Source organism: Diuraphis noxia, unplaced genomic scaffold (assembly GCF_037042655.1).
Source record: "Diuraphis noxia isolate RWA-SAM2 unplaced genomic scaffold, SU_Dnox_SAM2 contig0003, whole genome shotgun sequence".
NCBI lineage: Eukaryota > Metazoa > Arthropoda > Insecta > Hemiptera > Aphididae > Diuraphis > Diuraphis noxia.
This window is the reverse complement of record NW_028301713.1, coordinates 424,687-568,865: the sequence shown is the minus strand read 5'-3', so window position 1 is coordinate 568,865 and position 144,179 is coordinate 424,687. Positions and strand designations below refer to the sequence as shown.

General features: G+C 34.2%; 18 protein-coding genes and 5 pseudogenes across 18 annotated transcripts; 11 read left to right on the top strand and 12 right to left on the bottom strand.

Annotated features, from left to right (window-relative positions):
- The first annotated feature begins 24,678 nt into the window (after positions 1–24,678).
- LOC149056531 (uncharacterized) lies at positions 24,679–25,665 on the top strand. Its single transcript, XM_089223548.1, has 4 exons — positions 24,679–24,776; positions 24,847–25,010; positions 25,133–25,216; positions 25,298–25,665. The coding sequence occupies exons 1-4, from the start codon at positions 24,679–24,681 to the stop codon at positions 25,357–25,359; spliced, it is 408 nt and encodes a 135-aa protein (XP_089079674.1). The 3' UTR covers positions 25,360–25,665.
- Positions 25,666–28,972: 3,307 nt separating this feature from the next.
- Positions 28,973–30,192, bottom strand: LOC149056530 (uncharacterized). The gene has a single exon (XM_089222254.1). It carries the CDS (start codon positions 30,188–30,190, stop codon positions 28,973–28,975), a length of 1,218 nt encoding a protein of 405 aa, XP_089078380.1. The 5' UTR covers positions 30,191–30,192.
- A 150-nt stretch (positions 30,193–30,342) lies between these two features.
- Positions 30,343–31,095, bottom strand: LOC149056529 (uncharacterized). Its single transcript, XM_089224630.1, has one exon. It carries the CDS (start codon positions 31,093–31,095, stop codon positions 30,343–30,345), a length of 753 nt encoding a protein of 250 aa, XP_089080756.1.
- Positions 31,096–32,896: 1,801 nt separating this feature from the next.
- Positions 32,897–33,547, top strand: LOC149056528 (uncharacterized). Its single transcript, XM_089224165.1, has 3 exons — positions 32,897–33,037; positions 33,194–33,369; positions 33,455–33,547. Exons 1-3 carry the CDS (start codon positions 32,905–32,907, stop codon positions 33,545–33,547), a joined length of 402 nt encoding a protein of 133 aa, XP_089080291.1. The 5' UTR covers positions 32,897–32,904.
- A 137-nt stretch (positions 33,548–33,684) lies between these two features.
- On the top strand, positions 33,685–34,764 carry LOC149056527 (uncharacterized). Its single transcript, XM_089222796.1, has 2 exons — positions 33,685–34,381; positions 34,442–34,764. The coding sequence occupies exons 1-2, from the start codon at positions 33,685–33,687 to the stop codon at positions 34,693–34,695; spliced, it is 951 nt and encodes a 316-aa protein (XP_089078922.1). The 3' UTR covers positions 34,696–34,764.
- A 3,066-nt stretch (positions 34,765–37,830) lies between these two features.
- Positions 37,831–42,591, bottom strand: LOC149056526 (uncharacterized; annotated as a pseudogene).
- LOC149056525 (uncharacterized) lies at positions 42,353–44,301 on the top strand. The gene is made up of 4 exons (XM_089222797.1): positions 42,353–43,389; positions 43,572–43,706; positions 43,778–43,974; positions 44,081–44,301. Exons 1-4 carry the CDS (start codon positions 43,351–43,353, stop codon positions 44,235–44,237), a joined length of 528 nt encoding a protein of 175 aa, XP_089078923.1. The 5' UTR covers positions 42,353–43,350; the 3' UTR covers positions 44,238–44,301.
- Positions 44,059–45,906, bottom strand: LOC149056524 (baculoviral IAP repeat-containing protein 7-B-like). The gene is made up of 2 exons (XM_089222798.1): positions 45,402–45,906; positions 44,059–44,611 (listed from the first exon to the last, which is right to left on the bottom strand). The coding sequence occupies exons 1-2, from the start codon at positions 45,704–45,706 to the stop codon at positions 44,314–44,316; spliced, it is 603 nt and encodes a 200-aa protein (XP_089078924.1). The 5' UTR covers positions 45,707–45,906; the 3' UTR covers positions 44,059–44,313.
- Positions 45,907–46,721: 815 nt separating this feature from the next.
- Positions 46,722–47,252, top strand: LOC149056523 (KRAB domain-containing protein 2-like). The gene is made up of 2 exons (XM_089222250.1): positions 46,722–47,082; positions 47,158–47,252. The coding sequence occupies exons 1-2, from the start codon at positions 46,722–46,724 to the stop codon at positions 47,250–47,252; spliced, it is 456 nt and encodes a 151-aa protein (XP_089078376.1).
- Positions 47,253–47,315: 63 nt separating this feature from the next.
- LOC149056522 (uncharacterized) lies at positions 47,316–47,783 on the top strand (annotated as a pseudogene).
- Positions 47,784–48,280: 497 nt separating this feature from the next.
- On the bottom strand, positions 48,281–51,939 carry LOC149056521 (uncharacterized). Its single transcript, XM_089222243.1, has 7 exons — positions 51,744–51,939; positions 51,504–51,677; positions 51,250–51,417; positions 51,105–51,167; positions 50,397–50,504; positions 50,091–50,353; positions 48,281–48,295 (listed from the first exon to the last, which is right to left on the bottom strand). Exons 1-7 carry the CDS (start codon positions 51,937–51,939, stop codon positions 48,281–48,283), a joined length of 987 nt encoding a protein of 328 aa, XP_089078369.1.
- A 4,189-nt stretch (positions 51,940–56,128) lies between these two features.
- LOC149056520 (uncharacterized) lies at positions 56,129–57,339 on the top strand. The gene is made up of 3 exons (XM_089222242.1): positions 56,129–56,475; positions 56,698–56,822; positions 56,989–57,339. Exons 1-3 carry the CDS (start codon positions 56,208–56,210, stop codon positions 57,337–57,339), a joined length of 744 nt encoding a protein of 247 aa, XP_089078368.1. The 5' UTR covers positions 56,129–56,207.
- A 3,114-nt stretch (positions 57,340–60,453) lies between these two features.
- Positions 60,454–61,664, bottom strand: LOC149056519 (uncharacterized). Its single transcript, XM_089222240.1, has 3 exons — positions 61,318–61,664; positions 60,971–61,095; positions 60,454–60,804 (listed from the first exon to the last, which is right to left on the bottom strand). The coding sequence occupies exons 1-3, from the start codon at positions 61,583–61,585 to the stop codon at positions 60,454–60,456; spliced, it is 744 nt and encodes a 247-aa protein (XP_089078366.1). The 5' UTR covers positions 61,586–61,664.
- A 4,190-nt stretch (positions 61,665–65,854) lies between these two features.
- On the top strand, positions 65,855–69,513 carry LOC149056518 (uncharacterized). Its single transcript, XM_089222237.1, has 7 exons — positions 65,855–66,050; positions 66,117–66,290; positions 66,377–66,544; positions 66,627–66,689; positions 67,290–67,397; positions 67,441–67,703; positions 69,499–69,513. The coding sequence occupies exons 1-7, from the start codon at positions 65,855–65,857 to the stop codon at positions 69,511–69,513; spliced, it is 987 nt and encodes a 328-aa protein (XP_089078363.1).
- A 497-nt stretch (positions 69,514–70,010) lies between these two features.
- Positions 70,011–70,478, bottom strand: LOC149056517 (uncharacterized; annotated as a pseudogene).
- Positions 70,479–70,541: 63 nt separating this feature from the next.
- On the bottom strand, positions 70,542–71,072 carry LOC149056516 (KRAB domain-containing protein 2-like). The gene is made up of 2 exons (XM_089222236.1): positions 70,712–71,072; positions 70,542–70,636 (listed from the first exon to the last, which is right to left on the bottom strand). The coding sequence occupies exons 1-2, from the start codon at positions 71,070–71,072 to the stop codon at positions 70,542–70,544; spliced, it is 456 nt and encodes a 151-aa protein (XP_089078362.1).
- A 12,222-nt stretch (positions 71,073–83,294) lies between these two features.
- Positions 83,295–88,796, bottom strand: LOC149056515 (52 kDa repressor of the inhibitor of the protein kinase-like). Its single transcript, XM_089222229.1, has 5 exons — positions 88,660–88,796; positions 84,101–84,166; positions 83,867–84,030; positions 83,661–83,744; positions 83,295–83,579 (listed from the first exon to the last, which is right to left on the bottom strand). The coding sequence occupies exons 1-5, from the start codon at positions 88,794–88,796 to the stop codon at positions 83,518–83,520; spliced, it is 513 nt and encodes a 170-aa protein (XP_089078355.1). The 3' UTR covers positions 83,295–83,517.
- Positions 88,797–96,938: 8,142 nt separating this feature from the next.
- Positions 96,939–97,746, top strand: LOC149056514 (uncharacterized). Its single transcript, XM_089223926.1, has 4 exons — positions 96,939–97,275; positions 97,345–97,443; positions 97,502–97,591; positions 97,646–97,746. Exons 1-4 carry the CDS (start codon positions 96,979–96,981, stop codon positions 97,715–97,717), a joined length of 558 nt encoding a protein of 185 aa, XP_089080052.1. The 5' UTR covers positions 96,939–96,978; the 3' UTR covers positions 97,718–97,746.
- A 240-nt stretch (positions 97,747–97,986) lies between these two features.
- Positions 97,987–98,744, top strand: LOC149056513 (uncharacterized; annotated as a pseudogene).
- A 16-nt stretch (positions 98,745–98,760) lies between these two features.
- On the bottom strand, positions 98,761–99,996 carry LOC149056512 (uncharacterized). Its single transcript, XM_089222226.1, has 4 exons — positions 99,498–99,996; positions 99,322–99,443; positions 98,819–99,250; positions 98,761–98,769 (listed from the first exon to the last, which is right to left on the bottom strand). The coding sequence occupies exons 1-4, from the start codon at positions 99,994–99,996 to the stop codon at positions 98,761–98,763; spliced, it is 1,062 nt and encodes a 353-aa protein (XP_089078352.1).
- Positions 99,997–112,846: 12,850 nt separating this feature from the next.
- LOC149056511 (uncharacterized) lies at positions 112,847–119,350 on the bottom strand (annotated as a pseudogene).
- A 16,411-nt stretch (positions 119,351–135,761) lies between these two features.
- Positions 135,762–137,236, top strand: LOC149056510 (uncharacterized). Its single transcript, XM_089222191.1, has 5 exons — positions 135,762–135,871; positions 135,953–136,041; positions 136,375–136,505; positions 136,577–136,781; positions 136,827–137,236. Exons 1-5 carry the CDS (start codon positions 135,762–135,764, stop codon positions 137,234–137,236), a joined length of 945 nt encoding a protein of 314 aa, XP_089078317.1.
- A 4,970-nt stretch (positions 137,237–142,206) lies between these two features.
- LOC149056509 (uncharacterized) lies at positions 142,207–143,681 on the bottom strand. Its single transcript, XM_089222188.1, has 5 exons — positions 143,572–143,681; positions 143,402–143,490; positions 142,938–143,068; positions 142,662–142,866; positions 142,207–142,616 (listed from the first exon to the last, which is right to left on the bottom strand). The coding sequence occupies exons 1-5, from the start codon at positions 143,679–143,681 to the stop codon at positions 142,207–142,209; spliced, it is 945 nt and encodes a 314-aa protein (XP_089078314.1).
- Positions 143,682–144,179: the final 498 nt, after the last annotated feature.

Here is a 144,179-nt window from a genome sequence, read left to right as displayed (position 1 = left end):
ATCCTGTGTATTGTTATTAATTATTTTTAAACCAGCATTCAAGTTAATACTTAGATTTACTTTTTCAGATTCAAGTTTTAAATTATCTGATTGCTCAATATTTTTAATTGGTGAAAGTGTTTGTTCTATGTTTATTAAAAGATCTTTTAACTGTTGGGCCACGTCCCCAGTTTCAACAGTATCGGTATTTTTGTTTTCTAATCCTAACCGCGGTGAATCTGGTTCACTATAATTTTTTTCGTAAAACTGTTTCTGACTTTTATCTAACTCTAATGATTGCTTATTTTCAGTAAAGGTAAGATCTACACTACTATCGTTAAAATAATCGTTATCTTCAGTATCAAGAAGTCCACCTCTAAAAGTTTTTATAGCCGATTTTGCGAGTTCTCTTAATTGAACAAGTGTTGATGATTCTTCATAATGTATGTTACAAAATTTTAAAAAACCCACTACTTCCGATTTATCTAACAAAAGTGTCCACGATACTGTTTTCTGAGATATTATGAATTCAAATTTTCTTTCTATTGGTGTTAGCGTATTAAATTCATCTTTACTTAAACATCTGACTTCGTATAATGTGCACAGAGTACATTTTTTAACTAACTTAGCCGATAAAGGTAACCTTCCAAATTTCGAATTTGCAAAAAAATCTCCCAAATTCTTATCATCAATCTGTCGTAATATGATTATTAAATGCGCTGCATTTATTTCTAAATGAAATTGTTCGTTTAAAAATAATATATTTGATTTTGTTACCTTAGCAATCTGATTATTAATATTTCGTTTAATACAAAATTTGACATCCATTAAGAATTACTGGGCCAATAACTTCACATAACATTCACATGACACCCAAAAATAATATCACAACACAAGGGGTGTACCTTAGAATCGAAATTTTTTCCGTAGAGAAAAATAAATTTTATTCCCCCCAAGAAAAAAATCGGGACTCCGAGGACGGGCGCCTCCACTAACTGTAACGTCCTGTTTATATTAACGAGGTCTCCGGGACTTGACTTCGGTGTGTGCTATTATCGTTAGAAATCAAGGTTACCTTATGTGAATCAAGGAACTCAACGTATTTATATATGTGTAACTGTTATTAAATATTTATGTATTATTATTATTACAACATCGAGTCTTATAAATTATAATATATCAAACATCAATTAATAATATGTATGTTAGGCATACCTATAAATTATAACTGAGAGTTACCGATCGGGCCATGGTGTGTCTTGAGTGTCGATATCCGATGTGGGTTGAGGTGGTCGTCCGCGGGCCTTCTTCGGGTTGTTGTCCAACTATCGACTTCTGACTCTAGCCTGTCTCTCTATCCACCATCGACTCTACTCGTCCGGAGTCCCGGTCGGTCATTAACACGACGTGTGCTAAACGTCGCGTCAGCATAATATATATTGCATACATATGTACACCTTGGTATTATTAATACTCAGCATATTAGCCATGCTCAGCGTACGGATTAATGTACGATGTCGATGACGACAATCGTTACAGTTAAAATTCTCTTATTTGCCGATGACATTAAACTATACCTAAAAATAAACTCTACATCTGACTGTCATACCGTGCAATCCGACCTTGATACATTTTCAGATTGGGTAAGACGTATTAATCTTATACTTAACATCTATAAATGCCACGTAATGTCCTTCTCACGAAGTAATTCACCTCTCCACCTCACCTACCTCCTTAATGGTTCTCCTCTTAATCGTATATTTCTTGTTAAAGACCTAGGTATCTATCTCACGCCCACGCTCTCTTATGACCACCATATCAATACTATTATCGGTAGACAACTCAAAATATTAGGATTTGTTAAACGTAATACCGCCAATTTCACATCTAGCTCTTGCCTCCGTATACTGTATTTTGCCTTAGTTCGCTCTGTTATAGAGTATGGAGTTGTGATATGGCACCCATACCTAGCGCGCGATGAACTGAGACTAGAGCGAATACAAAATAGATTTTTATCCTATGCTGCCTTCAAATTAAAAATTAAACGTCCCATACATGATTACTCACTCATTTCCTCTAATCTACGAATCCCATCTTTAGCCTCTCGCCGCACAGGGGCTGAACATCATTTCATCTCTTCACTTCTTGAGGAATCTCTAGATTTTCCTGAATTGCTCTCTTCAATCTCTTTCCGTGTTCCGTCTCACTCTACTAGAAATCATTCCCTTTATAAATTACCACACCACCGCACTTCCTATGGATTCAACCACCCACTCCACAGAATGTTACGCAGCCTCAACTCAACCTAGTCTTCTAAATTTTTTACCAGATATTTATTTCATATATTATACTATAGTTTTTTTTCTCTTTTTTTACTATATTATTCAACTGTTTTTGTTATAATTAATTTTACCAACAATAAATTGTATTTAAATTAATGTCTGTCACGGCGTAGATCAATAAATAAATAAATAAATAAATAAATATCTGCATTCAATTTTCCGATTTAAAAAAAAGAAAAGTTAGTTATAATCTATCATTAATATATTTTAACCTTAAACTACGTGTTTATAATGTATAATTCTATGCATAGCCTGATAGTAGCCATATAAGTATGAATATGTTATAACTAAGAACTCTATTTCAAATTAAGTTCTAATAATTTTTTACCGGAATTACAATGTTTCGAAATTTATGTTCTACCGAAAAACTTAAAAATTCATTGCAAATGTTTCTAATAAATCACTTGATTTTCCACATTAATCGTAAAATTTGATGAATATTTTATAAATATTAAATATATTATACACTTATTAATTATTATTGGGTATTATCTGTCTATAATAGAGAGAAGTAAGTTTATTTAATTTTACACGATTTATAATATGCATCTTATATATGTTTAAAGTTTAATCTTATGTTTATATTATATTCAACATGATTTAATTTAGTAGTGAGATTTTTTTTTTTTAATATCTAAATTTGATTTTCCGAGTTTCTAAAAAAAAGCTGTTAGTTATAATCTGTTATAATTAAATATTAACCTTAAGCTACGTATAGTTATAAGGTATAACATTGAATTCAATGCATTTCCTGATAGCTAGTAGACATATAAGTATGAATAATGAATATGTTATAACTATGAAATCTATTTTAAATCAAGTTTAAATGATTTTTCTACCCTAATTTGTATGTTTCGAAATTTATATTCTACTGAAAAACATTAAAATTCATTGCAAACAAATCAAATTAATCATTTGAATTTCCACATTAAACATAATATATGATGAATGTTTTATACTTAAAAATTATATTATACACTTATTAATTAGTATCGGATATTCTCTGTCGATTATAGAAGATAGTAAGTTGATTTAATTTTAAATAATTATTTAATTTTATACGATTTATAATATGCATCTTATATATTATGCTTACAGTTTAATCTTATGTTTATATTATATTCAACATGATTTATATAAGTAGTGTTCTTTTTTTTTAAATATCGGCATTCAATTTTTGAAAAAAATAGCTGTTATAGTTATCAAAATCACTTGATTTTCCACTTACATCGTAACATTTGATGAATATTTTATAATTATAAAATATATTATACACATTAAAATTGGGTATTCTCTGTTTATTATAGTCATAGGTAAGTTGATTTATTTTTAAATAATTATTTAATTTTACATGATTTATAATATGCATCCTTAATATGTTTAAAGTTTAATCTTATGTTTATATAATATTCAACATAATTTAGATAAGAAGTGTGATTTTTTATTAAATAACTGCATTCAATTTTCTGAGCTTCTAAAAAAAAAAAAAAGCCGTTAGTTATAATCTATTATACAGGGTGATTCTTTTATCAAACAACACTCATTATTTGAAAAAGTATCGACTTTTTTCAAATTTTTTTTTTTTCAAAATTGTAGATTTATGCTGTTCTAGAATTGTATATCTTTTTTATATTTTTCACCCTTATATTTATTAGGTAAACCACTGTCAACTTTTGATTTTCAAATGGTAACCTATACTTAAAATTTCATAATTGAATAAAACTATTTTTTTCATTAATTAATACGTTCTAATTTTCATTTTTCGTTAATCCGTTGATGAGATATTGCTCCTCAAAGTTAGGTGGTTTTGGGAGATAGTTATAGTGTGTAAATGTGTTATACCACTTATACCTCGTCAGTAGATACCGCAGCTATCAGGATTTTTATGTCCCAGGGCAAAAGATATCACACTTTTCAAATCAATTCAAGTAGTAGGTACAGTAAGCTTAAGTTGTGCCCCTAAATGTATTTTATAATACCTATTTGACTGGGTGTAATGTAGTTCGCCCCACTGGTCATAATAATACTTATCTAATATAAAGACCAGAAGTTAAAAGTAATAAATTCGATATCATTCGAACCCAAGATATACCTAATAGTGATAAATGATATTAATTGTACCTACTAACTCGCTACATTAACTTATTGTCATGATGTCATATTTTAAGTAATCGGACCATTAGTGTCACTCGTGGTGCCGTGGTGGCATACCTTCTCACGTCGTATACCCCCGACGACCCCCCTCCATATCTATGGAGTACGCCGTAACCATAGACATAACATGCCGTGACGGACTACGGATAAGAAGACAGAACAACACGGGTAATACGATATGGTTTATTAGGCTGATTTGCGATTAGGTAAAATCGTGAGTAAAACTAATTTTGATCAGCTGTTATTTGTTTTGTACGCTGTGGACGATTAAAGTCTGGTACCATGGTTACATGATATGGAAGTAAACCTTATACCTGGTTAACGTAAATCACATACCAACAATACGTTGAGTAAATAAACGGTTATAATTTAGGTTAAAATGTTATAAGACAAGTCATAACAACAATATTTGAATCGTGAGTCGGTAATAAGTAATAACTAATAAAGTATTTTATTTGTTAATACTTAACAATTTTAAATGTTTAAATTTTAATGGTGAATTTATAATATTATTAGTTCTTGTATATACTTAAATTATAATATTTACCACATATTGTATTTTATTTAGTAATTTAATTAAACATTTAAGTACCTAAATTGGTTAATCTCACGTGAATTGGATACTTTGCAAATGCATTTGTACAATGTACCTATTGGTAAGTTTTACTAGTTGATAAATGCAAGCAAAAATTAAAATTAATAAAACAATCTATCTCATTAGCTTAAAGAACACTTAAACTTCACATACCTATTCAATCACAAGCGATGAGAAAAGTTGTACAGATGCAGTATGTAGAATAGCGCATGCCAAACAGGCCTACTATAAAAAAATAAATCTTTTACCTCAAATAGATTAAGTTTGGACAACAGAAAATCACTTATAAAAGGCTTTGTGTGGAATGTAGATCTACATATATGGAGCAGATATTGGGACACTACTGAAGACTGAGAAAGTCAAAATAAAAGCTTTTAAAGTATTATTGTTGGAAAACGCTGAAATTCAATAGACAGAAAAGATAAAAAAATTTTGAGGTATTTAGGAGAATCAAAAATCAATACGGAGTATGCTAAGATTGAGAAGAAAAGCATGGATCGGACACGTTATAAGGAGGAAACCTGTAAAAGGAAGGGCTAGAACTCCATTTCTGAAGCAAGTGATTGAAGGTACTAGAATAGGAACATACTGAAAGTTGAAGAGGAATGTAAGTGGAGAGGGACATCAAAAATCATTTAACCGATTTTCGGAATGAAAAAAAAAATGTATTGAAAACTAAAAATTGTGCTAATGTTAAAGCTTTATAATTTGTATGCTAGTTTATAATTTAAATTAGGTGACAACATCAATCATTACAACTTAAAAGATAATATACATAGATATAGATATTTATTTTGTGTTTAATATGTAGATTATGTCCTAAATCAAATTAAGAATTTTTAAGTGGCTATGTGATTAATAATTATTTTATTTTTATTTTTTACGGACAAGCCCTTTAACAAAAAAGATATAATAATCAAAACATCCAAAAACATTAGTCTACTGTGCTACATTGTATAATGTCATAATGATAAATACTAAATTATTTCTGTCAATGATTGGTGTTGTCACCAAATAATAATTAGTACTAAATTCAAGTTAGAATATTATTAATACCATTTTTAAATTTTACTTTTTAAGTCTGGGGTGATTGAAAAGTTTGTTTTAATTTTTTGAATACATGTTTTATCTTTACTCATATTTTGCATATTAACTGCAAAACGAACATTTAGATTAAACTGTATCATCATTTTGAAATAGGTTTTTCATAGTCCTAGGCTTATTAAAGTAAAATTGTTTAACGGTTCATAATAATATCAGTATAATATGTGAGGAATTTTGTCGTGAACAGGGTTCAGGGCTAAACAGAACCTAAAATCATCAAATCAAACGCTTAAAAAAACATTTAAATAATCAAAATTAAGCAATCTAAAAAATGGTTATTCTCTCCCTAGTTTTTGTTAGTGGTTATCACTTGCATCTTATTAAAGTAGAAAATATACATTAAAAAATTTAAAACGTGGGGTGCTATAATATTTTATATTTTAAAAACATTAAATTGAGGGTATTTCACTATAATAATGATAGTTAAATCTAAAAAAATAAGAGGTGCTAAAGACCCTTTTGCACACTCTAGTTGTGCCAATGGTCTCAAACCCTGTTCGCGACATTGAAAATATGATTTTTTTTACATAAAATATAATTATAAAAATTGATCAGTGCCATATATGTATATTTGGACGTATGTCATTGTTTATTTAAATAGCTACATATTGATTAAATTCATGTGATTGGTCAAAAAGACCTAGTCCTACAACGTATATTACAACTATTGAGCGTGGACGTCCCCACGACTTGTTGCTATAACGCCTATAACTAATTTATTTAATTTAATTTAATTTAATAAGAAATTATAATATTATTATAATATTACATATATGTAGTCATTTGTATCTTATATCACTAATGTATTTTTTTTTTTAATTGTTATTTATTTTCTAAATGTTAAAAAAAATAATGTTATTAACAGTAAGTTAAGATGACATTCGTCAGTAAAACTTTATGAATAAAAAAAAAAAAAAAAAAAAAAACAACTATTGAAGCGATGTATGGTGAATTATTTATATTATACTAATATTTGATTTGAAATTGTAAATGTATTAAATTGAAATTGTAAACATAAAAAAAAATGTTGTTTATACTTAATATTAAATTAATTCAGAGTATTGTATTTCCAGATTTGTAATAAACATATGTACCATAGTGTTATGTACTTGTCTAACTTCTTTATTCAATGTGCATGTGCTCAAATGATACTTTATATGAGAAGAGGTACAATATTTGATTTGTTAAAAAACAAAATTATCATTAAAAAACTTAAATCCTAATAGGCATTTACATGTTCAAAGTATCCATATGGTAAACAGCATTAAATAGATATATTAAATCTATAATAATAATTAACACATTATTTTGTATTAGTTAAATCTACCAAAGCTATACACAGTTATATGTATATTATATGTATAAAAAAATAAATTAAGTTACCTATTAAGTTAATTTATTGTTAATATTATGCCATTAAGGTCCATTATTAGATATGGTTATTATATAATATATTGTACATTTATTATTAATTGTTATTGCACTCATTTATCATTGAAAATACCATTAGTTATTACTTTTGATAATACCATAGAATACCTAAATAACTAAAATTAATTTTGCCAATAGTGTGTGTAGGATGGTAGGATGGTAGGATTAATAAGTTTGAAGTCGTATTCAGTGCTTACTGTTTAGATTTTTGTTTTTATTATTAATTTAAAAATCTTAAAATTAATGAACTAAGCAAGTTCGTTGGGGTGTGAATGTTTGGTGTGGGATTATTGATGAGTATTTAATTGGTCCATATTTTTTTGAGGAAAATCTTAATGGCAATAAGTATCTTGGTTTTTTGAAAGATGATATACCCATACTATTGGAAAATATTTCACTTCAACAGCGCTTGAATTTGATTTGGCAGCAAGATGGTGCACCAGCACATAATACCTTGGCTGTACGTGCATACCTCAATAAGATGTATGGAGACGATAACTGGTTTGGAACTCACAGCCCCATTATTCAATGGCCACCTCGTTCCCCCGATTTGAGTGTTCTTGACTTCTTTTTTTGGGGCCATCTAAAAAATGAAGTGTATAAAGAAAAATGCAATAGTGTGGAGGAACTTAAACAAAGAATAAGAGATTGTTGCAACAAAATTGAAAACTCAATATTGAAAAAATCTACTTCCTCTGAAGTATTAAAACATTTTTGTTTAACTGAAGATGGCAAGCAATTTGAACATAAGCTAAAATATAAATAACATGTATTTTTTATTCAAATTGTATACAAATACATACATGTATATTTATGTATGTATGTTACATTTTTTCCATTCTTAACCAAAGTTTGTTAAAATTTATATTTAATATGAATTCTTATACTTACGAACGAATGAATTTTTGGTAGGCACATGTACATCAAGTTAATAAATTGGTCTTGGAATTTTATTGAAAATAACAAAATAAGTAAGTTGATAAATTAAACATATTTAAATATTTAACTAGATCAGCTAGTTCGTTAAAACTACAAAGGCACAGAATATTATTTATTATGATAATATTATTGTGAAAATGTGAAATTTATTAAGTTTACTACTGTAGACTGTAGTACACAAGTAATTAGTACTTGGTAGTATCGGTCGCTGACGCCATAGCACCATGCTATAAATTATACTGACCAGTAACGAGTAACAGACAACGGAAAATAAATTACTGTACACTACAGCAGTGATTTAAAACAGTTAACAGTTGTTACAACTGTAGTACAGGCTGTCTACTAGAGTAACAAAAACGGGATTTTATTTGTGACAAATAAACAGTAAGTTACTATTTATTTTGTAAATACACATATTGGTAACACTGTATTTTCTTTATGATAGACAGTTGTTGTATTAGTTGTAATGATAAACCATGGACAACAGTAACTTTTATGGACTAAACACTAAAATAATTCTGTATTTCCGTATGTTATTCTATGGTGTGTTGGAGCATAGAATAGAGGTGAGATCGTGATCGAAGCTACAAACAGAAGCAGACCAATAATAATAGTAATATTATGATCGTGTGTTATTGTATGTAGGTATTATCGGCGATCAGGTACAAAGATTATCGCCGCTATATCTTGGGTTGAACGATATCGAATTTATTACTTATAACTTCTGGTCTTTATAATTGATAATAATTATTACGACCACTGACCATTGACGTAATCACCTTCGTGGGGTGAACTTCGTGTCTCCCTGCAAAATGGGCATAATAAAATACATTTAGGGGCTCTAAGTACTTTATGAACTGATTTGAAAAGTGTGATATCTTTTGCACTGGGACATAAAAATCCTGATAGCTGCGGTATCTGCTGACGAGGTATAACACATTTACATATTACGATAACTATCTCCCAAAACCACCTAACTTTGAGGAGCAATATCTCATCAACGGATTAACGAAAAATGAAAATTAGAACGTATTAATTAATGAAAAAAATAGTTTTATTCAATTATGAAATTTTAAGTATAGGTTACCATTTGAAAATCAAAAGTTGACAGTGGTTTACCTAATAAATATAAGGGTGAAAAATATAAAAAAGATATACAATTCTAGAACAGCATAAATCTACAATTTTGAAAAAAAAAAAATTTGAAAAAAGTCAATACTTTTTCAAATAATGAGTGTTGTTTGATAAAAGAATCACCCTGTAGTTAAATATTAACCTTAAACTACGTGTTTGTAGTGTTTGTAATGTTTAATGCTATGCATGGCCTGAAAGAAGACATATAAGAATGAATATGTTATAACTAAAAACTCTATATCAAATAAAGTTCAAATGATTTTTCACCTATATTAGGTACTATGTTTTGAAATTAATATTCTACCGAATAACTTGACAATTCATTCCAAACATTTCAAATAAATAACATGATTTTCCACTTTAATTATAACAATTGATGAATATTTTATAAATATAAAATATATTATACACTTATTAATTATTATCGGTCTGTCGATTATAGACAAAGGTAAGTTGATGAAATTTTAAATGATTATTAAATTGTACACGATTTATAATATGCATCCTTAATATGTTTAAAGTTTAATCTTATATTTATATAATATTCAACATAATTTAGTTAAGAAATGTGATTTTTTATTAAATAACTGCATTCATTTTTCCGAGCTTCAAAAAAAAAAAAAAGCCGTTAGTTATAATCTATTATAATTAAATATTAACCTTAAACTACGTGTTTGTAATGTTTAATTCTATGCATGGGCTGATAGAAGACATATAAGAATGAATATGTTATAACTAAGAACTCTATTTCAAATTACCTAAGTTCAAATCATTTTTTACCCTAATAACTATGTTTCGAAATTTATATTCTATCAAAAAACTTGGAAATTCATTGCAAAAATTTCAAATAAATCACTTGATTTTCCACTTTAATCATAAAATTCGATGAATATGTTATAATTATAAAATTTATTATACAGTTATTAATTATTATGGGGTATTCTCTGTCTATAATAGAGAAAAGTAAGAAGATTTAATTTTAAATAATTTTTAATTTTACATGGTTTATAATATGCTTCCTTGGATTTTTAGCCACATATCCTTGCCACACATACACAAACATGGGTTTCAACCCTACCCACTTAAATAACTTACAAACTCAATACACAAAAATAACCCCTACCGTACCTCCTCATGGCCTCCACCCAATGGCCTATGTATAGCTAATGATCTAAGTCGGTGGGCCTTAGATCAATAAAAAAATTAAATATTAACCTTCAACTACGTTTTTATAACGTTTAATTCTATGCATGGCCTGATAGTAGACATATTGACTGGTGTAAGGCAAAAGGGGCCAAGTGACATTTTTACAACTTTTCATGAGTGCAAAAACAAAATTTTCATGTGTTCTCAACATTGGTGTTGGGACCTTGGTGTTTAATTGAGCTCCATGAATTAGGTTATTGTATATTTTCATTTGATTTTATGCTACCTTGATGGCTTGATACTAGTTATAGGTACTGAAATGTCTCGTTCATTTTTAAACACAATGAATTTTGTTAAAACTTACCATTTTAGCTCTGATTTTTTTGTTATTTTCATGTGTGATGAAGGGCACTTGTGCTTTGCCTTATTTAAATAGCAATAATAATATTATTAGTTAGAATAAATACCTATTTTTTTTTTCAAATCTGTGAAGTATTTTATTCTCATAATCATAGGCGTATTTAGGCACGGCCCTATAGGCCAAGGCCTAGAGAGTGTTGTGAACCCCTGAATAATATAATATAATATTATATTATATTATGTTCACATATTAACAGTATAAGAATAGTGTGTTGGTCGACGGCTCGTCGACAGGAATCCGCTGACTAGACGATTCGGCGTCCGGCGTAGCCGCAGGCCGACACACAGGGAGGAGGTTAGTCAGTCGCATTAGAACAGAACATTATACATAACGTATGTTTGAGAAGAGCATTTAATAACATTTTGTACAATTAGTAAGTTAAAACCGTAATAAAACCTAATCAATTAATAACAATCTAATCGTGCGTTAATTTATTTGTGTTGGAACCTTGGTTTCATAACATTTTTGGTGGCAGCGGTGGGATACGTGACAGTATACACTACCACGTTCGATTAGAGTGATATATTATTAATAATAATATAGTGTGGTTAAGGCGTTAGCCAACATTTTTACTAAGTGCAAATAATATTTCAAAGAGCATTCAGAGCATTCAGAACATTCAGAACATCAGATAAAAAAAAAAAACAAAAATCATAGAAGAAACAGAACATTCCAGACAATTTGGTACGTATAAAGTGAGTAATAATAAATCATAATACACGCGCCGCCGTGTCGATAGTGCCGCCAAACCGGACGACACTCACTTACGCACGCTCACACAGTCGCCGTGTGTACGAAACCGAACGTCTGTGCCGCCGCCGCGTAATAATAATAATCGGTCGGGTATACGTTAGTATACGTGAGAGACCGAGCCGCCGCGTCGTGTCGATATTACCAACGTTGTCGTAAGCACCTCCGACGCGAGCTCATCGCCACCGTCGACGCGTAAAAAAAAAAATAAAAAAATATTGTCGCACGTGACGTCATTACGTCGCCGCCGTAGTAGCCGACCGTGACGTCACTTCGCTACAACAGTGGTAGCCGCCGCCGTCGTGGTTGCCGCCGTCGTAGTAGCTGCCGCCGTAACAGCTGACGCCCGTGTTGTAAACACGCGAACAAAACAGCTAGACGGTACACTATTACGGAAATATTAATTAAATACGCGACGCAACCGAAGACAGAAAATCCAGAACATCACTGAAGAGAAACCCATTATTATTAGTGGTCCCCGCGCACAGCTGTTTCGGGGCTAGCGAACCTCGATACATCAAGCACAGACGAAAAGGACGATTCCAGAGCATTCCAAATTCAATCAGAGCCGTTACGAGCATTCCAGTCAATCCGAGTCGGACCACTGCCCCAATCCGAGCGGAACATCGCAGACACCATGAACCGATTCGCGGTATTGTGAGTAAAAAAAAAAAAAAAATAATAATAATATATATTTGTGTTATTCATATTTTTTTTTTTATTTAAATTATTATTTTACTCTAAGCCTCGTAAGAAAATTTTATTTTAATTCTCTATACAGGGTGATTTTTTTATCATGAACCACTCATTATTTCAAAAAGTATCAATGTTTTTGAAAATATTTTTTTACAAAGTTTCATGTTGTTAAAAAAACAACGTTTTTATAAAAAAAATTATATTTTTTAATATTTTTTATCCTTATAATTTTTTTACTTTTTTACTTTTTTGAATGGCAACCTAGAGTTTTAATTTCATATTCCAAAGCAGAATATTTTTCTAAGTATTTTGATACGTAAAAGTCGAATTTTGGACGAGTAGTTTATGAGTTATAAGTATTTAAAGTTTAGATTGGCGGAGTGGAGTGGTACGGGGTTACCCCGCAAAATGTTTGTCCACTACTCCGCTTGTCAAAACTTTAAATACTTATAACTTATGAACTACTCGTCCAAAATTCGATTTTTACGTATCAAAATACTTAGAAAAATATTCTGCTTTGGAATATGAAATTAAAACTGTAGGTTGCCATTCAAAAAAGTAAAAAACTTAAAAAATTATAAGGATAAAAAATATTAAAAAATATAATTTTTTCATAAAATCGTTGTTTTTTTAACAATATGAAACTTTGTAAAAAAATATTTTAAAAAACATTGATACTTTTTGAAATAATGAGTGGTTCATGATTAAAAAATCACCCTGTATAGTTATAGTAGTTAAAGTAGCTTTGATAAAGGGTAAGAATATTTATTCGCACATTTAGAGGGAATTGTTAGGTGGTTAATGAGCGGGACATCCGAGAGTGAACTAGCGTCCACAGTTATAGAGGGTGAGGATCTCGGGGGGAACCAGTCAAACCTCCCTGCCCCAATCCCACGGACAAGTTTACCTGTAAGATTTTCAGACCCAAACAATCCCGATTCCGAACGTACTGTAGACGAGGTCGAACCTGACGATTTATTCGTGAGGACCGGCACGTCCGTTATAGAAATTAAAAACCTCATACAAAACGTTTCTACCGCGTTAGAGGAAACAGACCAATTCGTCGGAAGAGCGCAGAACATTCTTGATCAGACCTTTTACGAAAACGATATGGACGCAGAGGCTCAATCACAATTGCTCAACGTGATGCAATTAGGACCACAGATACCGGAGGGGACTGTCAGACCAAATACGTCAAACGAAGACCACTTCCAAGGGGTCAGTCAGAACATTTCCGTAGAAGACAGTTTGGGATCCGAAGCCATTAGCTTGGAAGCAGCATTAAGGTTACTTCCAGGTTCGTTCAATGGAGAAAACCAGGAGGAGATGGAAATCTTCCTGGAAAAGTGCGAATTTGCACTTGCATGTACTAATAGAAAGGTACAAACTCGTCTCCTTCAGGGGATTACAGTGCGACTCACCGGGAAGGCCCGGCAAGCAATTAAATTCAGAACCTTCGACTCATGGACTGCACTGCGAGATACTCTAAAAGCCGCGTTGGAGCCGCAACGGACCACTACGCATTTGTTTTTAGAATTATATTCCACGAAACAAAAAATAGGGGAAGACGTACTGACCTATTCTTCCCGAATCGAAAAATTACAAAACCTTATTATTGAGCAAGAGACTAGTGGAAAGACTCTAGAGGTATCCAAAGCTTTGGAAGCAAGCTTTAAGCAGCAAGCAGTACAGGTGTTCATTGAAGGGTTAGGGCCCTTGAAAGATTTTATTAAGGCTAGGAATCCAACGACCTTGGAAAAGGCCATACAGGCATCCAGAGAAGAGGAAAGGGTTAGACGATCTGCTGAAGAAACAAAAAAACTATATACCTTACCAAAAAAGGCGGAAGGGACAAAAGCCAAAGTATGTTTCCACTGTGGGAAGTCGGGACACTGGGCAAAAGACTGCAGATCATTAGACAAAGAACCTAAGGTAAATCCAACGGGTTCGACAAAACCAAGTTCAGTACGAACAATCACGTGTCAATACTGCCGTAAACCAGGACACACAAAAGAAGAGTGTAGAAAACTCAAATATGTTCAAGGAAAAAGAAATAATCCTAGTACGTCGGAAAGTCGTAACCAAAACTCGGGAAACGAAACACCGTCGACTTCCAACGGCGGGCGGTCGGCGGGCAGCCTAAAAACTGCAGTAATAAAATTTCCATCATCTTCTTAAATGCCGTGAAACAACAGAAAATCGAACAAGACAATCAGAATCCTGAACCCCAGGAACAGAACCTCCATTACGACCATTTACTTTGTAAATGCTCTCAGACAATTACACCGACCATTAAGCTATTAGTCGACTCAGGTGCTGATGTGAATTTCATAAAGGTATCTTCACTGAAAGATGAAATAATGATTAGGGAACAGACGGAAAAAAATCTTTCAGGAATCACCGGTCACACCCTACATTCACTTGGCACAACCCATCTAACTCTTTGTTTGGGAAGAGATGAAAGAACAACGGAGTTTCATGTGGCACCGTCATCTTTCCCAGTACCATACGATGGTATTTTAGGGAAACCATTTATAATTGGATTGGAAACGATTCTGAATTACAAGACTAAACAGTTAATCTTGACCGATAACCAAAATCCGTCAAATTTAGTTAACCCTACAGAACTTCCAAAAACATCTAACTCAGTGGGTAACTCAGAGACACAGAATTCAACAGAAAATTTACAGTCAAAAGAATTCAAAATTACACTAAAACCTCGTAGTGAAACGATAATTAGCATCCCTACTCCTAATCTTCAGGAGGAAGAAATCTACTTGATACCCGCACAGACATTGGATGAATCAATCCTATGCAGCAACACGGTAAACCAAGTCCGTCAAAAACAGATCCTTATAGCCGCGGTAAATCCTACTGAACAATCCGTCCAACTCACGGAGGAGCAAATCAAAGGATTAAAATTTGAAAATTTTACAGAAGTAAAAGTACAGACCATACAGAAGGTAACGGAAACGGTTGGAACCAAGGGAAGATTAGTTACCCTTAGAGATTCACTCGATACTGAACATTTGAATATAGAGGAGCGAGAGTCACTCATCTCAATATGCGAACAGTACTCTGATATCTTTCATTTAGAGGGAGATCCACTAACTTGCACAGATGCTGTTTTCCACGAGGTAAACACTCCAGGTACTACCCAACCAATTAATGAAAGGCCGTACCGTCTACCTCATCGACACAAAGATGAGATAAACAAACAAATGAAGCAACTCGAAGAGGATAATATTATAGCACCTAGCCGAAGTCCATTGAATGCACCTTTACTGGTGGTTCCGAAAAAGGCAGACAAAGATGGTGTCGTAAAATACAGAGTATGTGCAGACTTCCGGAAACTTAACCAAATATCAGTCGGAGATGCTTATCCACTGCCAAATATAATAGACATTTTAGACCAGCTTGGTAAGTCTAAGTACTATACCACGTTGGACCTGGCCCAAGGATACCATCAAGTTAGAATGCACCCGGAACATACTGAAAAGACAGCGTTCTCTACAGACAAGGGACACTTCGAATTCCTTCGCGTTCCCTTTGGGTTGAAAGGTGCGCCTGCAACTTTTCAGCGTTTAATGAATACAGTCCTGGCCGGACTAACAGGATTAAAAGCATTCGTCTATTTGGACGACATTATCATCTACGCACTCAGTATAGCAGACCATTCCGAAAAATTAAAAGCAGTATTCGAACGTTTGAGAACATTCAATCTAAAGCTGCAACCATCAAAATGCACCTTTATGCGCAAAGAAGTTAACTACCTAGGTCATGTTATAACTGACCAAGGGGTGAAACCAAATCCACAGAAAATTAAATGTGTAATAGAATTTCCAATCCCGACCAACGAAAAGGAAGTTAAATCTTTCCTCGGTTTATCGGGATACTACAGACGATTTGTACCAGGATATGGACGAATAGCCAAGCCACTAACTACTTTGTTGAAGAAAGACGTCATTTTTAAGTGGACAGATCTCTGCCAAGAAGCGTTTGATACGTTGAAGAAAATTCTAACAACAGAACCTTTATTGCAATATCCGGATTTCACTAGGACCTTCAATTTAACATGCGACGCTAGCAATTACGCCATTGGCTGCGTTCTCTCGCAAGGCCCAATTGGCGCAGACCCTCCAATAGCGTATGCATCACGGACTCTGAACCGTGCTGAATTAAACTACAACACGACCGAAAAGGAGCTATGTGCGATAGTATGGGGGGTGAAACAATTCCGTCCTTACTTGTTCGGTCAGAAATTTAATATAGTAACAGACCATCAAGCTTTGAATTGGTTATTCAATATCAAAGATCCCGGATCCAGATTGACTCGTTGGAGGCTGAAGCTTGCCGAATATGAGTACGAGATCCATTTCAAACCCGGAGCCAGTAATACCAATGCGGATGCATTGAGCCGAATTAATAGAGTTGTGACCAGAACATCCAAATCTCCAAACTCTACGGAATCGCCAGACTATACAGAACCTTCAACTTCTACAGAACATTCAAGCTCCACAGAACATTTAAGCAACTATCAGAAATTTTTAAAAGAAAAAGTTGCATTCACTCCAAATGTAGTGGAATCGAAAGGAGACATCTTCGAGACTGATCAAAGCATGGCTTTAGCACACTGTGTCTCTAGCGACCTTAAGATGACTAAAGGAATCGCCTTGGAATTTCGACGGAGATTCGGTGGATTAAATCAACTTCGCCGACTTCCAAGAACAGTCTCAGATGTATTGTCTCTTCGGTTAAAAGAACGCGAAATATTTTACCTCGTGACAAAGCAACATTTTTGGCAAAAACCCGAACCTGAACATTTATTCCAAAGCTTACAGAAACTTCGAACTCTTTGTGAAGAACGAGAAATTAAGACACTCACTTGTCCACGTCTAGGCACTGGCCTAGATGGACTCCAGTGGGAAACCGTCCGTTCTATGTTGCAATACATCTTTCGAAACTCTCAGGTAACTATAAAAGTGTTAGTTCCTGAGACGCTCTCGGAAGAGGATCAACTACAAATCATCCGCGAATTCCACGAGAATCCGATGGGAGGGCATCAGGGAACCACCCGTACCCACCAACGGATCTCTCAACATCATAATTGGAAGGAAATGAGGAAAAAGATAAAAAAATACATTCGGGAATGCGCCACCTGTCAGGCAAACAAGTCATCCAATCGAACTGCCCGTGAGCCAATGATGATAACCACCACGGCATCCAGACCCTTCGAAAGGATATACATGGACATTGTAGGACCACTTACGAAATCCTACAATGGAAATGTGTTCATTCTTACATTACAAGATGACCTTTCAAAGTTCGCGTGGGCAGCTCCGATGCCAAATCATGAAGCTAACACAGTTGCAAAATTTTTTGTGACTCAATTCGTGGGTCTACATGGTCTTCCTCAGAGCCTCGTAACAGACTGTGGCACCGAATTTCTAAGTAAGGTATTTAAGGAAGTGTGTCAATTGCTGAAAATTAAACAAACATCCACCAGTCCGTACCATCCACAAAGTAATGGATCGTTGGAACGAAGTCACCGGACACTAGCAGAATATCTACGCAGTTTCGTCAATAAAGACCCACAGAACTGGGACACACATGTCCCATTCGCAATGTTCTGCCATAACTCCACGACACACACTTCCACGAAGTACCAACCATACCAATTAGTATATGGGCATCCAATAACAGTACCAAATTCATTTATGAAAAATACAGAACCTCAATACAATTATGACGACTATTATTTTGAATTAAAGAGGAACATGCAAGAAGTTCAGGCTCAAGCAAAAACTCATCTCTATGATTCCAAACAGAAATCGAAAGATCGTTACGATCAGAAAATCTCACCTCTAACAATAAATATAGGTGACAAGGTACTCATCCAAGAGAAAGCTAGTAAAGGATCATTGCAATTATCACAGTTGGATATGCCCAACTACAAAGGAAAATTGAATCGGATCATCAAAACAGACAATCAACTCCAGAGTACGCGATAACTCCAATCACAGAACATCAAGGCCTTTACTACGAGTCCCATGGCCAAGTTGGTCTATCACATATTACTTGGGATTTAGTAGTTTACATAAACCTAAACGAACAATTAGCAGAATACAATATATTAAAGTCCCACTATCAGAAAACAGCACAGTACTGTACAAATCAATCAGAAGACGAAGAATTCTCGAGGATATGTAAACTTTTTTTGCAACAGTTTACACGAGCAACACTACCATATCTATATGAGATAGAATCTAACTATCGAAGTCTGATGATAGCCATTGACTATGATCAACAGACAGCAAAGAAGAGTAGACGTGGATTGGGAAGTGCTTTTAACCGAATAACAAACGTAATTTACGGAATGTGTTCAAGAATTAACACTGACTTTATTGTAGACAATATAATAGAGTTAGGAAAAAACAAATTAAAGAATCTAAACCTTATACACGATAGAACGAGAATCTCGGAAGTGGAAGGAGCAGAGACTAATCAGACACTGAAAAGTTTAAAAATACATCAACAACAAATTGAGAAAAACCTGAATCACCTACAACAGCAAATCGAGAACAACACACAGAACATTGACACAATATCATTCAAAACAAAATTACTGGAACAAGCATTTTTGTTTGAGATAATATTAAATAGATTCGCCTATGACACGCAAAATCTCATGGCAATAGTAAACGCAGCTCTCAATGGGAAGGTATATACGAACGCACTCACATCACAGACACTTATGAGTGAGTTGCGAGAAATAAAGATGAATCTACCAACGGGAAGTACTCTCCCAATGGAAATAAACACAGAATCTTTGACAGAGTTTCTCAGAATCTCGGAAATGACAATTTTTACACAAAAGAATTATTTAGTTTTTGTAATAGAAATCCCTCTACTATCTAATGAAAAATATACCGTATACCACCCAATACCATTACCAATTCCACATAAAGATAAGACAATAGTATTAATAGATACTGAAGTGGAATATCTAGCACTCAGCAGTGATAACGAAAAAATTTTCACACTAAGTACAGAGCAATGGGAAAAATGCAAAAGTTTAGGGTTAGGCAAACTTTGTAAACAGGAATCATTAATCCATCACCGTTTAGGATCGGATTTATGTGAAGTATCCTTACTAATGGACCCCCAACATTTCCCAAATACTTGCAATTTAAAATTCATGAGTCTGAATACAAACATTTGGCACAAGTTGACGAAAACCAGTGCATGATTATACTATACTCAACATAGTACACCAGGCACTATTACATGTTCGGATTCACTTGAAAAATTCCAAATAGAAATCACAAATTTGGGTAGAATAACAATTTCTAAATCTTGTAAAATAAACATCGATAACTCCATGTTTATAGCAGAGAGTAAATCCAATAGAAATGTGAAATCAGATATTATATCAAACAATGTTAGAAACATAACTCAATCAGAAATCACAGAAAATCTTAAAGGAATAGTTTCTCAGAACCTTACAAGCACGAAGTGCATTAAAAATTTAAATATTCTTGCCAGCAAAGCAGTAGAATTAAGTAAACTTATACATGTACTACCAAATTCAATGTTCATCCAAAAAATAGAATTTTATGTTATATTTAGTTATGTAATCTTTTTTGTTTTTGGAATAACAATAATAATATGTATTAGTAAACTAAGGAAACATTCCATAAGAATGTACAACCCTGAAATACCAGAGGAACACTCGAATGGTATTCAGGAAAACACTAGAGTATAATATTTATATTTTTTTTTCTCTTCTCTTTCTCTCATTTTATTTCTCATTGTCATAAATTACATATTATCATAAATATTGTACTTTAATTATGCTGAACTAATCTCCAACATCCCAATTTACAGACTCTTTTAAATTAGATGAAACACGGTGATCATATGACCCCCGTGTCTCATTTAGTGTGGGGGGTGTTGTGAACCCCTGAATAATATTATATAATATTATATTATATTATGTTCACATATTAACAGTATAAGAATAGTGTGTTGGTCGACGGCTCGTCGACAGGAATCCGCTGACTAGACGATTCGGCGTCCGGCGTAGCCGCAGGCCGACACACAGGGAGGAGGTTAGTCAGTCGCATTAGAACAGAGCATTATACATAACGTATGTTTGAGAAGAGCATTTAATAACATTTTGTACAATTAGTAAGTTAAAACCGTAATAAAACCTAATTAATTAATAACAATCTAATCGTGCGTTAATTTATTTGTGTTGGAACCTTGGTTTCATAACAAGAGGCAACATTGGAGGACGGCAAATTTCAACGACTTTTTTTCACAAAATTATAAAAAGTATTTTTCATTTTATGAAATCAAACTCAACTAATTTTTGTTCGCTCAATATTAATCATCTTTCTATATTATGTAGTACCTACAACTATATTATACACATACGCAACTCGGTACGAGCACATAGATAACAAAACATGCGCAAGAATCCTAACCATGCAAAAGAATTACAAAATAATTTTTAAAAATCATTATACCTACTTTGGTAATAATTAATAATGATTTGATAATAAATCTAAACACTTAAACATATATTTATAAGCATTTTTATATAAGTACTATTCAATAAATTATTTAAAAAACTTCTACAAATACATAACAGTATCTATTAGAGTAAATACATTTACAACACTAGCTGTTACCTATAATGTAGATATAATATTGTTATTATAATTTGATATTGGAAATAATATTGTTTTAATATGTGCATAAAATAAGTTTCTAGATGTGTTTTATATAAAAGTTTGGTTGGAAGCATTAAATGTTTGTATTCAATGCCCATAATATAGTTACAGTATACAATTGATATGTGACACAAACATTGAAACATAATAACCTATGTGAAATATGCAGGCATAAACTTCAATATTACTAATGAATTATACCTATATAATATTATTATGTTTACCTTCTGATGTTGTTTCATTCTTTAGTGTAGAACCATAAAAAACCACGAAAAATGAATACATTTAGTGTAGTAAATAAAATAATATATTATACTGTGACTGATTTTTTATAAAAAAATCTCATAATATTAATATCAATATTATAAAAGGTGATAAGCGATAATAGAGGGGCCCAAGCACCACGTGTTTGTCGCTTGATAATAACACAGATTATATAAATTTTATATAATCTGTGATAATAACAATTTTCATCAGTGTCGCTTATACCCTAAAAAAGGCGCTTGGCCTCTACACTTTTATCAATAAATGTCGCTTATACCAAAAAATAAAAATCAATTATCTCATTTCTAAATTGTCATAGGAACGCTAGCGCTCGAGCGCTCGATTGCTATGTCCCGTAGTATACTGTAGTCTATACTATAGACAGACAAATTAGAAAATTAGATAGGTATCATCACAGTATTACTAAAACTTACTGATATCCTGTATTATAATTGTTGTTTTAAATTTTCATAGAATATTATTATAAATGTTTAATGTGAATAACACACTTTTAAATTTCGTACTACACACAATCTTAGGGTCTTTTGCTCAAAATACGCATCTCATTCACCTCCGGCCGATGTCGTAGTTCTTCACTTCTCATTGGTTGATTTTACTCTATGTTATTTATGTGTGTATGAGATTGACAGCTAATAAGGAGTGGAGAACTACGATATAGCCGATATAGGTGATGTAAAGAGCGGAGAATGCGTATCAAAAAACTGTGATGATACCTACCTATCTAATTTGTCATGATATACACTATGTCGCTTAGCCCGCTTTGCCTTATACCATTCGATAATCTATTATAATTAAATATTAATCTTAAACTACGTGTTTATAATTTTTAATTCTATGCATGGCCTGATAGTAGACATATAAGTATGAATATGTTATAACTAAGAACGCTATTTCAAATTTTATTAAGTTCAAATGATTTTTCTACCCTAATGTTATGGTAGAACCTAACCTAACCTACCCTTATGTTTCGAAATTTATATTCTACCGAAAAACTTGAAAATTCATTGCAAACATTTCAAATAAATCACTCGATTTTCCACTTTAATCATAACATTTGATGAATATTATAATTATAAAATATATTGTACACTTATTAATTATTATCGAATATTATTCCCTGTCGATTATAGAAATAGGTAAGTTTATTTTATTTTAAATAATTATTTAATTTTACACGATTTATAATATGCATCTTAAATATGTTTAAAGTTTAATTTTATGTTTATATTACCTATATCTATTTGCGCCCAAACAAGGCATGGAACTAATCTAGTTTAGGGCCTACGCAAATTTTTTACTTTTTTTTTTGAAACCTACGAAAATTGACGTTTTAAAAACGATGGTGCAAAAATAATTTGGCGGAAATCAATAGTTTTCACCACAATAAATAACAGTTGCTTCTATAAGTATGTCGCTGTCGGCACTGAATGGGGAAAAATTATATGGTATAAATCTAGTTTAGCGCCCACACGAATTTATAATTTTTTTTTTTTTCGAAACCTAGGTAAATCAACGTTTTAAAAACGATGGTGCAAAAATAATTTGGCGGAAATCAATAGATTTTGAGATACAACATTTTCAAATTTGAGTTTTTCGGCAATTTGCTTAAATAAGTAATTGGAACACGATTTTGATCATTTCCGTGCGGCGCAGTGGTCTGAACAGACTGTGTGACGCGTAGTGTTCAAATTCCATTTTTTTAACATTGTCACCTACCTACCTGGGGTGGTGTTGCATAGCAAATCGAGGGATATTTTCGTTTTAATTGTCCGAGCGAGGGAGTGACCCGGCTCGGTGATTTAATGCAATAAAAATTCATTTTTTTAACCTTGTGATCTACTTGGGGGTGGTGTAGGTGTTGCATAGCAAATCGAGGGATATTTTCGTTTTTAATTGTCCGAGTGAATATAGGTGACTCGGTGCTATAAAAATGCAATAATACATTCGATGTTCGTTATCGGACGTGCAAATGTTCGTATGCGGATAGATTGTATATGATTTGTAACGAATATACTTACGACGCGACGCCTAATGTTACGAGTTACAACCAATATAATATGACTTATCACCTATAAACTATGATGCCATAGACTCTATGGTATACAAATATCTTATATGATAAATTCTATAAATACTTTAAATACTATGATAAATATGTTTTGCGTGGGTAAATTTTTCTTGGAGTAAAATCCTTACGAGATATTTATCCATGATTTCCCTACGTTCATATCGGCGACATATAGAACAGTATAGAAGCGACACTCTGCTTGGTGGTCGATCTCTGGTTGTTTAGTGTTGAAATTGTAAATGATTACCTGGTGGTTTAGAAGTGTTGTTAAGAACGATTTTTTTTTTTACGATAACGGTTTGTTGTTTGTTTAAGTTTTAATCCTATAAGTCATAACGTTATAACCTAACCTTAACTGCTTTAAATAATATAATTTATTATCATTTCTGTGATATCATAATGGTTTCAATTATCAACTATCAATTATTGAAATATATGATATGAGCCATCAGCTGATTCTCAAAAATAACAAAATGGCAATGCCCAGGAGTTCAAGGACATGTCCCCACTTTTTTCAAATAACATTAGGAATGGTGAGAGTTTCATACCTCTGCTATATATTATCAATGCGCAGTCCATCTGTTAATAGGTCTATGGTCATATCATTTATTTTTCTGTGCTCATTATTAATTCCGCAACCTTGATCGTATATTGTGATAATCCCCGCCGCCGTACACTTATATCAGGCTCTGGACACTTTTAAATGTTATCAATAATAATCGGCCATCTTTTTGGAGGAAGATAATATCAATATTATTTTGTGATAATATTGTTTTGACATTTACTAGTTGTTTACATTGTGTTTTAACGGTTAACCTTTCGAGTTTTCAGTTTAAGTTTAAAATTTTTAAAACCTATTAATTTATTCTGTGGTTCTATAAACTGTATTGGCTATAATGGTGCTGGTATTTATTGTAAAAAATTGCAGAAATGCCAAATCAATAACTAAGGAAAAAAATTGCAACCTTTTTAGAATACCCAAAAATTTGGATCGGTAAGTAATTTATCAAAACAATATTATGATTATATTAGTTCATTTTTAACGAACATAAAATAATTTACAGGTCTAAAGAATTGTTAATTAAATGTGGTAGAGCAGAACTTTGTTCAAAATCTGTTGACAACCTCGACAACAATTATAGAGTGTGTATGAACCATTTTAAAGAAAATATGTTTTCAAATACAGAGAAAACTCGATTGTTGATTAGTGCTGTGCCTACTGAATTTGGTAATTATGAATATAAAATGTTGATTTATAAACCTACTCATAATCTATGATCTAGATATATATTAGTTATACTTTATTAAAATGTTATAATATTTGCTTATATTTTATTTTCTTAATTTCAGTCATGGATTCAACTATTATAACCACATCTAACTGTGTTTCTACAATGGTTGATGAACAAATAAATTTGAGTTTACCTTCTACGTGTAAGTTCATATTTATATTTTTTTCTATTTACTAAATTTACATATAAGTTCTAATTCAACATTAAAAACCTGTTTATGCAGCAATGTCATCATCTACTACAACTTCTGATGAACTTAGTAAACCAAATTCACCTGCAGCATAAACACAAACAACAAAAAAGCTCACTTTAAACACTCCAATAAAATTAAAACTAAAATGTAAAGTAAATGAACTCAGTAATATATGTGTTATCTTGGAAAAACAGGTTGAAACTTTAACAAACCAAATTAATGAAAAATTATCATCAGTAAATCATTTTTATGACGTTTGTGATGTACATTTACCACCTAATTTATCTTTAGTTGTAAAAAGTTTGTTAAAATGGCCACTGGAAAATCTCAAGGTTTTCGTTACTCAAAGGAACTCAAACAATTAGCTCTCACAATTTTTTTTTTTTGGACCTCGTGCCTATCAGTTTTTAAAAAATATTTTAAAAATTATTTTATTTTAAAATATAATAAATATATAATAATATATAATTAATATATTTAAATATAAATATATATATATATTTATATTATTTTAAAATTATTTTGCTCGAGAACATTGCGTAGGGTTACTAAAAAATAGATATAGTACCTTGGTTAAATGATGTAATTTTTGAATCGTTGAATTTTAAATTAAATAAAATGAAAGATGATGCAAAAGACTGTGTTCTGTGCATTGATGAAATGGCGATTAAACCTCATCTTTTTTATAATTTGTCAAAAGATTACATTGTAGGATTTAATAGTTCTTTTGACCAGAAAACATTATGAACCTGCAAACTATGTATTATGTTTTATGCTAAGAATCTTAAACTATGGTTGGAAACAACCGGTTGCTTATTTTTTTATTAATAATAGTTGCACTAGTATTCATTTGAAAAACACAATATTTGCTGTAATTTCTAAAATACAGAGTATTTCTTTAAATATAAAGGTTTTAACAACTGATCAAGGATCAAATTTTGTTGGATTTGCAAACAAAATGAATGTTTCTCCTCAACGTCCCTATTTTTTTGTAAAAAAAAAAAAAATATTTTATGTTTATGATGTCCCTCACTTGTTAAAATCTACTAGAAATAACTTTTTAAGTACCATTTAACGTTTTTTAATGGCATCACAGATAAAAATCATTTTAATAATTTTTATAAATCTGATCAAAGACTTAATCGCCTTGCACCAAAATTAACAGATGCACACATAAATCCAAGTCCTTTTCAAAAAAATGAAAGTGGGGTATGCTAGTCAAACTTTTAGTGCAACTGTAGCAGCCGGTATGCGCACTTGTATTAAAGGCGGTGTATTGTCACCTGCTGCTGAAACTACTGTCATGTTTATAGATTATATGGACAAATTATTTGACCTATTAAATTCAAAGCCTAAAGTAAGAAGTAAAGAATTCAATCAACCTTTTAAAAATACTTTAACTCAAAGACAACACTTATTATACATGTTAGATGTTTTTAAATGTATGCGTGTCTTGGAAACCAAAATTGTAAATGGTGAATTAGTGAATATTGATGTTACTCATCGAATTAAATTTTTAAATGGATGGTTAATTACTATAAATTCTGTCTTAAAATTATGGGATGACATTGATAAACCCCCTCAATATCCACTATGTACATATAGATTAAATCAGGATTCCCTTGAAAATCTGTTTGGTAATTTTCGCAATCAAAATGGGAACAATGTAAATCCTACCCCTATTCAATTTTTATGGACATTTAAAAAAATGTTTTCACTTAACTTTTTCAAGCATTCTGACGGGGCTAATTGATTGGATGATTTAGATCAAATTTTGACAAATATTAGTGAAGTTGCTTCTACATTGGGTTATGTTAAATTATTATTTTCAGACAAAAATCCTTTCAATGGTAATGTTTTAAAAGTTGGTACTGTCGATTACCGCAATTTGTGTATACCGGCTAAAAATGCACTTGCATATGTTTCTGGCTATTTGATAAAAAAGTGACTTGAAAAACATTCATGCCATGTTTGTTTAAATTATGCCAGGGATCAAAATGAGTTAGATCAGTCACTTTTATTTACCCATTTTAAAGCATATCAGAATGAACAAAATTCAAGTTATGGAAATTTAAAAGTACCACCAGATCAATATGTAAACTATATTAATGAACTGGATAATATTTTTATTAGTGAATTCCCCATAATTCCAGTAAAGAATAATGTTGGTAAAGAATTGAGAAATGAAGTAGATAATGTTCCTTTTGACCACCCATGCTCTGATTTTGATATTGATTTCCTAAAAAAAACTATATATTAGACTGAGAATATTTCATGCTTTAAAAACATTAAATAAAAATGTTCTTTCTGCTCCAAGAAAACATCGTAAGCTTGATATTCTTTCACATTTGTAAATTATAATTTGAATATTTTAGAAAAATAATTTAATATGTAAAATAATTTTTTTTCATGTGTCTTGATAATTGAACTGATGTGATTATTGTGAAGAAAAAAAGAAAATTCAAAATTCAAAATATAGTTAAGAAGACATTATATCCGTAATTTTTAGCTGTGAAAACAAGTCTATAAAAACAAACGAAATATTGTTTAAAAAATGGTAATTATAGAGTACAATAGTTTGGAAACAATCTCACCAGGGTTTTGTATTATTCTAAATATACAAAACCCTGATGAGAGTGTCTCCGAACTGTAACTATTGTACTCTATAATACCCATTTTTTAATAGTGTTTGGTTTTTGTAAACATGTTTACATTGTTAGATTTAATTTTTCATCGCTGTAATGAGCTTAATATTTATTTAACATAATATTTTAACATAACTAAGAATTGTAATAATTTAATATTATGAAAATAAATAATTAATAACTATATATGACTATTTGAATATTTTAGTATAACTATTGAATAAGTTATTTAGTTATTTAGTAAACATAGCTCTGAGTAATGTGGAAAAGAACCAAGATTTATTAAATAAATAATTTCAAAATGTTTATTGTATGATGTAATTTATTTTACCTTTTCATTTATTATGACTACACGCTGCCACACAGGACCCCCACAAGGGTGCTGTTGGACCTGGAGTTCAGGGCCTCGGCTGGTTTTTAAAATTTTGACAGGAATTAGGAATTTATTATAACTAGACAGAATATTTATACGACGGTATCTGTCTATCTGATTGTACCCACTACCTATCTCTCTCACTCTCTCTCTCTCTCTCTCTCTCTCTCTCACGTAGCTTTTGCTTAATCGCGTAAATAATTGGCGATACCAGTCGATCGTATCTAATTTAGTAGTGATGAAAAATACGTTTATATCGACCAGTGTCGACGTATTTCATTTGGTTAACTGTTGTGAATCGTGATTGAATTTGTGCTACGTTCGAGTTACTACTAATTTTTCGCGTGTATAATGGAGAACATACGAGAAGTTTTTTACGAAAAATTCAACGCTATTTTAAGTAAAAAAAGAGAAGATAGTAGTATATATTTGTATGTTCACAGCCAGCTTTTCCACGGTAATTTTTTTTTTTCAAGGGGAAAATTCTCCCTTGGAGCACTCTGATTTACCGCGTAACACAATACGGTGATTACACAAGATTGTCCACCTATTTGCGCCTTACACAAAAATATTTACCGTATCAACTATTTTTCCCCGTTTTTTAAAATTTTTTCAATCAAATATTTTTATAAAAATTATATTTCAAGTAAAGAACACAAATTATTTAATAAACTTTTTTTATTTTGTTCAATAAAATTGCACAAGTTTTCTTACTTCTCTAGTAAAAGGTACATATTCTACAATACGATCATGAATTAACAAACAATAAGCAGTTACACCTGTAAGAGATTCCGATGCTTCAATTTCCAATTGAACATCCACTGCTGAGGCTGTTGCCGAATCATTCTGTTTTGAAGTATCAATAACTATAATGGGTGCGTTCGATAGAAAAGTAGATGGACTCAATATAGGGTTCCGTATACTTTTTTCGTAATACGATTCTTGAAACGATGTATACATATCATATAATAATGTAAAATTATTTTTTGAAAAATCTAAATTCAAATTATCATACGGATATGCAATCGAGTTTAGAAATACTTTAACGTTCGTTAGATTACAATGGTCGAATATACTACAATCTTTTGTTAGTGTATTTTTACGACCTTTTTGTAATCCAATTATAATAAATCGTGGTTTTTCTAATTTTGAAGCGGTTTTCAAGTTCCATACTACTTTTTTAGTAGTCCCGAGTTCAGGATATTCAAAAGTTTCAAAAGATCTAAAAGGAATAAACAAACTTTTTTCTTTTTCTACAAGTTTCAATAACTTTAACCTTTCTTCATCATCAACAGTAATATGCGGAACCTTCCAGACTATTTTATTTAATACAACTTTACCTGAAGCAGCAACTATATCACTTTTAAGACTTAACGCATTTAAATCAGTATGACTTCGAGTTAATATTAATTCCAATCTTGGATTTACTAATATTTTTTTATAATCTTCAAACAGTCCTAACCAATATTTCAATGGAATGCAAGCACTGAATTCACCTTTATCGTTTGTTAATTGTGTTCCATTTTTCAAATTCCAGCCAGAATTTTCGTAACAATTATAGTTATCTGGTGTACCAGATAAGTATCCTTTCAGCGAGCTTGTGATTCCAAGAACACGTGTGCTATCTACTTCTATTCCATTTATTTCTAATCGTATTTGTTCGAAGAGGTATGAATAACCATTATTACACAGTTTCACTTTATCAGGTTCAGATATTGTTCCTTCTAAAAAAATAAAGCTCTCGTGTAGATACGGATAAACATCTGTTTGCTGTACTGATATTCGTATTTCATCATTATTATTAAACGATGTTGTGTACGGTGTATATGAATGATATTCAATTTTCGTTATTTTAGAATCCGTCTCGTACCGTGAACTTATATCTAAAATATCACTTTCAGGCATTTTGTTTTAATTGATAACCTAGAGCTTGCAAAATTTTTTTATTTTTCAACGTCAATTTTTTTACTTTATTTGATGTTACCGGTACCACTTTAGTCTTATGACTAGTTGAACTGATCTGAAGTAGCGGATTTATATTGAATTTTAATCCCATATCAAGATCCGTAACGTTTAATATGTAACACGATTGTCAATGCCTCACCAAAATTGTTAATCAATTTATGATCTTGATCAACTAACTGAACGGTTATCGTATCAATATTTGTTTTATTCAATTTGTAATATATTAAATTTGACGGTGACTGTACTACTTTCGATCCTAGCGTTTCACTAGGGAAAAACTCATAAATCGAATGACTTTGAAGATGGTTGTTGAATGATCCTTGAGCTATATTACACATTACTTTTATAGAATTAATTGTGTTTAAATTCATAGGTTTTTCCGATCTATGAGTAGATAAGAGTCTTTCATACTCTGGCTTATATTCTCGTTTTTCAAAACCCAATACAGGTGCCATGCTATGTGCAATCTCAAAGTGTAGTATTCCATTACATTTTATATTTGATCTGAAATCGTTAGGATCAACCGAAATGTCACATGTTAACTGAGTTTTGAATTTTTCATTATAAATATTTATTTGTTCCTTAACGCGATGCTTAATATCTTTAATTTCATAACATCCCTCTTCCAGTTTAATATAACACCACATACGATCATTATTATTATTATGATCACCTACTTCTATAGCAAATTTATTATTATGTTTATTGATATTCGGGAATGAATTAAATGTCTGCAAACATAACAAAGCAATTTCTGAATCTTCGTAAAGGTTTATAGACGGAAAATAATTTGCAGATAATGTGGTTTTGTCCCCGGTTAAACTTAAAGTGACTGACTCGTACATTCTAATATCTGAGATATAAATTTAATAATGAAACTAGTGACGCTTAATATGCAGAGCAACTGTCAATGTCTCATTAAAGTTATCGATCGGATTATTGTTTTGATCAACTAACTGTACAGTTATTGAATTAATGACTGTTTTGTTTAATCTGTAATATATCAAATTTGGTGGCGACTGAACTACTTTCGATCCAGTTCTTCCACTAGGGAAAAACTCATATATTGAATGACTTTGAAGTTGATTGTTGAATGACCCATGTGCTATATTACACATAACTTTTATAGAGTTAATTGTGTTTAAATTAGCAGCTTTTCCCGAACGAAGATCTTCATGTAATGGTCCATAGGTTCTCTTTTCAAATCCAAAAACAAATGCTATACTGTTTGGAACATTTAACTTTAGTCTTCCATTGCATTTAATGTATGTTCTAAAATCGACGTGATCAATAGATACGTTGAATGTTAGCTGTGTTCCCCATTCATTATTGAAGTGATATAACTCTTTCTTAATTTTGTTGTTAATATCTTCAATTTCATAACATCCTTCTTCCAAAATACATATAAACGTTTTTTGTTTATGCGCATGATTTAATGACGGAATTACATCTATCTCCAGTCGGTTATTAGTTAAATTTATGTTTGGAAATAAATTTCGTGTTTTCAAATATAACAAAGCTATTTCCGAATCCTCGTAAACGTTAAGAGGTGGGAAATAATTCGTGGATAATAAAGTTGTGTTTCCAGTCAAACTTAATGTAACAGATTCATGCATAATAAAAATTCAAGACATAAATGTCCACAGTTGAATGAATTGAAATCTTGATAGTTAGAATAATTATATATTATTTTATACTCTTTAAAATAGTGTTGTAATTCAATTGGTGGAGGTAAATCACCAAAGCTATCAAAATATACTACTTTATCTTTATTTTTATGAAACGCTACCCAATGACTTCCATTACCTGAAGATATATCTAAGTTTAAAATACCACATTCATTTACATACGGTTTTTTAGGTAAGTTATCACGTGAAAACACTCCACGGAAATGATTGATTTTCAACTTTGTTATACATTTTATAATATCTTCTGACGAAAGCGGTCTGTTAGGTAGCGTATTTAACAGTTTTTTTTCCATACCTTGTTTTTGTTTAAATTTAAACCACTACCTTTTTTTCTTTTTGAATTTTGAATTTTGAATTGCATTATACACACTAGCACCTCCAGACATTAAGCTACCAAGTGCTGACAATCCCGCAAATATAGGTATTAAGGGAATTACACCTCCTGTTTGTCTCGGTGGTAAAATCAGTCTTTTGCTACCATTTTTTTTTCTTAGACATTCTTTTTTTCTTTACTGCTATCATAAGATTTTTTATTTTTGTAGCACGTTTCTTTTTATAACCCATTCCTATTTTTCTTTTAGCTTTCATCGCGTTTGTTACTGCATACGCAACAATTTTCTCCTTTTTAGGAGTATCTATAGCTTTAAATCTTTCCCAAGCACGATTTTCTAACACTTCATCAGCTTTATGTCTATCGTTTAAATTTTTACTAGATGCATACGCAATATCGTGATCACGACAAGCAGTATCCAATGGATTTATTCCTATGTCACCACGATTTAATCTTTTTTTTAATTTTGTACCTGCCCCACAAAACTGATAACCTGGAACATGAGATTCAAACGGAAGACTATTTATAAGAGAGTTTACAATACCTTTACCAGTCTTTTTCGATTTACACTTTCGAGTTGAACGCATCATCAATAACTGAATATAAAATAAAAATCTTTGAGTATTTATAAGAAAATGGATTTAATTGAACAGAAAGATAAATTAGAAATAATAAACGTAGATGTACAAATATCGAAAAAACCATCAAGACATGGTTCGTTATTACCTGATACTATACGTGCTATATTAGTTGGTCCTAGTGGATCGGGTAAAACAAATATAATGTACAATCTAATCACACATGAAAACGGGTTAAGATTTGAAAATATTTATTTATACTCTAAAACCTCTAATCAAGAAAAATATGTTTTGTTAAAAAAAATAATGGATGATATACAAGGTGCTAATTTGTTCATATTTACAAACGCAGATAAAGTTATAAAACCTAACTTAACTAAGAAAAATTCTATTATAATTTTTGATGATGTAATATGTGACTCACAGTCTGTTATTAGAGAATACTTTAGCATCTGTAGACATTCAGGTGCTAGCTCCGTATTTTATTTAGCACAAACATATTCTAAAATACCAAAACAGTTGGTAAGAGATAACTCAAACTTTTTAATAATTCTGAAACAAGATGACATGAATTTACGTCATATATTCAATGATCATTCGTCGACAGATATGGATTTCTCAGAATTTCGGAAAATTTCTCATTTATGTTGGAATCAAAGTGATTATGGGTTTATGGTTATTGATAAAACTCGAGAAATGAATGAAGGAAGATATAGATGTGGTTTTCATACGTTTATTAAAATAAAATAATTATATATATATAATGTAACATTGTTATTATCTACATAGTCTTGCCAGTGGTCATACGATACAGTAATATTGAGTTTATTATTTACTATGAACAAAGAAAAAGTTTTGCTGAAAAATTTAATAATATCAAAAAAAAATATTAAACGAAAAATAATGGAAATGAAACGTGGTATTATAGATTCAGATAACTATTTCCGTGAAGCATTTAAACCAATAACTGAACCACTCAGTACAAAAATAGAAAAAAATACATCGTGTAACTTACAACTAGCTGATTATAAAAATGCAGAAACCTCATACACTAGTGGAGAAAATGAAGATGATGAATTAAATTCGACATTTGTAAATTTTTTTGAACGTCCTAAATCACAACGTTATGATAAATCTTATGGTTTACATTATGATAGAACTAGTTATTCTTACAAAATAGGAGATTACTCTGTAACTTTTAGCCATGGTAACTTACAGCTGCTTAATAAATACTATCCATGGACATTAGGACTACAGTCTTTATTATGTGAGAAAGAACCAAAAAATACAACTATACAAGATATGGAATCTTATTACGATATTTTGAAAACTTCTCGAGTTCATTTAAAAGCGGATGGGAAACCAAAAACCTCAAAGTTTCATAAATGGGCGACCGTTGTAAAACCTCTCTACGAAAGAATGAAAAATGAAGAAAAACAGTTAAACGAAGAAATAGTTAAAATTAATAACTCTAGAGCTCCTCGGATAAGCTTTAAACAATTAAACGAACATTTATCTAGTTCGAGTGCTAAACGTAGTAACGTTCATAATAATACAACCATAACAAATGAACCATTTGATTTTAACCCTACAGCAAACAGTTCTATGTCTGTAGATCCTCCAGTTGAAAAGATGTTTAATTTTACTGCATCACCACATGCTAAGAAAGGTTCTGGTTTATATAAAGATGTAATACCTCAAACACAGTTAGTTTATTATGATGATCCAAATGAATTAGTAACTAGATTAAATCTTTTAACATCATCACAAAGAGTTGGTAATACTGGCGTTAGTAATGAAATCATATCTATTTTAGAAGAATTACGTGAGAGGAATATTATAGTATAATGACAACCTTAGAGAATATAGCTAATGAGCTACATCGACCAGCGAGAAAAATATTTCCTAGACGTAGCGTAGTTACACGGTTTAAAGATGATCTCTGGCAAGCTGATTTAATAGACATGCAGTCACATTCTAGACAAAATAAAGGTTTTAAATTCATTTTAATCATAATTGATACATTTACCAAGTATGTATGGGTAGAAGCATTGAAAAATAAAACAGCGGAGGAATGTACAAAAGCTATGTTTAATATATTGAAAAAAGCTAATCCAAAATTGTTACAGACAGATAATGGTACAGAATTTTATAATAATCAATTTCAAGATTTAATGAAAAAATATAAAATTAAACATTATAGTTCATTCAGTGTCATTAAGTGTTCAATTTGTGAACGTGTAATACAAACTCTTAAAAATAAAATATATAAACATTTTACTGCAACAGGTACATGGAATTGGTATAATACAATATCAAAAATTATACAAAACTATAATAATACAAAACATAGAACAATTAAATGTACACCAAGTGAAGCTCGAATGGATGCAAACAAAATTAAACTTAACACACATACAAATATCAAAACATTATACAAACCAAAATTTAAAATTAATGACAAAGTAAGAATATCTAAATATAAACATATATTTGATAAGGGATACACACCAAATTGGACGACAGAAATATTTACAATTTCAAAAATTTTACATACAAATCCAGTAACGTATCAATTAAAAGATGAATCGAACAATATAATCTTAGGTGGTTTTTATGAACAAGAAATTAAATTAACTGATTTTCCAAACACCTTTCTTGTTGAACGTGTTATAAAAAAAGTTGGGAATAAAATGTTTGTCAAGTGGTTAGGTTTTGATACAAGTTATAATTCATGGATAACGTTGTCAGATATATTAAAATAAAATTTTATATTATATTATTTTTATCATATTATTATATTTTACCTTTTTACTGTTTTTCTTTGATAACAATAAAAATTTGTTTATTTACATGAAACATTTAACAATTAAAACATTATATAATACTGATAGATAGCGCTTTTTGTTTATTTCGATTGCGGATATATAAAGTTTTTTAATTTATAGTGGCCATAAGCCAATGTATTAATCCCATCATCCATTATATAACGTTTATCATCGTTAGCACTAAGAACAAGCTTAGTCATAGTTTTCGAATGGACAATATGTTTATTGGATTGAATAAAATTCATTTTTCTATGAGTTTGTTTATCCTCAACAGTTATATGGTTTATAAATGCATTTAATATATCCATGTAATTTTCAAATTTCATGTGATTTTTAATTATATACTTTTTTACACCTTTTGCTTTTTTTTCCTCAACACTATGTACAGTTTTATACGCATATAATTTCGGTCTTAATGAGACAAATTCTTTTAGAATTATTCCTTTCATTTCATCCTTAAAATATCCTGGTTGATTTTTATGTGTCTCACTGAAACAATAATGATCTTTAGGATAATTAGATGTATCAAAATATGGTAGTAAACTATTTTTTAAATCATCGAAAAAATTTGTTGTTTGGATAGCGTATACCAACGAATCAGTATCTGAATACAAAGAACTAATTTTAGCACCATATTTTTTTTTCATTACATTATAATGAAAGTCATACATAAATGTTTTTGAAACATCTAAAATTGCGAATCCTACATAAATTGCCTTGTCAAATTTAATGATTTCCTTACGCTGATGAATAGCCATAAGATTCTCAGTGTATATAGTTCTGTCTTTAAAATTAGTTTTAACCATTAATTTCCTAGCTTTTTTTGCTGATGAAACAAGTTTTATAGAAGTTCTTGCGCGAACATTTTCCATACATTTACCGAAAACGCTATTGATTAACAACTTCCAAAAATTTTTTTCAAACTCGTTTTTAGCTTCAACTCTCATAGTTGTACACAATTCAATGTATGATGCCATCCATTTGCTTTGTGAAAAGCTAATAGCTCGATGAATTTTCGTCACTTTAATACCGTTTAAAATCGCCTGTTTTAAGTTTTTATAATGTACTATATAGTTTTTTTTTGATGATAATGTAGTAAGCAATTTCTTAGCTTTAGAATTAGGAGGACACTCATTAATGGGTAAAAATGGGAAATCATTATGACTTTTATGTAAATACTTAGGGTACTCGATATCAACTTCTAATATATACCCAACTTCTGAATCATCGGCAATTTTAGTGACATCGATATTGAGATCATTAACCCACTCAAAATCTTTGAAAGGCAATTCTGTTAACATAGATTTACCATACAAATTTACACAGTCAAGATATGTAATCCATGTGATTGGTTCATTCGAATTATAGTCCAGTCCTTCAATATTTGGTATATTTGCTTTAACATATCTTTTAGTTGATTGACAAATGCCCCCCCGGATTGAGTTTTCAAAAAAGAGGAGCATGTTGTAATCCTTTAACCTTTCCAATTTTACCTTAGTGTACTTAAGCATACAATCAAAAGCAAATCCAGGAGCAGTCATGTAATGAGCAGGATCTAATCTGAGAGTAGATAAACATAAGTCTCTAAAATTTTCAAACATGTCAGCCAGTATGGTAACGTCAGTCTTTAAATAAAGATCGCTATACTCACCTAAAGTCTTTATATCGAATGTTCGCCATATATTTTTAGCATGCATATAATCTTTATCGCTTATTTTTTCGTCTGTCAAAGAGTTATAAAATTCAGACTTTGATGGTAAGAAAGTATCATCTAATTTACTCCAACTATCGACATATTCATAAGGGAAGATTCCTTTTTGAGTGACTAGATCTAATGCTTTCATGGAAAAATTTTTAAGAGTTTCTCTAAACCTCAACTTATCTTCAGATAAATTTAATGCAAGTTTACTTAATGATTCGCTCATGAAACGGAATGTATCGACAAATTTAATACTAAATCTATGTGCGATTTCTTTACTAAAGGATATATATTTTTCTGACGAATTAGGAATAACGTGAATATCTTTATCATTACAACCAAGTTCCCGAATTATGAAATGACTATCGTACGATAAATTATGGAAGAAAATTGGTACGAATGAGGGGTTAATTATTTCAAAATTACATTGAAGACAAAGACATTGTCTATATTTACCAGTAAAATGACAGTGATCTCGAACTTTAATTAAATTATTATTTTTAAAATGTCTCGAACATTTTCCACAAAACTTAGTATTTTTAAAATTACTTTCTTCTTCTTTAGTTAATTTATTCATCGGTTTATTTGTTTGATAAATTTTATTAATATTATTTCCAATAACAATCATATTTTCCATAAATTTTTTTGCAGCATTTTCACCTCTATAAATTACCACCTTTCTCGGAATTTTGAACTGTTTTACTAGTTCTTTTGATATAACATCATAGTTAACTTTGACATAAAACCCATAGCTCATAATTTCATGTAAATGTGTAGCATAAGTTTTAGATTTTTCGTAACTATTAAATTCACTAGACTTATTTTTAGGAGTTAAAATACATTCAAAATCTGCATAAATAACAATTGGTATTCTCTGTGTATTTTTATAGTTTTTAAAATAAATAAAATCATCATCCCCCTTTTCAAACATTATTGGTCTCCCTAATTGGTTCTTTCTACAATTATGCTGGTGTTCACTCAACCCTTTCTTACCCCAAAGTTTGCTTTTACATGGCTTTTCACTAAAAGTAGTAAAACATCTTTTACAGATAATTAATCTGGAACAGTTTTTAGTTTTCTGACTTCTAATAAATCTTGAAAAATTTTTTATATAACAATAGTGTGATGTGTTATTATTATTAAACAAAAGTAGATCAAAATGTTTTTTTCTTTCAGTATTACAAATATATAGAGGGAAAATATGTTTTTTATCATTTAAACTATAAATATTAATTGATACATTATTTATACGTTCAAATTTTTTTATCTGACTGATTGGTGTAGGAAAATCTATACATTTAAAATCTAAGCCACTTTTTTTTTCTAACATTTCAAAATATTTCTTATTAAAATAAGTTTTATTTGAACGATTGTCAAACTTTGATAGTATTGAATATTTAAAACATTTAACATCATTATTTTTTACATTTATGACTGCTCTTTTATCTTTGATATATTCAGGAAGATCTAGATACGTTCCTCCTCTGAGAGGATTTACTATATTAATTCTCAATTGTAATGCATCTATTGTTTTAAGTGACCAGCCAGAAGCTTTTGCTAAAAAATCATCTTCTTCACTTAATAATTTATTGAACATCCCATTCAGTAATTTATTAAAATCAGAGGAATTACATGCAAGTGTATTAGAGGTTTTAAATGCTATATCCTGTACTTCTTGTGTGATAATTCGTTCATATACACTATCTACATATAAATTAAATTTTATAGATGTTTGTAGACATGATTCCTTTAACTTTGGAATTATTTTGTCTAAAGTATAGTTAAAAAAAAGTGTGTAGTCTAAAAATTTTAAATTATTCTTAACTATAAAAGTTTTTGAACATTTTTTAAATCTTTCAATTTCAAATATTCCTTCATCAGCATATGTCATTCGCTGACGTTTTGTCACCATTTTTCTTTTCATAATTAAGCTGAAAATAAATTAAATGAAAAAAAAAATATAATAAACAATAATAATATTGTAATCACTTTATTATTTTTTATAGTATAAATCATACAATATTCAGCAAACCTAAGCAACTAGTTTAAAAAAAAAGAAATTAAAAACTTAATTATTATTTAATAAATCATATAGGTATGATAAATGCAATATACAACTTTGTTGGCATCGATAACCTATATGATTAGATTCATCGTAATCACCTTTAATTTCTTTTTTTTTTTTAATAAATTTTCCCTAGTCGACTTCAGGTTTGTTTTTTTGATTTTAATATTAATATCGTTAATCATTTTTTTAAATTTTTTTTCTTCTCTTTCACCATATTTCTCATTTTCCACCTGTTGTTTCAACACTTCATTAATTTCTGTTTTGATGTATGATGTCATGTTTCTGCAAATTATATAGATATTTGCAAACTATCTGCTAGTAATAAAATATTAAAATAGTAACACACATCATCATTAAATAATAATTGTTTTTATTTTTACAAGCAAAAAAACATAGCTATAAACATTAAATTAAAATCATAATTTCTTAGAAAAGTAAATGTCATGAAATGTTTGACAACGTATCATCATATCCATACTATATCTTTCTCCATAACAGATTTCCATTTTTCTAACATAATCAATATATTTATTATCATATTTATTAAATATTTCTCTTTTTTCTTTTAAAGAAAACAATTTATCTCTTAATTTATTGATTTCAAATTCATTTGATGATGAACATATCCTGATTAAATAAATGTTATGTTTTATTTCTTTAATTTTTTTTATTAATTTCTTTCGTTTCTAATAGTTTTTATTTTTACAAGCAAAAAAACATAGCTATAAACATTAAATTAAAATCATAATTTCTTAGAAAAGTAAATGTCATGAAATGTTTGACAACGTATCATCATATCCATACTATATCTTTCTCCATAACAGATTTCCATTTTTCTAACATAATCAATATATTTATTACCATATTTATTAAATATTTCTCTTTTTTTTTCTTTTAAAGAAAACAATTTATCTCTTAATTTATTGATTTCAAATTCATTTGATGATGAACATATCCTGATTAAATAAATGTTATGTTTTATTTCTTTAATTTTTTTATTAATTTCTTTCGTTTCTAATATATTATTTTTATTATCTTCAATATTCCCTAATCTTAATGATTCCATGGTTTGTAAATTATATTGATATTTATTCATAAGTTCATCTTTGTTTTTTGAATCCATTGTCTGTAATATTATTTCAAATTCATTAATGTTAATACACAGTATGTTAAATCATAGAAACATAGACGGAAAAATCTAATTATAAAATATGTTAAACAACTGTATTGTATATAATATAATTTTTATCTGAATTAAATTAACTTTATAAAAATAAAAAATTAAGTTTAAAAATGTAGGTACACATATTATATATAACTGCGTATTTGTTGTGTACTAAATTTATTTTTCTCCTGTCTAATGTTAAATGAATACATACAATTTGTCATAGATAGATATATTTTTTTATATCTAATAGCAGCCAGTCTTATTGAATACTTATTAGAATTAGAATATTATACTACCTATTTAAATTATTAAAAGTTAACTCAAATTGAGATATTTTTATGTAAATATTGAATATTATACTATGAAGTTTAAAAAATATAGGTACACACATCATATATTACTTAAACCTGTGTATTTGCTGTATAATAAATTTATTTATTTTTCCCTTGAATAATGTTAAATGAATACATAAAATTTAATAAAGATAGATGGAAAAAATGTAATAAAATATATTAACCAACTGTATTGTACACAATTTAATTTTTATCTAAATTAAATGGACTTTATAAAAATATTATCATGAAGTTTAAAAATGTAGGTACACAAATATATATTACTTATAACTGTATACTTGTTATATACTAAATTTATTTTTTCCCTTGAATAATTTAAATGAATACCTACAATTTAATATAGAAAAACTGTAATAATCTAATATATTATTAATCAACTGTATTGTATGTAATTTAATTTTTATCTAAATTAAATGAACTTTATAAAAAGATATAATCATGAAGATTAAAATGTAGGTACACATATTAATATATATTACTTATAACTGTGTATTTGTTGTATACTAAATTTATTTTTTCTCCTGTCTAATGTTAAATGAATACATACAATTTGTTATAGATAACTATATTTTTTATATCTAATAGCAGACAGTCTTATTGAATACTTATTAGAATTAGAATATTATACTACCTATTTCAATTATAAAAACTTAGCTCAAATTGAGATATTTTTATGTAAATATTGAATATTATACTATGATATTCATGAAGTTTAAAAATATAGGTACACACATCATCTATTACTTATACCTGTGTGTTTGTTGTATATTAAATTTATTTTTTTCCTTTGAATAATTTTAAATGAATACCTACAATTTAATATAGAAAAAAAATGTAATAAAATATATTAACCAACTGTATTGTAAATAATTTAATTTTTATCTAAATTAAATGAACTTTATAAAAACATAATCATGAAGATTAAAATATAGGAACACATATCATATATTACTATAACTGTGTTCAATGTTAAATGAATACATACAATTCATTATAGATAGACATATTTTTTATATCTAATAGCAGACAGTCTTATTGAATTCTTATTAGAATAAGAATATTATACTACTTATTTCAATTATAAAAACTTAGCTCAAATTGTAATATTTTTATGTAAATATTGAATATTATACTATGATAATATAACATTTTTTTATATTATTGATATCAAATATTATAAAATAATAAATATTGCGTTCGGTGATAATATTAAGCGGTGATAGTGCTAACTGTTCTATGGTGATAGAGACGGTATATATTTTTAAGGTTATGTTCGTTAATAGTAGATTGCTGATGTGTAATAAAATGTAATTACTATCTTATAAATATGATGTTAACATTTTATCATATAATATATAAACATAGATAATATTATCATAAAACTATATTATTATAATGATGATGTGTTTAAATCATTGTTATTCTGTTTCTAGTTTTTTTTAAAAATAGGAGTAAAGATTAAAAGTTTTAATAAAATAATAAAATAGGTACTTACATAGTTAGTGTTGAAGTATTCTAAGTCTGACTGTTGACTGTTTTCTGAGTCTGGCTGACGGTTGCTATTGTTGTTGAAGATGTTTTTACGTTTTTGATGGTCTGTTCTGATGTAACTGTTTTGCTGGAGAGTCGAGGATGGTTGCTGTTCTGTAGCTTCTTGGTCTGTTAGAGCTGCTGGTGAACTGATGACTTTATGTTTAAAAATTCGGTGTTTTATACTAGAGTTTAACCCTCTCTTTGAACATTGAGTATTAGGTACCTCTCATAATCCTGAGATGATTGTACATTATATTACTTAATACCATTCTCTTTTGTCCATGTAAGAACATGTTTGTAGTCTTTCATGCAAATTCTTATTACATTATTATATGAGAAGTCTATTTGAATATATACATTCTAATTTATTTTAAATTATATTTGATATTTTAACCAGTTCATATAATGTCTTGTTCATATATAATCATTTTTTTTTTGGAAATGTTTTTTCAGGTCATTGCTATTAACCTTTAACGTTTTTATATCTGAAATCCGGTTCATACTAATTATTTTTTTGATTCTAATAAATGTTAATATTATATACATATATTATACTATTATTGCTTATATTACATATTTGTTGAAAAGTCTTTTGAGGTCATTAACGTTGTTATATCAAATCTGATTTTCAAGGCGGGTGATTATTTTAGATCCTGTTTCTTTAATAATTCATATAATGCCACTTGTGTTCATGTAAAACAAGTTTGTAGAAAGGTTTTTCAAGTCATTGCTATTAACATTAGCATTTTACATATATAAATTATTGTGGTAGTGGCTAATATCTGTGTATAAAAGCCAATGTAAAACCATTAACGTTCATCAGTCCTCAACACAGTCTACAACGCAGCTCAAAAATGTCTTATAGAACATCAATTATTTCTTCAGAATCAGAGGTAAGTAAAGTTTTTTTAAAAACCAAATAACAAATTGGAGGTCAGTCGTAACACTACTCAACGTTATGGTTATAATTATTAAGAAACATAAAAAAATAAAATATGTTTCTTTTAGATATCAGTTATAAAACCACTTGTACATTTTTAAATAAAAAAAAAAATATTATTTTTATGATCCATAGAATGAACATTTCAGTGAATCCGTTGACTCTAAAGTTAAACTGTTAGCATCAACATCTAAAACAAAAACCACTTTAAAACGTGGTGTTGAGAAGACGAATGAAAAAAAATCTACAAATAAGAAGCAGATGAAAATGGTTAGTTAAATTATTTTTTATTATAAATAAAATATATATATATATATATAAATTATATTTTTCATTTATAGAATGCATCATACAGAGACAATGTTGGTGATCGTTTAAGATCAGAAGAATATGATGAGGAAGTTTTCAATTCGCTAACTTTTCGACAAGGTGACGGTTTAATTACGATAAAAACTACATTTGAGGAGAAGCCAACAGATTACTGGGTGATAACACATTATAAATGTTCAAATATTGAAAATGTTCCGGTTAAGGATAGGTAAATAATTTATAATTAATTTACTTTTTTTAAACTATTGTTAATCTTTTTCAATAGGTATTTTTATTATCACTTCATTTCATGATTTAAAAAATAATAATTATAGGTGGAAGTTTAGTGAAGCTGGTGTTAAGTTGTATACAAGCGAAAAGTCAAAAGACCAGACATTGAATGTAAGCTTGAATCAGACCATGCAGTCAATATTTGACACGATGCTACAAGACCCAGGACGTCGTACAATCAAAAGTAAAATAATAGGCTAATTATTATATGTTTTTTTAAAAAATGAGTTTTTTATTGAATAAACAATACAATATATTATATAAATATTTGTTTATTTTATACTATTAAATCCTGAAGTATTAAGTCTGACATTGTATTAAAATGGTATTGTAATATTTCATATAGGAATGATGTGTCATCGTTTTGCAGATGAGTGTAATAACTAAAATCATAGTTTTGTATATACTGGTTTGTGAATTCATTTCTCTGACAACTGATAGGTAGACCACGGACGTCGTTTTTTATTAGATCGTAAGCTGTGTTAAATGTAGCTTGGTAACTTGGTAGACGTTTCTGTTTTTCTGCAATGTAGAGATCTACACAATGTTGAAGCTGTTTAAGTCTACATAAATCTATATGTGATAAAGTGATATAATCATCATTGATATGTAAAGTAATTGAACTCTGCTTAACATTAGTTGAATATGTAAAGTTATCAGATATTTTTGTTCGTCTACATCTGGTGTGTAAATTATTAGTAATTGAAATGTAATTAGATTCAGACATGAGTGTAAACCATTGTTCTAAGTTTAAAGTAATTATCTTCTTTGATAATTTACATTCTAATAACACAATAATCGAAATTTGTTTATTAATTAATAAACCGACTGTAACGCTCTTCTTACTATACGGACGAATGTCGAAGGTTGATTTTGATACGATTATAGGTAGAACCATGATGAATAATATTTATAGTAATGTTTCAGACTATCAATATGAAAAAATCTAGTATAATGTAACTGATGGAACATATACTTTGAACTGAGGTTTTTTTTCATCAGTAAACATATTATATACTAAATCTGTTGTAAAAAAAAAATGGTAAAAAAAATGTGAACGTACAGTTCAGTAGATTAGTGTGTAGTGAAGGGAGTAGAGGGAATTATTTATACTTACTTACCTGAAACATGAAATTAACTTATTAAATTAACCTAACGCACTAATCCACTGAACTATACGTCCACGAGATATTAGATTAAAAACTAACACATATAAGTTGTTTATAATATTTTTTTTTTATTTATTACAACATATAATGAAAAGACATGATTTAGCAAACGGTGTCGTATGACCTAGTTTCACAATTACAAATATATTCATTGTTACAATATTTACTTAACACTTTTTGAACAAACTGATTTCCCTTCATTAATAATACATATATACACTTTGGATTATATCTGCAATGTTCAATCCAAACGTCATCTTCTCGTTTCCAATTATGAAGAATAAGTCCACAGCAAAAGCATTCGACGATATCTTCTACTCCTGTATATTTTAACCCACATTCAGCTAGAGCATATTTATTTTGAAAACAATTTAAAGGAAAATGTTCAAAAGATCTTAATCTTGAATAAATTGAAGTATATCCTGGATGGGTTGGAACTGAATTATTTCGTATACGATGAACTAATGATTGAAAATCGCTTGTAAGTTTTGGTAAATTCATTTCTTTAATTAATTGAAATAATAACTTGAAAAACACAACTCGAATACACGACGGATCAGCAGTAACTAAATGTAAAATTATTAACTTGCAACTAAATAGTAGAAATTAAAATATATAAATTTTTAAAAACTAGAACAGTGTAACCAACATGATTAAAAACATAAAAACAATCTCCCTGTAATTTTTATAAAAATTAGCGATATTTGATTGAAAAAATTTTAAAAAACGGGGAAAAATAGTTGATACGGTAAATATTTTTGTGTAAGGCGCAAATAGGTGGACAATCTTGTGTAATCACCGTATTGTGTTACGCGGTAAATCAGAGTGCTCCAAGGGAGAATTTTCCCCTTGAAAAAAAAAAATTACCGTGGAAAAGCTGGCTGTGAACATACAAATATATACTACTGAAGATAATAATTTTTATTTGAGTACTGAAAAATATAACAAATGTGTTGAAGACGTTCTCAAGTTTAAGGCGAAAGAAAGTAAGCAACGCGCCGTGTGCAAATTATTAAAAAGATATGATGTCGTTAAAATAATGTCTCATAACCAACTTATTGTTCCATTGAAACCCGGCGAAACAAAAAAATTTACTTCGTAAAAAATGAAGATTTATTCGATATTATCCATGATACCCATATCAAAACAGGCCACGGATGACGAACCCGTGTGATTAGTGAATTACAAACAAAGTATAAAAATATAACTTACGAATCAGTTACATTATTTTTGAGCTTGTGTGTTCAATGTCAAAGGAAACAAAAAGTCCCCAAGAAAGGGATCGTGGTAAAGCCAATTATAAGTCGTGAACTTAACTCTCGATGTCAAGTTGATTTAGTCGATATGCAAACGTGTAAAGATGGTGAGTACAAATTTATTCTCAATTATCAAGACCATCTCACTAAATTTATACAGCTTAGACATAGATTGAAGAGCAAAACAGCAGAGGAAGTAGCCCTCACTTTGCTGCCAATTTCCCTCACTTTTGGTGCACCAAATATTCTGCATTCCGATAATGGTAGAGTTTTCTAATAAAATTATTATGGATTTGTGCTCGAGGTGGGAGGGTGTAAAAATTGTTCACGGTAAACCTCGTCATAGTCAATGTCAAGGTTCCATCGAAAGAGCCAATCAGGATTTTCAAAATATACTCAGGACCATGATGCACGATAAGAAAACAAAAAAATGGTCCGAAGCTTTACCATTTGTTCAATTCGCAAAAAACACTGCTTATCATCAAGGAATAAAACAAACACCGTATGAGGCAATGTTTGGTAGCGTTGCTAAAAGGGGCCTAGCAACAAGTTCATTGCCACGAGAACAAATAAAAGACATTGAGACCGAAGAGCAGCTTGAACAAATTTTACAGTCAATTGGTGAGTATTTACAAATTTAAATTAAAAAAATTAAATTATATAGATAATAAATTAAATTATTATTTTTATCATTAGATGATGATAACTCTGAGCAAGTGGAACAAAATGACAATGATATACAACAGCTTGAAACAATTTTACAGTCAATTGGTGAGTATCTACAAATTTAATTAAAAAATAATTTATCAATTTATTTTCTAATTTTTTAACTAGAATTAAAAAAAAAAAAAAACATGATTCAAAATAGAACAGCAGCAAGAATGGGACTTGACTTACAAGCTGAAAGAATGCTACGTTCATCAAGACAAAAGTTTACTCCAGCTAAACCTGGTGATACTGTTCGTATCCGAGTTCCTGATGTTGACCGAGGGCGTATGGATCCACAGAACATATTGGCAGTTGTCGTAGCTGTCGATAATGAATTTTACACACTAGGCACAAAAGAGGGTGTAATAAATCAATTATACACCCGTAATCAATTTTCTGTATGTAAAGAACAATTATTAACACCTGAAGAAGTTGCTACTGACCAATCCGTGTCCTTAAGGAAAGCTTCCACTTAGGTTTCTCAAACAGGTGGACAGGGTTACTTGAGATGCAATTGTAAGGCAAAGTGTGTATCGAATAAGTGTAGTTGTAGGTCCTCAGGAATGTTATGTAACTCAAAATGTCATAGTAGTTTATCTTGTTGCAACAAATAAATTTTAACAAATAAAATAATTTATGTTTAATTATTAACCTAAAGCTACCCAAATAACATATAAATATTGAACAAATATTAAATAAATATTCATTTTCCAATGTTCAACATTGAAATGATATTTTATTTTAATCAGATTTTCATTTGCAATCCATTTGTTTTCCATTAAATGAACCAAAAATCAATGTTATCTCTTTGGTAATTTTTAATATTAAATAAAAGTTTAAATTCAAAAAATATTCTCTGAATTTTTATTTAACCTATATCCAATATTTCTGAATGTTACGGCTATATTTAATTTCCATGAAAATAATGTTTTACAAACATTGAAATGTAATATTAATACCCGATTGAATTGTAATTAAATAACAATATTCATATTAATACCAGTGGTGCAACAATAATATAGCCTATAGGTGGCAAGGAGGTATAACCAAAATACTTTGGGTAGTTTAAGTACCATATAATAAGTTGTATTTTTTAAAGTTGAAAAAAAACTTAGGCGTTATTTACCTGAACATGAAAAAATCAGAGGTAGTTACAAATAAATTAATATTACCATTTATCACTTTTATGGAATATTAAAATTTTTTTTATAAAATATATTTTGGGATATAATAAAAAAAAATTAGAGCTTTATAATAATTGTGTACTTTAGGAGAAACCACTCATGTATTATTCATTCCCATTATCCTCTCAGAAGAACAAGCCTAGTTGTGAATTTACAACTATGATCAATATACAAGGTGTAACAGAAAGAACTGACTTTTGGAATAACTTTTGTTCTAATTAATATTTTTAACTTTTTTTTTATTTATCATTAAAAGACTCTAGAGCTATATGTAAAATTGATTTATTTTTATGTAAATTTTTTAGTACTGAAAATAAAAAATTTAAAATTTGATTTAAATTGTTTTAGATAAATTCAAAATAGCTAATTTATGAATCTGATTATAAAAATAATTTTGATGGTAAAAAGATTTATCTAAGTCAAGTAGTTTATTTTTTAGAATTTATTTGAAATATCAATATTTTTTTGATAAAATTAATTTGGTACCTAAATACTTTTTAAAAAATATGATTTTTGGGAATTTTCTGAAATGAGAATATTTCTTAAATTATTTAATCATTAAATAATATTATAATATATAATATTAACAATTTTTGTCATAGGTTTAATTAGTATATTTTTTATTTTATTTTTAGTCAGTTCTTTCTGTTACACCCTGTATGTATATATATATATATATATAATAAATTATAGGTAATGCAGAATAAAATCAACTCCTCAGATGAATGTATAACCATATTAATTTTTTATTCAACATATCTTATGCTAATTTAAAGAATTAATAATTGTTAAGTACATATTTTGTTCTTATGTTGATAATATTTTTCTGCAAATGGAGCTTGCGCCAAAATCGTGCGAATAGTTTCTTCTATTTCTTGATTTGTTGTGTTTTTGAATTTTGTTTGTTTCTTAACTGCTTCTAAATAAAATAAGTAGAAACATAAATAATAGTTGTATTTCATATTATATTTATACACATGTTATTTGTTAGATGTGTGTATGGTATATTTTACTAAAATTACTAAAACACTACCGATGTGAAAGCCTTTCCCAACGAACCTATTGTCTTTTTTTCTGTGGTTAAATTTATTTTGTATATATTATATATAATATATATGATACCGTAACACATGCATATATAAAATTTTGACAAATTGGAGAATGACATAAATAAGTATTTATACAGTTATATCATTAATTAAAGTATTATCAATATTGCAGTCAATAATAAATTACAATAAAATATTAATATTCATTCTGTTTTGTGTTCGGTATATGTATATATAATTTCATAACTAGGGCTGGGATGTTAATGCCCTAAAATATTTCAAAAATCTATTATAATAATGACTTTAAACCTGTTTAAAAACATTATATATACAAAAAAATATATCACAAGTGTATTTTTTATTTATTAGTAAGTAGTACATAAAACCAGTCATTGATGACTTGTTTTACCATTTTGGTATTTATTAATATAATTTATATTTCAACTACCGTCCGATAATATAATTTGAATTACTAGTACCAGTACCTACAGATCTGAAAACTTTTTTTTCCCTTTTCGTCCAGAAAATGAATATTCTTTTAAGAAGTTGTTGGTAAAGAGCTTTGCCATTATCCTTTTAACTGCAGCTTTAGCATTTTTTCCACCAATACATGAAAGTTAATAAATCTATAATAAAACACATTATTTTTTTAAATTTGATCACCTAAAATAAAATCTAAATAAAATACCAAATTTAATTTGAACATTCTATCTTCTAATGTTTTGTCCTCTAATATGGTCAAATCTACTTCGCCGTCTATAGGAAGTGGACAGTCTTGCATATCAATAACTTCTGATAAATCACTTTGATTCAACTTGTTAGCCTTTCCTTCAATCTGTTTTTCCAAACAGTCAATTCTTTCTAAGATTTGATGTTGTGTATGATTTACACTTTTCAGTTCTACTTTAATATAAACCAATAGATTTAAAACATGTTTCTCAAATTCATTCCCTAAAAAAAATAAAACAATTAAATTGTTGCATCAAATTATTACCAATTGACAAATCGTGGCTGGAAGATGCAGAATTACCAATTTCAGTCATGGTCTCAGATGTAGACATCTTGAAAAGCTGTTTTCGTACCGAACTATTTTTTGTAACAACTTACATAAAACCAATATATTAATAATTAATTAATATATATAAATATATACATATCGCATACTTTTGTCATGACGAGCATTGGGTGTGGATTTTACATAAAAAATGATATTGGTTAAATCATTGGATGTAGTGGTTTCCATGAATACTAGAATTATGTGTTAAAATAAATTTTCAAGTTATCATTTATTTATTTAATTAATTATCATTATAATACTCAATTTAGATACCTTTCACTTTTTTTGTGGACGATAACGGAGACCAACCATTTCTTCTTTTTTTTTTCTGGTGTAAGAGCTTTTGGTACATCTGTAAATTATTAATGATTTATAGTACCAAAAAACACACAGAAAGTAAATATTATCTTTAACTAAGTTATAATATAAATAAATTGTGTATCATGAAATCTAGGTACATATTTATTTATATATCTACCAATTTATAATACTTAATAAATAATAATAAATTTTGGTGGGTGATTTAAATTTTAGATATTAGTCTCTATTGGCATATTAAAAAACATATAATAATGATATAATATGCTTAAATTTCTAATGTAAAAATAAACATTTCATGATACACAATTTAAGAACAAAATTTACCGTCATCATAATCATCGTAATTTATAATGAACGAAGACAGGACTGTTCTAGTGTCTGCCACGACTATAGACAGACACTTAACATATGTTTGTTAAATAGCTGCGTTTAAATAATTATAAATATGTACTGTTGAAGCTATAGCTACCTTTCTGAAATGTTGATGTATCTGGAATCAAATTATCAAATTTTTGATTTTGACTGTTACACGGAGATGTGGTTTTATCATTTAATAGCAATGTCTGCACACCATATGGACTCTTTTCAATTTTGTCAAAACTTTTATTTACATTTAAAGCAAATGAACTTTTAGAATCTAAATATGAAATGAAAAATACAATGATTATTATTTCATTATTCAAATAATAAGTTCTATCTTATAAAATAATTAAAAATATAAACCTGATAAAAATGTTGGGCAGTCATCATCAGATTCTGATGAAATACAATCAGGCGATGGTGAATAAGTAATTTTTTTTGTTTTAAATTTTCGATTAGCTTTATTTTCACAGGCATCTGACAAATCAGAAGTCAATTCAGCTCTTTTAGCTTTAGACTTAGCTTCACTCAAAGATCCTAATCGAAGTAAGTGGATTGGATAACGATTATATTGTATCAAACAAATTAATCTTTAAAAATTACCAATGCCTTGGCTTAGCTCTCTGATTTCGAAGTATGTGAATTCTTTATCATTTGGAATGATTTTTTTTTCGATTAACCGTAATGGTTTTGTACAGCTTTTCAGCCAAGCACATAGATTTTGTTTAACCCAATTCTTCGGGACAGCCTCAACGGTATTTTCATCGAGGAAATATACAACAGAATAAGTGTTTTCCATAATTTTATCAGCTATAATAATGTTCATTAAAGCAAATGATTTTCTTATTATTTATGATTAATAAACTTTATACAATATTTTATTATTTACAATAACTTTAAAAGTCGACAATCTACCAACGGGTATCTAAGTGTATATTAAAAGTATTATGGGTATATATTTTTAAATTTAATTTTTACGATGTTTTTGAGTTTTGTAATTAATGCAATTCTTTTTACTAACAATGCAGTATTGGAAAAGCAATCTGAATATCGCTATCAAAAATATTTAACACCATATCTTTTTTCCAATTTCCATCAATATCAATACATATATAATCATCTAATAAGTTACTGACACAAGCAATTCCCAAAATTATACTATTAATAGGTTTTAAATAAAATGGTTATATGGTGTTAAACTTTTTACAAATAAAAACATTTTTTTTTTTTTTTTTTTTTTTTTAGCAGAATTAAAACAAATATTTAAGACTTTCATAATTATAAGATCACTACCATTAATACGACCGCCAATAAAGCAGTTAGCTGACGATTTTATATTTATCAAAACATTATTTCCTGAATAAATCTTAAATTGAGGAGATGAACAATCTTGTATAAGGGGTCCATCAGTGTGGGGTTTTCTAAAATCTATATCGCAGGTGGTTGATAGATTTTCATGGTGTGAGTTATTAAATGTTAAATATTCCTCATAACGTTTGATCGCCTGTTCTAAAAGTTTGGCATTACTTCTAACCATTTAAAAAATCTTGCATACAATTTTCAAATTGAAAACAAAATCAGTTATCAAGTGGGCCATAGTTTTTATAGTCATCACAAAGATGTAACAATGAATGAATATTATGTGATATAAATTCTTTGCCATAAAGTTCACCAAATTTTTGTACAAAGTATATCAAAAGGTTATTAGTAAAATCTAATAATTGGTCATGTCTTTGACTTAATAAAATAGTCATGGATACATGTAGACATAAGAAATGAGAATAAAATGGTTTACTTATAATTGACTTTAAAACTACAGGTCCACTATATAATATAAAAAATCTAAATTCAGTAGCTTTATAACGCATCACTTCATTCAATTCTCTAGGAAACCTGGCAAAATCACTTGTAATAGAAGATCTCAAATGAAGTAGTCGAACTGTAATATCATTGACTTTACGACTTTGCAAACGAGCTGAAAGTGGTTTTTTTTTATATTTCCCAACCAGAGCAAGATGATTTTTCGGACACAACCCAATAAAACACAATGAATATAATCGTTAGGAAATTTATCTACCATGTTAATACCAGGTATCTCTGTTAAAATTGACATGTCCCCTATTTGATAATCACCATCGTGCTTATTTACAAATTGTTCATGGGTACGTTTATGCCACATTTGTTATTTTATGTTTTACAGCCCAGTTAGATAATTTATGTAGTATGCTATCAATTAAGTTATCTCCGCTGTCCGATTCTGAACTTGAAATAATATCATCTTCAGAATTTAAAGAATTTTCTACATTAACATTATTAGCTAAAACAGAACCACTACTAATTGGAATTTCAAAATATTCTTTTACAGCAGTAGTTTCACTTAATTCCTTTTTATTTTCGACATTTGTAATTGGTGATGTTTTTTTTTTCAACATAAGCCACGCTACTTTTGCATTCATAATTACTATTCGCAATAACAAAAACCAAATCATCAACCTCTTCTCTAATTAATCTTCTTTTAGTAGATTTACTAAATGCATTTGAAGTCATTTTTACAAATATAAAATCATTAGTTACCTATAACAGCTATAATGCTATATACCAATTAATTTATAAATACTTTATACAAAAATTACTATGTATAATTACAACACTATTTTTAATTAAGTTCAATACAAACCAATAAACTACTTGAAAAATTTAATGTGCACACATGGAGAGCATTTACAATGAATATAGATTCAGAAAAAAATATTCATTTCATTTTAAAAAATAATGTGGATCTTGTTAAGTTATCTCAGTTATTTATTTTAAGAATTAGCTGGCTGTTTGGAAGAAAAAATGCCCAATAAAACATTATTTGTTTTTTTAAACAATTGTCCTAGTACAATAGTCTACACTAATAATTAACTTTATTATGTGGGTAATAAATTAAGTATAAACAACATAATATATAAATGTCAGTATGGAGTAGGCACCCTATATATTAGTATCGTCTATAGTAAAAACCTTATTAGAAAATAGGAGGATATATTTAAATATTAATTAATTTGTTCATAAGATAAAACTAGATATTTAATAAAAATAAGAATATATAAGCTAACATAATATTGAAATAAATGGTTTAACACTCAAATTTATTCAAGTAATTATTTAAGTATACAAATAATTAATTAAATATATATGAAAAATGTATTAGTCATCATAACACTCATAACAAAACAACGGAAAATATATTTCAATATAGGTAATAAATTATAGGTATTATACAAAAATGTTGTATTGTCAACTGTCACAAGTAAATTAATTATATATTATATTAAAAAAATGAAGTATAAGTAGATAGGTACTTAATATATATTTTAAAAATAAAACATAATTATTATGATATATATACCTATTATAACTTGTTATTTCACTTTTATACTTTATACCCAGGTCTCCTTTGATAAATCTACTGTGTCCCTTCCTGTTAAGCCGGGTAGTAATTTTGAATCCCAACGCAATATTGATGATTTATATTAAAAAAATTAGATTTTATAGTTTCAGACATTTTTCTCGAGCTCTTTTAATTGAAGATCTATTAATTATGTACTCACTAGTATTGACATTAAACGATTCAGCTGCAGCTGTAAGTAAATGCACAGCACCTCTGTCATTTATTTTGCATTTGTCTAATGCAGCCGATAAGCGGTGGTTTATAATTTCTTTTCTTGCTCGCTTGATTTTTGATGGGCCAGGACTTTCCAAATTCATAATTTCCTCTTCATCAGTTAAGTTTTCATCTGATACATAGTCCATAGACATAACTGTAACATAAAAAGTTCATAGAAACATTGTTTTTGAAAGTAATAATTTAAAAGTATTAATTTACATTAATTTTAAAAATATAATTATAAAATAAAATTAATATATAAACTACCTGTTGATGTTGATGCAATTTCGTGTTTTTCTTTCTGTTTGGTCTTTTGTTTTTCTTAAGACAATTTTCGAAATTCAAGACTGGTTAATTTTGAGTCTTTACCCATCATGCATCCGTGACGTCCTTTTTCACGTTGTTTTATTAAAAATAGCTTATCTTCGTGAATTTTTATAATATTTAATGCATTACTATGCGCAATGTCAAATAAGTCATCTAAATTGTCTTCAAATGTATTCATATTTTTTTTTGTGTATCCGTTTTTCTATTTTTATTTCTATCTAATCGCCTCCATTCGTCATAGAGTTTTTTAATTTTTGTTACGCAATTTGATCGATCTTGAGTATACGTGCTGTTATCCAAAAAATTTGACATTCATCAAACACAAGACTAGCGCTATCGTGTAATGTTAGTTTGACTGTACGCATATTGTAAAAGAGAACGCTCAAAATATATCTTTTTGATGGAAGCTTACTACCGGTTATTTGATTTTTCATAACACCGACCAAAAAAATTAACTGTCTTGGCATAATTAAATATGTAAATTAAAATGTATACTAAATGTAAAACAATATTAAACAATAGTTTAGAATAACACTACTATAATCACTAATACGTTTAACCACACCGATGTACACTCAGTGACTAACGGAAAATTAAACATGTAGGCTAATTTCATTTAGGTAATAGGTATTTAATGACGCCGATATTGATGACGATAAAGTAAAGTGGTTTGGTCATAAATCGTTTTTAACACATAGTTATCGGACTAGTGCGTGACGTAGGCAATAGACCTCAAATCACAATCAAATGGTCGTTGCGTTTTGTGTTTTGCGTTGTGCCTTGTGCGTTACTTCGTTTTGAGTGTTCCGTCTTCCGTCCAGACCGTTCGATAATCTTTATTTCTTTTCGTCAAATTGTTGTTTTATTTCACGAATTTACGAATAATCAACAATATATCCGTAAGTTTAATAAAAGTACCAATACACTATCAATATTATTATAGTATATTATATGCCTGTCTATTTTACAGTATTCGCTGTACCACTCAAAGACAAGATATATATTTTTATATACTTATTAATTGAATACCTAGTTAATTTATTATTGAATCTTTTAATACGCCAACAAATATTTTTAGTTGTTTCAATATGCCTGGAACAATGTGTGCAGTTGCATGTTGCAAAAATAATTTAAAAGCCACAAAAGCTTTATCAAGAGATGTTTCATTCCATACATTCCCAAAAGATAACGAAACTCAACGCTTGAAGACTTGGATTTCAAAAACAAAACGAGCAGATAGTTTTAATCCAAAAACAGCTCATATTTGTTCAGAACATTTTCTTCCAGATGACTTTGAACGAAATTTGCAAGCTGAACTGTTGAATATTAAAGTAAAAAGACAACTTAAAAAATCTGGTAAATTTAAAAAGCCAAAATATTTTATTTTATTTTTATTAAATACACGGGATAAACCCTTTGAACATATAGGTATACACATTATACATCTCTATTAAAATATATTGTTTATAAAGAACATCTTTTTTATAACAACTGATATTAGTACATTTTTTTTACCATTAAAGCTGTCTGAAGTATTAAACCTTAGTACTGATCCGTAAATTATTTTTATTTATTTAGCTGTACCATCTATAAAGCTATCAGTAATTGAGAAAGTTTCTGAAGGTTCTGAAAATCGTTTGAAAAGGATTCAAAAAAGAAATTTTCGATCAATAAGCAATAAAATAATACTTGAAAATCAGAAGGTAATGATTGATTTTTAATCTGTGTTTGTGTGTACTATAATAAATTAAATATACAAACCTATAGCCTTATCCAATTAGTTGTAATTTACCTATCAAACATAAACATTACCTATATTGATTTTCAATAGAAATATAATGCTAATTGTAGATGTATTTTTGTTCTCAGGAAGTAGAAAGTAATGATTGTTATGAACAACTGTCTACATCAAATGAATCGCTCTGTTATAATCATTCTGTGAATATGAATTCAGATAACCAGAGCAGAGAAAATGATTTAGCTCAAGAAAATTTAATAAGATCAACAGTACAAATAACAGCTCTAAAAGAAAAACTAGCATTCATTTCAGGTCAATTAAAAGAATCAAAATTACAATCAAAGAATTTGACAAAACAACTTGTTTCACTGAAAAAAACCAATTCTGAGGAAGTGGATAACAAAGTTCTTGAATGCCTTTTCTCAAAACCAAATAAATATAATTTTGAAGAAAAAAAAGAAAGTGAAGTGGACTTCAAATGAGATTTCTCAAGATTTTACATTGAGGTATTTAGGTGTACGAGGATATAAGTTTGTACGACAGAACATGCATTTTCCTCTTCCTGGACTTTCCACACTTCGATCATGGGCTACCAAAATTGATTTAAGACATGGTTTATTAAAGGATGTACTAAGGCTCATGAAAGTTGCTTCAATTGATATGACCAAAAGAGATTCTTTATGTGTAATTCAATTTGACGAGGTAAAAATTGCTTCAACTTATGAATATGATAAAAAATATGATGAAATTATTGGACCACACAGTCAGTTACAAGTGGTTATGGCACGTGGTTTGTTTGCTAAATGGAAACAACCAATTTATGTGGATTTTGATCAGAAAATTACTAAAGAACTCTTATTTAAAATCATAACTGAGGTATACAACGCTGGATATTTAACAGTTGCTTGTGTCCATGATTGTGGTGGAGCCAATATTGGGTTGTGGAAAGAACTGGGAATTTCTACCGAACACACAGAATTTCAACATCCCATTACCAATAGCAAAGTTTTTATGTTTGCTGATGGTCCTCATCTTTTAAAACTCATCAGAAATTGGTTTATTGATACAGGATTTATTTTGGAAAATAAAGATATTGTATCTAAATATCCAGTAACACAGCTGTTAAAAATGTCCAGTACAGAAGTAAGCTCAATACATCAACTTAGTGAGGATCATTTGACAATTAGAGGAACTCTACGACAAAATGTTAAGATGGCTGCCCAATTAATGTCAAGAAAAGTCGGCACAGCTCTTTGTCATTACTTACCAGGAGTAAATACCAAAGAAAAACAGGTTGCTCTAAGCACTGGTAATTTTATTTTGTTGGTTAATAATTGGTTCAATATTATGAATTCATATATACTTAATGCTGCAACACCAAATAAAAAACCATACGGTACTGAATTATTACTACAAAATGAAGTTCTAAATAATATTATTAAAGAGTTTACTACAATGAAATGTCTTAACCCAAAGAATAAAATAAGTGGTCTCCAAAAGGGTGTGATAATTTCTTGTAAATCCCTTCAACAATTATACCTATACCTGAAAGAAGAATATGACGTTAAATTTATTTTGACGCATCGTCTCAATCAAGATGCATTAGAAAGTTTGTTTTCCCAAATAAGAGGTCGTGGTGGCCTTAACGATCACCCTACACCACTAGATGCTTTATATCGTTTAAGAATGATTATTTTAGGAAAAAATCCTGTGGGATTTCATTCCAACATTTCTACTTCACGATAAGTACCATACATTAAAAAAAATATAAGCAATGCTAATAATAACCACCATTCAATACGTCTCGCTAGGTATTCGCGGTAACGATTCATGGGTAATTCATTATTATTTTACGACGTTCTGTACTAATATTTTTTTTCAATGTTTGTACAGTTGAACATCTTGACATTTTTTTGAATAAGATATTTTTCAAGTTGAGGCACATAGTTTGGGTATTGATTTCACTTCTGTAATAAGCTCCAAATTCTATTTTTTCAACCGTGGCCCTTTCGGGTACTTATCGGTTACCGCGGATACCTAGCGAGACGTATTGAATGGTGGTTATTATTAGCATTGCTTATATTTTTTTTAATGTATGGTACTTATCGTGAAGTAGAAATGTTGGAATGAAATCCCACAGCAATGCTAATAATAACCGATAACCGATAAGTACCTATGTTTATAATTATATAATAATATATAATACGAGTGAGAGGTCCGAGCGCCGAGACGAAACTTAATCTAAATTTTCCTCTGGAACAGTTACTGTTTCAATTGGCGAGGTCACTTCAGCAGTTTTGACTACTTTGGCAGTAAGAAAGTCATCTGGATCAACTTCATGGGTATTAGAATTGTTGATTATCACCCCAGGATTTTTTCCTAAAATAATCATTCTTAAACGATATAAAGCATCTAGTGGTGTAGGGTGATCGTTAAGGCCACCACGACCTCTTATTTGGGAAAACAAACTTTCTAATGCATCTTGATTGAGACGATGCGTCAAAATAAATTTAACGTCATATTCTTCTTTCAGGTATAGGTATAATTGTTGAAGGGATTTACAAGAAATTATCACACCCTTTTGGAGACCACTTATTTTATTCTTTGGGTTAAGACATTTCATTGTAGTAAACTCTTTAATAATATTATTTAGAACTTCATTTTGTAGTAATAATTCAGTACCGTATGGTTTTTTATTTGGTGTTGCAGCATTAAGTATATATGAATTCATAATATTGAACCAATTATTAACCAACAAAATAAAATTACCAGTGCTTAGAGCAACCTGTTTTTCTTTGGTATTTACTCCTGGTAAGTAATGACAAAGAGCTGTGCCGACTTTTCTTGACATTAATTGGGCAGCCATCTTAACATTTTGTCGTAGAGTTCCTCTAATTGTCAAATGATCCTCACTAAGTTGATGTATTGAGCTTACTTCTGTACTGGACATTTTTAACAGCTGTGTTACTGGATATTTAGATACAATATCTTTATTTTCCAAAATAAATCCTGTATCAATAAACCAATTTCTGATGAGTTTTAAAAGATGAGGACCATCAGCAAACATAAAAACTTTGCTATTGGTAATGGGATGTTGAAATTCTGTGTGTTCGGTAGAAATTCCCAGTTCTTTCCACAACCCAATATTGGCTCCACCACAATCATGGACACAAGCAACTGTTAAATATCCAGCGTTGTATACCTCAGTTATGATTTTAAATAAGAGTTCTTTAGTAATTTTCTGATCAAAATCCACATAAATTGGTTGTTTCCATTTAGCAAACAAACCACGTGCCATAACCACTTGTAACTGACTGTGTGGTCCAATAATTTCATCATATTTTTTATCATATTCATAAGTTGAAGCAATTTTTACCTCGTCAAATTGAATTACACATAAAGAATCTCTTTTGGTCATATCAATTGAAGCAACTTTCATGAGCCTTAGTACATCCTTTAATAAACCATGTCTTAAATCAATTTTGGTAGCCCATGATCGAAGTGTGGAAAGTCCAGGAAGAGGAAAATGCATGTTCTGTCGTACAAACTTATATCCTCGTACACCTAAATACCTCAATGTAAAATCTTGAGAAATCTCATTTGAAGTCCACTTCACTTTCTTTTTTTTCTTCAAAATTATATTTATTTGGTTTTGAGAAAAGGCATTCAAGAACTTTGTTATCCACTTCCTCAGAATTGGTTTTTTTCAGTGAAACAAGTTGTTTTGTCAAATTCTTTGATTGTAATTTTGATTCTTTTAATTGACCTGAAATGAATGCTAGTTTTTCTTTTAGAGCTGTTATTTGTACTGTTGATCTTATTAAATTTTCTTGAGCTAAATCATTTTCTCTGCTCTGGTTATCTGAATTCATATTCACAGAATGATTATAACAGAGCGATTCATTTGATGTAGACAGTTGTTCATAACAATCATTACTTTCTACTTCCTGAGAACAAAAATACATCTACAATTAGCATTATATTTCTATTGAAAATCAATATAGGTAATGTTTATGTTTGATAGGTAAATTACAACTAATTGGATAAGGCTATAGGTTTGTATATTTAATTTATTATAGTACACACAAACACAGATTAAAAATCAATCATTACCTTCTGATTTTCAAGTATTATTTTATTGCTTATTGATCGAAAATTTCTTTTTTGAATCCTTTTCAAACGATTTTCAGAACCTTCAGAAACTTTCTCAATTACTGATAGCTTTATAGATGGTACAGCTAAATAAATAAAAATAATTTACGGATCAGTACTAAGGTTTAATACTTCAGACAGCTTTAATGGTAAAAAAAATGTACTAATATCAGTTGTTATAAAAAAGATGTTCTTTATAAACAATATATTTTAATAGAGATGTATAATGTGTATACCTATATGTTCAAAGGGTTTATCCCGTGTATTTAATAAAAATAAAATAAAATATTTTGGCTTTTTAAATTTACCAGATTTTTTAAGTTGTCTTTTTACTTTAATATTCAACAGTTCAGCTTGCAAATTTCGTTCAAAGTCATCTGGAAGAAAATGTTCTGAACAAATATGAGCTGTTTTTGGATTAAAACTATCTGCTCGTTTTGTTTTTGAAATCCAAGTCTTCAAGCGTTGAGTTTCGTTATCTTTTGGGAATGTATGGAATGAAACATCTCTTGATAAAGCTTTTGTGGCTTTTAAATTATTTTTGCAACATGCAACTGCACACATTGTTCCAGGCATATTGAAACAACTAAAAATATTTGTTGGCGTATTAAAAGATTCAATAATAAATTAACTAGGTATTCAATTAATAAGTATATAAAAATATATATCTTGTCTTTGAGTGGTACAGCGAATACTGTAAAATAGACAGGCATATAATATACTATAATAATATTGATAGTGTATTGGTACTTTTATTAAACTTACGGATATATTGTTGATTATTCGTAAATTCGTGAAATAAAACAACAATTTGACGAAAAGAAATAAAGATTATCGAACGGTCTGGACGGAAGACGGAACACTCAAAACGAAGTAACGCACAAGGCACAACGCAAAACACAAAACGCAACGACCATTTGATTGTGATTTGAGGTCTATTGCCTACGTCACGCACTAGTCCGATAACTATGTGTTAAAAACGATTTATGACCAAACCACTTTACTTTATCGTCATCAATATCGGCGTCATTAAATACCTATTACCTAAATGAAATTAGCCTACATGTTTAATTTTCCGTTAGTCACTGAGTGTACATCGGTGTGGTTAAACGTATTAGTGATTATAGTAGTGTTATTCTAAACTATTGTTTAATATTGTTTTACATTTAGTATACATTTTAATTTACATATTTAATTATGCCAAGACAGTTAATTTTTTTGGTCGGTGTTATGAAAAATCAAATAACCGGTAGTAAGCTTCCATCAAAAAGATATATTTTGAGCGTTCTCTTTTACAATATGCGTACAGTCAAACTAACATTACACGATAGCGCTAGTCTTGTGTTTGATGAATGTCAAATTTTTTGGATAACAGCACGTATACTCAAGATCGATCAAATTGCGTAACAAAAATTAAAAAACTCTATGACGAATGGAGGCGATTAGATAGAAATAAAAATAGAAAAACGGATACACAAAAAAAAATATGAATACATTTGAAGACAATTTAGATGACTTATTTGACATTGCGCATAGTAATGCATTAAATATTATAAAAATTCACGAAGATAAGCTATTTTTAATAAAACAACGTGAAAAAGGACGTCACGGATGCATGATGGGTAAAGACTCAAAATTAACCAGTCTTGAATTTCGAAAATTGTCTTAAGAAAAACAAAAGACCAAACAGAAAGAAAAACACGAAATTGCATCAACATCAACAGGTAGTTTATATATTAATTTTATTTTATAATTATATTTTTAAAATTAATGTAAATTAATACTTTTAAATTATTACTTTCAAAAACAATGTTTCTATGAACTTTTTATGTTACAGTTATGTCTATGGACTATGTATCAGATGAAAACTTAACTGATGAAGAGGAAATTATGAATTTGGAAAGTCCTGGCCCATCAAAAATCAAGCGAGCAAGAAAAGAAATTATAAACCACCGCTTATCGGCTGCATTAGACAAATGCAAAATAAATGACAGAGGTGCTGTGCATTTACTTACAGCTGCAGCTGAATCGTTTAATGTCAATACTAGTGAGTACATAATTAATAGATCTTCAATTAAAAGAGCTCGAGAAAAATGTCTGAAACTATAAAATCTAATTTTTTTAATATAAATCATCAATATTGCGTTGGGATTCAAAATTACTACCCGGCTTAACAGGAAGGGACACAGTAGATTTATCAAAGGAGACCTGGGTATAAAGTATAAAAGTGAAATAACAAGTTATAATAGGTATATATATCATAATAATTATGTTTTATTTTTAAAATATATATTAAGTACCTATCTACTTATACTTCATTTTTTTAATATAATATATAATTAATTTACTTGTGACAGTTGACAATACAACATTTTTGTATAATACCTATAATTTATTACCTATATTGAAATATATTTTCCGTTGTTTTGTTATGAGTGTTATGATGACTAATACATTTTTCATATATATTTAATTAATTATTTGTATACTTAAATAATTACTTGAATAAATTTGAGTGTTAAACCATTTATTTCAATATTATGTTAGCTTATATATTCTTATTTTTATTAAATATCTAGTTTTATCTTATGAACAAATTAATTAATATTTAAATATATCCTCCTATTTTCTAATAAGGTTTTTACTATAGACGATACTAATATATAGGGTGCCTACTCCATACTGACATTTATATATTATGTTGTTTATACTTAATTTATTACCCACATAATAAAGTTAATTATTAGTGTAGACTATTGTACTAGGACAATTGTTTAAAAAAACAAATAATGTTTTATTGGGCATTTTTTCTTCCAAACAGCCAGCTAATTCTTAAAATAAATAACTGAGATAACTTAACAAGATCCACATTATTTTTTAAAATGAAATGAATATTTTTTTCTGAATCTATATTCATTGTAAATGCTCTCCATGTGTGCACATTAAATTTTTCAAGTAGTTTATTGGTTTGTATTGAACTTAATTAAAAATAGTGTTGTAATTATACATAGTAATTTTTGTATAAAGTATTTATAAATTAATTGGTATATAGCATTATAGCTGTTATAGGTAACTAATGATTTTATATTTGTAAAAATGACTTCAAATGCATTTAGTAAATCTACTAAAAGAAGATTAATTAGAGAAGAGGTTGATGATTTGGTTTTTGTTATTGCGAATAGTAATTATGAATGCAAAAGTAGCGTGGCTTATGTTGAAAAAAAAAACATCACCAATTACAAATGTCGAAAATAAAAAGGAATTAAGTGAAACTACTGCTGTAAAAGAATATTTTGAAATTCCAATTAGTAGTGGTTCTGTTTTAGCTAATAATGTTAATGTAGAAAATTCTTTAAATTCTGAAGATGATATTATTTCAAGTTCAGAATCGGACAGCGGAGATAACTTAATTGATAGCATACTACATAAATTATCTAACTGGGCTGTAAAACATAAAATAACAAATGTGGCATAAACGTACCCATGAACAATTTGTAAATAAGCACGATGGTGATTATCAAATAGGGGACATGTCAATTTTAACAGAGATACCTGGTATTAACATGGTAGATAAATTTCCTAACGATTATATTCATTGTGTTTTATTGGGTTGTGTCCGAAAAATCATCTTGCTCTGGTTGGGAAATATAAAAAAAAACCACTTTCAGCTCGTTTGCAAAGTCGTAAAGTCAATGATATTACAGTTCGACTACTTCATTTGAGATCTTCTATTACAAGTGATTTTGCCAGGTTTCCTAGAGAATTGAATGAAGTGATGCGTTATAAAGCTACTGAATTTAGATTTTTTATATTATATAGTGGACCTGTAGTTTTAAAGTCAATTATAAGTAAACCATTTTATTCTCATTTCTTATGTCTACATGTATCCATGACTATTTTATTAAGTCAAAGACATGACCAATTATTAGATTTTACTAATAACCTTTTGATATACTTTGTACAAAAATTTGGTGAACTTTATGGCAAAGAATTTATATCACATAATATTCATTCATTGTTACATCTTTGTGATGACTATAAAAACTATGGCCCACTTGATAACTGATTTTGTTTTCAATTTGAAAATTGTATGCAAGATTTTTTAAATGGTTAGAAGTAATGCCAAACTTTTAGAACAGGCGATCAAACGTTATGAGGAATATTTAACATTTAATAACTCACACCATGAAAATCTATCAACCACCTGCGATATAGATTTTAGAAAACCCCACACTGATGGACCCCTTATACAAGATTGTTCATCTCCTCAATTTAAGATTTATTCAGGAAATAATGTTTTGATAAATATAAAATCGTCAGCTAACTGCTTTATTGGCGGTCGTATTAATGGTAGTGATCTTATAATTATGAAAGTCTTAAATATTTGTTTTAATTCTGCTAAAAAAAAAAAAAAATAAAAAAAAAATGTTTTTATTTGTAAAAAGTTTAACACCATATAACCATTTTATTTAAAACCTATTAATAGTATAATTTTGGGAATTGCTTGTGTCAGTAACTTATTAGATGATTATATATGTATTGATATTGATGGAAATTGGAAAAAAGATATGGTGTTAAATATTTTTGATAGCGATATTCAGATTGCTTTTCCAATACTGCATTGTTAGTAAAAAGAATTGCATTAATTACAAAACTCAAAAACATCGTAAAAATTAAATTTAAAAATATATACCCATAATACTTTTAATATACACTTAGATACCCGTTGGTAGATTGTCGACTTTTAAAGTTATTGTAAATAATAAAATATTGTATAAAGTTTATTAATCATAAATAATAAGAAAATCATTTGCTTTAATGAACATTATTATAGCTGATAAAATTATGGAAAACACTTATTCTGTTGTATATTTCCTCGATGAAAATACCGTTGAGGCTGTCCCGAAGAATTGGGTTAAACAAAATCTATGTGCTTGGCTGAAAAGCTGTACAAAACCATTACGGTTAATCGAAAAAAAAATCATTCCAAATGATAAAGAATTCACATACTTCGAAATCAGAGAGCTAAGCCAAGGCATTGGTAATTTTTAAAGATTAATTTGTTTGATACAATATAATCGTTATCCAATCCACTTACTTCGATTAGGATCTTTGAGTGAAGCTAAGTCTAAAGCTAAAAGAGCTGAATTGACTTCTGATTTGTCAGATGCCTGTGAAAATAAAGCTAATCGAAAATTTAAAACAAAAAAAATTACTTATTCACCATCGCCTGATTGTATTTCATCAGAATCTGATGATGACTGCCCAACATTTTTATCAGGTTTATATTTTTAATTATTTTATAAGATAGAACTTATTATTTGAATAATGAAATAATAATCATTGTATTTTTCATTTCATATTTAGATTCTAAAAGTTCATTTGCTTTAAATGTAAATAAAAGTTTTGACAAAATTGAAAAGAGTCCATATGGTGTGCAGACATTGCTATTAAATGATAAAACCACATCTCCGTGTAACAGTCAAAATCAAAAATTTGATAATTTGATTCCAGATACATCAACATTTCAGAAAGGTAGCTATAGCTTCAACAGTACATATTTATAATTATTTAAACGCAGCTATTTAACAAACATATGTTAAGTGTCTGTCTATAGTCGTGGCAGACACTAGAACAGTCCTGTCTTCGTTCATTATAAATTACGATGATTATGATGACGGTAAATTTTGTTCTTAAATTGTGTATCATGAAATGTTTATTTTTACATTAGAAATTTAAGCATATTATATCATTATTATATGTTTTTTAATATGCCAATAGAGACTAATATCTAAAATTTAAATCACCCACCAAAATTTATTATTATTTATTAAGTATTATAAATTGGTAGATATATAAATAAATATGTACCTAGATTTCATGATACACAATTTATTTATATTATAACTTAGTTAAAGATAATATTTACTTTCTGTGTGTTTTTTGGTACTATAAATCATTAATAATTTACAGATGTACCAAAAGCTCTTACACCAGAAAAAAAAAAGAAGAAATGGTTGGTCTCCGTTATCGTCCACAAAAAAAGTGAAAGGTATCTAAATTGAGTATTATAATGATAATTAATTAAATAAATAAATGATAACTTGAAAATTTATTTTAACACATAATTCTAGTATTCATGGAAACCACTACATCCAATGATTTAACCAATATCATTTTTTATGTAAAATCCACACCCAATGCTCGTCATGACAAAAGTATGCGATATGTATATATTTATATATATTAATTAATTATTAATATATTGGTTTTATGTAAGTTGTTACAAAAAATAGTTCGGTACGAAAACAGCTTTTCAAGATGTCTACATCTGAGACCATGACTGAAATTGGTAATTCTGCATCTTCCAGCCACGATTTGTCAATTGGTAATAATTTGATGCAACAATTTAATTGTTTTATTTTTTTTAGGGAATGAATTTGAGAAACATGTTTTAAATCTATTGGTTTATATTAAAGTAGAACTGAAAAGTGTAAATCATACACAACATCAAATCTTAGAAAGAATTGACTGTTTGGAAAAACAGATTGAAGGAAAGGCTAACAAGTTGAATCAAAGTGATTTATCAGAAGTTATTGATATGCAAGACTGTCCACTTCCTATAGACGGCGAAGTAGATTTGACCATATTAGAGGACAAAACATTAGAAGATAGAATGTTCAAATTAAATTTGGTATTTTATTTAGATTTTATTTTAGGTGATCAAATTTAAAAAAATAATGTGTTTTATTATAGATTTATTAACTTTCATGTATTGGTGGAAAAAATGCTAAAGCTGCAGTTAAAAGGATAATGGCAAAGCTCTTTACCAACAACTTCTTAAAAGAATATTCATTTTCTGGACGAAAAGGGAAAAAAAAGTTTTCAGATCTGTAGGTACTGGTACTAGTAATTCAAATTATATTATCGGACGGTAGTTGAAATATAAATTATATTAATAAATACCAAAATGGTAAAACAAGTCATCAATGACTGGTTTTATGTACTACTTACTAATAAATAAAAAATACACTTGTGATATATTTTTTTGTATATATAATGTTTTTAAACAGGTTTAAAGTCATTATTATAATAGATTTTTGAAATATTTTAGGGCATTAACATCCCAGCCCTAGTTATGAAATTATATATACATATACCGAACACAAAACAGAATGAATATTAATATTTTATTGTAATTTATTATTGACTGCAATATTGATAATACTTTAATTAATGATATAACTGTATAAATACTTATTTATGTCATTCTCCAATTTGTCAAAATTTTATATATGCATGTGTTACGGTATCATATATATTATATATAATATATACAAAATAAATTTAACCACAGAAAAAAAGACAATAGGTTCGTTGGGAAAGGCTTTCACATCGGTAGTGTTTTAGTAATTTTAGTAAAATATACCATACACACATCTAACAAATAACATGTGTATAAATATAATATGAAATACAACTATTATTTATGTTTCTACTTATTTTATTTAGAAGCAGTTAAGAAACAAACAAAATTCAAAAACACAACAAATCAAGAAATAGAAGAAACTATTCGCACGATTTTGGCGCAAGCTCCATTTGCAGAAAAATATTATCAACATAAGAACAAAATATGTACTTAACAATTATTAATTCTTTAAATTAGCATAAGATATGTTGAATAAAAAATTAATATGGTTATACATTCATCTGAGGAGTTGATTTTATTCTGCATTACCTATAATTTATTATATATATATATATATATACATACAGGGTGTAACAGAAAGAACTGACTAAAAATAAAATAAAAAATATACTAATTAAACCTATGACAAAAATTGTTAATATTATATATTATAATATTATTTAATGATTAAATAATTTAAGAAATATTCTCATTTCAGAAAATTCCCAAAAATCATATTTTTTAAAAAGTATTTAGGTACCAAATTAATTTTATCAAAAAAATATTGATATTTCAAATAAATTCTAAAAAATAAACTACTTGACTTAGATAAATCTTTTTACCATCAAAATTATTTTTATAATCAGATTCATAAATTAGCTATTTTGAATTTATCTAAAACAATTTAAATCAAATTTTAAATTTTTTATTTTCAGTACTAAAAAATTTACATAAAAATAAATCAATTTTACATATAGCTCTAGAGTCTTTTAATGATAAATAAAAAAAAAGTTAAAAATATTAATTAGAACAAAAGTTATTCCAAAAGTCAGTTCTTTCTGTTACACCTTGTATATTGATCATAGTTGTAAATTCACAACTAGGCTTGTTCTTCTGAGAGGATAATGGGAATGAATAATACATGAGTGGTTTCTCCTAAAGTACACAATTATTATAAAGCTCTAATTTTTTTTTATTATATCCCAAAATATATTTTATAAAAAAAATTTTAATATTCCATAAAAGTGATAAATGGTAATATTAATTTATTTGTAACTACCTCTGATTTTTTCATGTTCAGGTAAATAACGCCTAAGTTTTTTTTCAACTTTAAAAAATACAACTTATTATATGGTACTTAAACTACCCAAAGTATTTTGGTTATACCTCCTTGCCACCTATAGGCTATATTATTGTTGCACCACTGGTATTAATATGAATATTGTTATTTAATTACAATTCAATCGGGTATTAATATTACATTTCAATGTTTGTAAAACATTATTTTCATGGAAATTAAATATAGCCGTAACATTCAGAAATATTGGATATAGGTTAAATAAAAATTCAGAGAATATTTTTTGAATTTAAACTTTTATTTAATATTAAAAATTACCAAAGAGATAACATTGATTTTTGGTTCATTTAATGGAAAACAAATGGATTGCAAATGAAAATCTGATTAAAATAAAATATCATTTCAATGTTGAACATTGGAAAATGAATATTTATTTAATATTTGTTCAATATTTATATGTTATTTGGGTAGCTTTAGGTTAATAATTAAACATAAATTATTTTATTTGTTAAAATTTATTTGTTGCAACAAGATAAACTACTATGACATTTTGAGTTACATAACATTCCTGAGGACCTACAACTACACTTATTCGATACACACTTTGCCTTACAATTGCATCTCAAGTAACCCTGTCCACCTGTTTGAGAAACCTAAGTGGAAGCTTTCCTTAAGGACACGGATTGGTCAGTAGCAACTTCTTCAGGTGTTAATAATTGTTCTTTACATACAGAAAATTGATTACGGGTGTATAATTGATTTATTACACCCTCTTTTGTGCCTAGTGTGTAAAATTCATTATCGACAGCTACGACAACTGCCAATATGTTCTGTGGATCCATACGCCCTCGGTCAACATCAGGAACTCGGATACGAACAGTATCACCAGGTTTAGCTGGAGTAAACTTTTGTCTTGATGAACGTAGCATTCTTTCAGCTTGTAAGTCAAGTCCCATTCTTGCTGCTGTTCTATTTTGAATCATGTTTTTTTTTTTTTTTAATTCTAGTTAAAAAATTAGAAAATAAATTGATAAATTATTTTTTAATTAAATTTGTAGATACTCACCAATTGACTGTAAAATTGTTTCAAGCTGTTGTATATCATTGTCATTTTGTTCCACTTGCTCAGAGTTATCATCATCTAATGATAAAAATAATAATTTAATTTATTATCTATATAATTTAATTTTTTTAATTTAAATTTGTAAATACTCACCAATTGACTGTAAAATTTGTTCAAGCTGCTCTTCGGTCTCAATGTCTTTTATTTGTTCTCGTGGCAATGAACTTGTTGCTAGGCCCCTTTTAGCAACGCTACCAAACATTGCCTCATACGGTGTTTGTTTTATTCCTTGATGATAAGCAGTGTTTTTTGCGAATTGAACAAATGGTAAAGCTTCGGACCATTTTTTTGTTTTCTTATCGTGCATCATGGTCCTGAGTATATTTTGAAAATCCTGATTGGCTCTTTCGATGGAACCTTGACATTGACTATGACGAGGTTTACCGTGAACAATTTTTACACCCTCCCACCTCGAGCACAAATCCATAATAATTTTATTAGAAAACTCTACCATTATCGGAATGCAGAATATTTGGTGCACCAAAAGTGAGGGAAATTGGCAGCAAAGTGAGGGCTACTTCCTCTGCTGTTTTGCTCTTCAATCTATGTCTAAGCTGTATAAATTTAGTGAGATGGTCTTGATAATTGAGAATAAATTTGTACTCACCATCTTTACACGTTTGCATATCGACTAAATCAACTTGACATCGAGAGTTAAGTTCACGACTTATAATTGGCTTTACCACGATCCCTTTCTTGGGGACTTTTTGTTTCCTTTGACATTGAACACACAAGCTCAAAAATAATGTAACTGATTCGTAAGTTATATTTTTATACTTTGTTTGTAATTCACTAATCACACGGGTTCGTCATCCGTGGCCTGTTTTGATATGGGTATCATGGATAATATCGAATAAATCTTCATTTTTTACGAAGTAAATTTTTTTGTTTCGCCGGGTTTCAATGGAACAATAAGTTGGTTATGAGACATTATTTTAACGACATCATATCTTTTTAATAATTTGCACACGGCGCGTTGCTTACTTTCTTTCGCCTTAAACTTGAGAACGTCTTCAACACATTTGTTATATTTTTCAGTACTCAAATAAAAATTATTATCTTCTCTTTTTTTACTTAAAATAGCGTTGAATTTTTCGTAAAAAACTTCTCGTATGTTCTCCATTATACACGCGAAAAATTAGTAGTAACTCGAACGTAGCACAAATTCAATCACGATTCACAACAGTTAACCAAATGAAATACGTCGACACTGGTCGATATAAACGTATTTTTCATCACTACTAAATTAGATACGATGACGGACGTATCGCCAATTTTTTTTTTTTTTTTTTTTTTTTTTTTTAGCTTTCAGTAAAAACTATTATAGCTCGACAATTATATAAGTACAAGATATAGATAAATGACAGTGTGGTGTTACAATAGTATATAATTACAATGGTATAGATAAGAATAGAAAGAAAGAAAAAAAAAATTTATAATTATACATTGAGAAGAATCTTGATAATTTATATAATATTAATTAATGATATAAAGTAATGAAATAGTATCGTAAATTATAATGAGTGCGTAGTTAATTTGATAAAGATAATATATAGCGAGTTGATTGAGGGAAAAAGAAATTGGATTATGGTGTAAATTGTTTTTGTAGAATAGTGGTGAGGAGGGAAATGAGTGGATTTATAAGAGCGGAGAGTTCTGTGATAAACTTAGCTAACAAATTATCATTTGGGAAATTATTATGTGATAAACTGTTATTGGAATTAGTGGTAGAGGCATAGGAAGCTACGGGAAGAAGAGGAGGAATTTGGAGAGGGGGGAGCGTAGGAGCAGTATTCGGATTTAAGTAATTTGATTTTTGTTGAATCGGCTGAGAACGTTTCTTATGTTTGAGAAGTTCATTATATTTTGTTGCTTTGAGGTTGGCTTGGTTTTTAATGATATTTTTGTACACGGGACAGCCCTTTTAGGAGGCTGTGTGTGGACCTGAGCATAATGCACATTTCGCGGGAGTGGTAGGTGGTTTTGAGCATTCGGCGGAGAGGTGATTATCTCCGCATTTGACGCACCGATGGTTATGGTGACAAAAGTTACTTGTATGAAAGTAAGCCTGGCATGACTTGCATTGAGGAGGAGCACGTTTTTTTTTTGGAAGTTCAATTTTGATTTTGGTGTGTAACAGCGAGTCCAGATTAAGAATGTCGCTATTATTGGTTGCAGGTTTTAGATCGATACGAAAAAGAGGCAGTGAATTTTTTTTGGTACGGTGTAAGATGTTGGTGACCTGAATAACTTCATGGCCTTTATCCGTGATAAAGTTTTGTATGTCTTCCACGGGCGTAGACGGGTGGAGGTGTCTGATAAATACACTATACGGTTTTAATGGCTTGGGAAAGTGAGTATAGAATTTGAACTGCTCGTTATCGGCTAGGTATTTAAAAATAGTGTTCCAGGCAACTACGGTGCCAGCGTGGATAATCAAATATTTCGGAGTTGATTTAAATAGAATGTTCGACGATTCAGTTATATCAAATAGAGCGTTTTTGAGCGTGGAAATTTCGTATCCTTCACTTACGTAAAAGGGAGGTGTCTGAACTTTAGTAGGATAGGATGACTCCATGTTGGCCGGCGGCATATTGAGCTGATCCTGAGATGACAATTTGACGGGTGGAGGGCTGAACACCTCCGGAGGAGAATCAGCATCTTCGGAGAGAGAGGCGTATCTGTTGGGAGTAACAAATATTTTGCTTTTTTGTTCGCTGTCTTTGGTAGACGATGATGATAGATTACGTTTTGGGATATTACGGGACATATATTAACTGGGAATAGAACGCCATTAGCAAATAGCGATAACGGACGGAGGTCGTGCACGTCTGCTCACGATAAGCGTTTACGATCGACTGGTATCGCCAATTATTTACGCGATTAAGCAAAAGCTACGTGAGAGAGAGAGAGAGAGTGAGAGAGATAGGTAGTGGGTACAGACATAACCAACTTTGTGACGGGGAGAAACGAGGCTCTGACCCCAGTGGCTGTGTTTCAAGCCCTTATCCGTCTTACACGGGCGAACTCTCTCCTCGCCTTCGTGACACGGTCTCATCCCTCCGGCGGGTTTTATGCGCGGGCGCCCGGGCGCCAGTCACGCCGCTCGCCCGCCGGCGGCTCTCTTTCTGAGATCGATCGTTGGGTCTCGAGTCCCGTGTCGGCGACCACCGGTATCTTACCTCCGGACAAGTTTCTCCCCTTCTACTAATACGTTACTCCCACAGTCTCCACGAGGCCGTCCACATAGGCGCGGGTGTGCGACGAGCCGGGCGCGGGCGCGGGGCTTGGCCGGCGCACGCGTGCGGCCCGCCGGGCACGCGCACCACTGCTAACCAGAACACCGCTTTCCTTCCGGGCCGTGAGGCATTGTCGGTCTTCGCGGCGGGGCGTATTTCTGGTTCCCGTGGAATGGGATTTCGGAAGCCATTCTTCCCGGTACCCACAACGACCGTTTTCCCGCTGGCATTATCGTCGGGGACGGAGTTTTAGTCCGCCGCGGCGTAACCCTTGTTGGAGCGGTACGGTTTTTGTCGCGGGTTTCCGTTCCCGCACCGATTTCTCGGCGGTGCTTACTAGCGGCGATGACCCCGAGCCGGTCTTCTCCGTGCACTAGGCGTCCTGAACGGTCTGGGTTCAATTAGTCGGACTCTCGATCGGAGTCGGACGAGTGATAGCCGGCATGTGATCGGAGTTCCACGGATAGGCTGGCGTGAGGTACCTACGCGTGGTTACTTTCTCCCGATCCTTCCGTCTCCACTCGCCCAATTTCCCCATCGGTATGTCGCAGATCTGCGGGCATTTCCTTTCAGTTGTGCCCCTATTCCTACTCGGGTCTGGTTTTCCTCGTGTGGATTAGGAAGGGGTTATCCCTCTTTACCCTCGATCCTGGCTTCCCCAGGATTCCGTGTCGGAATCTTACATTAACGCCGAAACACGCCTAACGAGCCAGCCCTTCATCAGTGCGCTTCTCAAGCGATTCATGTGCGAATCTTTGAAGCGCCCGGAACATGACCTCAGATTCGGTCATGTGCTCTAAGCTGCACGGCCAGTCCGCACCGGTCGCTTGCGCCGCAGCTATGAGTTGTTCTCTTTCTCGGTCAGCAAGTGGGCATTCAAACAGCAGATGCTCGGCGGTTCCTGCCGGGAACCCGCAACGGCAAGCTGCATCGCCAGTAAGGTTGAAACGGTGGAGTGAATGATTGAAGTCCCCGTGCCCCAACATTAGCTGAGACGTGAAGTGGTCTGGGATACACCACCCACGGTCCAGCCGCATCCGGACGTCCGGGAACCACCTCTCAGTCCACCTTCCCTTACTAGAGGCGACCCACTGTTGCTGCCAAAGGAGGATGGTTTCAGCGGTATATCTTTCCTCTCTATTCGCTGCCTCGAGGGCCGTCATCGCGCCTCGCCTTACCGCGGCTCTGTCCCTTTCAATTCTAGCCAGTTTCTTTAGCTCGAGGTCCAGCGGGGGCACTCCCGCTAGGACCTGCAACGCCATCGTGGACGTCGTCTTATAGGCCCCCGTTATCGCTAACAACGGTTGTCTCTGTGCCATATTTGCCCTCGCTCTCCTGTGTCCCGAAGCCATGCACTTCTCCGCCCAAATCGATGCCGCGTACCCCATCTGAGGTACGAACACCGATTTGTAGATCCGTAGTGCCACGTTGCTCTTAAGTCCCCATCGGGTCTTGGCGACTCCATGCAGTCTGCTGAACAGGCTTTTCGTCGCTTCCGCCTTCTCCGCTAGGTGAAGGCTGAAGTCCTGTTTTTGGTCAAATGTGACCCCAAGGTATTTCGCCTTGGCGGTCGATCTTATCTTTACTCCGCCCAGTCGGAGTTCCAGCGGCTTCGAGAGCGAGTTTTTAAGCCATAGCGTCTGAAACTTGGCCGCGGAAAAGGTGAGTTTTCGCTGCTCCGCCCATTGCGACGCTCTCTCGAGTAACGCATTTGTTCTGCTAGTGACTTCCGGTCGGTGTTTACCGGAGACTAGAATCGCGATGTCGTCTGCATACGCGACAATTTCAGTTCCTTCGGGCAGTTCCTGCGTTAGCAACGGATTCATCGCGTATCGCCACAAGTCCGGGCCGTAGCTCGATCCTTGCGGCGTGCCCTTAGTTAGGGTCCTCGTTATGTCGACGCCGCCGATCCTCATGCTGGCCCGACGGCCGTCGAGATAACTCTTTGTCAGTTCGATGAGCCCGCTGCTGCAGCCTGCCTGTTGCATATCAAGTATGAGCTGGGGCCACCAGAGGCAGTCGAACGCGCCCGATATGTCCAGGAATACGGCATGCACGTATTTCTCTGTCCTGTTTTCGGTCCAGCTGAGTACGTGATTGATCGCGTCGATCGTGGAGAGGCCTTTCGTGAACCCGAATTGTCTTTTCGACATGCGGGGATCCGTATCTTTGCGGATTCTCTCTACTATAATATGCTCAAGCGCTTTCGAGATCACCGGCAGCAAGCTAATAGGTCGGTACGACTTCGGCTCCGCCGGGTCCTTACCCGGGGCTTTCCTGAACACTACTAGACGTGCAATCTTCCACGATTTCGGGAATCGCTTCGTCCTAAGACAGCAGTTGAAGGCCCATGTTATGTCCTTGCCTATCACTGGCCACGCCTGTCTCAGTATTTTCGCCGTTATGCCGTCCAAGCCTGGTGCCTTGTTCGGAGCCATTCTCCAGATGGCTCCCTTGACCTCCTCCACATCGCAAGGGTCAATCGGTCCCGACTCTACTTGTTCCGGTCGAAATGTTCCCAGGCCGACCCCCGCTCTTTCCCGGGTTTCTTTTTGTTCCAGGTTCTCGCCTACTTCCGTATCACCTGGAACTAAGGCATCCATGACTGCATCGCCTGTCTCCTTAAGAGTTAACGTGTACGATCCGTCCAGCTTACGGATCGAGGCCGGAAGGTCTTCCGAAGGCTTAGTCCCTCCGGTTTTCAGCCATTTGAAGACGGGTCCCCACGGGTCGCTATCTCCCGCGTCCGTGACGAATTTTCGCCAAGCGCTTCTTCTCGCTCTGAAGCAATGCCTCTTGAACGTGCGCTTACGTCCCCTGTAGACAGTACGGATAGCCCGTCTTCTGAACGCAGTTTTTGCGTTCCTAAGCTTGACCTTCCAGCGGCCGAGTGCACTCAATTCGCTTTCCAGCGCTTCGTTCCACCACGGGGGAGGTCTCCGTCTGGCCTGGGTCCTCTTGGTCATTTTGACCTCACAGGCCATTTCCAGCACTTCGGCGAGTGCTGCCGTGCAAGTTTCAACGTCTGGCGACTCGAGACTTCGCGATTTCGCGTCTCTGCATTCCCTCAGGAACTTCCGGAACTCAGTCCAGTTCGTTTTGGTGCAATTATATTTCCTTGCCATATCCTGGGTCTCGACGCGCACGTCTGCTCTCGTTATTATATTAAAGCTGATCAGCGCGTGATCGCTCGACGTAAGGTCGTGGGTGGCCGACCAGTCCGCAACCCTGACGTTGTTACGCGTCAGCGTCACGTCCAGGCAGGCCGACCCCCTGTTCCTAAACGTCGGAGGGTGCCCCGCCTTGTTATGCACTGAGAGGTCCTTCCGACCAATCAAGTCCACGACCATGTCTCCGCGGACGTCCGAGACCGTGTCGTGCCACACCGATGACCGTGCATTTACGTCCGCGCAGATCAATACGGCACCATTGACTTTACCTAGAATGTCGTCTAGCTCGTCAACGTATGTCTGGGTCGGCTCACTGTGCTGAAAGTAAGCGGAGACCAACGTCAAGGTAACGTCTCCATAGCTCAGCACGGCCACGGCAAAGTGGCTGGAATCAAATTGTCTAAGAGTCAGGAGTCCTACGGCAGGGTTCGCGACGACGATCGCAGCCATGGGCGTGCGACCGGTCGCTATCACCCTAAAGGGGCGCCTATCCAGTAGGTAGACCCCTCTGCCGTCGGTTGCTGGCTCCTGTATCAGGCAGACATCTATTTCGTTCCTGACTAATAGTCTCTCAATTTCATGCATGACAGCTTTACTCCTGGCTGCATTTATTTGATAAATTTTAATTAGCGTCTCCGGTGGCACTTGGCCGACCGTGTTTTCAAGTCTACTGGCGTCAGATGCAGCGCTGACATCTGAGCCAGCCGTTCCTTCCTTATCAAAGTCACCCTCGATTTGAGCTGGCTCCTCCGCGAGGACAGCTAGAGTGGTTTCCGCATCTGCCAAACCACCTGACTCGGTTGGTAAGTCTCCGGGTGCCACATCCCCGGGATCGACAGTCTTTTTTGGGCACTTAGCCCGTTTTCTCAACCTGAGTACTTTCCGTCTCACTCCCTTCCGGGAGCAAGCCGGTGCCCGCACTGGGTCGCAGCTAACAGCTGCGGCCGCAGCCTTGCTTAAGCGGCTTTCTGTCGACGGGCCGCTCAGCACCGTCCAAAGACCTAAATCTTTGACACATGGGTGGTGGGACTCCGCAATCCGATCCCCACCTTCCGAACCGCAGTTCGGCATACACGGAGTAGTTGCGCTTTTCGCTATTTTCTCCATGCGTTTGTGGGATTTAGGGTCCTCTAAGACTGGAGTCGACCACTCTCCAGAATTCTCCCCATATCACCGGGGGAGCCGGTTCGGAGATGCGCCCTCCGCCGGCGTTGAGAGAGTGGTGCGGGGTCCTGAGACCCGAGTAGGCCGCTGCCAGCCTTCCCAGTTCCGCTTCCGTCTGGAACTCGCATGACCGTGTCCTCAATCCCACGATCGGTTTCGCCCATCATCAGTCCCGGTACAACCGAAGCTGGGCTTATCCAGGCGGGCGACCAAGGGTACGGCCTTAAGCGATCGCCCGCCCGACTCCTTTCCCTACGTAGAGTTTACGGGGCCTGGTATATCCCAAGCGTCCTGACTCTTCGCCACCCGGAGATTAGGTGGTGCATAAGTCCTTGAGGTTAGCGGAGACGTGTTACGCCCTACATCACCTGCCTCAAATTTTTACGCAATCTCGATCCCATGGATCGGAAGCTAGGGACAAGCTTCGTTAAGTCTTCCGCGTCACTCGCCTCGTTTCCGCGGGGGGAATGACCAGCAAGTCGCAGGCGACGTGATCCGTCCCCGCGCGTCCGGTTTGCACGTAATGCTAAGACTTCCCTCGTCACTTCCGCGGGCCCCCGCACGAGCCACGAAGCCGCGCGCGTAAGACGCTGGTCCCATGTGCGCCCCGCCCTCACCGGCAATTCGTTTCGCGTTGACTCGCGTCAACGGGTGCCTCGTTTGGCTAGGCGTAGGCACACCGTCCCAGCCGTCCGGCGGGTGCCTTACCACCCGCGGTCCCATGGTCGCTCACGCGCCCCGGTCGTGTCAAGGTATTTGCGGTGCTTACGAGTCCCGCGAGAGGAAACCCACGCCCCGACCGGCCACCGGACGACCAGCCAGTAGTTTCTTTAACCAGCCAGCCGCCAGCCACCGGCCGGCACGCCAGTCCGTCCCGGTCCTTCGTCGGCATCGCTAAGATGCAGGCCTGCCCGGCGGCACGGGATGTGGTCCCGGGTCGCCGCCCGCTTATGCGGTTTAAGTCTTAGAGCCGTGCAAATTGTGTTTATGCGCTCAATACGGTCAATCCGAGACCCGCGCCAATCCCCCGAGGCGCACCGCCCGCCCGCCGACCAAAATCGACGAGCCGCGCGGCGCCACGGAGGGACACAGCGCACGCTCTCAGCGCCGCAATCCCACCGGTAATAGGGTTATTTCGCACGGGCACGGCCAGCCTCTCGGCCGTCTCCGCGCTCCCTAGACCCGGTTGGGGTTCTCGGTCGGGCTTAGCCATGTTAGGTTCCGCCCATTCTCGACACAGTCCTTATCCGAGCCGGTCCACAACTCCGGTCTCGCCAAGTTGTAATCGATCTCGTGCAACCTCTGCCCCTCTCGATCGTCAAACATTAGCCACCGCAACGCGCCCAGCCGGCGAGCCGGCGCCGATATACCGGCCCACCGCTGCCCGCGTGGCGACGGCCCTGTCCCGTGCCGCCGGTGTGTCAACGCGGGTCCGCCACGCCTTCCCCGTTCGAACATCCAGCATGTCATTCCATGATCATAGCCACCGAGTAATCGGATCAGGACAGTGAGTTATCATTGTCGGATTTCTTACGCGGCACCAGAGACGGCGCTAACGCGTCGTAACTGGGGACCGAAGTCTCCGGAACGATGCCATTTGCTCGCTAGTCCGGCGTGACCACTCACTATCGCATCTATGCGGCATGTCCCCTTGGGGGCTTTTACGAATATGCACGATATTTAAGAACACCAAGGCGCGTCAGACCCGCCCGGACGCCCGGGGCCCGACTGACCATCAGAAGGGTCCTTCACGGGGAGCGGGTCGAGCCACCCGGGACGAGCGCTCCGGCTGCCGCCGAAGGTCCGCCGCGACCGGCCCGAGACTTCCCCGAGTAAACCACTCGGTTATCACCCGCTCGCATTTATCCGTCGGCCTGTTCAGACCCGACGTTCTTTCCACGAGGAAGTGCACCAGTCCGCCCGCGACGAGCGCCCCTACCACTGTCGGAGGTCCGCCGCGGTCGGCCTTCAACTTCCCCCGGTGAACTCTCTCGTTTGGCTGCATTGTTATGCAGGATTTGGCGTAGCGGTGTATTCGAGTTTGTAAAGAGAAAAACCCGACTAGCCGGGTAGTTCGCACCCGTCCGAAGGCGGTTAGAGATGAGCAACTTTCGCCACATGCAGTCATATGCACGTGTTTCCATCCAGAACGGGAGGTACGCTCGTGTACTGATCGGGTTTTCCACGCCCGGCCAGCCGAAACCCCAGCGGCGGACGGGCGACCGAAGTTAATCAGTGCCCGCCCACCCGGCTGTGGTTTCGCTAGATAGGTAGTGGGTACAATCAGATAGACAGATACCGTCGTATAAATATTCTGTCTAGTTATAATAAATTCCTAATTCCTGTCAAAATTTTAAAAACCAGCCGAGGCCCTAAACTCCAGGTCCAACAGCCCCCTTGTGGGGGTCCTGTGTGGCAGCGTGTAGTCATAATAAATGAAAAGGTAAAATAAATTACATCATACAATAAACATTTTGAAATTATTTATTTAATAAATCTTGGTTCTTTTCCACATTACTCAGAGCTATGTTTACTAAATAACTAAATAACTTATTCAATAGTTATACTAAAATATTCAAATAGTCATATATAGTTATTAATTATTTATTTTCATAATATTAAATTATTACAATTCTTAGTTATGTTAAAATATTATGTTAAATAAATATTAAGCTCATTACAGCGATGAAAAATTAAATCTAACAATGTAAACATGTTTACAAAAACCAAACACTATTAAAAAATGGGTATTATAGAGTACAATAGTTACAGTTCGGAGACACTCTCATCAGGGTTTTGTATATTTAGAATAATACAAAACCCTGGTGAGATTGTTTCCAAACTATTGTACTCTATAATTACCATTTTTTAAACAATATTTCGTTTGTTTTTGTAGACTTGTTTTCACAGCTAAAAATTACGGATATAATGTCTTCTTAACTATATTTTGAATTTTGAATTTTCTTTTTTTCTTCACAATAATCACATCAGTTCAATTATCAAGACACATGAAAAAAAATTATTTTACATATTAAATTATTTTTCTAAAATATTCAAATTATAATTTACAAATGTGAAAGAATATCAAGCTTACGATGTTTTCTTGGAGCAGAAAGAACATTTTTATTTAATGTTTTTAAAGCATGAAATATTCTCAGTCTAATATATAGTTTTTTTTAGGAAATCAATATCAAAATCAGAGCATGGGTGGTCAAAAGGAACATTATCTACTTCATTTCTCAATTCTTTACCAACATTATTCTTTACTGGAATTATGGGGAATTCACTAATAAAAATATTATCCAGTTCATTAATATAGTTTACATATTGATCTGGTGGTACTTTTAAATTTCCATAACTTGAATTTTGTTCATTCTGATATGCTTTAAAATGGGTAAATAAAAGTGACTGATCTAACTCATTTTGATCCCTGGCATAATTTAAACAAACATGGCATGAATGTTTTTCAAGACACTTTTTTATCAAATAGCCAGAAACATATGCAAGTGCATTTTTAGCCGGTATACACAAATTGCGGTAATCGACAGTACCAACTTTTAAAACATTACCATTGAAAGGATTTTTGTCTGAAAATAATAATTTAACATAACCCAATGTAGAAGCAACTTCACTAATATTTGTCAAAATTTGATCTAAATCATCCAATCAATTAGCCCCGTCAGAATGCTTGAAAAAGTTAAGTGAAAACATTTTTTTAAATGTCCATAAAAATTGAATAGGGGTAGGATTTACATTGTTCCCATTTTGATTGCGAAAATTACCAAACAGATTTTCAAGGGAATCCTGATTTAATCTATATGTACATAGTGGATATTGAGGGGGTTTATCAATGTCATCCCATAATTTTAAGACAGAATTTATAGTAATTAACCATCCATTTAAAAATTTAATTCGATGAGTAACATCAATATTCACTAATTCACCATTTACAATTTTGGTTTCCAAGACACGCATACATTTAAAAACATCTAACATGTATAATAAGTGTTGTCTTTGAGTTAAAGTATTTTTAAAAGGTTGATTGAATTCTTTACTTCTTACTTTAGGCTTTGAATTTAATAGGTCAAATAATTTGTCCATATAATCTATAAACATGACAGTAGTTTCAGCAGCAGGTGACAATACACCGCCTTTAATACAAGTGCGCATACCGGCTGCTACAGTTGCACTAAAAGTTTGACTAGCATACCCCACTTTCATTTTTTGAAAAGGACTTGGATTTATGTGTGCATCTGTTAATTTTGGTGCAAGGCGATTAAGTCTTTGATCAGATTTATAAAAATTAATAAAATGATTTTTATCTGTGATGCCATTAAAAAACGTTAAATGGTACTTAAAAAGTTATTTCTAGTAGATTTTAACAAGTGAGGGACATCATAAACATAAAATATTTTTTTTTTTTTTACAAAAAAATAGGGACGTTGAGGAGAAACATTCATTTTGTTTGCAAATCCAACAAAATTTGATCCTTGATCAGTTGTTAAAACCTTTATATTTAAAGAAATACTCTGTATTTTAGAAATTACAGCAAATATTGTGTTTTTCAAATGAATACTAGTGCAACTATTATTAATAAAAAAATAAGCAACCGGTTGTTTCCAACCATAGTTTAAGATTCTTAGCATAAAACATAATACATAGTTTGCAGGTTCATAATGTTTTCTGGTCAAAAGAACTATTAAATCCTACAATGTAATCTTTTGACAAATTATAAAAAATATGAGGTTTAATCGCCATTTCATCAATGCACAGAACACAGTCTTTTGCATCATCTTTCATTTTATTTAATTTAAAATTCAACGATTCAAAAATTACATCATTTAACCAAGGTACTATATCTATTTTTTAGTAACCCTACGCAATGTTCTCGAGCAAAATAATTTTAAAATAATATAAATATATATATATATTTATATTTAAATATATTAATTATATATTATTATATATTTATTATATTTTAAAATAAAATAATTTTTAAAATATTTTTTAAAAACTGATAGGCACGAGGTCCAAAAAAAAAAAATTGTGAGAGCTAATTGTTTGAGTTCCTTTGAGTAACGAAAACCTTGAGATTTTCTAGTGGCCATTTTAACAAACTTTTTACAACTAAAGATAAATTAGGTGGTAAATGTACATCACAAACGTCATAAAAATGATTTACTGATGATAATGTTTCATTAATTTGGTTTGTTAAAGTTTCAACCTGTTTTTCCAAGATAACACATATATTACTGAGTTCATTTACTTTACATTTTAGTTTTAATTTTATTGGAGTGTTTAAAGTGAGCTTTTTTGTTGTTTGTGTTTATGCTGCAGGTGAATTTGGTTTACTAAGTTCATCAGAAGTTGTAGTAGATGATGACATTGCTGCATAAACAGGTTTTTAATGTTGAATTAGAACTTATATGTAAATTTAGTAAATAGAAAAAAATATAAATATGAACTTACACGTAGAAGGTAAACTCAAATTTATTTGTTCATCAACCATTGTAGAAACACAGTTAGATGTGGTTATAATAGTTGAATCCATGACTGAAATTAAGAAAATAAAATATAAGCAAATATTATAACATTTTAATAAAGTATAACTAATATATATCTAGATCATAGATTATGAGTAGGTTTATAAATCAACATTTTATATTCATAATTACCAAATTCAGTAGGCACAGCACTAATCAACAATCGAGTTTTCTCTGTATTTGAAAACATATTTTCTTTAAAATGGTTCATACACACTCTATAATTGTTGTCGAGGTTGTCAACAGATTTTGAACAAAGTTCTGCTCTACCACATTTAATTAACAATTCTTTAGACCTGTAAATTATTTTATGTTCGTTAAAAATGAACTAATATAATCATAATATTGTTTTGATAAATTACTTACCGATCCAAATTTTTGGGTATTCTAAAAAGGTTGCAATTTTTTTCCTTAGTTATTGATTTGGCATTTCTGCAATTTTTTACAATAAATACCAGCACACTTATAGCCAATACAGTTTATAGAACCACAGAATAAATTAATAGGTTTTAAAAATTTTAAACTTAAACTGAAAACTCGAAAGGTTAACCGTTACAACACAATGTAAACAACTAGTAAATGTCAAAACAATATTATCACAAAATAATATTGATATTATCTTCCTCCAAAAAGATGGCCGATTATTATTGATAACATTTAAAAGTGTCCAGAGCCTGATATAAGTGTACGGCGGCGGGGATTATCACAATATACGATCAAGGTTGCGGAATTAATAATGAGCACAGAAAAATAAATGATATGACCATAGACCTATTAACAGATGGACTGCGCATTGATAATATATAGCAGAGGTATGAAACTCTCACCATTCCTAATGTTATTTGAAAAAAGTGGGGACATGTCCTTGAACTCCTGAGCATTGCCATTTTGTTATTTTTGAGAATCAGCTGATGGCTCATATCATATATTTCAATAATTGATAGTTGATAATTGAAACCATTATGATATCACAGAAATGATAATAAATTATATTATAATTTAAAATTATAATTACTAACAATAATTGAAATTAAAATAATTATTGAACGTGTAATGCAAAACAGTTGTTATTTCATAGTTGTTGTTAGATAACCGCAAGCAGTTAAGGTTAGGTTATAACGTTATGACTTATAGGATTAAAACTTAAACAAACAACAAACCGTTATCGTAAAAAAAAAAATCGTTCTTAACAACACTTCTAAACCACCAGGTAATCATTTACAATTTCAACACTAAACAACCAGAGATCGACCACCAAGCAGAGTGTCGCTTCTATACTGTTCTATATGTCGCCGATATGAACGTAGGGAAATCATGGATAAATATCTCGTAAGGATTTTACTCCAAGAAAAATTTACCCACGCAAAACATATTTATCATAGTATTTAAAGTATTTATAGAATTTATCATATAAGATATTTGTATACCATAGAGTCTATGGCATCATAGTTTATAGGTGATAAGTCATATTATATTGGTTGTAACTCGTAACATTAGGCGTCGCGTCGTAAGTATATTCGTTACAAATCATATACAATCTATCCGCATACGAACATTTGCACGTCCGATAACGAACATCGAATGTATTATTGCATTTTTATAGCACCGAGTCACCTATATTCACTCGGACAATTAAAAACGAAAATATCCCTCGATTTGCTATGCAACACCACCCCAGGTAGGTAGGTGACAATGTTAAAAAAATGGAATTTGAACACTACGCGTCACACAGTCTGTTCAGACCACTGCGCCGCACGGCAATGATCAAAATCGTGTTCAAATTACTTATTTAAGCAAATTGCCGAAAAACTCAAATTTGAAAATGCTGTATCTCAAAATCTATTGATTTCCGCCAAATTATTTTTGCACCATCGTTTTTAAAACGTTGATTTACCTAGGTTTCGAAAAAAAAAAAATTAAAAATTCGTGTGGGCGCTAAACTAGATTTATACCATATAATTTTTCCCCATTCAGTGCCGACAGCGACATACTTATAGAAGCAACTGTTATTTATTGTGGTGAATTATATGTCAGTGAATACCTGTTGTACCTACGTCTGAGCTGGTGACTAGTTAGTCGCTCGTTGTTGGGACTGTCACATATTTTATAATTATATTATTGTATTTTTATTGCGAAAATGTGTGCATCCCAAGACGGTTGCGTTCTGGTTCAAAGCCGCTAACGGACACCAGCCCACAGGTAATCAGCTGACGAGCTGCATATTATTATATTTAATCCACATTATTATTATTACATTTAAAACACATTATTATTATTATTATATTTATTACACCTTATTATACATTATATTTAATACACATTATTATACATTATTATGCACATTGTAATTATATACACATTGCAATAGAGAATCTTCATGAATAATTAGAGAAACAGTTTTATAATTTTATATTATCCTTATATTATTATCTTTTCTTATAAGTTTAATTGAACATAGTATATACTCAGCGTAAGTGCGTGCACCATATACGTTATAGAGAGGAGGTTGGTTGCGCGTACAATACCCAACATGATTTTAATAAGTAGTGTGATATTTTTTTTAAATATCTGCATTCAATTTTCTGAGATACTAAAAAACAAAAAGCCGTTAGTTATAATCTATTATAATTCAATATTAACCTTAAATTACGTGATTATAATGTTTAATTCTATGCATGGCCTGATAGAAGACATATAAGAATGAATATGTTATAACTAAGAATTCTATTTCAAATTAAGGTCAAATGATTTTTTACCTTAATTACTATGTTTCGAACTTTATATTCTGCCTAAAAACTTCAATATTCATTGCAAACATTCCAAATAAATCATTTGCTTTTTCACATTAATCATGTCATTAAATGAATATTTTATAAATATAATATTTATTATACACTTAATAATAATTATCGGGTATTCTCTGTCTATAATAGAGAAATGTAAGATGATTTAATTTTAAATAATTATTTAATTTTACACAATTTATAATATGCATCTTAAATTTATTTAAAGTTTAATTTTATGTTTATATAATATTCAACATAATTTAGATGAGAAGTTTGATTTTATTTTTAAATCATTTTATTCAATTTTCCTATTTAAAAAAAAAAAATGTAGTTTTAATCTATTATAATTAAATATTAACCTTAAACTACGTATTTATAATGTTTAATTGTATGCATGGCCTGATAGTAGACATATAAGTATGAATATTTTATAACTAAAAACTCTATATCAAATATAGTTCAAATGATTTTTTACCTGTATTAGGTACTATAGTACATAATTGTTTTGAAATTCATATTCTACAGAAAAACTTGAAAATTCATTACAAAAATTTCAAATAAATCATTTGATTTTCCACCTTAATTATAACATTTTATGAATATTTTATAAATAAAAAATATATTATACACTAATTATTAATTAATTATTACCGGGTATTCTCTGTCTTCAATAGGGCAACGTAAGTTGATTTAATTATTTAATTTTACACGATTTATAATTTGCATCTAAATTATGTTTTAAGTTTAATCTTATGTTTATATAATATTCAACATAATTTAGATAAGCAGTGTAATTTTATTTTTTAGCTATCTGCATTCAAATTTCTGATTTTTAAAAAAAAAAAAAAGCTGTTATTGTTATAGTTATCTATTATAATTAAATATTAACCCTAACTACGTATTTACAATGTTTAATTGTATGCATGGCCTGATAGTAGACATATAATATGTATGATTATGTTATAACTAAAAACTCTATTTTTAATAAAGTTCAAACGATTTTTCTACCCTAATTTCTTTGTTTCGAAATTTATATTCTACTGAAAAACATTAAAATTCATTGCAAACATTTCTAATAAATCACTTGATTTTTCACTTTAATCGTGACATTTAATGAATATTTTATAAATATTAAATATATTATACACTTATTAATTATTATCGGATGTGCTCTGTCGATTATAGAAGAAGGTAAGTTGATTTAATTTTTAATAATTATTTAATTTTACACATTTTTAAATATGCATCTTATATAATATTATGTTTAAAGTTTAATCTTATGTTTATATAATATTTAACATGATTTTAATAATAATTGTGATTTAATTTTTTAAATATCTACATTCAATTTACCGAGTTTCTAAAAAAAGAGCTGTTAGTTATAATCTATCATAATTAAATATTAACCTTAAACTACCTACGTGTTTATAATTTTTAATTCTATGCATAGCCTGATAGTAGACATATAAGTATGAATATGTTATAACTATGAACTTTATTTCAAATAAAGTTCAAATTATTTTTCTACCCTAATTTTTATGTTTCGAAATTTATATTCTCCCGAAAACCTTGAAAATTAATTAAAAAAATTTAAATTAATTCACTTGAGTAGTATAAAATAGAGGATTCAATCACAAGATCCTCATCCTCCTCCTCCTCATCATCATCCTCATCCTCATCATACGCCACCACCACCACCACCACCACCTCTCCTACACATCGCTCGCCCATAGGTGCCGCCGTCCCACCACCACCACACCACCATATCACCACCTCCACCACCACCACCAAGTCTCCTACTCACCGCCCGGCCATAGGTGCCGCCGTTCCACCACCACCACCACCCGCCCGGTCATAGGTGCCGCAACCGGTACACCACTCTCCGCCCCACCACAACATCCAACTACTCGACGCCGCCGCCGTTGTGACGTATAATATTATTATCAGTGGAAATAATGCAAAATTTATTTCGATTGTCCAGGACTCGACCTCGAATCTCTTGCCTCACAGACGACTGCTATAATACCAATCTAGCGAAACCACAGCCAAGTGAACGGGCCCCGATTAACTTTGGTCTCCTGTTCGCTGCTGGGTTTCGGCCGGCCGGGTGTGGAATGCCCGGTCGGTACACGAGCGTACCTCCCCGCGGTTTTAGATGGCAACACGGGCAAATCCCTTGCCCGTGGCGAAAGCAGCTCACATCTAACTGCCATTCGGCGGGAGCGAACTACCCGGCCAGCTGGGCGGGTTTTTCCTTTTAAAAATTTTTCGGACATCCCGCCACGCACGAACGTATCGCACGGCGAAATAGCAATGCGGATAGCAATGCGGATAAACGAGAGAGTTCACCGGGGGAAGTTGATGGTAGGCCGCGGCGGGCCTCCGGCTGTGGCCGGGGCGCTCGTCGCGGGCGGCCTGATATACTTCCTCGTGGAAAGAACGTCGATCCTAAAGCAGGCCGACGGATTAAGTGCGGGCGGGTGCCAACCGAGTGAGTTCACCGGGGGAAGGCGTGGGCCGGTCGTGGTGGACCTCCGGTGGTCGCTGGAGCGCTCGTCCCGGGTGGCTCGACCCGCTTCCCCCAGGGTGACCCTTCCGATGGTCAAGTAGGGCCCCGGGCGTCCGGGCGGGTCTGACGCGCCTCGATGTTATTAAATATCGTGCATATTCGTAAAAGCCCCCAGGGGACATACCGCATAGACGTGATAGTGGGTGGTCACGTCGGACTAGCGAGCAGATGGCATCGATCCGGAGACCTTGGTCCCCAGTTACGGCGCATTAGCGTCGTCTCTGGTGCCGCGTAAGAAATCCGACAATGATAGCTCAATGTCCTTATCTGATTATTCGGTGGCTATGATCGTGGAATCACATGCCTGATGTTCGAACGAGGATGGTGCGACAGACCTGCGGTGACACACCGATGGCACGAGTTAGACGGTCACCTCGCGGGTAGCGGTGGAGCCGGTATATCGGCGCCGGCTCGCTGACTAGGCGCGATGCGTCGGCTAATGATTGACGATCGAAAGGGGCAGAGGTTGCACTAGATCGATTACAGCTTACCGAGACTGGAGTTGTGAACTGGCTCGGATGAGGACTGTGTCGAGAATGGGCTTAACCAAACTCGGCTAAGCCTGACCGAGAACCCCAGCTGGGACTAGGGTGCACGGAGATGGCCGAGACACAGGCCGTACCAGTGTGGAATATCTCTACTACCGGCGGGATTTCGGCGCTGAGAGAGCGTGCCACGTCCTCCTGGGGCGCGCTACGGCTGCCGATTAAGGTCGGCGGGCGGGCGGCGCGCCTCGGGGGATGGGTGCGGGCCTTGGATTGACCGTATTGAGTGCATGAACACAATTTGCATGGCTATAAGACTTAAACCGTGCTAGCGGTCGGCGACGCGGGACCACATCCTAGGCCGCTGGGCAGGCCTGCATCTTAGCGGTGCTGATGAGGGACCGGGGTGGACTGGCGTGTCGGTCGGTGGTCGGCGGTGGGCTGGCTAAAGAAACTGTTGGCATGCCGCTCGGGGCGCGGGCTCCCTCCCGGGGACTCGTAAACACTGCAAAGACCTTGACATGACCAGGGTGCTCGGGCGGCTATGAGGCCGCGGGCGGTGAGGGACCTGTCGGATAGCTGAGACCGTGCTCCCGCGCCTAACCAGCGAGACACCCGTTGACGCGAGTTAACGCGAAACAAATTGTTGCGCTTGAGTTATGTGAAGCGCCCTCGGGATCAGCGTCCTTGGGGGCCCTCATGCGCGCGCCCTTTTCGCTCGCGTGAGAGCCCGCGGAAGCGACGAGGGAAGTCTTAACATTATAAGCAAACCGGACGCGTCGGGACGGATCACATCGCCTGCGACTAGCTGGTCAATCCCCCCGCGGAACGAGGCGAGTAACGTGGAAGACTTAACGAAGCTTGACCCTAGCTTCTGGTCTATGGACCGAAATTGCATAAAAACTAAGGTAGGTGATGTAGGGCGTAACACGTCTCCGCTAAACCTGAAGGCTTATGCACCACTTAAATCTCCGAGTGGCGAAGAGTCAGGGCGCTTGGGATAGACCAGGTCCCGCAAACTCTTCGTAAGGAAAGGAGACGGACGGGCGATCGCATAAGGCCGTACCCTTGGTCGCCCGTCCGAATAAGCCCAGCTTCGGTTGTACCGGTACTGATGATGGGCGAAACCGATCGTGGGATTGAGAACACAGTCATGCGAGTTCCGGATGGAAACGGAACTGGGAGGGCTGATTGCGGCCTTCTCGGGTCTCAGGACCCCGCACCAATCTATCAACGCCAGCGGAGGGCGCATCTCCGAACTGACTCCCCCGGTGATATGGGGAGAATTCTGAAGAGTGGTCGACTCCAGTCTTAAAAAGACCCTAAATCCCACAAACACATGGAAAAGCAAGCCAAAAGCGCAACTACTCCGTGTATGCCGAACTGCGGTACGGAAGGTGGGGATCGGATTGCGGGGTCCCACCATCCACGTGTCAAAGATTTAGGTCTTGGGACGGTGCTGAGCGACCCGTCGACAGAAAGCCGCTTAAGCCGGGCTGCGGCCGCAGCTGTTAGCTGCGACCCAGTGCGGGCACCGGCTTGCTCCCGGAAGGGAGTGAGACGGAAAGTACTCAGGTTTAGGAAACGGGCAAAATGCCCAAAAACGACCGTCGATCCCGGGGATGTGGCACCCGGAGACATACCAACCGAGTCAGGTGGTTTGGCGGACGCGGAAACCACTCTAGCTAATAATGCTGAGGAGCTAGCTCAAATCGAGGGTGACTTTAATAATAAAGGAACGGCTGACTCAGATGTAAGCGCCGCATCTGACGTCAGTAGACTTGATAGCACGGTCGGTCAAGTACCAGAGACGCTAATTAAAGTATATCAAATAAATGCTGCCAGAAGCAAAGCTGTCATGCATGAAATTGAGAGACTATTAGTCAGGAACGAAATAGATGTCTGCCTGATACAGGAGCCTGCGACCGACGGCAGAGGGATCTACCTACTGGATAGGCGCCCCTTTAGGGTGATAGCGAACGGCCGCACGCCTAAGGCTTCGATCGTTATCGCGAACCCTGCCGTAGGACTCCTGACTCTTAGACAATTTGATTCCAGCCACTTTGCCGTGGCCGTGCTGAGCTATGGAGATATTACCTTAACGTTGATCTCAGCTTACTTTCAGCACAGTGAGCCAACCCGGACATACGTAGACGAACTAGGCACCATTCTAGATAAAGTCAGTGGTGCCGTATTGATCTGCGCGGACGTAAATGCACGGTCATCGGTGTGGCACGACACGGTCTCGGACGTCCGCGGAGACATGGTCGTGGACTTGATTGGTCGGAAGGATCTCTCAGTGCATAACTAGGCGGGGCACCCTCCAACGTTTAGGAACAGGGGGTCGGCTTGCCTGGACGTGACACTGACGCGGAACAACGTCAGGGTTGCGGACTGGTCGGTCACCCACGACCTTACGTCGAGCGATCACTCGTTGATCAGCTTTAACATAATAACGAGGGCAGACGTGCGCGTCGAGAGCCAGGATATGGCAAAGAAATATAACTGGGCAAAGACGGACTGGACAAAGTTCCGGAAGACCCTGAGGGAAAGCAGAGACGCGAAATCGCGAAGTCTCGAGTCGCCAGACGTTGACACCTGCACGGCAGCACTCGCAGAAGTGCTGGAGATGGCCTGTGAGTTCAATATGATCAAGAGGACTCGGGCCAGACGGAGACCCCCCCTTCCCCCCCCGTGGTGGAATGAAGGGCTGGAAAGCGAATTAAGCGCACTAAGCCGCTGGAAGGTAAAGCTAAGGAATTCAAAAACTGCATTCAGAAGACTGGCTATCCTTACGGTCTACAAAAGACGAAAGCGCGCGTTCAAGAAGCACTGCTTCAGAGCGAGAAGAAGCGCTTGGCGAAAATTCGTCACGGACACGGGGAATAGCGACCCGTGGGGACACGTCTTCAAATGGCTAAAGACCGGAGGAACTAAGCCTTCGGAAGACCTTCCGGCCTCGATCCGTAAGCTGGACGGATCGTACACGCAAACTCTTGAGGAGACAGGCGATGTACTCATTGATGCCCTGGTGCCAGGTGATACGGAAATCGGCGAAAACCTGGTACAAAGAGAAACGCGGGAGAAGACGGGGGTCGGCCTGGGAACATTTCGACCGGAACAGGTAGAGTCGGGACCGATTGACACTTGCGATATGGAAGATGTCAAAAGAGCCATATGGAGAATGTTTCCGAATAAGGCGCCGGGCATGGACGGCATAACGGCAAAAATACTGAGACAGGCGTGGCCGGTGATAGGCAAGGACATTACGTGGACCTTCAATTGCTGCCTTATGACAAAGCGCTTCCCGAAATTGTGGAAGATTGCACGCCTAGTAGTGTTCAGGAAGGCCCCGGGTAAGGACCCAGCGGAGCCAAAGTCGTACCGACCTATTAGCCTACTACCGGTGATCTCGAAAGCGCTTGAGCACATAATAGTAGAGAGAATCCGTAAAGATACGGATCCCCGTATGTCGAAAAGAGAATTCGGGTTCACGAAAGGCCTCTCCACGATCGACGCGATCAATCACGTTCTCAGCTGGACCGAAAACAGGGCAGAGAAATATGTGCATGCCGTATTCCTGGACATTTCGGGCGCGTTTGATTGCCTCAGGTGGCCCCAGCTTATATTAGATATGCAACAGGCAGGCTGCAGTAGCGGGCTCATCGAACTGACAAAGAGTTATCTTGACGGCCGTCGGGCCAGCATGAGGATCGGCGGCGTTGACATAACAAGGACCCTGACTAAGGGCACGCCGCAGGGTTCAAGCTACGGCCCGGACCTGTGGCGATACGCGATGAACCCGCTGCTAACGCAGGAACTGCCCGAGGGAACAGAAATTGTCGCGTATGCAGACGACATCGCGATTCTAGTCTCTGGTAAACACCGTCCGGAAGTCACCAGTAGAACACACGCGCTACTCGAGAGAGCGTCGCAATGGGCGGAGCAGCGAAAGCTCACCTTCTCCGCGGCCAAGTATCAGACGCTATGGCTTAAAAACTCGCTCTCGAAGCCGCTGGAACTCCGACTGGGTGGAGCAAAAATAAGATCGACCACCAAGGCGAAATACCTTGGGGTCACGTTCGATCAAAAACAGGACTTCTCCGCTAGGTGAAGGCTGAAATGACGAAAAACCTGTTCAGCAGACTGCATGGAGTCGCCAAGACCCGATGGGGTCTTAAAAGTAACGTGGCACTACGGATCTACAAATCGGTGTTCGTGCCCCAGATGGGATACGCGGCATCAGTTTGGGCGGAGAAGTGCATGGCTTCAGGACACAGACGAGCGAGGGCCAACATGGCTCAGAGGCTACCGCTGCTAGCGATAACAGGAGCGTATAAGACGACGTCCACGATGGCGTTGCAGGTCCTAGCGGGAGTGCCCCCACTGGACCTCGAGCTAAAGAAACTAGCTAAAATAGAAAGAGACAGGGCCGCGGTGAGGAGAGGCGCGATGACGGCCCTCGAGGCAGCTAATAGAGCGGAGAAATACACCGCCGAAACCATCCTCCTTTGGCAGCAACAGTGGGTCGCCTCTAGTAAGGGAAGGTGGACTGAGAGGTGGTTCCCGGACGTCCGGGAGCGGTTGAGCCGTGCGTGGTGTATACCAGATCACTTCACGTCTCAGCTGTTGTCGGGGCACGGGGACTTCAATCACTCACTCCACCGTTTCAACCTTACTGGCGATGCAGCTTGCCGTTGCGGGTTCCCGGCAGGAACCGCCGAGCATCTGCTGTTTGAATGCCCACTTGCTGACCAAGAAAGAGAACAACTCATAGCTGCGGTGCAAGCGACCGGTGCGGACTGGCCGTGCAGCTTAGAGTACATGACCGGATCCGAGGTCATGTTCCGGGCGTTTCAAAGATTCGCACAAGAGTCACTTGAGAAGCGTACCGAAGAAGGGCTGGCTCGTTAGGCGTGTTTCGGCGTTAAAGTAAGATTCCGACACGGAATCCTGGGAATCAGGATCGAGGGAAAAAGAGGGATAATCCCTCCCTAAATCCGCACGAGAAAACCAGACCCGAGTGGGAACAAGGGCAAACTGAAAAAGAAATGCCCGTTGATCTGCGACACACCGATGGGGAAATCGGGCGAGTGGAGATGAAAGGGTCGGATCAAGTAACCGCGCGAAGGTACCTCACGCCATCCTAGGCGCGGAGCTCCGATTACATGTCGGCTATCACTCGCCTGACTCCGATCGAGAGTCCACCAAAAATGAACCCAGACCGTTCAGGACGCCTAGTGCACGGAGAAGACCGGCTCGGGGTCATCACCGCTCCAATAAGGGTTACGCCACGGTGGACCAAGACTCCGTCCCCGACGATAATGCCAGCGGGTAAACGGTCGTTGTGGGTACCGGGAAGAATGGCTTCCGAAATCCCATTCTACGGGAACCAGAAATACGCCCCGCCGCGAAAACCGACAATGCCTCACGGCCCGAAAGGCAAGCGGCGTTCTGGTTAGCAGTGGTACTCGTGCCCGGCAGGCCGCACGCACGCGCCGGCATGCCCCGCGCCCGCGTCCGACATGCCGCACACCCATGCCTATGTGGACGGCCTCGTGGAGACTGTGGGAGTAACGCCTTAGTAGAAGGGGAGAAACTTGCCAGGAATTAAAATGCCGGTGGTCGCCGACGCGGGACTCGAGACTCAACGATCGATCTCGCAAAGAGAGCCGCCGGCGGGTAGCGTGATTGGCGCCCGGGTGCCCGCGCACAAAAACTCGCTGGAGGGATGAGCCCGTGTCAACAAGGCGAGGAGAGAGTTCGCCCGCGTAAGATGGATAAGGGTTTGAGACACAGCCACCGGGGCCAGAGCCTCGTTTCTCCCCGTCACAAAGTTGGTTATATCTGCTATAATACCACTGGTCCACCAGACCAATTATGTGCATATTATTAGCCATTTAAGTGAAGTATATTTAATTATAGGTACGCTATCACATTCCTGCGAGCAGTTCTATACCCTAAACAGATATAACTTAACACTTTACTGTGAACAAAATACCGCGAACTTCATATTATACAGTTTACGAGTAGGTACTCTCGGCGTACTCCACCTAAGCTACTTACTATCTGTAATTTAATATTACATGAATATAACACAGCGGTTACAAGTCCGATCTTTGGGTACTAACTGTTATATTTTCTAGTAATGTACATCTATATACGCATACTCATCAATCATCAGACTTATAATACCTTTATACCTATATTGTTACACACACACACACACTTTATCATGTGCATTATAAGACATTATATTTACTACTTATTATATATACTACTATACCGGCCATAGATGCCACTACTGGAACCACAGCCACCGCCACCACCGCCACCACATCCCACCGCTTCCCGCCCACCCATAGGTGCCACTGTCGGTACACCGCTCCCCGCCCCGCCACCACGTCCCACCGATCCCTGCCCAGCCATAGGTGCCGCCGTCGGACGTGACGTGTGATATATGGAAATAATGCAAAAATTTATTTAGATCGTCCGGGATTCGAACTGCCTCGGTATACATATATAAAACACTCATATTAGGTATACTTGATATAGTCTCCCACTACAGAACCGTTTCCCCACTATAAGTTTGTTACGGACGATCCTGAGATGTCCGCACACAATTAAAGAACAAACACTTCCGAACTAATTATTACTTTCTATATTTTAATTTGAAAAGAAAACTTACAATAAATTTATGGAATTAATATAATGAGTTAGAAAATGGTCTGACAATAAAATGTTCTGAAGAGAATAACAATGTTCTGTCTTACTATTCTAAAATCCAACTGCCACGGCTTGCTATACGAGCCGTGCCTATAGCCAGCGCTTGCCTGGAATCGCTGTCACAGCAATCCTTCCAGACAGTCGCCGCTGTACAATATTATTATACGCTAGCTATATTATATACTAACTAATATGACCAGGGGTTCTTAACAAGTTATTATCCTCACCATACTCGAAACAATTAGTTAATAATTCATTGTATGAACATTCAGTCTTAGTTTTGTTTTAACAGTGTCAAGTCGCGAGTTTTATAACAGTGTTATTATGGGTGGATCAATCAGTGAAATGAATTTGTTGTACAAATATGTTGCGCCTACATCTCCGACTGAACTTATCGATTGCACTAATTTTACAATCGATTTTGAAAACCGTAAATTTTTAAACGTTGGTTTCGATTCAAAAGATGAGTTCAATATCGTCGTGCAAATAATTACACCGTCGCGCTATGTATATATTTCTCCAGACTTCTTGAGGGTTAGGTTAAATTAATTTTAATTAATTTTTTTGGAAGATGAATTTGTATTGCTCACGAGTATGGTATATAAGGGAGAGCATGTTTTGGTCATGGAGACTAAAAAAATAGACGGATGTAGAACTATATTAAATCGAAGAGATCTTATGACAATTCAAGATTTAGAGAGCACAATTCTTGAAACCATAACAATGAAAATCGCCATCACACGACCTATTATTTTAAATCCAATCGATCAAATAACCGACTACCTTAAAACCGATTTTAATGTTGATAAATCAGCGAAACTTGAAGAAGTAGTTTCAATAACAAAAGGAATTCATGCCGAATTAATCACAAGCCATATACCGAAAAACAAACAGAGTTTCATACATCAGATAAAATTACTCGCAACTGAACAGCTGGCAATGAAATGGATGGAAAAGCTGAATAACTCTATAAATGTATGAAAATTTATTTAAATATTTCGATAGTTAAAATGTTTGTATCATGATTACTTATTTTTATTACAGAATAAAACGGAAGCTTTTAACGTTGACATATCACCACCAAGATACTCAATTTTGTCACCGTCGATTATACATGATGAAAACGATTTATCACAGTCACGGGTAATTTAAAAATAAAAAATAAATATATTTTTCGAGTTAACCGTTATTTTATTTTTAGGGTGCTGACGAGGAAAGGGGGTTTCGAGAATACTTTTCAACACGTTCGAGTTTACCAACGAGGGCACCAATTCGGAAAATCAAACCTATGGTAATACACACATTATTTACATGATAAACGGATATTGATAAATTTTTATTACAGACTGTTGACGAGAACGATGGTCCGACTTACTTTAACAGATTTTCACCATCCCCACCATCTTTGTTTGACTAAACAGACGAAGAGTCTCAATCAACTCAGAGGAATACGAAAATAATTTTATAATTAATAATATCTTATTAATGATGATAATAAATATTCTTTATATCATAACATGTGTCTTATTCATTTCGTTATACATATCCCCACCATATATGATAGAGTAGGGATTAATCTCCGCTCCACACGGCAGCACTGCATAAAACGTGTGACACGAGCATAGAACAAGTCAGTCGTAATCCCCTCTTCGAGTTATTAACAATTTGTGCGTATAGTCAATCATAATGGTTAGTAAACTTATCGACTGTTCAACTTTTTTCGTAGATGACAATATTTTTATAAATATAGGGTTAGATCCTGATTTTATGTTTAATTGTATCATATGTATTTCAAGTAACTCTCAGTGCGTGAAAATTAGTGTGAGCTTATATGAATCTCTAAATGTAGTTCTTAAAAACGCCAATTTTTTGCTGCTATCACACTTACTGTTAGATGAGTTTAAAAATTGATGTCAATAGAACCAAACAATGGATGCAACATACTGTCAATCAAATGTTTGCTTCAAGACCAGAATGTGCAGTTGACAAAAGGGAATGTTGCAAGGATCTTACAGTTAAGTGGTACAATTGAAGAAGTTATTCAGATAAAAACAATGTACACACGGCCCACTGCATTGGATCAGGCATGTAAGATTTCAATGTTTCTCGGAAAGGAAATGCCGTTATCTAAAGATACAGCCATAACCGATGTTGAAGATTATTTGAACCGCATCGAAGTTAGGAAACTGAAAGAATGTATTCCAGTCGCAGGTACTTGCTTAATAGCAGATTTGAAAATCAAAGCACTCAAACAATTAGCAAGAGGCTGGTTATCTTATTCGGCAAAAATTGAGGTAATACAAACATATTTTTGCATATTATTTTATACTAAACAAAAACATTTTTTTTTTTTTTTTTTACCTGAAGTCAGCAGACCTAAGACAAGAGCATTCGTAGCACGTGAAAGGGAAATAGCAAGCCGTAGATTGAGTTTTGGAAAATAATTAATTATGTAATATTTTATTGTGACTTTGGTACATTAATAAGAAAAAAAAAAAATGTAATATTTTATACTTACATTTTTATTGTGGCTTTGGTCGATGATATCATCAACAGTCGACGATTTTACGTTGTCGTTTTGCCGTGATAAATCTACGACTATGATTGGTACGTATTGTTCAAAAATGGTTTTTGACAGTAGAGGCTCACTATATTCTCGATCGTAGTATGATTTTTGGAATTCTGTATATGCTTTATATAAAATGGCCGTAACGTTGTTTGTGAAATCTGAACGGAAATCTTCGTATGGATACACTTCAGAATTTAGATGTATTTTAAGGTTTTTCAGGTAACAGTGATCGAATCGTCCAGACGGATTAAATAAATTATTTTTTCGATCTGTTTGAAAGCCAATTAATGCAAATCTGGGTTTCTCGAGCAAACTGCTCGATTTAACCGTCCATGAATGAGAAGTGTTCTGAGGGAGAACAAGTCGCACAAGTCCCAATTTCTGAACGCACACGAAAGTTGTTTATGAGAGTCTAATACTTTTAATAGTTTTATTTTTTCTCTGTCACTCACCCTGATAACCGGCATCTTACAAATAATTTTACTCAGCTCAATCACTACTTTTTTGAGCTTTTCTTTATTGTCATTCGCAGTGGTCTCGGAAACGTACAACGGCATCAGAGTCCGTAGACGATCTTTTAAAATTATTTTTTGGTTGCAGTTGAGTAGTATTTTTTTATAATCTTCACAAAATCCAAACAAGTGTTTGAGCGGGATACAACCAGCAAATTTGTTATTTAACGTGAAATTTTTATTTTCACTGGCATTCATTTCTACGTCCCAAGCAGCATTTTTTAGACTGTTCAATTCATTCGGTGTGTGTGAGCAAAACCCTTTAAGACTCGATGATATTCCAGGAGATTTTAATTTTTGTATTTCAACACCGTTAATTTCATACCGGATTTCAGAAAACAAAAACGCCAAACCATTATTTGTAAAATTAATTTCGTTCGCATTAATTTCGTTCGCATGTGATGCAATATCTGCCGGTATATTTAATTTACCTTCAATATAGAGATAGCTCTCGCAGGGGAGAGTGTAAGCGTCCATATTTTGAATGGATATTCTAATTTCGTCGTTATTGGATAAAGCTGTTGAAGAATAGGGGAGGAAAGAGTGGTACTGCATTTGAGTTATTTTGCATTCATCTTCATATCCGCCGGTCACGTCCAAATACATGTCATCCATGATTATAGAACTTTTAAAGACCGTAGAAATGATAGATTGTTCTTTGTTAGTTTCTTTACAATCGGCGTACGTCTCGACGTATTAATCTTATTAGTAGAACTGTAGCGACTCTTGATAGCATTTCTTTTTATATAGCTGTTGAACTTAATAGCCATTTTAATGTTTAATTTGTATACGAACTGTGATTGGCTCCCCTCTTAAATTGATCAAATTATTATCTTGATCTCTTAGTACTATATTCACTTTACTTATAGACGAAGAATTAAGCCGGTAGAAAACTAGATGTTTTGGGTCTTCTATGATTTTATGTCCAGGCGGTGAAGAAGGGAAAAACTCGTATATAGTCTGGCTCAGTATGCCATTACTGAATGAACCAGAAATTAGATTGCAATCTATTTTTATACAGTTAACTTTCATTATGTTGACTATCCATTCAGATTCGTGTAGTGTCTTGGCAGAATAAACTTTATTCTCAAACCCTAATATTTTCGATATATTATGTTCAATAGTGAAATCAACATCATGACTACACGTCATGGAGCATTTCAATGTGCTACCATCGGCCTTGAGTTGAAACAAAGTAACATGATTCGGTAATAGTTTTTGAATCATCGACTCCAAGTTAATTATTTCGTACGATCCCGTAGGTATAGTCACAGTCACACATTTTCCGAGTGAATCGTGAAAACCTATTGTATTGCAATCCGGTTCTACGTTTGGTATAGAATTATGTGTTTGCAGGCTTAAAAGACACAGCTGAGAGGTATTTTGTACTTCTAACGACGGGAAAATATCACAAGACATTTCGCTGGAATTACCGTTTAATGTTATCGTGTACATGATAAAAATTTCAAACACAAATGACCACAATTATATGTGTTATAAAGTTGATGCCTAGTGTAATTATATTGTATTTTACATCCGCTGAGGTACGATTGTAGTTCCAGTGGTGGTGGTAGATTTCCAAAACTGTCGTAATATTCTACTTGTTTTCCGATTTTCTTATACGAGTTCCGGTACTTTTTTCAACGTCCAAATTGATTACAGCCGATTCTATATGCTTAGCACGTTTAGGTAACCTATCTCTGGAAAACACTGCGATGAAATGAGGTATTTTCATTATGTGCGCGTGTTTTATAATTTCATAATCGTACAAAGCTCTTTTGGGTAACGTAGTAATTAGTTTTTTTCCTTTTTACGGTTTTCTTCACAGATTTATGGACTCCCTTTCTTTTATACGAACTACCTCCTTGTGAAGAGAGATATAGTCCTTTACCTTTATCGATCTTATACGAGCCACCTTTATTAGGGGCGAGGTATAAACCTCTGCCCAAATGTGTAGGTTCATTTCTATTGAATTCGCTAACGGTCTTTACGACGTTAGCAATACCCCCCGTCAGCGCTCCGAGTGCGGATAAACCGGCAAAAATTGGTATCAGTGGTAACATTCCTCCAGTTTTCGGTAAAGGTATAACACGAGGTACCCGAGCTTTCTTGCTGTTTTTAAGAAATATTTTTTTAGCTGCCACAAAACATTTTTTTGTTAATTTCATCATGTTTTTTTCTTTCATATTTTTTTTAAATACATTTTTAGCTGCCTTGACTGCTGCGTTGAATCCACATCCAGCACCCATTTTTCGTTTTGCCTTCATGCCAGTAGTGACCAACCACGCTGCTGTCTTTTCTTTTAAATTAGAGTCTTTTGACTTGAATCTATTCCAAGCCTGGTTTTCTAATATATAATCTGCTTTTTGACGATCAGTCAAAGAGTTGCTGTGATCATAAGCGATATCGTGTTCTTTACACAACGAGTCTAGGGGGTTTATACCTTTATCGCCGCGATCTAATCGTTTTTTCAATTTTGTACCTGGGCCGCAGTACTGATAACCTAAAATTATGAGTCGATTATATTGAATGTTATGTGTGTTGTATGGTTTATAATTACCCGGTAAATGAAGTTCAAATGGTAATTTGTTTATAAGAGTGTTCACGATACCTCCGCCTTTATTCTTGTTGTTTCATCGAACGGGTGACATCGTGTAATGATTAGATTACAGAGATTACCCAAGTATTTATAATGAAGTTTGTAGATCAAGAAATAAAACTCACAGTGGAAAATGTCGACCCGCCTACGAGTCTCCAATCGAGGCATGGGAAGCTTTTACCGAATACTTGTCGTGCTTTAGTTGTCGGGCCTTCCGGATGCGGCAAGACAAATTTGATTTATGCTTTATTGACTAACATCAATGGTATACGTTGTATAAAACAATGTAGTTCATTCTCAACCATGGGAGACAGAAGTGCAGTGTTGAACGAATTAGTTATTGCCAAGAAAAACATTAAACGTAAATTTGAAGCATTGAAAAGAGGTGAAGCTGATATTCAATCTTATGTATCGCAATCATTTAAACCAATAATCGAACCGTTGAACAAATTACAAAATTCCGAAGCCGTTAATAATGAAATTATAGCTGAAGGTACCCCATATATAGCATCCGATAGCCAGTCTGAAATTTTTCGTACATTAGAAGAAGAGGAAAAAGATAAAATATATGGTCCCAAAAAATATTCTAATGGAAAAAGCAAGTTAGGTCAAGAAGAAGTAAAATTCAAAAACAACGCAATAATTATCAAAGATACGTCTTATCAGCTAACGCCTGGACTTGTTGAGTTATTATGTTTCAGATATCCAATGCAATATACTGATATTGATTTAAATACATATAAAGAAATACTAATACAAACTTCAACACATTTGACACAGGAGGGTGCAAAAATTAAGAAAGGTGGTACAAAATATACACAAATTATTCGCAAGCTATTTCCATCGGGAATGGGTGTGAAATTACAAACACATAATTTAGTATATTGGAATGACCCAAATGAGCTGGTTGATAGGTTGCGACTTCTTTTAGCCTCTCAATCTGCTGGAAACACTGGGGTTTCAAACGAAATATTATCTATTTTTGAAGAACTGTACGAATCTGGTATAACAAGGAAAATACCAAATGTATAAACGCAACATAGCTATCGAACTTCACAGACCGGCTAGGAAAAATTATACGAGGCGAAGAGTAAATGTGTATGGAAAAAACGATTTGTGGCAGGCTGACTTGGTCGAGATGATTCCACTTTCAAAGAAAAACAAAGGATATAATTATATTCTCTGTGTGATTGATTGTTTTACGAAATTCGCCTGGGCCGTACCATTGAAAACAAAAACAGGGTGTGAAGTGACCAAAGCCATGTCTACAATACTTGTAGATAGGTCGCCCAAACTGTTGCAGGTAGATAATGGCAAAGAATTTTATAATTCAAAGTTTGACATGTTAAATACTAAGCATAATATAAAAAAAGTATAGCACATATTCTACGACGAAAGCCTGTTTTGTCGAAAGGTTTAATCGAACTTTAAAAACAAACATGTATAGAGAGTTTACTGCTCTGGGTTCACATAATTGGATATCAATTTTACCCATGCTGATTGATAATTATAACAATACAAGACATAGAACGCACGGGATGACGCCGTTGCAGGCAGACGAAAATTCTTCACTAGTGACATTGAAGCAACGGGCAATCACCAATGGAAAAGTAAAATTTCGTGTTGGTGATAAAGTACGAATAAGCACTCACAAAGGAGTTTTCACAAAAGGGTATTTACCCAACTGGTCAACAGAAATATTCACAATAGCGAAAATAAACAAAACAATGCCACCAACTTATCAGTTACATGATTATAATGATGATCCAATAGCTGGTTGTTTTTATAACGAAGAGATATCTAAAACAAATTTTCCTAATGATTATTTAATCGAAAAAATTGTGCGTAAGAGGGGGAATCAGATATATGTCAAGTGGGTGGGGTTTGACGATTCTCACAATTCATGGATCAATAAGAATGATATTAAAAATTAGTTTCAGTGGTAGTTCAGAAGTGAATCTGTTCGGTACAACAAATTATTATAAAAACTAATTCATCTAAAAATATGTCTTCGGCTATCTTGGACGTCCAGTGCATTCTAGGAGTCAACAACAAGTACTTTATCAAAGAAATGTCAATAATAGATACTGAAACATGGTCCAACCAACACTGGATATTTAAACATACATCTTTAAAACAAGATGCAAAAAGTCGAAGCGTAAACAGTTGGCTGAAGCGTTTATATCACGGTTTAACGTTGGAATATGGTGATGTAGAGTATGGAGAAATACAGAAAATATTTCAATCGTTAAAATTCGATAGAATTTACGTTAAGGGCTCTCAAAACCAACAGATTATCAACGAGTTTATGCCACATGCCACAGTATTTAACTTTGAAAATTTGGAATGTCCACGGCTTTGTCAATTGAACGGAGAAACACTACCATGCTGTATTTTTTATAAGGATTTCAATCCAAAACAATGTACATTGTATAAAGTATTTGCATTAAAAAAATGGTATGTTAATAATGTTTAAGATTATAACTTTTTTCTATCATGTATAAATTAAATGTATATTCAGTTTCAATCGATTTACATTATATACAGTTTATATATAGATTAAATTATTTTTTACATAATATACAGTTTTAATTGATTTACATATAGTTTACATTATATACAATTTTAAAAAATAAAAAGTATTTTTACTACAATTATATGCATACAATTTAATATCAAATCTCATCCATCCGTACTCCTAAGTGTTCATCTGTTTCAGCCTCCCTATAAACATTTTTTAAATAAAAAAACTATAAACAATATTTTTTATTAGTAAATTATGTTTGTTATTCGGTTAAAAGCACTTCCCAATCCACGTCTACTCTTCTTTGCTGTCTGTTGATCATAGTCAATGGCTATCATCAGACTTCGATAGTTAGATTCTATCTCATATAGATATGGTAGTGTTGCTCGTGTAAACTGTTGCAAAAAAAGTTTACATATCCTCGAGAATTCTTCGTCTTCTGATTGATTTGTACAGTACTGTGCTGTTTTCTGATAGTGGGACTTTAATATATTGTATTCTGCTAATTGTTCGTTTAGGTTTATGTAAACTACTAAATCCCAAGTAATATGTGATAGACCAACTTGGCCATGGGACTCGTAGTAAAGGCCTTGATGTTCTGTGATTGGAGTTATCGCGTACTCTGGAGTTGATTGTCTGTTATGATGATCCGATTCAATTTTCCTTTGTAGTTGGGCATATCCAACTGTGATAATTGCAATGATCCTTTACTAGCTTTCTCTTGGATGAGTACCTTGTCACCTATATTTATTGTTAGAGGTGAGATTTTCTGATCGTAACGATCTTTCGATTTCTGTTTGGAATCATAGAGATGAGTTTTTGCTTGAGCCTGAACTTCTTGCATGTTCCTCTTTAATTCAAAATAATAGTCGTCATAATTGTATTGAGGTTCTGTATTTTTCATAAATGAATTTGGTACTGTTATTGGATGCCCATATACTAATTGGTATGGTTGGTACTTCGTGGAAGTGTGTGTCGTGGAGTTATGGCAGAACATTGCGAATGGGACATGTGTGTCCCAGTTCTGTGGGTCTTTATTGACGAAACTGCGTAGATATTCTGCTAGTGTCCGGTGACTTCGTTCCAACGATCCATTACTTTGTGGATGGTACGGACTGGTGGATGTTTGTTTAATTTTCAGCAATTGACACACTTCCTTAAATACCTTACTTAGAAATTCGGTGCCACAGTCTGTTACGAGGCTCTGAGGAAGACCATGTAGACCCACGAATTGAGTCACAAAAAATTTTGCAACTGTGTTAGCTTCATGATTTGGCATCGGAGCTGCCCACGCGAACTTTGAAAGGTCATCTTGTAATGTAAGAATGAACACATTTCCATTGTAGGATTTCGTAAGTGGTCCTACAATGTCCATGTATATCCTTTCGAAGGGTCTGGATGCCGTGGTGGTTATCATCATTGGCTCACGGGCAATTCGATTGGATGACTTGTTTGCCTGACAGGTGGCGCATTCCCGAATGTATTTTTTTATCTGTTTCCTCATTCCCTTCCAATTATGATGTTGAGAGATCCGTTGGTGGGTACGGGTGGTTCCCTGATGCCCTCCCATCGGATTCTCGTGGAATTCGCGGATGATTTGTAGTTGATCCTCTTCCGAGAGCGTCTCAGGAACTAACACTTTTATAGTTACCTGAGAGTTTCGAAAGATGTATTGCAACATAGAACGGACGGTTTCCCACTGGAGTCCATCTAGGCCAGTGCCTAGACGTGGACAAGTGAGTGTCTTAATTTCTCGTTCTTCACAAAGAGTTCGAAGTTTCTGTAAGCTTTGGAATAAATGTTCAGGTTCGGGTTTTTGCCAAAAATGTTGCTTTGTCACGAGGTAAAATATTTCGCGTTCTTTTAACCGAAGAGACAATACATCTGAGACTGTTCTTGGAAGTCGGCGAAGTTGATTTAATCCACCGAATCTCCGTCGAAATTCCAAGGCGATTCCTTTAGTCATCTTAAGGTCGCTAGAGACACAGTGTGCTAAAGCCATGCTTTGATCAGTCTCGAAGATGTCTCCTTTCGATTCCACTACATTTGGAGTGAATGCAACTTTTTCTTTTAAAAATTTCTGATAGTTGCTTAAATGTTCTGTGGAGCTTGAATGTTCTGTAGAAGTTGAAGGTTCTGTATAGTCTGGCGATTCCGTAGAGTTTGGAGATTTGGATGTTCTGGTCACAACTCTATTAATTCGGCTCAATGCATCCGCATTGGTATTACTGGCTCCGGGTTTGAAATGGATCTCGTACTCATATTCGGCAAGCTTCAGCCTCCAACGAGTCAATCTGGATCCGGGATCTTTGATATTGAATAACCAATTCAAAGCTTGATGGTCTGTTACTATATTAAATTTCTGACCGAACAAGTAAGGACGGAATTGTTTCACCCCCCATACTATCGCACATAGCTCCTTTTCGGTCGTGTTGTAGTTTAATTCAGCACGGTTCAGAGTCCGTGATGCATACGCTATTGGAGGGTCTGCGCCAATTGGGCCTTGCGAGAGAACGCAGCCAATGGCGTAATTGCTAGCGTCGCATGTTAAATTGAAGGTCCTAGTGAAATCCGGATATTGCAATAAAGGTTCTGTTGTTAGAATTTTCTTCAACGTATCAAACGCTTCTTGGCAGAGATCTGTCCACTTAAAAATGACGTCTTTCTTCAACAAAGTAGTTAGTGGCTTGGCTATTCGTCCATATCCTGGTACAAATCGTCTGTAGTATCCCGATAAACCGAGGAAAGATTTAACTTCCTTTTCGTTGGTCGGGATTGGAAATTCTATTACACATTTAATTTTCTGTGGATTTGGTTTCACCCCTTGGTCAGTTATAACATGACCTAGGTAGTTAACTTCTTTGCGCATAAAGGTGCATTTTGATGGTTGCAGCTTTAGATTGAATGTTCTCAAACGTTCGAATACTGCTTTTAATTTTTCGGAATGGTCTGCTATACTGAGTGCGTAGATGATAATGTCGTCCAAATAGACGAATGCTTTTAATCCTGTTAGTCCGGCCAGGACTGTATTCATTAAACGCTGAAAAGTTGCAGGCGCACCTTTCAACCCAAAGGGAACGCGAAGGAATTCGAAGTGTCCCTTGTCTGTAGAGAACGCTGTCTTTTCAGTATGTTCCGGGTGCATTCTAACTTGATGGTATCCTTGGGCCAGGTCCAACGTGGTATAGTACTTAGACTTACCAAGCTGGTCTAAAATGTCTATTATATTTGGCAGTGGATAAGCATCTCCGACTGATATTTGGTTAAGTTTCCGGAAGTCTGCACATACTCTGTATTTTACGACACCATCTTTGTCTGCCTTTTTCGGAACCACCAGTAAAGGTGCATTCAATGGACTTCGGCTAGGTGCTATAATATTATCCTCTTCGAGTTGCTTCATTTGTTTGTTTATCTCATCTTTGTGTCGATGAGGTAGACGGTATGGCCTTTCATTAATTGGTTGGGTAGTACCTGGAGTGTTTACCTCGTGGAAAACAGCATCTGTGCAAGTTAGTGGATTTCCCTCTAAATGAAAGATATCAGAGTACTGTTCGCATATTGAGATGAGTGACTCTCGCTCCTCTATATTCAAATGTTCAGTATCGAGTGAATCTCTAAGGGTAACTAATCTTCCCTTGGTTCCAACCGTTTCCGTTACCTTCTGTATGGTCTGTACTTTTACTTCTGTAAAATTTTCAAATTTTAATCCTTTGATTTGCTCCTCCGTGAGTTGGACGGATTGTTCAGTAGGATTTACCGCGGCTATAAGGATCTGTTTTTGACGGACTTGGTTTACCGTGTTGCTGCATAGGATTGATTCATCCAATGTCTGTGCGGGTATCAAGTAGATTTCTTCCTCCTGAAGATTAGGAGTAGGGATGCTAATTATCGTTTCACTACGAGGTTTTAGTGTAATTTTGAATTCTTTTGACTGTAAATTTTCTGTTGAATTCTGTGTCTCTGAGTTACCCACTGAGTTAGATGTTTTTGGAAGTTCTGTAGGGTTAACTAAATTTGACGGATTTTGGTTATCGGTCAAGATTAACTGTTTAGTCTTGTAATTCAGAATCGTTTCCAATCCAATTATAAATGGTTTCCCTAAAATACCATCGTATGGTACTGGGAAAGATGACGGTGCCACATGAAACTCCGTTGTTCTTTCATCTCTTCCCAAACAAAGAGTTAGATGGGTTGTGCCAAGTGAATGTAGGGTGTGACCGGTGATTCCTGAAAGATTTTTTTCCGTCTGTTCCCTAATCATTATTTCATCTTTCAGTGAAGATACCTTTATGAAATTCACATCAGCACCTGAGTCGACTAATAGCTTAATGGTCGGTGTAATTGTCTGAGAGCATTTACAAAGTAAATGGTCGTAATGGAGGTTCTGTTCCTGGGGTTCAGGATTCTGATTGTCTTGTTCGATTTTCTGTTGTTTCACGGCATTTAAGAAGATGATGGAAATTTTATTACTGCAGTTTTTAGGCTGCCCGCCGACCGCCCGCCGTTGGAAGTCGACGGTGTTTCGTTTCCCGAGTTTTGGTTACGACTTTCCGACGTACTAGGATTATTTCTTTTTCCTTGAACATATTTGAGTTTTCTACACTCTTCTTTTGTGTGTCCTGGTTTACGGCAGTATTGACACGTGATTGTTCGTACTGAACTTGGTTTTGTCGAACCCGTTGGATTTACCTTAGGTTCTTTGTCTAATGATCTGCAGTCTTTTGCCCAGTGTCCCGACTTCCCACAGTGGAAACATACTTTGGCTTTTGTCCCTTCCGCCTTTTTTGGTAAGGTATATAGTTTTTTTGTTTCTTCAGCAGATCGTCTAACCCTTTCCTCTTCTCTGGATGCCTGTATGGCCTTTTCCAAGGTCGTTGGATTCCTAGCCTTAATAAAATCTTTCAAGGGCCCTAACCCTTCAATGAACACCTGTACTGCTTGCTGCTTAAAGCTTGCTTCCAAAGCTTTGGATACCTCTAGAGTCTTTCCACTAGTCTCTTGCTCAATAATAAGGTTTTGTAATTTTTCGATTCGGGAAGAATAGGTCAGTACGTCTTCCCCTATTTTTTGTTTCGTGGAATATAATTCTAAAAACAAATGCGTAGTGGTCCGTTGCGGCTCCAACGCGGCTTTTAGAGTATCTCGCAGTGCAGTCCATGAGTCGAAGGTTCTGAATTTAATTGCTTGCCGGGCCTTCCCGGTGAGTCGCACTGTAATCCCCTGAAGGAGACGAGTTTGTACCTTTCTATTAGTACATGCAAGTGCAAATTCGCACTTTTCCAGGAAGATTTCCATCTCCTCCTGGTTTTCTCCATTGAACGAACCTGGAAGTAACCTTAATGCTGCTTCCAAGCTAATGGCTTCGGATCCCAAACTGTCTTCTACGGAAATGTTCTGACTGACCCCTTGGAAGTGGTCTTCGTTTGACGTATTTGGTCTGACAGTCCCCTCCGGTATCTGTGGTCCTAATTGCATCACGTTGAGCAATTGTGATTGAGCCTCTGCGTCCATATCGTTTTCGTAAAAGGTCTGATCAAGAATGTTCTGCGCTCTTCCGACGAATTGGTCTGTTTCCTCTAACGCGGTAGAAACGTTTTGTATGAGGTTTTTAATTTCTATAACGGACGTGCCGGTCCTCACGAATAAATCGTCAGGTTCGACCTCGTCTACAGTACGTTCGGAATCGGGATTGTTTGGGTCTGAAAATCTTACAGGTAAACTTGTCCGTGGGATTGGGGCAGGGAGGTTTGACTGGTTCCCCCCGAGATCCTCACCCTCTATAACTGTGGACGCTAGTTCACTCTCGGATGTCCCGCTCATTAACCACCTAACAATTCCCTCTAAATGTGCGAATAAATATTCTTACCCTTTATCAAAGCTACTTTAACTACTATAACTATATAGAGAATTAAAATAAAATTTTCTTACGAGGCTTAGAGTAAAATAATAATTTAAATAAAAAAAAAAATATGAATAACACAAATATATATTATTATTATTTTTTTTTTTTTTTTACTCACAATACCGCGAATCGGTCCATGGTGTCTGCGATGTTCCGCTCGGATTGGGGCAGTGGTCCGACTCGGATTGACTGGAATGCTCGTAACGGCTCTGATTGAATTTGGAATGCTCTGGAATCGTCCTTTTCGTCTGTGCTTGATGTATCGAGGTTCGCTAGCCCCGAAACAGCTGTGCGCGGGGACCACTAATAATAATGGGTTTCTCTTCAGTGATGTTCTGGATTTTCTGTCTTCGGTTGCGTCGCGTATTTAATTAATATTTCCGTAATAGTGTACCGTCTAGCTGTTTTGTTCGCGTGTTTACAACACGGGCGTCAGCTGTTACGGCGGCAGCTACTACGACGGCGGCAACCACGACGGCGGCGGCTACCACTGTTGTAGCGAAGTGACGTCACGGTCGGCTACTACGGCGGCGACGTAATGACGTCACGTGCGACAATATTTTTTTATTTTTTTTTTTACGCGTCGACGGCGGCGATGAGCTCGCGTCGGAGGTGCTTACGACAACGTTGGTAATATCGACACGACGCGGCGGCTCGGTCTCTCACGTATACTAACGTATACCCGACCGATTATTATTATTACGCGGCGGCGGCACAGACGTTCGGTTTCGTACACACGGCGACTGTGTGAGCGTGCGTAAGTGAGTGTCGTCCGGTTTGGCGGCACTATCGACACGGCGGCGCGTGTATTATGATTTATTATTACTCACTTTATACGTACCAAATTGTCTGGAATGTTCTGTTTCTTCTATGATTTTTGTTTTTTTTTTTTATCTGATGTTCTGAATGTTCTGAATGCTCTGAATGCTCTTTGAAATATTATTTGCACTTAGTAAAAATGTTGGCTAACGCCTTAACCACACTATATTATTATTAATAATATATCACTCTAATCGAACGTGGTAGTGTATACTGTCACGTATCCCACCGCTGCCACCAAAAATGTTATGAAACCAAGGTTCCAACACAAATAAATTAACGCACGATTAGATTGTTATTAATTGATTAGGTTTTATTACGGTTTTAACTTACTAATTGTACAAAATGTTATTAAATGCTCTTCTCAAACATACGTTATGTATAATGTTCTGTTCTAATGCGACTGACTAACCTCCTCCCTGTGTGTCGGCCTGCGGCTACGCCGGACGCCGAATCGTCTAGTCAGCGGATTCCTGTCGACGAGCCGTCGACCAACACACTATTCTTATACTGTTAATATGTGAACATAATATAATATAATATTATATTATATTATTCAGGGGTTCACAACAGTCTTGAAAATTTCCCAACACTGCAAAACCTGTTTAAAATTATACATATTAAAATATAGTTATTGATACTAAATTAAAAGTGTTTATCACCTATATAAATAGGCTTGCAAAATTCAATAATTTTATTCTCTAGCGAGACAGCGTTCAAGTTTTCGGAATACGTGGTGCAATATTTAAACGTCGATCGATTTATTAATTTCTGCAAACGGCGTTCACTAGACACAAGCTTTATATTTAAATGCTTACGTACGTTTTCCATCGTTTTTCCTAGATGATAGCAAAAAGAAAATTAATAAAAATAGTTAGAATTAGAATTTTTTAATAAAATACCAAACACAGCATTGTTCAAAAGTTTAAAGAAATCCTTCTCAAAATCATTCTTAGCGTTCTTTCTCATTTCAGTATTTAAAGCTATATACGCCTCAAGCCATGGCGATTGCTTGAATTGAACTACTCTATGCACCTGGAATATATAAAAGTTAAACGTTTATAATATAATATAAAATTGAAATACGCAGTTTACTTTTTCAACTATGAGACCATTGCTTAAGGCTTGCTGGAGATTACGATAGTGAACAACATAATTTTTCTTAGGTTCGAATTTGGCCATGAGTTTGCGAACTTTTGAACCTGGTGGTATGCTATTTCGCGGAAGAAATGGTAAGTCATTATGTTTATCGTGTAGTTCTTTTGGATAAACAATATCAACCTCGTACATCCGCCCTATGAAAGAATTCTCGGTCAAATCGTTTAATCCGCCGAGTGATGGTTTAACCCACTTGAAGTCGCCATAAGGCATGAATCTGCTCATTGCCCAGCCATAAAGATTGTTACCTAAAGTTTAAAAAGTGTATTTAAATGAATAATTATTATTTATAAATAAACTTACAGTCCTGATAAACAAGCCATGATTTGGGGTCTGATGGGTTATAAACTGGTGTTTTTTCATTATTTGGTTTTGCATACCGCATGCTGGCTTGTGTAAGTCCACCTCGAATACCTATAAAAAACGTAATTATATTTTATGTATATAGAAATAGTCCAATATACTAACCATTATCAAACATGAGAAGCATGTCATTATCTGTTAGTAAATCCAGTTTTATCGGTGTGTATTTCAACATGGCATCAAAGGAAAATGCTGGAGCTGTATAGTAGTACGCTGGGTCTAAACAGCAAGTGTTTAAGCATAGATCTCGAAAATTTTCGGAAACGTCAGCCAGAAGTAAAACATCAATTTTTAAATATAAATCTGAATACTCGCCCAGCGTTTGACAATTGAAATGGTTCCAGACCTTTGTTGCAAACTGATATTCAGTATCTTCAACGTGTTCTTCTGACAGAACGCTATAAAAATCTTCTATTGGTGGTAAAGAGGTTTGTTCGAGCTTAGACCAATCATCAGTAAAGTCGTAAGGATAGACATCTTTACGGGTTACCAGTGGCATATCGTTATTGGAAAAATGTTTTTCGGTTTCTCGGAATTCCTTCAAGTCTGATGTAACCAGGTTTGTGGCTAGAGTAGACAAACGCGTGGCCATGAATCTAAATGTATCAACGAACCGGATACTGAATTTATTACTGATATATTTGGAAAACGAAATAAACTTTTCTTCGCTGTTGGGGATTACATTTATTCTATTCGAATTATAATCAAGTTCTGTAATTATGAAGTGCGCATCGTAGTTGGAGAGGTTGTGGAGAAAAACTGGTACGTACTTTGGTAGTACAAGACTTAAATTACATTTATTGCACAAAGTCTGTCTGAATTTCCCGGTCAAATGATCGTGATCGCGGACACGGGTATGGATATCAACATCACATTTGCATAAATTACATTTAAAACAGGATTTATGCTTAGCTATGTCTTCATCGGTCATGATTAAAGTTATGTTTGTCTCCAGCAACTTTTCTATTTTAGCGGCCACATCAGTGATATTCTCCATAAAATGCTTTGCCACGTCTTGCCTGCTTTCACTTCCTCGATAAATAACTGGTTCAATTGGTATGTTAAATTTTCTCAACAACTCTATTGGAACATTTTCAGACGCCTTAACTAAAAATCCATAACTCATTGTACAATGTTTTTGAATGATTGTTGTGTTTTCCCCTTATTTCTCATCTGTTTTTATAAACAGTGCCTCGAAATCAGCGTAAATAACTATAGGATGTCTCTGTCCATTTTGCCATGCGGTGAATTGTAGAACATCACCCTCTTTTGGCATTATTGGCCGTACGGGTTTATGTGGTCCACATATTAGCATGTGATGTTCAAGTGCCACCTGTCCACTTAATTTATACTTTAAATTCTGTTTGTCAAACGATGTAAAGCATCGCTTGCAGAATATAACTTGACCTTTATGACAAGTTTTTTGTGAACGAAGTAGTCTTGAAAAATTTGAGATGTACGTATAATGCATATTGTCATTATCCGTCACTAATAATAGATCAAAGTGATCTTGCTTCTCGTTATCCACGACTTTGAGTGGGAAAACCTCGTATGATGGGAACTTTTTGGGCGGCTGCAAACGTTTTTCAAGTCCGTAAACATTCACAGAAACGTTATGATTATTTTTTTCAAACTTGCAAATATCAGTCAGCGGTGTTGGGAAGGAAATGCCTTCAAAACTATATCTATTCTCATGATCAGTATAATTTTTATCGACTCGGAATTTATTTTGTACTGTCACATGTTTTGCTAATATAGCCCATTTAAAACATTGTTGGTCTATATTTTTAGGATTTATTATAGCTCGTTTGTCTGCGATCGATTTAGGTAGTTCTATATACGACGAACCAGACATTGGTGTATATTTATAAATGCCTAGCAGTAAACCGTCAATAGATTGTAACGTAAACCCACTTCCGCGTGAAGAATAAGTTTCTTCTTCAGCTAATAATTTCTTAAACGATTCGTCAACTAAAGTTTCGATACTTGAAGCCTCATAAACTTCTCTAGCTGAAGTTTTAAATGCTCGATTTTCGGATGAATTTTCTACGTTTGGGCGATTATATTTTGATTCAAGTTTTAAATTAAATTTAATTGGCATATTATGTTTATTAATAGTTTCTAGCAATGCTGATCTGACGGACTCGAAGAACTCTGGATAATTCTGTATGTTATTCAAATTTTTATAATAATACCATACAACTTTACGGTTGTGGGCTGATTGAATTTCTATAAATCCTAATGTGTTTACACTTTGTAGTCTTACTTTTTTTGCTTTTACGGCGGTATAAGTATTTTCAGTATGTTTACGTTTATTACCCATGTTCGTATAATAACCTGAAATTGCAAATATATCTGAATTATTTATAATACTAACATATCGTATAATAACATAAAATTGTATACATATCTAAATTAATTATAACATGATGTTTAATAAGAGTTTAAAACTAACCTTGTGCAGTACCCCGTTCATTTTCAAATGCATCCAAGGCAGCCATACATATATGAGCATCGCGTTGTAAATCATCGGTTATTGCATTAGAGCATTCATTATTTTGATTTGATGGTCCAGCATGTTCATAAGGTACGTGAATTTGAGAAACTACTTCAATTATATTATTTGTGGAGTTGATTCCTTTGTAAAATAATTAAATTATTGTAAAAATATTTAATTAAATATATTATATACTTACGATGAATATTTTTCATATGAAGAGTACGATTTGATTTGTTGGTAAATATCGCAGTACACATAGTGCACGAAAATCGTATGCCCGCATGTTTCTTTTTATGTCTATTTAAATTATCTTTTCGCGTAAAAGACGCTGAACATGTTTCACAATTAAACATTATGACAATATATATATATATTGTCGTAGCGTGTGACTCTCATAAATCCCACCTTTATGACATTTTTCTGCAAAATTGCATTTTCTTATATTACATTATATAGTAGAATAACACCTCGCGATTTTCTAACAGTAGATCTCCAGCCGTTCTGTAACGATATCATTGGTTCATATTATATTATTCATGTATATTATTTAACGCATTAATCACGTAGCGTAGAATATAGCGCGATTTAAAACGTATATATATATACAGGGTGATTTTTTTATCATGAACCAGTTAATATCTCGGTAAGTATTAGGAATTTTAAAATAATTTTTTTTTTAAACTTTCTAGGTTTTACTATTTTACACTGTGTTACAATTTTCATAATTTTAACTACCTCCCTTATTAGATAAAACACTATAAACTTTAGATTTTCAAATGGTAATACCTATTTTTAATAACGAAAATCTATAAACATACTGAAAAAAATAATTTTAACGTTTACAGAATTTTATTTGAGTAATTAGTTTGCGACTTATTAATGCTTAAATATTCGTTCAATTTGCTGCTACTGGGCAATTTTACAAACCCAACAGTAAAAACCAGAAGTCAAAATGAAATTTTATCTCAATTTAACAATACCCATAACGGTCATTATCGATAATAACAAGATAGATAAACAATACCAATAAAAAAAAAAAAAAAAAAAAAATGGTGTCTTATCATCACTCCCACCCGAACGCCAAGTGTCGGTGAACGACTAGCCAGCAGAAGCGCAGCTGTATCAGCTATAAAGTATAAAAATAACATTTTAACATTTTACACTTTACCATCATGGTTACAAAATATATCACTGGTTACTGATTCCTGGTATACGATCTTATCACGTATTAGTAGATAGACGATAATAAATGTCGGTAAACCGTTTCTGAAAACATGTGGTTAATCGTTATTCGTTAATGTTAGTTTTCCATTATCAAGTATGGAATATTAATTATAAATTAATTACTATTCTTTGACTGTTTAACCAAAGAAAACGTTTTAAGTAAATACTATGTTATGTCGTTATGTGTATTATTTAAAATATAAATTTAAAGGTTAAGCCAATTATTCCAATGCATACCATACCACGAATAATAATACGTATCTTAATTCGTGATGCATACCTGTTATATTTTTTGATCGTGTTTTAATGTTGTATTTTGGTTAACAAATTTGAATTTAATTAAAAATATACCTCTTTCCAATCAGTAATATTATAAGGTATTTGGGAATCAGATTTCGTACTTTGCCGACACCTTATTTGTATAATTTATTGGTAAGTTCAATCCAAATTTAATATATTAGAATTTTATTAATTTTTTTATTAAATGATTTATACATATTATTGACAAATAATAACCATGGTTCAAATATTTTAATTTTATTTCAGTGGCAATTAGTAGAGTTTATATGATTAATCAAAAAATACAATGAACTATATGACTAGAAAGCTTAATTTGACCAGCAATTAATGCAAATTTACATTGCTTGCTACTGGTATCCGATGACTATAAATTAATATGGAATAAAAGAATAAAATATCCATATTTCTTTACATATTATATTTTAATCTTTAAACAATCTAAACAAATTATTATGTAAGTATGAATTTTTTTTATAAAATAAATAATTTGATATTTATCATAATTTTTGCTTATATTTTAGAAAATTAATTTTGTTTTCTTTCAAATTTCAATTGCAATTTGTAGTACTAACTTTTAATTCAAATATTTATAACAAGATTGGATGAACAAATACAATTTGTTATTGTGGTTAGTCACAGCATAGTACATCTCAACTGATAACTTAATAAGTATGGATAAACAATTTTTTTATACAATAAATCATTTCTATAAATAACTTAATGTTTTTTTTTCAGTTTCATTCAGATGAAAAAAGAAAACAGCGCAGCATCAAGACCGCAACTACTTCTATATTTGTAACATTTGTTGATTGTCACATTAATTGTTAATTTTATGTTTAAATAATTAAGTTAAGTTAAGTTATTGATTTACTATTTTCTATAATTAGGGCTATGGAGTTTTTATTAACCTAAATTGGTAAATTGAAAATTTTTTTTGAATACGGTAGTGCCAGTTTTACGTAATATTAAAAGATTTTTATATCATAAAATATTAATTAAAAATTAACATAATTTCAAAAATAAGTGTAAAATTGAATAATTTTTTAAAACATCCATAGCCCTAAAAATATGTTGCAATCTAGAGTAGATAATACATATAAAGTATGTTTAATGTTCATTTAATTTTTATTAATTTATCTAGGGTAGTGGACATGTTAAGTGTTAATATTTTTTATTAGTTATGACCTTACCCAAATCCTGCAATAACTTGCACTACGGAAATTTGTTCATACTCTAGTAAAATTATTGATAACTAATGTGTTTATTTCCTTAGATAATTTAGTAATGAATTAATGTCCATTATTTGTCTATTCACACACAACTACACAAGTTATTTTTAATATGAAATGCAAATTATACACTATATAAAAAAAATATCCCTGAATATTTAATATTTATAAATGGAAAGTCGGGTAGGCACTATGAACAACAGGCCCTGGGCCTATAGCCTCGCATCAGATTGACTCACTTCTTCAATGCACAAAACATGTAATCAAAATGACTTACCTATTCTATTTTTTTTTTTTTTAGTATACACAGATTGATTTGTAATTATTTATTTTTAATGAAATGAAAACCTTAAATGACAGGAGCTTTGTAAACATATTATATAACTTAAAAAAAAAAAAAAAAAGGAATGTGTGAATAGACCTTTAACTACTTTAGTCTTGGCTCTAAATCTTGAATCCAAGTACATAAATAATACATTTTTATCTGCATATTTATAAATTATTTTTCTAAATACATAGAAATTGTTGATTTACTTTGTTTTAAAATGAATATATGTTATCTGTTTAGTATAATCATTTACTATAGAAATTAAGATACACCATACTGTTTTTAAAAAATATTTATTTTGTAATTTACTCGTCAATCTGATATAGAAATATAAATTATATTAAATAAACACATACACTAAGTTCCATTTAAGTTGGGGGGTGTTAAGAACCCCTGGTCATATTAGTTAGTATATAATATAGCTAGCGTATAATAATATTGTACAGCGGCGACTGTCTGGAAGGATTGCTGTGACAGCAATTCCAGGCAAGCGCTGGCTATAGGCACGGCTCGTATAGCAAGCCGTGGCAGTTGGATTTTAGAATAGTAAGACAGAACATTGTTATTCTCTTCAGAACATTTTATTGTCAGACCATTTTCTAACTCATTATATTAATTCCATAAATTTATTGTAAGTTTTCTTTTCAAATTAAAATATAGAAAGTAATAATTAGTTCGGAAGTGTTTGTTCTTTAATTGTGTGCGGACATCTCAGGATCGTCCGTAACAAACTTATAGTGGGGAAACGGTTCTGTAGTGGGAGACTATATCAAGTATACCTAATATGAGTGTTTTATATATGTATACCGAGGCAGTTCGAATCCCGGACGATCTAAATAAATTTTTGCATTATTTCCATATATCACACGTCACGTCCGACGGCGGCACCTATGGCTGGGCAGGGATCGGTGGACGTGGTGGCGGGGCGGGGAGCGGTGTACCGACAGTGGCACCTATGGGTGGGCGGGAAGCGGTGGGATGTGGTGGCGGTGGTGGCGGTGGCTGTGGTTCCAGTAGTGGCATCTATGGCCGGTATAGTAGTATATATAATAAGTAGTAAATATAATGTCTTATAATGCACATGATAAAGTGTGTGTGTGTGTGTAACAATATAGGTATAAAGGTATTATAAGTCTGATGATTGATGAGTATGCGTATATAGATGTACATTACTAGAAAATATAACAGTTAGTACCCAAAGATCGGACTTGTAACCGCTGTGTTATATTCATGTAATATTAAATTACAGATAGTAAGTAGCTTAGGTGGAGTACGCCGAGAGTACCTACTCGTAAACTGTATAATATTAAGTTCGCGGTATTTTGTTCACAGTAATGTGTTAAGTGATATCTGTTTAGGGTATAGAACTGCTCGCAGGAATGTGATAGCGTACCTATAATTAAATATACTTCACTTAAATGGATAATAATATGCACATAATTGGTCTGGTGGACCAGTGGTATTATAGCAGTCGTCTGTGAGGCAAGAGATTCGAGGTCGAGTCCTGGACAATCGAAATCAATTTTTGCATTATTTCCACTGATAATAATATTATACGTCACAACGGCGGCGGCGTCGAGTAGTTGGATGTTGTGGTGGGGCGGAGAGTGGTGTACCGGTTGCGGCACTTATGACCGGGCGGGTGGTGGTGTTGGTGGTGGTGGTGATATGGTGGTGTGGTGGTGGTGGGACGGCGGCACCTATGGCCGGGCGGTGAGTAGGTGAGGTGGTGGTGGTGGTGGTGGTGTTGGTGGTGGTGGTGATATGGTGGAGTGGTGGTGGTGGGACGGCGGCACCTATGGGCGAGCGGTGAGTAGGAGAGGTGGTGGTGGTGGTGGTGGTGGTGGTGACGTATGATGAGGAGGAGCAGGAGGAGGAGGAGGAGGATGAGGATCTTGTGATTGAATTCTCTATTTTATACTACTCACTTGATTTTCCACATTAATCAGAGGAATGTTTGAGGAATGTTTTATAATTATAAAATATATTATACACTGTAACGTAACAGAATTTTTTGCCTCTTACATTATACACAATATAACAAAGCTTTTCCTCATACCGATTATATTATTTAATAGGTTCTTAGTGTTCTTACATCCTATACTGTTAGTGCAGCGCGCTACAAAGATTCAGTGAACATGCAATTTATTGTTATATATAACACCTGTCCCCCGAACCCCACAACCTGCAGTGTCCAGTTGTCAACAGGCCATCGCTGTTTGCCGGCCGTGTCCGCCGTGTCCGTCGGCATACCTACATCGACACGGCAATCTGTGACTCCCCATCATAATTTGGTTATTGTTATACAATCTATTCCCGCATCTACCAACACTGGTGACTCCTTCCATACAACATTCTCCACCAACAAGATCAAAATTCACCGCTCGACGAATACGGGCCGTAGCGCCGCTGAAAAAGACGCAACATATTTTTCACGACCACTGAACCAAGCTGACGTAGCCTAAGTTCACGTCTCTCGGACTATTTGCTGACTACCATTGTCTATCTGTCACACACACGTGGTCACCGTACGAGTTTCGGTTTCAACCTAGTCGCAGTTTTGGTTTTTGTCCTGAACCGTCGTCGATCAACCACAATGACGGGCTAAGAGACGTCAGTGGGCAGTGGTGGCCATTATTCTACGGACGATCGTTTTTTTTTTCCTGCTTCACAATGCGGATCCACGTTTCCGACAACCAGGTGGGCCGTGCCGGTCGCGTGCGTGCTGGTGGCAGTTCGACAGACATAACCAACTTTGTGACGGGGAGAAACGAGGCTCTGACCTCGGTGGCTGTGTTTCAAGCCCTTATCCGTCTTGCGCGGGCGAACTCTCTCCTCGCCTTCGTGACACGGTCTCATCCCTCCGGCGAGTTTTATGCGCGGGCGCCCGGACGCCAGTCACGCCTCCCGCCCGCCGGCGGCTCTCTTTCTGAGATCGATCGTTGGGTCTCGAGTCCCGTGTCGGCGACCGCCGGTATCTTACCTCCGGACAAGTTTCTCCCCTTCTACTAATACGTTACTCCCACAGTCTCCACGAGGCCGTCCACATAGGCGCGGGTGTGCGACGAGCCGGACGCGGGCGCGGGGCTTGGCCGGCGAACGCGTGCGGCCCGCCGGGCACGCGCTCCACTGCTAACCAGAACACCGCTTTCCTTCCGGGCCGTGAGGCATTGTCGGTCTTCGCGGCGGGGCGTATTTCTGGTTCCCGTGGAATGGGATTTCGGAAGCCATTCTTCCCGGTACCCACAACGACCGTTTTCCCGCTGGCATTATCGTCGGGGACGGAGTTTTAGTCCGCCGCGGCGCAACCCTTGTTGGAGCGGTACGGTTTTTGTCGCGGGTTTCCGTTCCCGCACCGATTTCTCGGCGGTGCTTACTAGCGGCGATGACCCCGAGCCGGTCTTCTCCGTGCACTAGGCGTCCTGAACGGTCTGGGTTCAATTGGTCGGACTCTCGATCGGAGTCGGACGAGTGATAGCCGGCATGTGATCGGAGTTCCACGGATAGGCTGGCGTGAGGTACCTACGCGTGGTTACTTTCTCCCGATCCTTCCGTCTCCACTCGCCCAATTTCCCCATCGGTATGTCGCAGATCTGCGGGCATTTCCTTTCAGTTGTGCCCCTATTCCTACTCGGGTCTGGTTTTCCTCGTGCGGATTAGGAAGGGGTAATCCCTCTTTACCCTCGATCCTGGCTTCCCCAGGATTCCGTGTCGGAATCTTACATTAACGCCGAAACACGCCTAACGAGCCAGCCCTTCATCAGTGCGCTTCTCAAGCGATTCATGTGCGAATCTTTGAAGCGCCCGGAACATGACCTCAGATTCGGTCATGTGCTCTAAGCTGCACGGCCAGTCCGCACCGGTCGCTTGCGCCGCAGCTATGAGTTGTTCTCTTTCTCGGTCAGCAAGTGGGCATTCAAACAGCAGATGCTGGGCGGTTCCTGCCGGGAACCCGCAACGGCAAGCTGCATCGCCAGTAAGGTTGAAACGGTGGAGTGAATGATTGAAGTCCCCGTGCCCCGACATTAGCTGAGACGTGAAGTGGTCTGGGATACACCACCCACGGTCCAGCCGCGTCCGGACGTCCGGGAACCACCTCCCAGTCCACCTTCCCTTACTAGAGGCGACCCACTGTTGCTGCCAAAGGAGGATGGTTTCAGCGGTATATCTTTCCTCCCTATTCGCTGCCTCGAGGGCCGTCATCGCACCTCGCCTTACCGCGGCTCTGTCCCTTTCAATTCTGGCCAGTTTCTTTAGCTCGAGGTCCAGCGGGGGCACTCCCGCTAGGACCTGCAACGCCACCGTGGACGTCGTCTTATAGGCCCCCGTTATCGCTAACAACGGTTGTCTCTGTGCCATATTTGCCCTCGCTCTCCTGTGTCCCGAAGCCATGCACTTCCCCGCCCAAATCGATGCCGCGTACCCCATCTGAGGTACGAACACCGATTTGTAGATCCGTAGTGCCACGTTGCTCTTAAGTCCCCGTCGGGTCTTGGCGACTCCATGCAGTCTGCTGAACAGGCTTTTCGTCGCTTCCGCCTTCTCCGCTAGGTGAAGGCTGAAGTCCTGTTTTTGGTCAAATGTGACCCCAAGGTATTTCGCCTTGGCGGTCGATCTTATCTTTACTCCGCCCAGTCGGAGTTCCAGCGGCTTCGAGAGCGAGTTTTTAAGCCATAGCGTTTGAAACTTGGCCGCGGAAAAGGTGAGTTTTCGCTGCTCCGCCCATTGCGACGCTCTCTCGAGTAACGCATTTGTTCTGCTAGTGACTTCCGGTCGGTGTTTACCGGAGACTAGAATCGCGATGTCGTCTGCATACGCGACAATTTCTGTTCCCTCAGGCAGTTCCTGCGTTAGCAACGGATTCATCGCGTATCGCCACAAGTCCGGGCCGTAGCTCGATCCTTGCGGCGTGCCCTTAGTTAGGGTCCTCGTTATGTCGACGCCGCCGATCCTCATACCGGCCCGACGGCCGTCGAGATAACTCTTTGTCAGTTCGATGAGCCCGCTGCTGCAGCCTGCCTGTTGCATATCGAGTATGAGCTGGGGCCACCAGAGGCAGTCGAACGCGCCCGATATGTCCAGGAATACGGCATGCACGTATTTCTCTGTCCTGTTTTCGGTCCAGCTGAGTACGTGATTGATCGCGTCGATCGTGGAGAGGCCTTTCGTGAACCCGAATTGTCTTTTCGACATGCGGGGATCCGTATCTTTGCGGATTCTCTCTACTATAATGTGCTCAAGCGCTTTCGAGATCACCGGCAGCAAGCTAATAGGTCGGTACGACTTCGGCTCCGCCGGGTCCTTACCCGGGGCTTTCCTGAACACTACTAGACGTGCAATCTTCCACGATTTCGGGAATCGCTTCGTCCTAAGACAACAATTGAAGGCCCATGTTATGTCCTTGCCTATCACTGGCCACGCCTGTCTCAGTATTTTCGCCGTTATGCCGTCCAAGCCTGGTGCCTTGTTCGGAGCCATTCTCCAGATGGCTCCCTTGACCTCCTCCACATCGCAAGGGTCAATCGGTCCGGACTCTACTTGTTCCGGTCGAAATGTTCCCAGGCCGACCCCCGCTCTTTCCCGGGTTTCTTTTTGTTCCAGGTTCTCGCCTACTTCCGTATCACCTGGAACTAAGGCATCCATGACTGCATCGCCTGTCTCCTTAAGAGTTAACGTGTACGATCCGTCCAGCTTACGGATCGAGGCCGGAAGGTCTTCCGAAGGCTTAGTCCCTCCGGTTTTCAGCCATTTGAAGACGGGTCCCCACGGGTCGCTATCTCCCGCGTCCGTGACGAATTTTCGCCAAGCGCTTCTTCTCGCTCTGAAGCAATGCCTCTTGAACGTGCGCTTACGTCCCCTGTAGACAGTACGGATAGCCCGTCTTCTGAACGCAGTTTTTGCATTCCTAAGCTTGACCTTCCAGCGGCCGAGTGCACTCAATTCGCTATCCAGCGCTTCGTTCCACCACGGGGGAGGTCTCCGTCTGGCCTGGGTCCTCTTGGTCATTTTGACCTCACAGGCCATTTCCAGCACTTCGGCGAGTGCTGCCGTGCAAGTTTCAACGTCTGGCGACTCGAGACTTCGCGATTTCGCGTCTCTGCATTCCCTCAGGAACTTCCGGAACTCAGTCCAGTTCGTTTTGGTGCAATTATATTTCCTTGCCGTATCCTGGGTCTCGACGCGCACGTCTGCCCTCGTTATTATATTAAAGCTGATCAGCGCGTGATCGCTCGACGTAAGGTCGTGAGTGGCCGACCAGTCCGCAACCCTGACGTTGTTACGCGTCAGCGTCACGTCCAGGCAGGCCGACCTCCTGTTCCTAAACGTCGGAGGGTGCCCCGCCTTGTTATGCACTGAGAGGTCCTTCCGACCAATCAAGTCCACGACCATGTCTCCGCGGGCGTCCGAGACCGTGTCGTGCCACACCGATGACCGTGCATTTACGTCCGCGCAGATCAATACGGCACCATTGACTTTACCTAGAATGTCGTCTAGCTCGTCAACGTATGTCTGGGTCGGCTCACTGTGCTGAAAGTAAGCGGAGACCAACGTCAAGGTAACGTCTCCATAGCTCAGCACGGCCACGGCAAAGTGGCTGGAATCAAATTGTCTAAGAGTCAGGAGTCCTACGGCAGGGTTCACGACGACGATCGCAGCCATGGGCGTGCGACCGGTCGCTATCACCCTAAAGGGGCGCCTATCCAGTAGGTAGACCCCTCTGCCGTCGGTCGCTGGCTCTTGTATCAGGCAGACATCTATTTCGTTCCTGACTAATAGTCTCTCAATTTCATGCATGACAGCTTTACTTCTGGCTGCATTTATTTGATAAATTTTAATTAGCGTCTCCGGTGGCACTTGGCCGACCGTGTTTTCAAGTCTACTGGCGTCAGATGCAGCGCTGACATCTGAGCCAGCCGTTCCTTCTTTATCAAAGTCACCCTCAATTTGAGCTGGCTCCTCAGCATTATTAGCTAGAGTGGTTTCCGCATCTGCCAAACCACCTGACTCGGTTGGTAAGTCTCCGGGTGCCACATCCCCGGGATCGACAGTCTTTTTTGGGCACTTAGCCCGTTTTCTCAACCTGAGTACTTTCCGTCTCACTCCCTTCCGGGAGCAAGCCGGTGCCCGCACTGGGTCGCAGCTAACAGCTGCGGCCGCAGCCTGGCTTAAGCGGCTTTCTGTCGACGGGCCGCTCAGCACCGTCCAAAGACCTAAATCTTTGACACATGGGTGGTGGGACTCCGCAATCCGATCCCCACCTTCCGAACCGCAGTTCGGCATACACGGAGTAGTTGCGCTTTTCGCTATTTTCTCCATGCGTTTGTGGGATTTAGGGTCCTCTAAGACTGGAGTCGACCACTCTCCAGAATTCTCCCCATATCACCGGGGGAGCCGGTTCGGAGATGCGCCCTCCGCCGGCGTTGAGAGAGTGGTGCGGGGTCCTGAGACCCGAGTAGGCCGCTGCCAGCCTTCCCAGTTCCGCTTCCGTCTGGAACTCGCATGACCGTGTCCTCAATCCCACGATCGGTTTCGCCCATCATCAGTCCCGGTACAACCGAAGCTGGGCTTATCCAGGCGGGCGACCAAGGGTACGGCCTTAAGCGATCGCCCGCCCGACTCCTTTCCCTACGTAGAGTTTACGGGGCCTGGTATATCCCAAGCGTCCTGACTCTTCGCCACCCGGAGATTAGGTGGTGCATAAGTCCTTGAGGTTAGCGGAGACGTGTTACGCCCTACATCACCTGCCTCAAATTTTTACGCAATCTCGATCCCATGGATCGGAAGCTAGGGACAAGCTTCGTTAAGTCTTCCGCGTCACTCGCCTCGTTTCCGCGGGGGGAATGACCAGCAAGTCGCAGGCGACGTGATCCGTCCCCGCGCGTCCGGTTTGCACGTAATGCTAAGACTTCCCTCGTCACTTCCGCGGGCCCCCGCACGAGCCACGAAGCCGCGCGCGTAAGACGCTGGTCCCATGTGCGCCCCGCCCTCACCGGCAATTCGTTTCGCGTTGACTCGCGTCAACGGGTGCCTCGTTTGGCTAGGCGTAGGCACACCGTCCCAGCCGTCCGGCGGGTGCCTTACCACCCGCGGTCCCATGGTCGCTCACGCGCCCCGGTCGTGTCAAGGTATTTGCGGTGCTTACGAGTCCCGCGAGAGGAAACCCACGCCCCGACCGGCCACCGGACGACCAGCCAGTAGTTTCTTTAACCAGCCAGCCGCCAGCCACCGGCCGGCACGCCAGTCCGTCCCGGTCCTTCGTCGGCATCGCTAAGATGCAGGCCTGCCCGGCGGCACGGGATGTGGTCCCGGGTCGCCGCCCGCTTATGCGGTTTAAGTCTTAGAGCCGTGCAAATTGTGTTTATGCGCTCAATACGGTCAATCCGAGACCCGCGCCAATCCCCCGAGGCGCACCGCCCGCCCGCCGACCAAAATCGACGAGCCGCGCGGCGCCACGGAGGGACACAGCGCACGCTCTCAGCGCCGCAATCCCACCGGTAATAGGGTTATTTCGCACGGGCACGGCCAGCCTCTCGGCCGTCTCCGCGCTCCCTAGACCCGGTTGGGGTTCTCGGTCGGGCTTAGCCATGTTAGGTTCCGCCCATTCTCGACACAGTCCTTATCCGAGCCGGTCCACAACTCCGGTCTCGCCAAGTTGTAATCGATCTCGTGCAACCTCTGCCCCTCTCGATCGTCAAACATTAGCCACCGCAACGCGCCCAGCCGGCGAGCCGGCGCCGATATACCGGCCCACCGCTGCCCGCGTGGCGACGGCCCTGTCCCGTGCCGCCGGTGTGTCAACGCGGGTCCGCCACGCCTTCCCCGTTCGAACATCCAGCATGTCATTCCATGATCATAGCCACCGAGTAATCGGATCAGGACAGTGAGTTATCATTGTCGGATTTCTTACGCGGCACCAGAGACGGCGCTAACGCGTCGTAACTGGGGACCGAAGTCTCCGGAACGATGCCATTTGCTCGCTAGTCCGGCGTGACCACTCACTATCGCATCTATGCGGCATGTCCCCTTGGGGGCTTTTACGAATATGCACGATATTTAAGAACACCAAGGCGCGTCAGACCCGCCCGGACGCCCGGGGCCCGACTGACCATCAGAAGGGTCCTTCACGGGGAGCGGGTCGAGCCACCCGGGACGAGCGCTCCGGCTGCCGCCGAAGGTCCGCCGCGACCGGCCCGAGACTTCCCCGAGTAAACCACTCGGTTATCACCCGCTCGCATTTATCCGTCGGCCTGTTCAGACCCGACGTTCTTTCCACGAGGAAGTGCATCAGTCCGCCCGCGACGAGCGCCCCTACCACTGTCGGAGGTCCGCCGCGGTCGGCCTTCAACTTCCCCCGGTGAACTCTCTCGTTTGGCTGCATTGTTATGCAGGATTTGGCGTAGCGGTGTATTCGAGTTTGTAAAGAGAAAAACCCGACTAGCGGCCTACGCCGCTAGCCGGGTAGTTCGCACCCGTCCGAAGACGGTTAGAGATGAGCAACTTTCGCCACGTGCAGTCATATGCACGTGTTTCCATCCAGAACCACGGGGAGGTACGCTCGTGTGCTGACCGGGTTTTCCACGCCCGGCCAGCCGAAACCCCAGCGGCGGACGGGCGACCAAAGTTAATCAGTGCCCGTCGCCCGGCTGTGGTTTCGCTAGATTGGTGGCAGTTCGACAGCCCACCCATATCCTCGGCACGTCAAGCCACATCTCAATAACCAGTCGACCATTCTCATGATTCGTAACGTATAATTTTCTTTCCCCCCCCCTGTAAGCACAATGTAAAAGCGTTGTAAGATGCAAGTCTCCCGTTTATTCCTTCATTATTAAGCTGTCGCAAGCTTTACGCCACCCTGACGATCACAATTATAATTATACTGTAAAAATACAATATACATACCCTCCTGATAACCCTGTGAGAACCATCACGAGCAATGCGGTGTGTTGTCTCCCGTGGGCCAGGAGCTGTTTTTATTACATTTATTATAACTAAAAAGAAGAACACATAAAATCGATATTATGTCTTGCGACAGGTTTTCTTATTATACTCATTTTTGTTTCCCACACCTGCTATGTTGCCCAATTGTCGACTATTATAAATCAAATTTCTATATTAGTATTCACCTGTTTGAACTTGTTATTATTTGTAACTGCCATTATTATGATTTAAAACATTATTTGTAACACCTAGAATATAAAACCTCATGATTACCTTAAACTACTCATCTTATTCTATTATACAATTATTTTATTAGTGTCACCTGAGTTCATACTCATATTTGTTAACCTTATGCTCCCTTTTAATTCTGTGATTTTCGACTAATCACGGCGTGTATCAAAGCCTACGAGTTCCAGCGACGTAAATCTTCGGATATACATGCAGTGCGGCTCGTAGGTCACAAATAGAGTGTTCCCCTCGGTTTGTGGGTGGTTTTTGGAGTCTTAAAAAACACCAATTCCTCACAACACTTATTAATTATTATCGGGTATTTTCTAATTATTGTAGTACAAAGTAAGTTGATTTAATATTAAATAATTATTTAATTTTACACGATTTATAATAATACGTATCCTTAATATGTTTAAAGTTTAATCTTATTGTACGCGCCTAATATTAGGGGGAGTACGGGACTAATGTATTGTCTACCGTCTCTTGATTAAATAAATATCCTATCGCTGATTGTCTATGTCTAATTACCCCTGATTCTTGCTGGATAGGCAACTATATGTACGTGACGACACCAAGGAACGGGAGAGTGCTATTTTGGGAAAGAGGATGGTACAAGTTAATTATGGGGATGGGGTGTCTGTGGTCGATCTGGTCTGGTGCAATGGCCTCAAAGCTCACAAAATAAGGACAATACTTAAACTAACTTAACAACTATTGAAGAATGAAGACTGATGCGGATGCTGATCAGCCGACGACTGACGACCTGGGTGGCCTCTCACACAACGTAAAGTTCTGGCGGACTTACGCGGCAACACTCTTTGGGTGACAAGGTGGACTCGAGCACAGCGACACACAGGCTGGCTATGTTGATAGGAGATATGACGTATTAATATAAAAGGCAATAACTTACAATAGACGGTTATAGAGTATATGTATAAGTGTTTATTGGCCTCTCACAATGAACAAGGCACGGGGTATAACATAATAATGTGTGGTAACTGTGTTATAGTAATAATAATAATAATAATTCACACATAATTGCGCTCAATGCGACTTGAATATAAGTATACAAAAAAAAAACAGGCCACTGCAATAGCGGGAACAACTTGTTCGAAAACGAACAGCAACAGTAGAATAATAATAATAATAATAAGGGCGTTGGCCGCAAAACAATAAAAAATAGAATAATAATTAATAAGAGATAATATGAAAATGATAATGAACATATGTGGCAAAGACCGGCAAATAATTGTTCGATAGAAAATACAAAGAGACTATAGATATAACTCAATATTATAATAATAATTTAATAATTTAAACAAAAAGGACTGAGTGGTGTGAAGGGGAAACGGGAGACGAGATTAGGAAAGGTGCCGTCAACCATATCGACGAGACAATAAGCGATTAGCTTCGGCGCGAACACTTATGTTTATATAACATTCAACATAATTTAGATAAGAAGTGTGATTTTTTATTAAATAACTGCATTCAATTTTCCGAGATTCTAAAAAAAAAAAAAAGCCGTTAGTTATAATCTATTATAGTTGAATATTAACCTTAACTACGGGTTTGTAGTGTTTGTAATGTTTAATTCTATGCATGACCTGATATTAGACATATAAGACTGAATATGCCATAACTAAGAACTCTATTTAAAATTAAGTTCAAATGGTTTTCCTACCCTAATTATCATATTTCAAAATTAATATTCTACAGAAAAACTTGAAAATTCATTGCAAACATTTCAAATAAATAACATGATTTTCCACTTTAATTATAACATTTGATGAATATTTTATAAATATAAAATATATTGTACACTTATTAATTATTATCGGTCTGTCGATTATAGACAAAGGTAAGTTGATGAAATTTTAAATGATTATTAAATTGTACACGATTTATAATATGCATCCTTAATATGTTTAAAGTTTAATCTTATATTTATATAATATTCAACATAATTTAGTTAAGAAATGTGATTTTTTATTAAATAACTGCATTCATTTTTCCGAGCTTCAAAAAAAAAAAAAAGCCGTTAGTTATAATCTATTATAATTAAATATTAACCTTAAACTACGTGTTTGTAATGTTTAATTCTATGCATGTGCTGATAGAAGACATATAAGAATGAATATGTTATAACTAAGAACTCTATTTCAAATTACCTAAGTTCAAATCATTTTTTACCCTAATAACTATGTTTCGAAATTTATATTCTATCAAAAAACTTGGAGATTCATTGCAAAAATTTCAAATAAATCACTTGATTTTCCACTTTAATCATAAAATTCGATGAATATGTTATAATTATAAAATTTATTATACAGTTATTAATTATTATGGGGTATTCTCTGTCTATAATAGAGAAAAGTAAGAAGATTTAATTTTAAATAATTTTTAATTTTACATGGTTTATAATATGCTTCCTTGGATTTTTAGCCACATATCCTTGCCACACATACACAAACATGGGTTTCAACCCTACCCACTTAAATAACTTACAAACTCAATACACAAAAATAACCCCTACCGTACCTCCTCATGGCCTCCACCCAATGGCCTATGTATAGCTAATGATCTAAGTCGGTGGGCCTTAGATCAATAAAAAAATTAAATATTAACCTTCAACTACGTTTTTATAACGTTTAATTCTATGCATGGCCTGATAGTAGACATATTGACTGGTGTAAGGCAAAAGGGGCCAAGTGACATTTTTACAACTTTTCATGAGTGCAAAAACAAAATTTTCATGTGTTCTCAACATTGGTGTTGGGACCTTGGTGTTTAATTGAGCTCCATGAATTAGGTTATTGTATATTTTCATTTGATTTTATGCTACCTTGATGGCTTGATACTAGTTATAGGTACTGAAATGTCTCGTTCATTTTTAAACACAATGAATTTTGTTAAAACTTACCATTTTAGCTCTGATTTTTTTGTTATTTTCATGTGTGATGAAGAGCGCTTGTGCTTTGCCTTATTTAAATAGCAATAATAATATTATTAGTTAGAATAAATACCTATTTTTTTTTTCAAATCTGTGAAGTATTTTATTCTCATAATCATAGGCGTATTTAGGCACAGGCCCTATAGGCCAAGGCCTAGAGAGGCAACATTGGAGGACGGCAAATTTCAACGATTTTTTTTCACAAAATTATAAAAAGTATTTTTCATTTTATGAAATCAAACTCAACTAATTTTTGTTCGCTCAATATTAATCATCTTTCTATATTATGTAGTACCTACAACTATATTATACACATACGCAACTCGGTACGAGCACATAGATAACAAAACATGCTCATTCAATGCGGGTTCGATTTCTTATAATAAAGACAGAATCTTATTGTATGTAGTAATTAATTTGAAAATTAAATTGTAGCAATGATGAGGGGGGGGGGGAAGGCTGCGAATTTTAAAGTGCCTTTAGGCGGAAAACCCTTAAATAAGTCACTGCTCATAATAATATAAATGTTATTATTAAGTATAAAAAAAATGTAATAAAACACGTCTTTATTGGAAAAAATATTTAAATTGTTGAGAGACAAATAAAAAAATAATAAAACAAATGTATACTAGAACCAAAATTAATAAAATAAATACTTATAAAATAAAATTTCAGCTTCACTTTGCTTAAATCCAAATTTTAAGAGATAATTTTAAACTTGGATTACTGAAATTATTAACATAGTTATTGTTTACAAACATTTTTCATTTACAGATTAATAATATATGCTCTTTATTATGATAAACTAAAAGCCCAAAATATGACTGATGATGTCAAATATTGAATTAAAATACCTGTCTTTTTTCTAATCGTAACAGTAATAGGTATGTACAATTAGCAAATACAATTAAGAAATTTGCTAGATTCTAAAGGAATTTGCAACTAAAAGCATTATATCAATAAGTTGTTTTAACATTTAATTCAAATTAATTTAATGTAATTAATTCATTTATAAAAACTAGGTACTTTTTTCTGTGTTAATATAAAGCTATGTAAAATAATTACAAAATAATTTTTAAAAATCATTATACTTACTTTGGTAATAATTAATAATTATTTGATAATAAATCTAAACACTTAAACATACAGGGTGATTTTTTTATCATGAACCAGTTAATATCTCGGTAAGTATTAGGAATTTTAAAATAATTTTTTTTTTAAACTTTCTAGGTTTTACTATTTTACACTGTGTTACAATTTTCATAATTTTAACTACCTCCCTTATTAGATAAAACACTATCAACTTTAGATTTTCAAATGGTAATACCTATTTTTAATAACGAAAATCTATAAACATACTGAAAAAAATAATTTTAACGTTTACAGAATTTTATTTGAGTAATTAGTTTGCGACTTATTAATGCTTAAATATTCGTTCAATTTGCTGCTACTGGGCAATTTTACAAACCCAACAGTAAAAACCAGAAGTCAAAATGAAATTTTATCTCAATTTAACAATACCCATAACGGTCATTATCGATAATAACAAGATAGATAAACAATACCAATAAAAAAAAAAAAAAAAAAAAAATGGTGTCTTATCATCACTCCCACCCGAACGCCAAGTGTCGGTGAACGACTAGCCAGCAGAAGCGCAGCTGTATCAGCTATAAAGTATAAAAATAACATTTTAACATTTTACACTTTACCATCATGGTTACAAAATATATCACTGGTTACTGATTCCTGGTATACGATCTTATCACGTATTAGTAGATAGACGATAATAAATGTCGGTAAACCGTTTCTGAAAACATGTGGTTAATCGTTATTCGTTAATGTTAGTTTTCCATTATCAAGTATGGAATATTAATTATAAATTAATTACTATTCTTTGACTGTTTAACCAAAGAAAACGTTTTAAGTAAATACTATGTTATGTCGTTATGTGTATTATTTAAAATATAAATTTAAAGGTTAAGCCAATTATTCCAATGCATACCATACCACGAATAATAATACGTATCTTAATTCGTGATGCATACCTGTTATATTTTTTGATCGTGTTTTAATGTTGTATTTTGGTTAACAAATTTGAATTTAATTAAAAATATACCTCTTTCCAATCAGTAATATTATAAGGTATTTGGGAATCAGATTTCGTACTTTGCCGACACCTTATTTGTATAATTTATTGGTAAGTTCAATCCAAATTTAATATATTAGAATTTTATTAATTTTTTTATTAAATGATTTATACATATTATTGACAAATAATAACCATGGTTCAAATATTTTAATTTTATTTCAGTGGCAATTAGTAGAGTTTATATGATTAATCAAAAAATACAATGAACTATATGACTAGAAAGCTTAATTTGACCAGCAATTAATGCAAATTTACATTGCTTGCTACTGGTATCCGATGACTATAAATTAATATGGAATAAAAGAATAAAATATCCATATTTCTTTACATATTATATTTTAATCTTTAAACAATCTAAACAAATTATTATGTAAGTATGAATTTTTTTTATAAAATAAATAATTTGATATTTATCATAATTTTTGCTTATATTTTAGAAAATTAATTTTGTTTTCTTTCAAATTTCAATTGCAATTTGTAGTACTAACTTTTAATTCAAATATTTATAACAAGATTGGATGAACAAATACAATTTGTTATTGTGGTTAGTCACAGCATAGTACATCTCAACTGATAACTTAATAAGTATGGATAAACAATTTTTTTATACAATAAATCATTTCTATAAATAACTTAATGTTTTTTTTTCAGTTTCATTCAGATGAAAAAAGAAAACAGCGCAGCATCAAGACCGCAACTACTTCTATATTTGTAACATTTGTTGATTGTCACATTAATTGTTAATTTTATGTTTAAATAATTAAGTTAAGTTAAGTTATTGATTTACTATTTTCTATAATTAGGGCTATGGAGTTTTTATTAACCTAAATTGGTAAATTGAAAATTTTTTTTGAATACGGTAGTGCCAGTTTTACGTAATATTAAAAGATTTTTATATCATAAAATATTAATTAAAAATTAACATAATTTCAAAAATAAGTGTAAAATTGAATAATTTTTTAAAACATCCATAGCCCTAAAAATATGTTGCAATCTAGAGTAGATAATACATATAAAGTATGTTTAATGTTCATTTAATTTTTATTAATTTATCTAGGGTAGTGGACATGTTAAGTGTTAATATTTTTTATTAGTTATGACCTTACCCAAATCCTGCAATAACTTGCACTACGGAAATTTGTTCATACTCTAGTAAAATTATTGATAACTAATGTGTTTATTTCCTTAGATAATTTAGTAATGAATTAATGTCCATTATTTGTCTATTCACACACAACTACACAAGTTATTTTTAATATGAAATGCAAATTATACACTATATAAAAAAAATATCCCTGAATATTTAATATTTATAAATGGAAAGTCGGGTAGGCACTATGAACAACAGGCCCTGGGCCTATAGCCTCGCATCAGATTGACTCACTTCCTCAATGCACAAAACATGTAATCAAAATGACTTACCTATTCTATTTTTTTTTTTTTTAGTATACACAGATTGATTTGTAATTATTTATTTTTAATGAAATGAAAACCTTAAATGACAGGAGCTTTGTAAACATATTATATAACTTAAAAAAAAAAAAAAAAAGGAATGTGTGAATAGACCTTTAACTACTTTAGTCTTGGCTCTAAATCTTGAATCCAAGTACATAAATAATACATTTTTATCTGCATATTTATAAATTATTTTTCTAAATACATAGAAATTGTTGATTTACTTTGTTTTAAAATGAATATATGTTATCTGTTTAGTATAATCATTTACTATAGAAATTAAGATACACCATACTGTTTTTAAAAAATATTTATTTTGTAATTTACTCGTCAATCTGATATAGAAATATAAATTATATTAAATAAACACATATGTATTATGTATAATTAACAAATAATAAACTTAAATAAATTAACAAAATATACAACATAATATCTTCTTAACATAAAGCATTGGGTTTTCTAAATTTATTTAATTTTAGTTATCTAAGTTACATACCTATATGTATACCTACATATCAATATAAAACATAATTGATTTAATGATGAATATGACATGTTTCACACACATAAAAAAGATAAAGGTACCTATCTATCTCATACATTTATAGTACTATTGGTTTTTCACATTTTATCTGTTCTCCGTTGAGTTAACATCTCACAGAGTTACTTTTAAATATATTACTTTTCTGTTAAATATAAATACTACAATGTTCTACTCTATACCTGAAAAAATGGATATGTGGTCATGCTTCATCGAATGTGGAAAAAATAAAAGGAAGGCCGCTTTATTGTACAGCCAACGATTTGGGCTTGAGAGGCAAGTTCCAAATTCTAGTATTTTTTCAAGATTGGAAAAAAACTTAAAATCTACTGGAAGTTTCAATAAAAATAAAAATAGGAAATGTACTAAAACTACGGAAGAATATTCCCAAATTGTATTGCAAAAATTAGAAGAAAATCCTAATACATCTTTAAGAATAGTATCGAGTAAGTTGACACATATACATTTATATATTTGAGCTTGAGGTCTTCTCTGGCACAGTAAATTCTCAAACACTTATTGCCTGGTTTCCATATTATGATCAAATGTGTACTCCAGTTAATTTTTTAGGCCCATATAATCGTAACTGATAATCTATGTACCCCGAGTATGATTTGATTCAGTTCAATTATGTTTTATGCAATTTTATTAGTTGTGTTTTGTGTTTATTTCACATAAACATTGATGCAATTCTGCCAAACTATATCTCATTTTTTTGTGAATCAAGCATAAAATTATTGTTATTTATTAATTATCTTGTTTTATTATTATTTGTTTAGAAGAAGTAGGAATTTCTTATAGTTCAGTACAGAAAATTGCCAAAAAAAATAAATATCATCCATATAAAAGAACTACTGTACAGCATTTAAGATTTGATGATTATGAGCGTCGTATAGTTTGGATTGCAAAGGTGCTTATTTGAATTCTATTTTTAAAAGTTTTTCCTTTTTTAATATTTACTTACGTCTTATCAAACATAAGGTACTTGTTGAAATTGAGGATAATCCTCAATTCTTGGAAAGAATATGTTGGACTGATGAAGCTAGATTTCACAACAATGGCAATGTAAATAGTCAGAATTTGCGTTATTGGTCAAATGGTAATCCTCACTGGCACACCGAGAAGAATTTTCAAGAACGTTATGGCATTAATGTTTGGTGTGGAATATTTTATGACACATTGATTGGTCCATTTTTTTTTTCTGAAAATTTAAATGGTGATAAATATTTAGAATTTTTAAAAAATGAACTCCCCATTCTTTTGGAAGACATACCATTATCTAGACGCAAAAATTTAATTTGGCAGCAGGACGGTGCTCCAGCCCATAATAAAAAAACTGTCATACAGTATTTAAATTGCACTTTTGGTACGAATTGGATGGGAACGTACAGTCCAAAAATATGTTGGCCACCTCGTAGTCCCGATCTGACTTCGCCGGATTATTTTCTCTGGGGTTATCTTCAAAGTATAGTTTACAAGGAAATGCCAGCTAATGTAAATGATCTTAAACGAAAAATTAAAGATGCTTGTTCAAATATCCCAAGTCATGTGTTAGTGAAAACTACTACAAATGAATTGCTTAGGCGACTGGCAATTTGTTTGGAAGTGGATGGTCATCAGTTTGAACATTTATTAAAATAAATTATTAATAAACTTTAATTGTGTACCTACAAGTTTTTTGTATGTGTTTGTCAATTTTAATTACATTTACATTTTATTTTACAATATTATGTTAGAGTAATATTACTCTATGAACAATTATTATAGATCATAAGAAATAATAATCTATTGATTACACAATGAAAACATTGATAGTGAATGATTTTTGAGTTAACAACCAAGGTATACAAATATTAATTAATTACTAAAATTATGAAAATATTGTTAATGGTATAGCCGGTATTGGTAACATAAGTTTGGTACTTATAATTATTATGAATTATTCAATTATGATTATAAATTTATAACCTTGAAGATGTTATTTACATTTTTTTATTTTATTAATTAGTATTTAGTATTTTAGAAGCCACTAGCCACTAGAGTTAATAAGTTCAACACATTGATATAAGTTTAGTTATTAATAAGTAGTTTTTATTTCAGTTCATTAAAAATTAAGTTTTGATAATGAATTGCTTAGTTTATCCATGTCACTAGGCATAACTGTTGGCCAACAAGATGGCATAACATATGTTTTTGGCGATGTTTGGCGTTTCCTGTCCAGAGTGCAACATCGAGCCTGATTTAGAACATTATTCATTATTGTCTATTACATATTAAACATTCGAATCATGCTTCATCAAAATGTTACCTTGTCTCCTTTCGACCAGTATGTAAACCGTGACTTGGCTCTTTTTATTATAGTTTCGTCTTCAAATGACGTTGGTTTTACCTTTTTAACCAAAACTTCAAAGTTGGAGTGTACCGGACACCACCATTCAGTGCACTAAATTAAATTTTATGTAAGTAAACAATTTAAATAATAACTTCTGAATTCTACATTTTTAGTTTTTTAAACAGAAAATGTGCAATTAATATATTAGAATTAGATAGTATTATGGTAATGTAAATATTATGATGTAAATCACGTACTTGTTTTATCTGAAGGTCTGCAAATTCATCATAAACTGATTGGGCTGATTTAGCCAATTTAGCCGGTAAAGATGAAACTGGTGAAGAAGAAGGAACTTTTGAAGGTAAAATAACTGCTGAAGACGAAGGAATTACTGAAGAAGGAAGAACTGAATCTTGTTTCTCAGTCACATTTACTTTTACTTCCTTGATTATGTCCAAGTTGTCATCAATAGAATTTGTTAAACTCTTAACAATTCTATTTTCAAATTTAGCAAATTTGGTTTCTATTAAATTGTCAATTTGCTGTAGGGTAATCATTTTTTCACTTTTCTCTTCCTGTAGGTATGTAATATAATTTATTATTACACTAGGTGCTTATAGGTCTCATAAAAAATTTATCTTACTAATGCAGTAATTTTGCGCTTTAAACAAACATTTTCTGCCACAGTATCATCAAAACCAGTTTTTAGTGTCTCATTTTTCTTTTTCATCTCTTTCTAAAGTAAATACAATTATTTACAAATTATTATATTATTGCCTCACCAATTTCAAAAACACTCCACCATTAAATTCTATAATATTTTAAGTGCATTTTAACACATATTTAAAGTTAATGTCAAATATTTAATACGTTTAACCTAAATTGGTAAATTGAAAATTTTTTTTGAATACGGTAGTGCCAGTTTTACGTAATATTAAAAGATTTTTATATCATAAAATATTAATTAAAAATTAACATAATTTGAAAAATAAGTGTAAAATTGAATAATTTTTTAAAACATCCATAGCCCTAAAAATATGTTGCAATCTAGAGTAGATAATACATATAAAGTATGTTTAATGTTCATTTAATTTTTATTAATTTATCTAGGGTAGTGGACATGTTAAGTGTTAATATTTTTTATTAGTTATGACCTTACCCAAATCCTGCAATAACTTGCACTACGGAAATTTGTTCATACTCTAGTAAAATTATTGATAACTAATGTGTTTATTTCCTTAGATAATTTAGTAATGAATTAATGTCCATTATTTGTCTATTCACACACAACTACACAAGTTATTTTTAATATGAAATGCAAATTATACACTATATAAAAAAAATATCCCTGAATATTTAATATTTATAAATGGAAAGTCGGGTAGGCACTATGAACAACAGGCCCTGGGCCTATAGCCTCGCATCAGATTGACTCACTTCCTCAATGCACAAAACATGTAATCAAAATGACTTACCTATTCTATTTTTTTTTTTTTTAGTATACACAGATTGATTTGTAATTATTTATTTTTAATGAAATGAAAACCTTAAATGACTGGAGCTTTGTAAACATATTATATAACTTAAAAAAAAAAAAAAAAAGGAATGTGTGAATAGACCTTTAACTACTTTAGTCTTGGCTCTAAATCTTGAATCCAAGTACATAAATAATACATTTTTATCTGCATATTTATAAATTATTTTTCTAAATACATAGAAATTGTTGATTTACTTTGTTTTAAAATGAATATATGTTATCTGTTTAGTATAATCATTTACTATAGAAATTAAGATACACCATACTGTTTTTAAAAAATATTTATTTTGTAATTTACTCGTCAATCTGATATAGAAATATAAATTATATTAAATAAACACATATGTATTATGTATAATTAACAAATAATAAACTTAAATAAATTAACAAAATATACAACATAATATCTTCTTAACATAAAGCATTGGGTTTTCCAAATTTATTTAATTTTAGTTATCTAAGTTACATACCTATATGTATACCTACATATCAATATAAAACATAATTGATTTAATGATGAATATGACATGTTTCACACACATAAAAAAGATAAAGGTACCTATCTATCTCATACATTTATAGTACTATTGGTTTTTCACATTTTATCTGTTCTCCGTTGAGTTAACATCTCACAGAGTTACTTTTAAATACATATATTACTTTTCTGTTAAATACAATTTTTTTTCATTAAAAAACATGAGAAAGATGGATGAATTTCCAAGTTCATATGAACAATTTTTAAAAGTTCATAAAAAAACAGTATCTGATGTGTCCGAATCAGAATTTTATAAAGAAGGCTATTTGTCCATTGTTGTTCAGTTGGAGTCTTTAATGCAAGTAAGTTTTACTATTTAAAATGAAACATAATTAGTAGGGCTCATACTAAGATCATTTTAGAAGAATTTAGTATACATAAAAATATTTTTGAAAATATTTTATCAGAAGCTACATATATTGGAGACCACAAACCAAAGTTTGATGGACGAAAATAAAAGGCTGGAGCAAGAAATTGAAACACACATAGAGGAAATAGGATGTGCTGAAATACAATTAGTAAATCGTTTTTAAGTTAATTAATATACAATTTTTTAATAGCAATATTTGGGTAGTTCAATTAGGGTCATGTGCTGATTTTAAAACGTGATCCACCATAGATTGCCTGAGGTCATATGGCAGTTAACGTATTAAATATTTGACATTAACTTTAAATATGTGTTAAAATGCACTTAAAATATTATAGAATTTAATGGTGGAGTGTTTTTGAAATTGGTGAGGCAATAATATAATAATTTGTAAATAATTGTATTTACTTTAGAAAGAGATGAAAAAGAAAAATGAGACACTAAAAACTGGTTTTGATGATACTGTGGCAGAAAATGTTTGTTTAAAGCGCAAAATTACTGCATTAGTAAGATAAATTTTTTATGAGACCTATAAGCACCTAGTGTAATAATAAATTATATTACATACCTACAGGAAGAGAAAAGTGAAAAAATGATTACCCTACAGCAAATTGACAATTTAATAGAAACCAAATTTGCTAAATTTGAAAATAGAATTGTTAAGAGTTTAACAAATTCTATTGATGACAACTTGGACATAATCAAGGAAGTAAAAGTAAATGTGACTGAGAAACAAGATTCAGTTCTTCCTTCTTCAGTAATTCCTTCGTCTTCAGCAGTTATTTTACCTTCAAAAGTTCCTTCTTCTTCACCAGTTTCATCTTTACCGGCTAAATTGGCTAAATCAGCCCAATCAGTTTATGATGAATTTGCAGACCTTCAGATAAAACAAGTACGTGATTTACATCATAATATTTACATTACCATAATACTATCTAATTCTAATATATTAATTGCACATTTTCTGTTTAAAAAACTAAAAATGTAGAATTCAGAAGTTATTATTTAAATTGTTTACTTACATAAAATTTAATTTAGTGCACTGAATGGTGGTGTCCGGTACACTCCAACTTTGAAGTTTTGGTTAAAAAGGTAAAACCAACGTCATTTGAAGACGAAACTATAATAAAAAGAGCCAAGTCACGGTTTACATACTGGTCGAAAGGAGACAAGGTAACATTTTGATGAAGCATGATTCGAATGTTTAATATGTAATAGACAATAATGAATAATGTTCTAAATCAGGCTCGATGTTGCACTCTGGACAGGAAACGCCAAACATCGCCAAAAACATATGTTATGCCATCTTGTTGGCCAACAGTTATGCCTAGTGACATGGATAAACTAAGCAATTCATTATCAAAACTTAATTTTTAATGAACTGAAATAAAAACTACTTATTAATAACTAAACTTATATCAATGTGTTGAACTTATTAACTCTAGTGGCTAGTGGCTTCTAAAATACTAAATACTAATTAATAAAATAAAAAAATGTAAATAACATCTTCAAGGTTATAAATTTATAATCATAATTGAATAATTCATAATAATTATAAGTACCAAACTTATGTTACCAATACCGGCTATACCATTAACAATATTTTCATAATTTTAGTAATTAATTAATATTTGTATACCTTGGTTGTTAACTCAAAAATCATTCACTATCAATGTTTTCATTGTGTAATCAATAGATTATTATTTCTTATGATCTATAATAATTGTTCATAGAGTAATATTACTCTAACATAATATTGTAAAATAAAATGTAAATGTAATTAAAATTGACAAACACATACAAAAAACTTGTAGGTACACAATTAAAGTTTATTAATAATTTATTTTAATAAATGTTCAAACTGATGACCATCCACTTCCAAACAAATTGCCAGTCGCCTAAGCAATTCATTTGTAGTAGTTTTCACTAACACATGACTTGGGATATTTGAACAAGCATCTTTAATTTTTCGTTTAAGATCATTTACATTAGCTGGCATTTCCTTGTAAACTATACTTTGAAGATAACCCCAGAGAAAATAATCCGGCGAAGTCAGATCGGGACTACGAGGTGGCCAACATATTTTTGGACTGTACGTTCCCATCCAATTCGTACCAAAAGTGCAATTTAAATACTGTATGACAGTTTTTTTATTATGGGCTGGAGCACCGTCCTGCTGCCAAATTAAATTTTTGCGTCTAGATAATGGTATGTCTTCCAAAAGAATGGGGAGTTCATTTTTTAAAAATTCTAAATATTTATCACCATTTAAATTTTCAGAAAAAAAAAATGGACCAATCAATGTGTCATAAAATATTCCACACCAAACATTAATGCCATAACGTTCTTGAAAATTCTTCTCGGTGTGCCAGTGAGGATTACCATTTGACCAATAACGCAAATTCTGACTATTTACATTGCCATTGTTGTGAAATCTAGCTTCATCAGTCCAACATATTCTTTCCAAGAATTGAGGATTATCCTCAATTTCAACAAGTACCTTATGTTTGATAAGACATAAGTAAATATTAAAAAAGGAAAAACTTTTAAAAATAGAATTCAAATAAGCACCTTTGCAATCCAAACTATACGACGCTCATAATCATCAAATCTTAAATGCTGTACAGTAGTTCTTTTATATGGATGATATTTATTTTTTTTGGCAATTTTCTGTACTGAACTATAAGAAATTCCTACTTCTTCTAAACAAATAATAATAAAACAAGATAATTAATAAATAACAATAATTTTATGCTTGATTCACAAAAAAATGAGATATAGTTTGGCAGAATTGCATCAATGTTTATGTGAAATAAACACAAAACACAACTAATAAAATTGCATAAAACATAATTGAACTGAATCAAATCATACTCGGGGTACATAGATTATCAGTTACGATTATATGGGCCTAAAAAATTAACTGGAGTACACATTTGATCATAATATGGAAACCAGGCAATAAGTGTTTGAGAATTTACTGTGCCAGAGAAGACCTCAAGCTCAAATATATAAATGTATATGTGTCAACTTACTCGATACTATTCTTAAAGATGTATTAGGATTTTCTTCTAATTTTTGCAATACAATTTGGGAATATTCTTCCGTAGTTTTAGTACATTTCCTATTTTTATTTTTATTGAAACTTCCAGTAGATTTTAAGTTTTTTTCCAATCTTGAAAAAATACTAGAATTTGGAACTTGCCTCTCAAGCCCAAATCGTTGGCTGTACAATAAAGCGGCCTTCCTTTTATTTTTTCCACATTCGATGAAGCATGACCACATATCCATTTTTTCAGGTATAGAGTAGAACATTGTAGTATTTATATTTAACAGAAAAGTAATATATTTAAAAGTAACTCTGTGAGATGTTAACTCAACGGAGAACAGATAAAATGTGAAAAACCAATAGTACTATAAATGTATGAGATAGATAGGTACCTTTATCTTTTTTATGTGTGTGAAACATGTCATATTCATCATTAAATCAATTATGTTTTATATTGATATGTAGGTATACATATAGGTATGTAACTTAGATAACTAAAATTAAATAAATTTAGAAAACCCAATGCTTTATGTTAAGAAGATATTATGTTGTATATATTGTTAATTTATTTAAGTTTATTATTTGTTAATTATACATAATACATATGTGTTTATTTAATATAATTTATATTTCTATATCAGATTGACGAGTAAATTACAAAATAAATATTTTTTAAAAACAGTATGGTGTATCTTAATTTCTATAGTAAATGATTATACTAAACAGATAACATATATTCATTTTAAAACAAAGTAAATCAACAA

Coding starts and splice junctions, on each gene's coding strand:
- LOC149056525 (XM_089222797.1), top strand. CDS start 43,351: ATGTCTTATAGAACATCAATTATTTCTTCAGAATCAGAG. Junction 43,390..43,571: donor TTATTTCTTCAGAATCAGAG/GTAAGTAAAGTT, acceptor TATGATCCATAG/AATGAACATTTCAGTGAATC. Junction 43,975..44,080: donor AATGTTCCGGTTAAGGATAG/GTAAATAATTTA, acceptor TAATAATTATAG/GTGGAAGTTTAGTGAAGCTG.
- LOC149056516 (XM_089222236.1), bottom strand. CDS start 71,072: ATGGTAGAGTTTTCTAATAAAATTATTATGGATTTGTGCTCGAGGTGG. Junction 70,637..70,711: donor ACAAATTTTACAGTCAATTG/GTGAGTATTTAC, acceptor TTTTATCATTAG/ATGATGATAACTCTGAGCAA.
- LOC149056531 (XM_089223548.1), top strand. CDS start 24,679: ATGGTGCTGGTATTTATTGTAAAAAATTGCAGAAATGCCAAATCAATA. Junction 24,777..24,846: donor ATACCCAAAAATTTGGATCG/GTAAGTAATTTA, acceptor AATAATTTACAG/GTCTAAAGAATTGTTAATTA. Junction 25,011..25,132: donor TGCTGTGCCTACTGAATTTG/GTAATTATGAAT, acceptor TCTTAATTTCAG/TCATGGATTCAACTATTATA.
- LOC149056515 (XM_089222229.1), bottom strand. CDS start 88,796: ATGTCCGAAAAATTTTTAAAAGGAAAAACCCGCCCAGCTGGCCGGGTA. Junction 84,031..84,100: donor ATACCCAAAAATTTGGATCG/GTAAGTAATTTA, acceptor AATAATTTACAG/GTCTAAAGAATTGTTAATTA. Junction 83,745..83,866: donor TGCTGTGCCTACTGAATTTG/GTAATTATGAAT, acceptor TCTTAATTTCAG/TCATGGATTCAACTATTATA.
- LOC149056519 (XM_089222240.1), bottom strand. CDS start 61,585: ATGCCTGGAACAATGTGTGCAGTTGCATGTTGCAAAAATAATTTAAAA. Junction 61,096..61,317: donor AAGACAACTTAAAAAATCTG/GTAAATTTAAAA, acceptor TTATTTATTTAG/CTGTACCATCTATAAAGCTA. Junction 60,805..60,970: donor TAATACTTGAAAATCAGAAG/GTAATGATTGAT, acceptor TTTTGTTCTCAG/GAAGTAGAAAGTAATGATTG.
- LOC149056524 (XM_089222798.1), bottom strand. CDS start 45,706: ATGAATTTACCAAAACTTACAAGCGATTTTCAATCATTAGTTCATCGT. Junction 44,612..45,401: donor ATATATGTATTATTAATGAA/GGGAAATCAGTT, acceptor TTTATCACATAT/AGATTTATGTAGACTTAAAC.
- LOC149056510 (XM_089222191.1), top strand. CDS start 135,762: ATGTTCTACTCTATACCTGAAAAAATGGATATGTGGTCATGCTTCATC. Junction 135,872..135,952: donor CAACGATTTGGGCTTGAGAG/GCAAGTTCCAAA, acceptor AAATAAAAATAG/GAAATGTACTAAAACTACGG. Junction 136,506..136,576: donor GTATAGTTTGGATTGCAAAG/GTGCTTATTTGA, acceptor ATCAAACATAAG/GTACTTGTTGAAATTGAGGA.
- LOC149056518 (XM_089222237.1), top strand. CDS start 65,855: ATGGAAAACACTTATTCTGTTGTATATTTCCTCGATGAAAATACCGTT. Junction 66,291..66,376: donor CTGCCCAACATTTTTATCAG/GTTTATATTTTT, acceptor TTTCATATTTAG/ATTCTAAAAGTTCATTTGCT. Junction 66,690..67,289: donor TTACGATGATTATGATGACG/GTAAATTTTGTT, acceptor GTTTTATGTAAG/TTGTTACAAAAAATAGTTCG.
- LOC149056512 (XM_089222226.1), bottom strand. CDS start 99,996: ATGGATGACATGTATTTGGACGTGACCGGCGGATATGAAGATGAATGC. Junction 99,444..99,497: donor CAAACACTTGTTTGGATTTT/GTGAAGATTATA, acceptor TAATTTTAAAAG/ATCGTCTACGGACTCTGATG. Junction 99,251..99,321: donor GTAAGATGCCGGTTATCAGG/GTGAGTGACAGA, acceptor GTGTGCGTTCAG/AAATTGGGACTTGTGCGACT.
- LOC149056530 (XM_089222254.1), bottom strand. CDS start 30,190: ATGCCTGAAAGTGATATTTTAGATATAAGTTCACGGTACGAGACGGAT.
- LOC149056509 (XM_089222188.1), bottom strand. CDS start 143,681: ATGTTCTACTCTATACCTGAAAAAATGGATATGTGGTCATGCTTCATC. Junction 142,867..142,937: donor GTATAGTTTGGATTGCAAAG/GTGCTTATTTGA, acceptor ATCAAACATAAG/GTACTTGTTGAAATTGAGGA. Junction 142,617..142,661: donor ATTTTATGACACATTGATTG/GTCCATTTTTTT, acceptor ATAAATATTTAG/AATTTTTAAAAAATGAACTC.
- LOC149056528 (XM_089224165.1), top strand. CDS start 32,905: ATGGATTTAATTGAACAGAAAGATAAATTAGAAATAATAAACGTAGAT. Junction 33,038..33,193: donor AGTTGGTCCTAGTGGATCGG/GTAAAACAAATA, acceptor TCATATTTACAA/ACGCAGATAAAGTTATAAAA. Junction 33,370..33,454: donor CTAAAATACCAAAACAGTTG/GTAAGAGATAAC, acceptor ATTCGTCGACAG/ATATGGATTTCTCAGAATTT.
- LOC149056514 (XM_089223926.1), top strand. CDS start 96,979: ATGACAATTCAAGATTTAGAGAGCACAATTCTTGAAACCATAACAATG. Junction 97,276..97,344: donor AGCTGAATAACTCTATAAAT/GTATGAAAATTT, acceptor TTTTTATTACAG/AATAAAACGGAAGCTTTTAA. Junction 97,592..97,645: donor TTCGGAAAATCAAACCTATG/GTAATACACACA, acceptor TTTTTATTACAG/ACTGTTGACGAGAACGATGG.
- LOC149056523 (XM_089222250.1), top strand. CDS start 46,722: ATGGTAGAGTTTTCTAATAAAATTATTATGGATTTGTGCTCGAGGTGG. Junction 47,083..47,157: donor ACAAATTTTACAGTCAATTG/GTGAGTATTTAC, acceptor TTTTATCATTAG/ATGATGATAACTCTGAGCAA.
- LOC149056527 (XM_089222796.1), top strand. CDS start 33,685: ATGAACAAAGAAAAAGTTTTGCTGAAAAATTTAATAATATCAAAAAAA. Junction 34,382..34,441: donor ATCTAGTTCGAGTGCTAAAC/GTAGTAACGTTC, acceptor TTAACCCTACAG/CAAACAGTTCTATGTCTGTA.
- LOC149056529 (XM_089224630.1), bottom strand. CDS start 31,095: ATGTACGAGTCAGTCACTTTAAGTTTAACCGGGGACAAAACCACATTA.
- LOC149056521 (XM_089222243.1), bottom strand. CDS start 51,939: ATGGAAAACACTTATTCTGTTGTATATTTCCTCGATGAAAATACCGTT. Junction 51,678..51,743: donor AGAGCTAAGCCAAGGCATTG/GTAATTTTTAAA, acceptor TACTTCGATTAG/GATCTTTGAGTGAAGCTAAG. Junction 51,418..51,503: donor CTGCCCAACATTTTTATCAG/GTTTATATTTTT, acceptor TTTCATATTTAG/ATTCTAAAAGTTCATTTGCT.
- LOC149056520 (XM_089222242.1), top strand. CDS start 56,208: ATGCCTGGAACAATGTGTGCAGTTGCATGTTGCAAAAATAATTTAAAA. Junction 56,476..56,697: donor AAGACAACTTAAAAAATCTG/GTAAATTTAAAA, acceptor TTATTTATTTAG/CTGTACCATCTATAAAGCTA. Junction 56,823..56,988: donor TAATACTTGAAAATCAGAAG/GTAATGATTGAT, acceptor TTTTGTTCTCAG/GAAGTAGAAAGTAATGATTG.